The 108,707-nt window shown below is 38.7% G+C and overlaps 5 protein-coding genes and 1 long non-coding RNA gene across 9 annotated transcripts; 4 read left to right on the top strand and 2 right to left on the bottom strand.

Annotated features, from left to right (window-relative positions):
* Positions 1–6,137: 6,137 nt before the first annotated feature.
* elk1 (ETS transcription factor ELK1) lies at positions 6,138–45,409 on the bottom strand. Of its 2 annotated transcripts, none has more exons than XM_067593464.1 (11): positions 44,323–45,409; positions 33,825–34,033; positions 32,095–32,280; positions 31,804–31,977; positions 30,665–30,811; positions 29,985–30,491; positions 29,747–29,897; positions 24,265–24,401; positions 24,019–24,102; positions 23,802–23,903; positions 6,138–14,377 (listed from the first exon to the last, which is right to left on the bottom strand). In XM_067593464.1, exons 1-11 carry the CDS (start codon positions 44,345–44,347, stop codon positions 14,279–14,281), a joined length of 1,821 nt encoding a protein of 606 aa, XP_067449565.1. In that variant the 5' UTR covers positions 44,348–45,409; the 3' UTR covers positions 6,138–14,278. The 2 variants fall into 2 exon arrangements, with proteins under 2 accessions (XP_067449565.1, XP_067449566.1); XM_067593465.1 differs by having other exon boundaries at positions 29,994–30,491; positions 44,323–45,408.
* A 6,141-nt stretch (positions 45,410–51,550) lies between these two features.
* Positions 51,551–57,164, bottom strand: uxt (ubiquitously-expressed, prefoldin-like chaperone). The gene is made up of 6 exons (XM_067593442.1): positions 56,831–57,164; positions 56,028–56,109; positions 55,713–55,780; positions 54,246–54,353; positions 53,608–53,671; positions 51,551–52,217 (listed from the first exon to the last, which is right to left on the bottom strand). Exons 1-6 carry the CDS (start codon positions 56,956–56,958, stop codon positions 52,155–52,157), a joined length of 513 nt encoding a protein of 170 aa, XP_067449543.1. The 5' UTR covers positions 56,959–57,164; the 3' UTR covers positions 51,551–52,154.
* Positions 57,165–59,110: 1,946 nt separating this feature from the next.
* On the top strand, positions 59,111–65,116 carry cdk20 (cyclin dependent kinase 20). Its single transcript, XM_067593440.1, has 9 exons — positions 59,111–59,220; positions 60,144–60,283; positions 60,600–60,713; positions 60,806–60,994; positions 61,134–61,255; positions 62,160–62,222; positions 62,739–62,862; positions 64,038–64,193; positions 64,814–65,116. The coding sequence occupies exons 2-9, from the start codon at positions 60,209–60,211 to the stop codon at positions 65,003–65,005; spliced, it is 1,035 nt and encodes a 344-aa protein (XP_067449541.1). The 5' UTR covers positions 59,111–59,220; positions 60,144–60,208; the 3' UTR covers positions 65,006–65,116.
* Positions 65,117–66,222: 1,106 nt separating this feature from the next.
* Positions 66,223–71,155, top strand: gata1b (GATA binding protein 1b). Its single transcript, XM_067593441.1, has 6 exons — positions 66,223–66,498; positions 66,794–66,888; positions 68,098–68,404; positions 68,503–68,648; positions 69,092–69,217; positions 70,430–71,155. Coding segments are annotated over exons 1-6 (912 nt in total). The 5' UTR covers positions 66,223–66,497; the 3' UTR covers positions 70,667–71,155.
* A 12,809-nt stretch (positions 71,156–83,964) lies between these two features.
* On the top strand, positions 83,965–85,571 carry LOC137185166 (uncharacterized). 2 transcript variants are annotated; one of them, XR_010928778.1, is made up of 3 exons: positions 83,965–84,145; positions 85,283–85,473; positions 85,550–85,571. It is a non-coding gene; the product is annotated as an uncharacterized lncRNA (long non-coding RNA). The 2 variants fall into 2 exon arrangements; XR_010928777.1 differs by having other exon boundaries at positions 85,547–85,565.
* A 3-nt stretch (positions 85,572–85,574) lies between these two features.
* LOC137185160 (histone-lysine N-methyltransferase 2A-like) lies at positions 85,575–99,738 on the top strand. Of its 2 annotated transcripts, none has more exons than XM_067593461.1 (16): positions 85,575–86,102; positions 87,441–87,481; positions 87,580–87,614; positions 87,754–87,861; positions 88,175–88,270; positions 90,023–90,076; positions 90,155–90,301; positions 90,513–90,776; positions 90,893–91,009; positions 92,076–92,243; positions 92,591–92,650; positions 93,780–93,866; positions 96,175–96,597; positions 96,688–96,867; positions 97,632–97,766; positions 98,059–99,738. In XM_067593461.1, exons 1-16 carry the CDS (start codon positions 85,582–85,584, stop codon positions 98,254–98,256), a joined length of 2,634 nt encoding a protein of 877 aa, XP_067449562.1. In that variant the 5' UTR covers positions 85,575–85,581; the 3' UTR covers positions 98,257–99,738. The 2 variants fall into 2 exon arrangements, with proteins under 2 accessions (XP_067449562.1, XP_067449560.1); XM_067593459.1 differs by having other exon boundaries at positions 92,073–92,243.
* The last annotated feature ends 8,969 nt before the right edge of the window (positions 99,739–108,707 follow it).

Below are 108,707 nucleotides of genomic sequence, written 5' to 3'. Positions count from 1 at the left end.
ATGATCCCTGCCGCCTTGTGAGCTTGTTCTCTTTACTTCTTAGAGCGTCCCGTGCAAGCACATAATTTGAGCAGAAACAGAGCACTATACACTAATTAAAACATACTTATGAATATTATATTCCATTTCTCCCAAGTCTGTTCCTCTTGCTGCCACTAATTTCTACAAACTGCACCTTTAAATCACTCGTATGTGCATCTGAAGAACAAATCTATTCGTACGACTGCTTCTTGCAGGAGGAGATGATTCACTGTGAACATTAAACATCCTGTTTTGTTCACTTTGCTTCCTGAATCCAGAATAAATGTTTTCATATGAGACAACAGAGACCAGAGTTTTATTTTTATACATCACTGTAGATACAGTAACACCCTCCAACCCAAAGTTACAATAAAAAGTAAATAAAATCCAAAACATAAAAGACAAGATAAATTAAAGCTGCAAGCAGCGTTATTCGGGACCTCGCACTCTGGCCCGTCGGGATCAGATCATTTTGCTTTTTAAAAATGAGGGATATTTCTTACAAGTGTAGTGTGCTTTTATTTTGAAAGTTTGATTGACATGTGTACTGTCAGGTGTGTAGATACAAAAAGTAACTGCAGCTGGACACAGAAAAATACTCATATATTTGAATGGAGAGTGTGAGTGAACCCACACCTTTTTGAACATTTACTGCTTCCACATAGTTTTAGATACAAACTTCATTTGAACTTTAAATGAGTCATGAGACTTTGATCTACAAATCTTGAATTTACATGTTTTTTCTATCTTTTATTGTTTTTGAGATATTAGAGTGTGAGTTTTAAAGTCTTTTCTTGCTCCTCCTGTGATTTTATAATGAGTGTGTATTGCGGAATGTTTCACAGCACTGAGGGAGTGACATCACCAGGAGCAGTTGGAGAGGAGGATTTTAGAGAACGCTTCTTGTGAAATCTCCTCATAAATCCCATGACTTTGGCCAAATCTAACATTAAAAATCATATTTTAGTAGGAAATTTCATTGAGAATCCATTGATACAGGTTTGAAAGTGGTCAGACTCATAGTTTAGACATCAGAAGCCTCTGTTTGACACAAAGTTCATGCTCATAGATTGCCTCCCTATTGTTTTACATTGTAAGGTGTGATGTGGCACTACAACTATCAGGGCTTATTAAATCCAAACCGTTTGAGTTATTTCAAAGTTTTTAACAAATGTTTTTCAGCACAGTGTCATAAGTCACCTATTTAAGTTTGAAGGAGATAGCGTTTGTTCGGGGGCCAAAATTGGGGCAAAGTCTTATTTTGAAAGGCTAATTGCGGACTTCCTGTTGGATAAAGGTCAGGGGTGTTGGTGTATGATTTGTAGGTCTTGATGAGACGAATAATTGAGTTTTGGTTTGATCTCTCTACGACATTCCTACGGGCCGTGGCAGCCATTTTAGTTACATAGGTGGCGCTAGAGAACACATTTTGGCACTTTGCGGGTTAATTTTTACATTTTATCAAATATTTCACCATACCTGATGTTCGTGCCAAATTTGGTGAGTTTTTTAGCATGTTTAGAGGGTCAAATTAAGGGTTTAAGTGCCATAATAATAAAGAAACAATCACACAAAAAGGGCTCTGTCCCTAATAATTAAATACAATTACACAAACTGACATTTAAGAAAAAGGCATGAATTCATTTTAAAGGCAGTTTGAGTTGAAGACTCTCAGTCATCAGGTCGGGGTTGAGGAGGGTGAATCAAGGGCAACTGAAGAAGTTTCACCTTTCATCCAATGAGCTTCTTCACTTCTGACAGGTATTTAACCTCTTTGTAGTCGTTATCAAGGTCACTGACAGAACTTCGTTTGGCTGTTGTAACGACAGTCACTGCAGTCGTCACGAGGCCAAATGTGAATATTTATTAAATCTCCTGTGAAGGGATGAGAGGACGTTATCGTAGGTGGGGGGGGGGGGGAGATAAGTGGTGACGGAGACCTCCTTTCTCTACTTTGACGTAGACGACCTCCTTCAAACCATCTGTCCTCCTCTTTGGATAAGGAGGACAGATGGTTTGAAACAGGAGTGAAGGAGGTCATCTGTGTCAAAATAGAGAAACTGTTTATTTAAGGTCTGATGTACAGGTGTAGAGAGAACAGCCCACTATGTTTATAATATGTTAATATGTTCTGTTTGTTTATTTCTAATTGATTGAACAGTTTTAGGGTTGTATCTGAGGGCAGATGTCATCATTCCCATTTGTAAATTACAGTAGCTTATGTTAACATTCATGAGGCAAAAAATGACTAAAAATGTAGACATTTAATTGATAACTTATACGCAATAAACAGTGACCTGATTTATTTATAGTTAAAGCAAAGAACTGTAACTGACACAAATCTGTTCTGGTCAGTTTGGCTCAATTTATGTACATTTGTTATGCAGTTTTGTTACAAGTCATATTTATCGTGGTTTAAATGAGTCACTAGTGTCTCAATACACTTTACAGCAGTAACAATGTTAAAACAATCGACCCATCTGAGGTAGCTCATCATGTGAAACATCACATCATCAACATTATCACATCGCTCAGTGTGGTGAAGGAAAAGACTATGTCAATGTTGTTAAGGCGGGTCATATGATCGTAAGAATAAGTATGTTTTGAGTCTAGATTTAAAGATTTCGACAGAAGAGGTAGCTGGTTCCAGAGGTAGGGAGTTCGGTAGGAGAATGCAGTAAGATATCCAGCATCATGTGATCGGAGTGCATGAGGAGGAGTATCAGGGGTGATGAGGTCAGGAAGATATGATGGTTTATAAGCTAAGAGAAGCACCTTAAAATCAGATCTGGCTTGGATTGGGAGCCAGTGGAGGGAGATTAGGATTGGAGTGATACGGAGAGATCTGGCGGCAGCATTTTGCACAAGTTGTAATTTTTTAATAGTGCCGCTGGGTAGACCAGAGAACAGGACGTTACAGTCATCCAGTCTAGTTGTTTACTGCAGATTTATGCAGAGTCGTGTAAAAGATTTGATGTCGTCTATAAAAAGGGGAAATATTTAGTTAACATGTGACTCCAGAACGACACACGAGAGCGTTTTCTAATCCAGCGTCTCTATCAGCATTAACGGGTTTACAGGTGAAGGTTTGTGAGAATTAACTAGTCACAAAAACCACCTGGTTATGTTTAGGGAAAGATGACGTTTTTTGGTTAAAATGATCACTTTGTTAGAGAAACGTTTAGTTTACGTTAAAGTTGATACAACCTTAAAGGATCATTCTGCTGATTTTCTATATTTTTCTTCATGTTTGGATCCAAATCATCAATAAACTGATCAATTAACAAGTATTGTGTTTGTATCAAAGCCTGATGTATCTGATTCCTCCGTTGTTGTTCCAGAAAACTATTGAAACATGTCAGTTTGTTAAGAAACGGCTACAAAGATTAATAACAGCTGATAATCAATATGATCGCGACCAGAAAGACTTGATCAATACATCCATATCCATATTAGTTATAGTTATGTAAAGAAAGAGATTCAGCAAGGAGGCAAAGTTTCACGCATGTTTTCAGTGTTGTGAGAATAATTTAAATTCATTTATTAACCAGTTTAATGATTATTTCGGAGGGCAGATGTTGTTTCCTCTCATCAATAAGTGATTAGTTACTTATTTTAACTCTGATTGGATGAAAATGACAAACATAGACTGTGTAGATGTGATTGACAGGTCGTTCACAGATGATAAACAGTGACCTTATAATAAACTTTTATTTGAGCTTCATTCATGTTTGTGTTTAAGACGTTTAATTATTAGTTCGTTATTAGATGATATAAGCTTGTATTTATTGAGCCTTCATGTTGTTTTCTACTGTAGATTTATAGACTTCCTCCACTTAAAAAAACATCTTCTTGTTCCTTCAGTCGGATGTTTGACTCTGTGCAGTTTTCATCAGCTGAAGGAGGAACGTTTCTGAGCACTAAATCTGATTTTTAGCAGGATTTGTGACATCACAACTAGTTTAGAGCCAATCGTGGTCCAATATGCAACTTACACAAGTGTGATGTGGAGACTTGAAGCCTCCAGAGCAGAAACACTGAAGGAGGAAACATCTGGTGTCCAGCAGGAAAACCATATTTACAGATTCAGACTCTGGATTTTTAATGAGGGAGGAGGGAGAGAGGATGTTTTAAGGTTTTTAAAGTTGTGATTAAATCTTATTTGTGGAAAAAAACAATATCAGACACATATTATTGTTCAAAGCAGAGTATTTTTATGTCTTAATACGCGTCTGAGAGGATCTTTATCTTCAGCTTTCATCAGTGGAAAAATGTTTCTGTTAAACGGACGGATTTGGAACACAAGCTGGTTATTTGCCGACGACTGCTGGAGAGTTTTTCAGCTCTGAAAGCTTTAATACCTGAAACTGTCTCACTGCTACACACACACACACACACACACACACACACACACACACACACACACTCCTGACTGGGTATTAATGTTTACTTCAGTGTTAATCCAAACTAAGCTGGATTTCAGAGGCAGCAGGATTGTTTTCAGTTCAAACTGGGAAACTGTGTCTCTTTCTCTGTGTGTGTGTGTGTGTGTGTGTGTGTTGTCGGGGGGGGGGGCAGAAGGCAGGACAGTGAAATCACAGTCACAAGAAAAGAAATGAAGCTAAATTGTGAGATAATTTGAGAAAAGGTTTAACATCTCTCCGTTCTCCCAGGCCCCCGGAACTACACCTGCTGTAAAATATTAACCCCCCCCCCCGAATATCAATTAACCAATCACAGCTTAGAAACTGTAACTAGGCAAAGCATACATGATGAGGTGAAGAACTTTATAATTAATGAAGTTTAATCAACAAAAACAATCATTGTGGAGAAAATCAGTTTGTTGTTGTAGTTTAATAATCTGCCACCAGATGTTACTAAAGATCCTGAACTGTACGGAGGCTCAGTTCTGCCAAGAACAGATAAAAAAAGATGAAATGTTAAGAAAAATAATAGAACATCTGAATTATAAGAGTGTGTAGTAGTTTTTTAGTCCTTTAATGCTGATTATCTGATAGTTTTATGTGATATTTAGTTTACAGCAGCAGATACAGAACATAACGCTGCTTTAATATGTATCTGACTCAATAAAATACAGCTGTAGTTGTTTTAATTGTTGTATCTGACTTCTGTGTGGTTATTATGCTTTTATTGTTTTTATATTGATATTATGTGTTGTTACACTTTTTATTTATTTTCTATTTTTATTCTATTTTATTTTTCTCTTGTTTTTATTTGCATTGTAAAGCACCTTGTAACTCTGGTTCTGAAAGGTGCTTCATAAATAAAGTTTACTTACTAGTTACTAACTTTAACACACCTGATATTTACTGTACATGTCACCCAAACACTTTAAACTGTCTGCAGAGGAAAATTAAACTGTAAACTTTGTGGTAAAAATGAATTATTGTCTGTTTTGAGCTCATTTTAGACTTTAGTATTTGTTTTTATGATTATCTCTGCTCTTGTTGTAGCCTTCATAACATTAACACCTGTTAATATCAGGCTTTGAGATTTATTGACAAGAAGAAAAATACAGAAAATCACCAGAATTATTCTTTAAATAAAGATTAAAGGACGAGTTCACAATATTTCCAGTGTGTGTTAAACCAGCAGTCAGGTGTCCATATGAACAGTGAAAGAGGTTTTCCTCGCTGTAATCATTCCTCCTGTTCATACTGGATATTAAAAGATCCTTCAAATGTGTTTTCAATGTTAGTGATGGAGGATAAAATCCACAGTGTGTCCACACAGTCATTTAAAAGTCTGTGTGAAGCTTCTATTCAGCTTCAGCAGTCTGAGTTAGTCATATCAAGTGGATATCTGACACATTTACAGTCTTTTTAGCATCAAATTCCCTCTTTGTGTTTCCTCGGACAGTGTTTCCCTGTTGAGCTGCAGGTGGAAGTATAGTAACAAAAAGAGGGACTTTGATACTAAAAAGACTGTAACGTTGAAAGATATCTACTTGATTTTGGACGCTGAAGCTTCATATTAGCTTCAGATAAACTTTTACATACATTTGGAACTTAATATTAGTTCATAATATTCACTGAAGAAACTTGCATGAGAGCTGGAGACACTCAGGTGAGTCAGTGATGAGACAGACCAGACTGTACAGAACAAAATAGTTTTATTACAGTCCTCCCCATGTGTGTGTGTGTGTGTGTGTTAGCTTGTAGCTTCACCTCGTAGAAAACAAGAGGAATCATCTGTAGAACATTTACACCAACAAAAAGTAAAGTCATGTCCATAAAAAATAGCTTTTCTTCTTGTTTTTTTTTGTTTTTTGTTTCCAGTAAATACAGGTAGAACATGTAGAACTCAGTCTCAGAAAAATAAAGGCAGGCCCCGCCCCGTTACATCAATAAACTCCTCGGCCAATCACAGCCGCCGAGGAGGGGCGGGGCCCTCGCGGGATTATGACAGCGACAATAGGCCACGGAAACAACACGTCATCATTAACAATCTTCAGCCATTGGTCAGGCCTCTCACATGTACAGAATATATTCATTTATATGTTCAGACGATATTTAGATTTCATCTTTGTACAGAAAACATCCTGCTGATAGAAAAGCTCTTTACAATTAGAAGAAAACTCTGGACAGGAAACAGCTGCTTCCCAGAGCTTTCTGTCTGATCCCCACACCGCTGCAAAGGATCATGGGACATTTTGAAGATTGTCAGGGCTTTCTGAAAAAACAAACTGATACTGACAGATATCTAAAGTTCGTTTGGATATTAAAAGGATTTGGCTGGTTTGGATCCAAACTAACAAGTATTGTGTTTGTATCAAAGCTGATGTATCTGATTCCTCCGTTGTTGTTCCAGAAACTATTAAAAACACGTCAGTGAGTCACAGCGCTGCACTGGGTCACATGTTCCTTCATGATGAAGAGTTTGGTCACGTTAGTTTGTTTAGAAACGGCTCCAAAGACTAATAACAGCATCATGTTTCCAGTCTCTGGAGAGTATTTGTCATAGACTGTTTAAAAATATGGACGTAGTTACCGTGACGTCACCCGTTGGTTTCTGAAGAGCGGTTTTGAAGCTCAAAGCGAGCCACGTGACACTGCCTAACTCCCAGCCAATCAAAAATGGGCAAAGAGGCGGGCCGAATGGCTGAAACAAGCCACCTAGCTGCTGGTGGACCTGTCACTCAAAGCAGCCATGTCCTTCATTATGCAGAACTTTACGGCTTAATAAAACTTAAACCCCCCGTACAGTTGTCATGAAAGAGGAAATTAGCTACAGAGACCAAAACCGTTGTTTGTACCAGGCTGTAAACGTGTTTATTTCTGCTGTAAAGTTGGGCATTTTAACATGGGGGTCTATGGGGATTGACTCGCTTTTGGAGCCTCAAGTGGTCGTTCAAAGAACTGCAGTTTTTGTCTTCATTTTACAGCCGCGGAGGTTGCTGCTTGGGATCCAACAGGAAGTCAGTTAGTCTCTACTGAACCACATCCAGGTTAATTCTTTACAGTCAGAAGACGATTTTTTTGGCTTAATGCACCACTGAGCAACTCTCATAGGAATGAACAGGACGCCATCTTTGAGTCCCGTATCCAGTTCTCCTTAATGCATCCATGGTCCTCATGGACAGGGTTTAGGATTAGACCTCTTCCTTACACAGAACTACTCTCCTGCGACTGAAAACATGATGCTGTTATTAGTCTTTGGAGCCGTTTCTAAACAAACTAACGTGACCAAACTCTTCATGATGAAGGAACATGTCACCCAGTGCAGCGCTGTGACGTGTTTTTAATAAGATATATCAGCTGTGATACACACACAATACTTGTTAGTAGATCAGTTCATTGATGGTTTGGATCCAAACATGAAGAAAAATATAGAAAATCAGCTGAATTGTCCTTTAAATTTTAGTGTTTTTTAGTTTGTTGTTTTTTACAGCGTTGACAGAGTTCAAATAAAAATATATTATATGGCCAAAAGTATGTGGACACCTTGAAGCAACTGATTATTTCAAGAACTTGTCAAATAAATTCAGGACTTTGAATAAAACTGACTTTTGGATTCTCCGCAGTAACAGCAGCCGTGTTGACGTCTGATTGGACAGAAAGCTCCAGATGTCAACAGATGTTTCCCCTCACCAGACTTTTACAAAGATCTACTTTTGTAAATGTCACGATCTCAAACATCAGTAAGTGGTCGGACCGGCAGCAGAAGGGGGCGAAACGCGAGCTGAGATCTGCGACATGAAATCATTTTTTGGTCTTGCCTGTGCGTGAAACGTGCGAGAAGACTCACACAAAGTTTTTGTTTGTTTTTTTGCGGTTTGTGAGTGACAATCATTTATGAAACGAGACGCTGCGGCGCTGGATTAACGAGGATTATTAGACGACTGTGAAAGATGATGTGCCGGTTTTAAATCTCCGTCGTCACGGCAACTTCCAAACTTCATCTCAGTGTCGATAATTCAGAAAACTAATAATTTTATTCTTCTGCCAAACATGAAACATTTTAATGTGCTTCTGCAGAATCATGTTTAACTGCAGAAGTTTTTACATTTTACAGGGAATTTTTCATATTTTGTGACTAATAATATTTGTTATTCAGTCGTTTTGTTTCATGGAAAATTTACACATTTTAATATAATAAAGACGGAAACACTGAAAAAAGTTTTAGTGTGTGGTATCTGAGCAAAGAGCTGATCAATTATTCAATATTATTGTTTAGAAAATTTCCTCTTGAATTCATATTGTGATGATGTCATCGCAACATTTTATATATTTTTCCATAAAATTTCTAAAACTAAATTTCTAAATAAATCTTTCTGAACAAGAATTATTTATAAAGCTGCAACAATGAGTTGATTAATCAATTATTTGCCAACAATTTTGATGATCGATTGATCGTTTGGTGTCATTTTATAAGAAAAAACGTCTAAATTCTCTGATTCAGCTTCTTAAATGTGAATATTTTCTGTTTTTTTTAGTCTTTATGACAATAAACTGAATATTTTGGAGATGTGGACATTTGAGGGACGTCGTCACCGTTTTACAGATCAAACCGCTAATCGATCAATTGAGAAAAGAATCACCAGATTAATCAATCATTAGTTGCAGCTCTAATTATTTAAATGTGTCGTCAGAGACGTTCTGTTAATGTAACGTTAATATTTCTGGTTATTATCAGATCATTGTGGGAAATGTTTCAAATCAATAAGCAGGATTGATTCATGGTGACACATTTAATTGATCAGATAAACCAGATTCATTTATTTTCCAGTAAATTCCTATAAAAATACGTTCATACTGATATCATGATCTTTACATGTTACATATATATGTTAATATATATTAATGGAAAGTATCCTGATCAATACTCTGATCATGTTTTCAGTCATTAATCAGCAGCAACATGTTTGTGCTGTTTAACGTGACACATCATTTTTTACAGCGTACTTCCAGCAACAACTAAAAACTGACATTTCGCTCAAAACGGCGCCGAGTCGAGTGGCGGCGGGCGGTTTATAAAACGGGAGTGTGGACATTACCCAGAATGCAACGCTGTTCAACCTAATGAATATAAAAACATTCTTCATGTTCTGCTGGTGAGAGAAACGTTAGCTTGACGTTAAAAGATGCGGAAACCGTCGTCCGAAGCGCGTAAAGTTAACTGAAGTTCACCGTAAATGGCTTGTTTGTTCATCACACATGCTGAAAGATGCACAGCCACGATTTACTTTTTACTTTCTTTAATATAAAAACGATGAAGATGCATCTTTCTTCTGCTGCTGCAGCTCTAAAATCTTTAAGGCTTCGTCGCTCTTTAAACTTTATATATATATATATATATACACTCAATATAAACCACGTCGTCATCTGATAGAAAAATAGAGTCATGCTGTAAAAGGAGAGAACAGTCGAACACGATGGCTTGGTGCTGCGTTCACGTCACTGCTGAGGGCTGGGAAATCACACCGCCAGGAACTGATCAGAGGCTCAACTCACACTGAAGTTGTCTGATTTTATATTAACAATAATTATGATGCTATATTCTAATTACGCGTCTCCTCTTACACTTTTTAATACATTTAAAGAATAATACCCAGATTCAGGCTCTGATGGTTGGTTATATTTTGGATCCAGGTTGATTAAATACCAGGATAAACTGCAGATTATATCAGCTGTAGATCATTAAAAAATAATCTAAATAAGTGCTGGAAAATGACGTCTCCAAAGATCATCTATTGTCTGACAGACTCATCACTCTGTCAGTCTTTCCAAGCAGCAAACAGAAACAATCTTCTCTAACTTTTGTCTCCCTCTAATGTTTAAGTTTTGTCATGTTTAAAACCATTTTAAACAGTTTTCCAGAGAGCTGAAACTTGCTATAAAGCTCCGTAAAGCCGAGGAGAGCTGCAGAGTCTCTGATAATTCATTTAAACATTATTATAAAAATATCTAACAGCTGTTTTTAAGTGTCAGTTTCATAAAATTTGGGGAGAAAAAAAACAGATTTTGACCAACGTGGTGAGAAAAATAATCAGACCTGCTTCAGTTTAACTGAATAAAAGCTTCAGTCAGTTCCTGATGGTCCAGCTGTGTGTGTGTGTGTGTGTGTGTGTGTGTGTGTGTGTGTGTGTGTGTGTGTGTGTGTGTGTGTCAGCAGCCGTCGTCGTCACACACACACAGAGAAGCATAGAAACACGTTAACAGCGTCATCACAGGGAGCTTCAGCTGCTCCGACAGCGACATCAGCAACGACATTAAACCTGCAGGTCAGCAAACAGTCGGGGTGTCAGGTTACCGTGGCAACCACAGAGCTCTGCTAGCATCACAAACAACAACAACAACAATAACAATAACAATAATAACAACAGTCTCTTTATAGAACCGTAACATGTCAGTTTGTGTCCTCGGACGCTCTGACGGCTCAGCCTCACTTTGGATTTGTTGCAAAATACAAAAACAAAACAAAACAAAACAAATAAACAGAAACTTGGTGGTTTGTAGAAAACTGCATCTGTTGTTTGTTTTTAATCATTTCTGCAGTTTCTGATGTTGCCACAAGTCGCCTTCACAGTAGTAACTTTTGTGCAGTTTTTTCTGAAATGTTTCATCGTCAGCAGGAGAAAAAACTGCAAAACAGAAAATTACAAAACGATTCTGGGAGAAAAACAAACAAACAAACAAAAACAAACCAAACCAGGAGCAGCAACAGTTGAGTCGTACTGGTTCCCAGTCAGACCACTAACAAACCTGCTGCTGGTTTAAAGGAAAAGCTGCTCAAAACAAATATTGATCTCGTTTATGTTTCTTCTCTTATCGAGTTAATTGATCAATAAAATCTATTCATGACGTTATTTTTAAAGCTTCCTTTACTTTTAATGCCTGAAACCATTGAACAGGAAGATAAATCTGAAAGATGCAGGTTTATAAAACAACCGTTTAACAACCTCGAAGCAAAGACGCAGCTGCAATAATCAATCAGTCAATCAGTCAATCAGCAGATGGATAGAAATGGATCGCCTGTTTTTGATCAAATTATCGTTTTTAAGAAGAAAAAAAAAAGTTTTGTGATGATGTCATCGCCTAATTTTATAATTTTTCCATAAAATCTCGAAAACTAAATTTCTAAATAAATCTGAACAAGAATTATTTATAAAGCTGCAACAATCAGTTGATTAATCGATTATTCGCCGTCAATTCTGATGATCGATTGATCGTTTGGTGTCGTTTTATAAGAAAAAACGTTTTAAAATTCTCTGATTCCAGATTCTTAAATGTGAATATTTCTGGTTTCTTTCGTCTCTGTAACTTTGAGTTGTGGACAAAACAAAACATTTGAAGACGTCATGTTGGACTCTGAGAAACACTGACTGATATCTTTCACTATTTTCTGACATTTTATGGACCAAACAACTAATCGATTAATCAATAATGAATATAACTGTATTATAACTGATAGTTGCAGCCATAAATCAAACGATCGTTTAAGTTATTTTTTACACAAAAATTCAGCAGCTTTCAAAATGTTCAACATGTTGTGGTTTTCATCCTCTTCTATGATAATAAACTGATTATTTTGGGCTTTTGGACTGTTGGTTGTTTGGATCAGTGGTGGAAAGTAACTGAGTACATTTACTCAAGTACAGTTTTGAGGTACTTGTACTTTCTACTAATATTGTACTTTCTACTCCACTACATGTATTTAACAGCTTTAGTTACTTTCCAGATTATTATTACAATAAAACCATCTGATACGTTTATATCTCCACACTGAAGAACGACAGCATTTAAACTTGTTTATCTGTTAATGATAAAAACAAACACGTGTTATAATAATATAACAGCCGGTCTGCATAACGAGTACTGTTACTTTAATATTTGAAGTACATTTTTGCTGATAATACTTATATTATCCTTGTAAAGGAGTATTTGTAGATGACAGTGTTTCTACTTGTATTAAATAAAGGATCTGGATGTTTCTGGGTAGAAATGATCAATAATAGAGGAAACTATTGTGAGATTAATGGATAATAAAGATAACGGTTCAGGTCGCCGTCGCCTCTCAGTTTGAGTCCCCGCAGGAAGGATTCAAATCTAACAACAGATGATAGTCGAGAGGAAACTTGTGGCAACATCACCGCAGACCGACGGCGCGACGACAGCGACGACTCGACGAGGCTTTCAGGAACCAATCAGAGAACAGATCCCTCCAGCCAGAGGTGCTCCATCAAAACACACATCTGGAATGAATTCAGATATCTATGAAACCAGTTACTTGTCAAATACAACAAACTATTTCTTTCAACATTTTGTTGTTTTTTTTTAAAGCCAAAAGGAATGTGACCACGTCCTCCATAAAACCTTGAAAAACACCAAAAACACCGTCTGTTAAAGTTTAAACTCGTCACTTTCTTCTAATTCAAAGACTCTTTTAGAAAATATACAATCTGTAACACGTCGATGCTTTTATAGAGAAATAACTTGGCTGAGTAAAAGCTCCCGACCAGGGCTAAAAATCTGCATCATCATCATCATCATCATCATCATCATCATCATCCCTCCTGTGATTAGTCAGTTCAAAATGATGCTGAGGAGTTCAGTCAATAACAGGCCATGCATATAACTGGAGAAAGGCGCGGCCTTTTAAAAAGCGGCCAATAAGAGCGAAGCAAAAAAAAAAAAAAAAAAAATCTCCCTAAATGGCTCTAAAAGTCATTTCTGAAGGAGTTTTTTTTTTTAAATCCAGCAGATGTGAGTTTACAAAATGACAAACAAGAGAAAGTCATCGGGGAGTGCTGCAATCAACACACACGCCCGTTAACGGTCGAGGAGCCGCGACGACCGCCGTCCGTAAAAACAGTCAAGAAACATCTGAAGAGGAAGGAGCAGGAACTGAAATAAATAAACACTTTCTTTAAAAAAAAAAAAAAGATCCAACGAGAAACATTTGAGATTAATCAGCGGTTTCCCTGTCGCACATCCTCATGAATATTTAATGAGCAGGAGGCGGAGCTGCAGCGATTCATGAAGATTAAAATGTTCTTTTCAGGAAACATCTCGCGTCCTTCAGGTCCTCAGACAATCAGATGATCGGTTAGAAAATTAAAGTTCTGATATTAAATGTTTATTATTTCCTCATTTCTCCAGTAAAAACACACGATTTGGTTCCAGTTTGCTGCTTTTTCTCTGTTTGGTCTCCCTGTAAACTGAATCTCTTTGTGTTTTTTTTCAAACCCGACTGTAATCAGACAACTACAAAGATATTTGTTGTCGTTTTTCACAGTTTACACACCGACATTTACATCAAACAATCGTTGTTGGTTTCAGCCCTCAGTAGCAGAAGAAAAAACGTTTTTCGCTGTCGGCTTCTCGTGATGCGTTCAAGTCAAGAGAATCTGTCCGGTTTTATAGCGAACTGGCGCCAAAACCTCATCGTAGCAACAAAAACAGAGAGAGCAGCTCTCCGCAAAATATTCTGTCAGTGTATCAGCGAAGGCGATCAACATCTCCGACATTCACCAAACTGTGATTCCTGTCTGGTTTTTTGGACGATGATGATTCTCCACCAGTGAAAGGCTCCCGTAAAACCCCTCAGATCTCCCAGTCTTACCAGTCAGGCCACGGCGGTGCCCCCCCCCAAAAAAACTATGTGGTTCCTGGTTTGAGTGGAGAGTTTCAGAGTCAGTGCAGGCAGGTCCAGTTCTCTTTCCAGCCCTCCCAAGGAGGAGGTGAGTGAAGGGAGACCGTCAGGCGGAGGAGCTGTGCGAGGCGGGTAAGGGAGCTCAGGGTTTCTGGGGGCCGGGGGACAGGACCACCGGGGTGGAGAGACCGTCGACGCTCAGGGCCGGGATGTGGATCTGATTACTGCCGTTAGTGGGGAACTAAAGAGAGACAAGAGAGAGAAGGAAGTTATAATCTAAGAGGTTTGTGTATCTTTGACATATGTAAAGTGAGTAAAGTTTATTTATAAAGCACCTTTCACAAACACCAAGTGCTTCACAGTCAAAGACATAAAATCAAATGCATCAAAATAAATAAAACAAAGACACCAGATAGAAATATACAAGGAGAGAGCAGATAAAATAGACTAATTAAGAGACAGAATAGCACAAACTATCCAAACGCCTGTCTGAACAGACGGGTTTTTAGCTGCTTTTAGAGGCTCTAATGTTCCAAAGCTAAGCGGCTGCCGACTGGAAAGCATGATCACCCCGAGTCTTAAAATGTGTACGAGGCACTCTTAGAAAGCCCTGGGTGGAGGATCTAAGAGCTCGGCTGGTGGTGTAGGGGTGCAGAAGGTCCGTAATGTGGAGCCACGTAGGGCTCTATGAGTGAGCACCAACATTTTAAAATGAATTCTAAAATTGACTGGAAGCCAGTGCAGTGAGGTTAAAACAGGAGTCGTATGTGACCATCTGTTGGATCGTGTTAAAAGCCGAGCAGCAGCAGCAGCGTTTTGGACAGTTTGTAAACGTTGTATGGAAGAATTATTAAAACCGGTAAAGAGAGAGAGTTACAACAGTCCAATCATGATGAAATAAAGGCGTGTATTAACATCTCCATTTCATTTCCTGATACCAGACCGCAGTTTGGCTGTTTCTCAGGTGAAAGAAACACGATCGGGTTAGCGTCTTAACGTGTGCTTCAAAACTCATTGATCGGTCAAAAATTACACCAAGATTATGCAAGGAAGGCTGAGAAGATGAGGATAAGGTACCGAGGTTCTTTCTGATCGGTGACTGAAGATTATCAGGGCCAAAGTTCAGGACTTCAGTTTTATCTGCAGAAAATTATTTGCCGTCCAATTCTTAATTGCATTTAAACAGCTGTTAAGTTCAGAGGATGTCATCAGCGTAGAGATGGTAGGAGATGTTCTTGAAACTGCTGATGATTTGTCCCAGTGGCAGCATGTATATGGAGAATAAAATGGGTCCCAGGATTGATCCCTGGGGGACACCACATGACAAAGCTGCAGTGTTTGACACAAATTCACCTACAGAGACTGACAAGGATCTATGTGTGAGATACGAGGAGAACCGCTCCAACACAGTCCCAGAGATGCCCACCAGGTGATTTATCCTGTGGATCAGAACGTGGTGGTCCGCAGTATCGAACGCTGCGCTGAGGTCCAATAAAACTAAAACAGAACAATCTCCAGCAGCTGCAGCCATTAAAATGTAAAGTGAGAACTAATGTTTCAGTTTTGGGAGTCAAACTATGGAGGGGTCTTAAAATGTAAAATAATGAAGGATTATGACGTAAAATTATAAAGATGTAAAATAATTAGGATTACAAGTTAGAGTAATTGTTTTTTCTTTATTTCATACTGCTGATATTCTGGGTTATCTTGTTGATTGTGGGCTTCAGCTTGTTCCTTTTTCAGTCATTGATTGTGTGAAATGAATCGGTATAAACATGTATGATGTGTTTCTCAGTTGCATACCCACACAAATTGTTGTTTTGTTCCTTATTTTATGTATGATCGAAATAAACCATTCATTCATTCATTCATTCATATATAAAATATTTTCTTTTCTCATGTTTTTCTTCCAGCCTCGTGATGCCGTATATTAGTTTTTCCTTAAAGGACAAGTTCTCAGTTTTTCATGTGTCTTAAACCAACAGTCAGGAGCCCAAATGAACATTGAAACCTGCTTTTCTTGCTGTAATCATTCCTCCTGTTCATACTGAAGAAGGAGATCCCTTCATAATTGATAAAAAGTCTGTACATTGTGTACCATGTATGGTTATATATATATATATATATATATATATATATATATATATATATATATATTAGACTGCAGAGTCCTGAGGGTAACAGCAGGACAAAGTCATATGGATATCATGTGGAAGGCAGAGCTCTGTAAAGCTTTGTCTGGGTCTGGTAGGAGTCTGTAAACAACTGAAGGTGCCTCCCATCAATATATACCAGTGAATTTCTTTCCTTCTTCAGAATTCTCCACAGAGACTCTGTGGAGACTCTCCGTGTCTGTAACATGTGTTCTGTTTGAATTAAAGAGACGCTTGACTTCAACCAACCTCAGCCTATTGATAATTTATCTATCAGTTTGGTCCTTCGAGCCGGATTCCTGGATGTGCTTCTCGGCCCTCTCTCCCAGCCGGAGCAGAGTAAAGTGCACGACAGAGGTTACAAAATCCTTTTCCTGTTACGGTCAGAGATAAAGGCGCTCATGGATTCCTTTGTGAGGTGAGAAGTTCGTCTGTCATCAACATTGAGTTGTGTAAAAGGCCTGAATTTGTAAGCCCAGCATCAAGCTATGTGGGAGAGAGTTTAGTGGTGATTTTGAACGGCTGTATCAGACTGGTAACCGTTGGGAGGGTGAAGGGAGGATAGGTGTGTCTACTGAGGTTAAAAGTGTGAGAAATAAGAAACTAAAAAGAAAAAAAAGGGGAGTCTGGGATGTGAGGGTTTTGTTGTATATGATAGTTATTAACAGTGTCTCAGTGAAATGAAAACTTACAATGTTAGTGATGGAGGACAAAATCCACAGTCCTCCTTCTGTGAAAAAATGTATTTAAAAGTTTATCTGAAGCTAATATGAAGCTTCAGCGTCCAAATGAGTCAAATCAAGTAGATATCTTTCAACGTTACAGTCTTTTTAGTACTAAAGTTCCTCTTTTTGTTACTATACTGGATGTGTATATCTTTTTAGATGCCCCATTGGCTGATAATGTGTCTAGATGTACATGATTGGTTGTATTTTATAATTATTTACGACTCTATTTAATGTTCTATGATGACCCTGATGAAGGCAACGAGCTGAAGAGCGTTGGACTAACAATTAAGTTGTTCTATATACTACTAAGTGTTGCTGGAGTTTGGACCTCTTTAGATTTATTAGAAGCAGGTGAAGTTGTGCCAGAAACCCTCGACTCTGCTTCTAAATGCTCGACCGCAAAAAGATTTTTGTTAAATTGAGGAGGAACAGTTGAGTAACGAGCATCAAGAGTAACACGGCTGGAGATACAGGAAGGAGACGATCCATTTAAAGCTGATGTAGAGACATCAGTACTAGTTTATAGGACGTATCTTCTTATATCTTGTGAGGAAACTGGCAGCTAACTGGAGACCTTTTGTTTCTGTCTTCAGAGGGCCAGAAAAGACCAGAGAGATGTTATATACATCAGGAGATTTGCGAAACATCAGGAAAATATTAAAACCCTTTAATCCTCTGCTTTTATATCACACACACACACACACACACACACACACACACACACACACACAGAGATAAAGAGTTAAGTGAAGCTGAGTCTCTTTATGTTCATCATGTATCTGTATAATCTGCTCTGAGTGTTTTTTCTGTCTCCATAAAGCTGTTTTGTACTTTTCTATGTTTATTGTGTCTTTACTGACTTTACATCTGACAACCAGAAATCAATTTTCAATCAGATACACGGATACAAATTTATGGAGCAACTTTCCTCATCAAGGTTAGAATTTATTTGTCTTTAAAAGGTCCTTTAGAGCATATTTAAAAAAGGCTTTAATTTTGGTTTTATAATCCTATTTGGTGTTTTGTTTTGTTGTTTTTTTAATAGTTTGACTTTGCTTTTCTTTTATATTTATGTATGAATTTTATTTATTGTGAATATTATTTAAATAGAGGTTTTTCTTCTTGTTGTTTGTGTGTATTTGTTTGATTTTAACCCGCACAAATAAATAAACTGATGTGAAAATGAACTGAACTCTGACGTTAAAGTAAAACATTGTGACTAAACCAGGATTCTGGATCAATCAGTAACTTTATTATTAATAATTACTATGATTATTTGATGGTTTCTTTATCTGAGGCTTAATAAGTCTCATCAGAATCAAACTGAATTGAAAAAAACAAAAAAAAAACAAACACATTTTCACCAACTTTCAGCTCCTAGTTGTTGACATTTTGGAGATTCAGGGTTTCAACATGATCAACAGCTTCATAAACAAACACGATTTCACTTCCTGCAGTTTCCAGTTTCACCAGAAGGAGGCGACACAGAACCACAAAACCCAAACACATCAAACCATCACACATGTTAAACCAACAGCTGCAACTATGAGTCGATTAATCAATCAGTTGTCAACTATTGAATGGATCACCAACTATTTTGATAATCGATTAATTATTTTGAATCATTTTTTAAGAAAAAAAAAATCCATATTCTCTGATTCCAGCTTCTTAAATGTGAATATTTTCTGGTTTCTTTAGTCCTTTATGACAATAAACTGAACATCTTTATTCATGGAATGAAGCTGCTTTCAGACAGCGAGCGGTTGTAGCTGCCCCCGGCAACAGTGGTGTTCTGTATTCTGATTGGACGGCAGCGGGGGGTGCACCTCCACGTCTGCATCAGATCCCACTAACGACCTGCTGCTGCCATCATCTACTGTACCGTCATCAAACAGCCGGTGTGTTTGGCTCCTCGACGTCTCGTTAACACACCGAAGAACATCACATAAACCTTTTTTTTCCCTTTTTAACATAACATTAAATGTAGTTTTTCAAGCAGCACAAATTAAGTTCCATTTGGCAAAAATCTCAGAGTGTTTTCAGTGTTTGAAATGACAGATGGAGTAAAAACTGTGAGCCAGAAAACTGCAGAGACACCAGCTCTCTGTGTGTGTGTGTGTGTGTGTGTGTGTGTGTGTGTGTGTGTAGGACATGGATCAGGTACAGGTACATGCGGTGCACAGTGTGTGTGTGTGTGTGTGTGTGTGTGTTGTAGAGGAGCTCTGATTAGTTTAATAAATATTCTGGATTCAGAGTCACATTAAAACACAAAAAAATCAACTTTTCTTTTTTTGAACATTTTGCTGATAATCTTGCAGATTGATTCCCGACCGGTCGTCTTTCTGCTTCTGCTGCGACAGACAGACTGCAGAGGACACACCTCCCACCAACCTGAGTCAGCTTAACACCTTAACAACACCTGCTGCTGCTGAATAACAGTCAGTATGTGAGCAGAGACGTGGAGATGATTTATATAAACCTACTAAGAAACGAATCACTGCGTCTTACATGATAAAATACACAGTAACGTTATCCACTTCTATGTGATTATAAGTGTTGAGTAAGATCAAGTTTACAGTCTGTTCATCAGGACTAATTTGGAACACGGCAGGTGGCTGGAGGTGCTGCAGCTCATCTGACAGCTGTGATGATACATCAGATATAAAACGCTGAGAACCGCTGAGAGTTTTGGGGAATCCCAGAATATAAAGTAAAGTCCCCTTCTAAGCCACAACTTCTCAGGTGAATCATTTTCATTTTAACATATCAAGAGGAGTCTCAAACCTCCTCCATGTTGGGCTTTTTGTGTCTGTGTTTTCCTCTTATATGGAATGGGAAATATATTCAGTAATGATTATCATGAAGTTTTGTTCACACATTCACTTTCCCCTCAGGATGAAATGTAATTATCTATCTACATCATCAGATGAGAATTTTTATTTGTGCATTTATTTTTTTGTCCTTTGTGTTTAGTGCTGATTAGCAAATGTTAGCATGCTAACACACTAAACTAAGATGGTGAAGCATTACTAAATATCAGCATGTTAGCATGTTGAGTTACATGACTGTAGTGTCTTCCACACTACAAACTAATTCTATTCAGTATGAACTACACGCTACTCGTCACGGTCATAGACTGTATAAAAATATGGACGTAGTTACCGTGACGTCACCCGTTGGTTTCTGAAGAGCGGTTTTGAAGCTCAAAGCGAGCCACTACGGCCCGTCGCCATCTTGGCAGTGCTTGATGCTGCCTAACTCCCAGCCAATCAAAAATGGGCAAAGAGGCGGGCCGAATGACTGAAACAAGCCACCTAGCGGCTGGCGGACCTGTCACTCAAAGCAGCCATGTCCTTCATTATGCAGAACTTTATGGCTTAATAAAACTTAAACGGGTGAGTTATAAAAAAATTCACCCCCCGTACAGTTGTCATGAAAGAGGAAATTAGCTTTAGAGACCAAAACTGTTGTTTGTACCAGGCTGTAAACATGTTTATTTCTGCTGTAAAGTTGGGCATTTTAACATGGGGGTCTATGGGGATTGACTCGCTTTTGGAGCCTCAAGTGGCCATTCAAGGAACCGGCACTTCTGCATTGGCTTCATTTTACAGCCCCAGAGTTTGAACAAGTGTTAGCAGCAGCTCGGCTAACGGGCCATAACGGACGTCCGGTGGTCGCCGAACATCGTCGGAGAAATATTGATTTTTTTAGGTAAAACAGCTTAAATTAGTATTTTAACGATTTTAATCTGCGTGTACGTTTGTTTTTGGAGAGGAGGAGACCTCTGCGGATAATTCGGCTCCCGGGAGAAACCGGCCGAACGTCTGAATCTAAAGTTATAAGAGAAATAAACCGAACAAGTGTTAGCAGCAGCTCGGCTAACGGCCCATAACGGACGTCCGGTGGTCACCAAACATCGTCGGAGAAACAATGATTTTTTTTTAGGTGAATCAGTTTTATTCAGTGTTTTTACCTGTAATCTCCGGTTCCGTTTGTTCTGGAGAGGAGGAGACCTCTGCGGGTAAAAACATCCTGAATGATGAACACTGGAGTAATCCTATCCCGGTGAAGCTGGTTATTTAACGAGGAAGACAACAACTCCCATGATCCCTTGCTACTTCACACCGTCATCACACTCCGTCTTTTGTTATTGTTTTGATTGAGACCCCTAGCGGCTGAAATGACATATTGTGCGTTTAATCGCAGAGTTTTTCCATTCCTGCTCCAGTTTGTTTTTTTTCCTTCTATGTGATGACCCTTATCTTCAAGAGCATTTTTCTTGAGTTTTATATGATCAAGACAGTCCTCGAGCACACCACTACCTCTTTTTCACAAGTTTTTATTCCAGATGTTTCTCATCTATTTTTCCTCTTTTGATGTAATTCCAGCAGCATCAATGTACACTATGAGACGTGTAACGCTGCCCTCCACATGTGCAGTTTTACCCTCGCTGTGCGTTGATTTGTAGAACAATAATGTTAAACCACAGTGTCCATTTAAACTGAAATCAGGCTGGTCTGGTTTGAGTATATTGAATTTTGCCTCTTTTCCAGAGTCAAAACCTGCTTATAATAAATGTTTGGAGGAGAGTCTTCGTCTTTAGTATCCAAACTGATGATGACGCTAGAATAGAAGGATCACTGAGGTCATTTGGATTCATCCTCAACATATCTGTACCAAACTTTATGATAATTCATCCAGCAGCTGTCTGTCTGTCTCACAGACTGACATCTACAGAGCTGCTCTTCTAAAAACCTGACAGTTGCACCGCTGTGATAATAATATGTGTGGTTCTAATTTGAACTGCAAAATGTGTTGCACAAAAAAATCTACATATTGCAGCAATGTGTGATGATGAAGAGCTGAACACGTTTGTGCTTTTGATGTGGTTTCAGTTCACAAAGCTGCACACAAACCGGTCAAAGATGTTTGTGGTTGTGAGTAACGGTGGGAAACCTGTAAACAAGTCACAGGTGACATTTTTTTCTTTTTTCAAGGAGATTTGAAAACATTTGATATTTTGTTCCAAACCTGCAGTCACACGCTGAGATCCAACAGGTTAATTATACACTTTAACTCCTATAATTTAAAACCTTCATTTATATTCTGCTGTTTTATATTTGATTACATTTTAGTAAAAAGGCTCCCTGTTTTCTGCTCCTGTTTAGTATAATGTTAATGTTAAAACAGTCCTGTCATACTCAACGCTCTGCTTAAAACAATACAGTTATCTATCACCTCGACTTTTTTTCTTTTATCACTATCTTAAATGACATTTCCAGTGAAGGTATCTCATATTAAAATCTCTTAAGCATAACGCCTCCCTTTCCTGTTTTCACTGAGAAAACTCAGCAGGGTGAGTTGAGTTTCACTGACAGCAGCTTAAATGGTAAATGGGCTGCATTTATATAAAGCCTTTTTCTAGTCTAACGACCACTTGGAGTGCTTTACAACAAACGCCAGCATTCACACACACACGCACACACACACACACACACACACACACACACACACACACACACACACACACACACACACACTCAAACACTGATGGCAGAGGCCACCGTGCAAGGTGCCAACCTGCTCATCAGGAGCGATACAACGCTTTACAGTGTTTCTAATACTCATTCACCCATTGCTTCCTGTCTGTCAAAGAACTGACTTTAAGATATTGCTGTTGGTTTATAAAGCAGTGAATGGTTTGGGGCCAAAATACATTTCTGATCTGCTGCCTCCTCTCAGGAGGTCTGGATCAGGTCTGGATCAGGTCTGCTTTCTGTCCCCAGAGTCAAAACTAAACATGGAGAAGCAGCGTTCATTTTTTATGCTCCACATATCTGAACAAACTCCCAGAAAACTGCAGGTCTGCTGCGACTCTCAGTTCTTTTAAATCGCAGCTGAAGACTTTCCTGTTTGCCTTTCATTAAACCACATTGAGGGTTAATATCTTACACTGCACTGTTACTGTTATTCTCTTGTTTTATCTGTCTTATTCCCTTTTAGCTTCCTTTTATTTCTAAATGTAACACTTTCTAATTGTTTTTATATGTCTTTTTACTTGTGTTGCTTTTATATTCTGATTTAATACCTTTTGTGCTCTATGTAAACCACTTGAAATGTGCCATACAAATAAACTTGTCTTGCCACTGACACACACACACACTTTGGAGCAGTTTGGGGTTCAGTATCTTTCGCGAGGACACTTCAACGTGCTGACTGGAGGAGCCGGGGATCGAACCACCGACCTTCCGATAAGTGAAAAACCACACAGCAACTGAAAAACTAAAGTTCCTTCAGAGTTTCTGCAGTTAAATTTAAGTTAAATTAACACCACATGCTGTTGAACGCGTTTCACAATCATAGCGGTCAAAATATGAAAGTATGATGGTAAACCAGCAGGGACGATACGACCTAGAATAATTTTTATCAGACTTCCCGGCAGTTTATAACAGTAATTGGACCCAGATAAGCAGCAGAAAAATGCTAAACTCTCTTCTTTCCCACAATGACTGGATGCTGCTGGAGCTGCAGCAGTGACAGTGTTTGCTGCAGATCTGATGCTGCTGACTGAAACTCTAAACAGCTTCCTGCAGCACCTTCTCACCTACAGTCTATAGATGTAAAACGTCTCCCGACGGTCGACAAATGCACACAAAATAATCTTATAACTAACCTTTGGACAGGTCTTTATAAAGGGACCGGTCTTTATTTGTTACTGCCAGTTACAGTATCTGGATTTAGACAGTTATGATAACCATTACACGCAGCAGGCTCGGTGTATTACCTGGAAGGAGAGCTTGGCGGGGGAGCGGGGAGCGATGGGACTGAGCGTGCTCCAGAAGTGGATGGTGGAGGGAAGAGGACTGGGAGTCAGCAGGACCGGAGTCTGGACGGAGAGAAAGAGAGTTTCATATCAGATGAAAAACAACGAAAAAAGTCAGAGAACAAACACAACGTTTCAACACAACAACAACCGTCTTCTTCGAGGGCGGTGCGTTTACCAGAGCGTGGGAGGTGATGACGGTCGGCGTGAGCGTGTTGGTCGCTGATCCGGGAGCCAATAAACTGTTAACAGCTGCGTTAACCTGCGGAGGAAACAGAGGATGTGATGTCACAGGCTTCACAGCTGGAGCCCAGTAAGGCGCTGCCAGGGTCGAGGGTTCGATTCCCAACCGCATCAGTTCATTTAATATTCAAGAAAAATTCAAAATAATTGATTGATGTTGTTGAGAGTGCAGGCTGCGGACCTTATCCAGGGAGAGGCCGGGAGGGAGGGAGGGGGAGGAGGGCAGCTCCAGGCCCCGCGGCTTCTTTGGTTTGGGAGGAACGGCGTCTGAGGTCGAGGTCACCGCTGAGGATGATGTCACAGGAGGGACGGAGGTATCTGAGAGAGAGAGAGAGAGAGAGAGAGAGAGAGAGAAAAACTGAGAAAAAAACTAATGTGAACACAGAGACTGACGCTCCCACGCTGCTCAAATACAACAAAGTGAGAAAACAAATCCTCCCAAATTCTGCAAAAACATCTTCTTCAGATCAAAATCCTTCTGATTCATTTATTCTCAGAAACAGAATAATTTATAACTGCCAGTAAAGCAGAAAATTAATCACCAACTATTCTGAGTCTTTTGTTTTTTAGAAAAAACGTCCAAATTCTTTGATTCCAGCTTCTAAATGTGAATATTTTCTGGTTTCTTACGTCCTCTATGACAGTAAACTGAATGTTTTTGGGTTATGGACAAAACAAAACACTTAATATTGTAAAACAAGGCTTTTTCTAACCATTTTCTGATATATTATAAACCAAACTAGTAATAAATGAATCAATACAGATTATTGGATAATAAAAACAATCATTAGTTGCAGCCATTAAATGCCAGTCATAAAAAACACACCAACAACTGAATGAAACTGCATGCAAACAGACTCATGAATGTTAAAAGTGACTTCCTGCTGCTCGCTGTATGAAACAAAGCTGATAAATCATCTGGGTGAACGTAGCGGCTCATATTAGTTTATCACACATATATCAGCACCAGCATATCTGTGGTCTGATCAGTACCAGTAAATGCCAGTAAAGAAATGTCAAAGATAAGTTTGAGGTCATTTGTCCTCCAGAGAGTGTTGACAAGTTTCTTTTTACACTATAAAATATCTCAAACACTGCAGTTTGTATTTTGCCTTTATGTTAAAAAAAGATTTATTGGACTCTGAAATTTGGTTACAGGCATCTGCCTTAAAACTCCAGTACAGGCTGGGCTGCAGAGAGGACTGACGTCAGCTGGAGAGTGTTGTTGTTGATATCTGAAACACCCTAACAACCACCCAGAATTAAAGGACGGGCTCACAATTCGTCAAGTGTGTCTGGAGCCCGAATGAACAGTGAAACATGTTTTTCTTGCTGTAATCGTCCCTCCTAAAATCCACCGCAGCAGCCATTTAATAGCTCCTTTATAACTGTCTGTACACACACAATAGCAACTCCTTATCTGCTCCCATAGCAAACACCTACTGACACCAACAACAACCACCTTGAAATGCCCTCAGATATCTCCCCGGTTACCGCTTAGCGACAGCAGACCTGCCAACCCTGGACGAATTTTTTCAGTACCACTTCCCCGACCTGGATGCAAATCACTGCTGTTCACACAATGAATTATTGTACATAATTTGCAAACATACACATAACATGTGTACACATGCAGCAAACTGACAACAATGTGAAGGATGCCTGTAACAGATTGTTTACAAAAATATGTGCAGATGCCAAAACTGTTAGTTGGTCATTTATGCCTGTTTGTCCATTTGTCTTTCACCTGCCTAAACACAGATAGTAATAATAATAATAATAATAATAATAATAATTCACTTTATTTGTATAGCACCTTTCATACAAAATGCAACTCAAAGTGCTTCACTTTTAAAATAAATAAATAAAACTAATACATATACATACATACACACATATATATACACATACATATAGATAGATAAACAAATAAATAATTGAGAACATTAACAGGAAGAATAAAAGGAGGCAAACAGGAAAAATGAATGAATCTGAAGTAAAAGACAATCATTAATCAATAAGAATACAAATGCCTTAAAATGGACTAAAATGTTTGAGTATATGATATGGTGTAAAAGTCATTTCATATAAAAGTCATCTTCATGCCATATCATGAAGAAAGGCTCGGTTAAAAAGATATGTTTTTAAGCATCGTTTAAATCCTCCTGCTGAGGATGATCTAAGGGCTCGTGAGGGAGCATAAGGAATAAGGGAGTCTCTGATGTAGCTCGGCCCTGACCCATTGGGAGCTTTAAAAACGAGTAACAGGACTTTGAAGTCGATGTAACGGGACAGAGTGAACTCAGCAGCCACACATTTCCCTGTTTTGCGTCTTCAGGTTATGCTAACCCATTGTTGCTAACTTTAGAGCTAACCCCCTTCACTACTCCAGCACTTGGGGAAACAACAGACTTTTTTTAGCATTTATTAACTAGCACACCATAGTCTGCACTGTACATTTACTGCCACACTGACAACTTACTCCTAACCTTTTCCTCTGCCCTGCTCGCATCCACCGTCACTTCTCTGCCGCTCACTGTTTCCCGCTCGCTACGCAAACATACTACGTTTGTTTGCGTAGTATTCCTTAACGGAGTTACGCTACCAATGGTTTCCAAGGCAACGACACAGAGGTTGACTCGCGTACCAGAGCAGCGCTGCACAGAGACTCCCAAACACTATTGATTCCTGAATGAATGGATATCTGACGTTATTTTTAGCATTAAAAATATTTTTTGGGCCTGGCGGGGGTTCATATTGTTATACTTACAGGAGAAACACAGATTCAGTAAACGCTCAATAAACGTTGAGTACAGTTAGACCCAGCAGTCTCCGTTAGGTTGGGCGAGTTCAAAGTTGTGAAAACAAGGGGGGTGTTTTGAATACACCCCCTTGTTTTCACAGGTAATTTGTTAGTCTGTCCCTCCCGCTGCAGGAAATAATGGATTAATCCTGGAAAGCTGTTGCTGTAGCACGTTTCTTCTTCTGAAAGTAACACGGAGATTATTCGACCAATGAGAATTTGGTCGGATGACAGCATATCGACCAACTAATCGACCAGTCGACTGGGAGACTACAGCCCTAAAAAAGTGCATTGCAATAGTCTAATCTACTTGAAATAAATAAAAAAAAAAGCATGAATTAGTTTTTCAGCACCTTGTTGAGTCAGGAATGGTCACACCATGGCAATATTTCTGAGATAAAAGAATGCTGTTTTAGTCACTTTGTTTATATGGGATTTGAAGCTTGAGACAGAATCTAAAATGACTCCTAGGCTCGTTACCTCTGATTTGATTAAGGGAGTCAGGTTGCCAAGTCTTTGAAGGATCTCAATTAATAAGATTTCTGTTTTTTCCTCATAAAAAGTCATCACTCATCCATTTATTGATTGTGGACAGACAGGTAGTCAGAGAGTTTAGAGCAAGTGGATTGCTTGGTTTTACAGCTATATATATAATTGTGTATCATCGGCATAGTGTGTGGAAGTTAACATGTTCTCTGATGACATCACCTAGCAGAAGCATGTATATTGAGAATAGCAGAGGCCCGAGGCAGCTCCCTTGTGCAACACCAGAAGTTATGACACATGTTCCCCAAGACTAATGAAAGACTTCCTTCCTGTAATGTATGTCAGGAACGAGTTTGAGAGGCCGACCCAGCTCTCAAGGCGATTTATGAGATGAACACAAGGAACACAATTTCACTCAGGCTACACACTAACCTCCCACTACTGCTGCATTTACATAGTTCATATTGTTTTCACCTTCACAATAATCAAACTTTAAACCAATTTGATTTTTGAAAATATGATTTTCAGCTAATTTGAACAGATGATGACAATGTAGCTGTAAAACCCAAACCAGCCTTAAATAAATATTTTAGAGCTGGTTAATACAACAGTTCTCATTATAGGAAGGTTATAACTCAGTGTTATGATGACCTAATGACAATACAGGCTGAATATAAACATGGCTGCTGAAACTATAGGAGTCATCACATCCCTCCTTAAATATTGTACTTAATTTGCAGTGAGGGGTTGTTTCCTTGAAATTTTCCTGGAGTAGGCAAAGTTATAAACTACAGTGCCAACACACACACACACACACACACACATACACACACACACACATAGCAGGCCACAGGTCCATCATGCCACTGCTCCTGTCATTACAGTTACAGGTTTAGCTGCAACAATAATTATGACTACACACAATGAAAAAGTCACGTTTTACAATCTGCGACATACGGACAATATATCCTAACGTTACTTTGCCACTTTAAATGCCTGGTGAACTAGCAAGCTAGCTTGCAAATTATGTAACTTTAGGCTAACGGTATTAACGTTAAATATTTTCCCAAAATTGGAAGGTCTGCGTTAACATAACACAATTCACAATTTCAACTTTCCGAATCCACCCCAGTCCGTTTACGTTTACAAAGGAAAAGTTAAAAGTAGCGTCCTCACTTGAGGAAATAACCAGCTGGAATGAGAGGGGGGATCATGAGGGTTAAAATCAGTGACATGTATTTGTCAAGTGTGACCGTATCATGGATGTATGGACCATATCCCCGCTGATATTTGGGTGAAGGCTGGAGGAATGAATCCGGTGCTATGATTGGTCGAACTCTTCTTCTTCTGTTGCTTTTCGGCAGGCTACAAGCTGCTGCCTCTTGCTGTCGGACTTGAGTTCTGCATGTGCACAACTGAACCATAGATTTATGAATTGAACTCACAGGTGTCACGAGCCTTTGCGTAGTTTAGAGTGACAAATCGTAGCAGCGCACTTTGATGTCAAAATGTGTAGTACAGGTTGGCAGGTCTGCAACAGGTGACTTTGCTGTGATGTAGAACCTGTGTTCTTTTTCCCCTAAAGGTGAATGTTAATCCCAGTTAGAAACTAGTACCGTCTTTCTTTTTCTTATTGTTATTCACCACAACTGACCGATCCCCTCCAGACATGTATTAATATAAAAATACTCTGCTTGGAATGATAAGGAATGTGATATGAGTGATATATATGTTCCACAAACAAGTATTATTACCACGCTAAAATCCTAAAAAAATGGCATCTACTCTTTCTTCCTAATTAAAAATCCAGAATATATATATATATATGCAAATACCATTCTTTTCAGAGGTTTAACTCCTGGACACCAGATGTCTCCTCCTTCACTGTAAAGTCTGTTCTCAGTGTGAATACTGGACCATGATTGGCTTCCAAACTAGATGTGATGTCACAAATCCTGCTCGTAGGCCCCGCCCCTTAAAAAATCTGATTTTCAGTGAGCTCAGAGAAACTTTTCTCCTTCGGCAGATGAAGGTGAAAACAAACTGAACATAATATCATTCTGCACAGTGAAGCTCAAACACACAACTGAAAGAAACAAGAATAAAATCATCATCCGCCCTGCAGGGACCAGAGAGAGAAGTGAGCTTTTAGTTATATCTGGTACAATAACTGTATTGTGCATCGTCCCTGTTCAATGAACAATGAAATAAAAAATACTCCATAAAATCTCCTCTGATGTTTGGGCAGACAGTCTTCATTTAGGAAACAAGCTAGTGACACAGCTGCTACACAAACAAGCCAAACAGTATCTAATAACACCTTAGCAGCTCCAGAGAAACCACATAGCAACGCCTAAAGAAAAGAAAGAGTTACCTGTTAGCGAGTCCTTGGCCTCCCCCTTTGCTCCCCACTCCCCTCCAGGTTGTTGACCTCCGACCCCAGGCTCCAAGCAGGAAGGGGGCGGGCTCTCCACGATGGTGAGGGGAGGCTCTGCTTCCCCGGAGCCACAGATCAGCTGAGGAACCTGTAAAGACGAGCACAGACGAGTCAAACAAATCAACCAGTTAATCAAATCATGAACTGATGATGGTTTATCTCCTCCTCCTCTCACCTCCTCCACCTGTTTCTCCTCCAGAGACACCATCTCCAGGAGCTCCTCCCGTGACGGCAGGTTCTCCTCCTTGATGACGATGGGGGGAGGAGGAGGACGTGTGGTGGTTGGAGCAGAAGGAGCAGCGACAGAGGGAGGCGCAGCCGCCATGGCCGCCTGCTGCTGCTGCTGTTGCTGCTGCTGCTGCTGTTGCTGTTGCTGTTGCTGCTGCTGCTGCTGCTGCTGCTGCTGCTGAGGAGGAGGAGGGTTGATGATGACGAAAACGGGCGGGGGGTGATTCTGGTGAGGAGCAGCGTGGGGGTGAGGAGGGAAGCTGGCAGTGTTGGCGACTCCCCCGCAGTCATCCTGTTGCGGCACCTGGGGGCCCATGGCGACGTGGGGCGGAGGGACGGGACTCACCGACCCACCGACGGGACCCAGGGGGATGAGGGGGGTGAGGGAGGAAGGATCCCCGATGCTGGTGAGATAAATCTGGGGAGGGTCGTTCAGAGGAGGAGCAGGAGGATTCTGGGAAAGAAAGAAAGAAAACTGTTGGACAACTTAAAAAACAAAAACTTCCGTTATAAACATTAAGATATTTTCACAGCAGTGGAGCTAAAATTGTCCTGATGGTGGCGTTGGAGGACAGCTAACAGGGTCGTTAAAATGTGACCCGTGAGGGGGCGTGGCCTATTACTGACCTGTGATTGACTGGAGGTGTTGGCAGGTATCTGGGGGCTGAGAGCTGGAGTCGGACAGGGAGATGGCTGAGTGACAATCACCTGGAGAGCAGGATCAACAGCGCCGCCTACTGATGGAGAGGATTTAGACTCCGATAATAAACAGACCTGAGAGGAGGAAGAGGAGGAAGAGGAAGTTTAGTCTATGGGACCAGAGCACAGCCCACTATAGTTACTGTATCACCTGCCGTTGTATCTGTGTGTCTCTGGACAGCACACAGCATGAGTTAATGTATCTACCAGTGTTTCCCAGAGGTTGACTGCTTTGGCCTGGCGGTGGTGCCGGAGGGGTAGGGCACACATTTCTTCTTTCTCTATTTCTCTGTTTAGCGTCTGCAGGTTAGGCTAACCCACTGTCGCTAACTGTGGAGCTAACAGCAACAGATGTGTCTTGAGAAGCTGCAGTATTTATTAACTGACACACTGTAGTCTGTACTGTACATTTACTGCCAGATCGACCACTCACTGCTTACCTTTTCCTCTAATCCACTCTCATTCACCGTCACTTTTCTGCCGCTTGCTCTTTCACTCAACCGCTCACTCACCTGCTACGCCACATTTTATGCACTGCCCTGTTCCTTAAACAGAGCTGCACTACTACGAGTTTCTCAGGCAACGACACAGAGGTCACATCTCGGGGCTCCCAAACGCTTTAAATTTCCGAATGAATGAATATTTGGCTTTATTTTGGGCATTAAAATTTTTTTTTTTGACGTGGCAGCCCGCCAGTCCTGTACTATTATAAGGGTGTCCTCAAAATTCCACAGTGCAATGATATGTTCACCAATTTCTAGGGTTGCGCAATCATTTTTATTTTCATATCAACCTACTGTCATAACCAGAGATCTCTGATGGACGAGCCCCATCACCTCCTCCATCACTCCACCAGATTTAATTTTATTTTCTACAACAATTTAGTTCCTTAATATTGAAAACAACTATGACCACGACTATCAATCAGATTGACTATCTGATCGATAGTCACAAGCCTGAGACACACTAGAATACAACAACGTGCAAAATCGATTTTGCGTAGATCGAAGCGTGTTTGTTCCCATGTTTGGGGTCAGTCTCTCCCTCTCTCTCTCTCTCTCTCTCACCTCTCTGGCCGTAAGGTCCACCTTGGAGGCGGGGTCTTGTTGCAGCAGCAGCTCTGTTTTGATTGGCCGTGGGTTGGGCGAGGCCTGCAGTGATTGGATGGTGAAGGTGGAGTAGAGGCCAGACTTCATGTAGTCGTTACGGGAGCTTTTCTGGGAGCTGCTGGGTGAGGAGCGCTGCGGATCCACACAGAAACCAATCAATCAATCAATCAATCAATCAGTGCGATCATATCAGTGTGTTTCTCCATATCCTGCAGAAATCAACAAAGGGAAAATAATGCCAAAGTGTACCTGTGGTAAACCCTTTGATGGACAGGTTGAGGCCACGCCCACAAGGCCTTTTGATTGGCCGTTTGGGTCGGCGTTGTCCCTCCTCTGGCTCTCGTCTCCGTTACGTATCCCGTCAGGCAGCGAGGGGTCAGGCTGACTGACGAACTTGTAAACAAACTTCTGACCACTCACCTTCTTTATGATGTTCTGAGAAACAACAGCATGAAGATTACCTTAACAATAATAATAATAGTAATAATAATAATGATAACAACAACAACAACAACAATAATAATAATAATAATAAAAAAAGTCATATTTTTCAGTATTTCCAGTAATATTATCAGTAGTATCATCAGTAGTATTATCAGTAGTATTATCAGTATTATCAGTATTATCTGTAGTATTATCAGTATTATCTGTAGTATTATCAGTAGTATTATCAGTAGTATCATCAGTATTATCAGTATTATTATCAGTAGTATTATCAGTAGTATTATCAGTATTATTATCAGTAGTATTATCAGTAGTATCATCAGTATTATTATCAGTATTATTATCAGTAGTATTATCAGTATTATGTGTAGTATTATCAGTAGTATTATCAGTATTATCAGTAGTATTATCAGTGGTATTATCAGTATTATTATCAGTAGTATTATCAGTAGTATTATCAGTAGTATTATCAGTATTATCAGTAGTATTATCAGTAGTATTATCAGTATTATTACCAGTATTATTATCAGTATTATTATCAGTAGTATTATCAGTAGTATTATCAGTATTATCAGTAGTATTATCAGTATTATTATCAGTATTATTATCAGTAGTATTATCAGTATTATCAGTAGTATTATCAGTAGTATCATCAGTATTATTATCAGTAGTATTATCAGTATTATTATCAGTATTATTATCAGTAGTATTATCAGTATTATGTGTAGTATTATCAGTAGTATTATCAGTATTATCAGTAGTATTATGAGTAGTATCATCAGTATTATTATCAGTAGTATTATCAGTATTATTATCAGTATTATTATCAGTAGTATTATCAGTATTATGTGTAGTATTATCAGTAGTATTATCAGTATTATCAGTAGTATTATCAGTATCATCAGTAGTATCATCAGTAGTATCATCAGTAGTATTATCAGTAATATTATCAGTATTATTATCAGTAGTATTATCAGTAGTATTATCAGTATCATCAGTAGTATTATCAGTAGTATTATCAGTATTATCAGTAGTATTATCAGTAGTATTATCAGTATTATCAGTAGTATTATTACTAGTATTATCAGTATCATCAGTAGTATTATCAGTAGTATTATCAGTATCATCAGTAGTATTATCAGTAGTATTATCAGTATCATCAGTAGTATTATCAGTAGTATTATCAGTATCATCAGTAGTATTATCAGTAGTATTATCAGTATTATCAGTAGTATTATCAGTAGTATTATCAGTATTATCAGTAGTATTATTACTAGTATTATCAGTATCATCAGTAGTATTATCAGTAGTATTATCAGTAGTATTATCAGTATCATCAGTAGTATTATCAGTAGTATTATCAGTAGTATTATCAGTATCATCAGTAGTATTATCAGTAGTATTAGCAGTATTATCAGTAGAATTATCAGTATTATCATTAGTATTATCAGTATTATCAGTAGTATTATCAGTATTATCAGTAGTATCATCAGTAGTATTATTAGTAGTATTATCAGTAGTATTATCGGCGGTACCTTGTCGTAGTAGTATCTCAGCGCTCGGCTCAGTTTGTCGTAGTTCATGTTGTGTTTGTTCTTGCGGAGCCCCCACAGTCGCGCCACCTCCTCGGCGTCCAGCAGCTTGAACTCTCCTTCGTCGCCCGTCCAGGAGATCAGGTGACGCTGCCGCTGGTCCTCCAGCAGGTGGAGCAGGAACTGCCACAGCGTGATGGACGGGTCCATGGCTGAAAGACACACAGACAGACTGAGTTTTGGGATCAATACTAAATCGATACTCCTCATTTTGAGGAATAAAAAACAAACAAAACCCGTTTTTAGTGTAACAAAATAAACCAAACTTCTTTAAAACACACAATTCATCCGTCTAACAGATGCAGGCAGATTAACAAATGCAAAGGTGGACAGACAGACAGATGAATGAAACGGTGACTGAAGTCTGGTGTAAAACTGCCACAGCATCATGGATGAAGAGACAGAAACACACACGCACGCACACACACACACACACACACAGTGGATCAACTCTAACGAGTGCTCCTCATGTCAGAGTGAACCCCTGACCAGCCCTCCTGGAAAGGTCAACATAAAACAGATTACAGTGAGAGAGATGCCGGTCAGGCATGCAAATGAGCCTCATTACCATCGGCTGACCTGTTACGTAACTAACCTATCAAACACCTAGGAAACCATCGCCATGGTGAGAGACCTTTTATCAATGGTAACCAAGGGGAAAAGTACGGCATGCGAGAGAGACGTATAAAACAGACAAGAGAGAGGTTTGGAGAGGCTGCAGCAGTTCGTCCTGAAACAGGCAGGACAATATTAAAATATACGACTATTCTGGCTCCGTTCTTCCTGCTCTGTGAAAACTGCACAGCTTTCATTCATTCAAACCTTTATTTATACAAGGTAGGACATTGAAAGAGAGCTCGCTTTTTCCAAGGTTGCCCAGATTACAAGTATAAAATGAAAGAAACAATAAAAGCAAAAGCACATAATATGAAACTTAAACACACACATTCACACAGCAGTCATATGTCAGCTAGAAGATGTTTGTAATGATTAAAAGAGATCAGACTATCTCCTGCAAGTTGTTGCATGTGTGTGAAACATCATATTTAAAAGCCATTTTCCCAATTTCAGCGCTAACCAACACATTGATATTCAAGGACCAAACAGTTTTTGGGACCCAGTGCGGTGTGAAATTGAACTAAAATTATTAAAACATGTCAGGTACCCAGGAAGTTTGCCAGGGAGAGCTTTGTGTATAAATAGGATGCAGCGCTGTTGTCTTCTCACAGCTCTCATAAAGAATCTAACGACGCGCTCTGAAGTCGTCCCCGTTATGAACCTGAATGATAGACTGCATCCAGAGGTCTGAGAGGTGCAGATAAATCACATCACCACAGTCCAGAACAGATAAAAAAAAGGCTGACTGAACACTTTGCTTTCTATAATTTTTGGTTAATACGAACCTTATTTCTATAACAGATGCCAATTTTGCTTTTAAAGACTTAGTGTTGACATTTCATCAGTGTTTTTTTTTTTTTAAGTAAAGCTTGTCGTCTATCCAGAAACAAAAAGGTATTTATGAGAGGACGCTCTTTCAATCGGTGTCAAATTAAGCATGATGTGATATTTACTTCAGTACATGATTTAAGGATAATATTGTAAGCTTCAGCATGCAATATTACAACAACACAGTCCTCCTCCTGTGCAAAAAATGTATTTAAAAGTTTAGGGAGGAGGACTAAATAGTTGATTTGGCAAACGTCAAAAGGTTAGAAGTGTTGATCAGAGAGACGTACAAATCAAGTTTATGTTTTGCAGACCTGTTACGAATGTGTTTTTCCGTGCTGAAAGTGCATTAAAGTTATTTCAGAGTGAGTAAATATTGTTCAGTATTTGATTTTCATGTGTATTATTTGTCCAGGATGTTTCATTTTAAACAAAGTCACAAAGTCATCTTGATTAAACAATCTTGATCAAACATCTTGGGCCTGTTTCACATGTATTTGCTAAACAACTGTTATAGCAAATATAGCATGTGAACAGTACTTTTTAATTAAGACTAAAAATAAGAGTGTATAGAACATGTAGAGCTGATGATTTACATACATGAAATGTGTAATAGAAAAGCTGCTATTTCTGCAGTGGTTCCTGACTGATAAACCTGCAAATAACACTGTAATATAAAGGTTAAACACTGAAAGAGGTTTTTCTTGCCATAATAATTCCTACAGGCAAAACTCTAAGCTAATATGAAGCTAATATGAAGCTAATATGAAGCTAATATGAGGCTAATATGAAGCTTCAGTGTCTAAATGAGTCAAATCAAGTAGATATCTTTCAACGTTACAGTCTTTTTAGTGCCAAAGTCCCTCTTTTTGTTACTATACTTCCACCTGCAGCTCAACAGGGAAACACTGTCCGAGGAAACACAAAGAGGGAATTTGATGCTAAAAAGACTGTAAATGTGTCAGATATCCACTTGATATGACTAACTCAGACTGCTGAAGCTGAATAGAAGCTTCACACAGACTTTTAAATGACTGTGTGGACACACTGTGGATTTTATCCTCCATCACTAACATTGAAAACACATTTGAAGGATCTTTTAATATCCAGTATGAACAGGAGGAATGATTACAGCGAGGAAAACCTCTTTCACTGCTCATATGGACACCTGACTGCTGCTTTAACACACACTGGAAAAAATTGTGAACCTGTAATTTAGTATAATTCTATTCACTGTCGTTCTGTGGCTTCAGCACCTGCTGCTCTTATTTTATTTTTCCTAGGATGGCGAAGTCTTGACCCGCCCTACTCTGCCTCTGATTGGTTTACTCTGATATTATCACCCTAATCAACCTCGCTGCTAAAGGTTTGTTTCAACAGAGAAGTTTTAGATGATGCACTGAGCAAAATATCAGTAATATTCTAGAAAGTCAGGTGACAAGTGTTAAAAATCTGAGAAATATTAGTATTAGTTATTTATTTCTTTTTGTTTTCATTTGGTTCTTTTATATATACATATATATAGAAGCTTCACATCAACTTTAAATGCATTTTTGTCCTCCATCACTTCCATTGTAAGGTCATTATGAAGGGATCTAATGGTCAGTATGAACAGGATTGATTACAGCCAGAAAAACAGGTTTCAATGTTAATCTGGGCTCCTGACTGTTGAAAAACTTGAAAAATTGTGAACTCCTCCTTTAAATCGGCTTAATTCTAAAATGTTGTTTTCGAGCAAAAAAAATACATATTTACACACTCCGGAGGCCGCAGTTTACAGGGGAGAAAAACACAGTTTTAGTCTGGATAGAAGAAGAAAACGGAGAGAGAAGGATGTGTTTATGGATTCAGGCGGCTCAGTGTGGACGTGGTCTGTGTCTGGAGGAGAGGGGACGTTTGAACACCACCTGCTGCTCAGTGATTTTAATCCAGTCTCTCTCTCTCTGTTTACGGCTCATTTTCACCTCCAACCCAAGAATAATTACAGCTGCAATGACCCGACTGTTTTTTTTTTCCCAGTGAACTCTCTGCTCCTCCGTGTAATTTAAATCCCATCTGGAGCGACGTCCTTGTGTTTTAAAACAAATCTCTTTTATCATCTTGTTGTGAAATCTGTTTTTATGTGAAAAAGAAGGAAATTTAAGAAATGTTTTTGCTAATCTGATAGATGGAAAACATGCTAACACTAACATAGAGGAATGTTTGGGAACAAATATCAGGAGAACAAGACCGTAATTGTTCACATTTTGACTAATAATATCCATAAATAGTCTGCTGAATCAGCTGTTAGCAGCTCCTGTTCGCAGTGTAACATGGATGTAGAGACGACTATCATTAGATTACTGTGATACTGAAGAAAACAAGTTCTGTAACCTCTGTTCCTCTGATTTCTAAGAGGATTTATGGAGGTTTATTGGTGATAATGATATCCTCCGGAGGCATAAGTCACACTGAATGATATGAATATGTGTTTCATGGCTGTGTGTTAAGATTTATTATGACTCAGAGAAGAAGAATGAATGTTAATCTCATGTGAATGAGGCTTAGACGTCACAAAACTACGATGTCCGGTCAGTTTTCATTGACTAAAAATAAGTTAATTTGACTTAAATTTACACTCATGTCAATGTCCTGATTCTAGTTTATAAAAACCAAACCTGTAATCTTATTATTATCATCTAATGTGGACAACAAGCAGCGACTGACATATAATTAGAATCCAATCAACTGTGACGCCCAAATCAAATTTATAACCAGCCTGAAAGATGTCACGAATGTTTCCGCCTTCGTAAACCCGCGGGGCTGACAGCTCGGCTTGTTCTTCTGCATCTGACTGACAGTTTGTCTTTGTGTTTAAGCAAATGTTCGGTTTGTTCAGTAATAACAGAGTAGAAGCGTCAGTAGAAGCCTCGGTGTGTCCTTTACTTCCTGTCAGTGAGAGAGAGAACCTGAACCTGATCTCTGCAGCGAGATTCACACATGAAGACAGAAAAACACATCAGATACAAGGACACAGTGTGTGTGTGTGTGTGTGTGTGAGTGTGTGTGTGTGTGTGTGTGCGTGTGCAGCAGCTTATCTCTGTCCTCCAGCCGTCTCTATGACAAAAGGTAGAAACTGTTTATGTTTTACTTCCACAGAGACAGTTTATGGAGCTGCATGCTGCTTTTAATCCCAGGCTGGTTCACCTCATACTGGGAGTTGACCAGTACAACTGTACACAGCTACAAACAAACAGGAAATCTGATTAAAAAACAAACTGGGGTGAAGACTGGTTATCAAGACTCAGTTCTGAGACAGCTGCAAATTTATAACAACAATAAAGCTAGTGGTATAAGCTTGCTTTATTCAAAAACAACAAAACTACAAACACAATCTACAAAACTACAGACTAAAAGAGCAAAACTACAAAACTGAAAACAAAAACTAAGGAGAAAGACTATAAAACCACAAAGACTACAAAACTTCAGACCTAAACTACAAACACAGCCTACAAACCTACAGACAAAAACTACAAAACTACAGACACAGACTACAAATTAGAAACACGCCTTGTGCTTGTTTGCCTCTGCAAACCAGTCATGTTGCAGTTTACATGTCTGTAAAAAAACTCACTGATTTTCTCTGACAGCTGTTATTACGAACGGCTGCACATCTAAAACAGCACAACAACTCAAATTAAAGATGAAGTCAACCATCATCACCATGATATCTCAGGGTTTTCCCTGCCTATCTGACTCAAAAGCCTTTTATTACTAGTATTATTGGCTGCTGCTTATTGACTATTTGTTTTATTATTTGATTATACTCTATCATATTACTTTATTACTTTGTTATTATTTTATTATGCATTTGTCTCTAGGAGCCTCCAGTGTCTGAGGATTACGAGGTAACTCAGAAACGGAAACGGCTTCCTGAATGGAAACGTCGATACAACTTCACAGAATATGATGCTGATGCCGAGATAATGCTGACATGTGCCAACAAAAGCAAACGACACATTGTTTGTTGGTGTGAACGGAAACAAAACAAGGGTGAGAACACTACCAAGTCATCTTCTGACCTCAGCTCACATTGACTGTGAAAAGGTTCTCAACGTACAGGTCAATCCTCAGAAAGCAGCTCTGCCCGTCTGTCCTCGAGGGATGGACGAAGACGTTACAGAGAAACTAAAACTATTCAATATATCCTACTATGTGGCCAAAAAGAGGAATCATTCAGAAAATAACACCAATAAAAACGACCACGCTTGAAGCACATTCATTCAGAACGTCGCTCAGACAGAAGATCTGGAGGACAAGAACAAGTCTGCAAGATTTTTCTCCATCATGTCAGATACCTCCGTTGGTCCACGCAGGGTCAAGAGATAATTTACATCACCTTTGTGGACAACAGGCTTCCTGATAACAACATGGTAAACATGGTGACTACAGCATGCCAACAGCCAGAGCATCATAGACGCCATCATTACCGGTCTTACCCAAGGTTTGTTAGGTTCGGGTGTGATGGTGCCTCAGTAACATCAGGTCAAAAGAACGGCGTGGCTGCCAGATGTGGATCCCTTGTGAGCATATGGTCACCGTCTTGAGCTTGCAGTGTTAGACAGCATGAAGTCTATCCCGCTGCCAAACATAAACTGTGAGCTCAAGACTGTGGCAAACGCACTAAGAATCCATCTAGTCAAACCATGAAGCATCGATGGTATGAGGTGACACATACTGCACGCCTTAAAAGCACTTCTCAGGAACTATCTAGTCATCCTTGTCCATTTTGAGAACCATCCAACCCAAGAGGGCTGAAACAGTACAAGATGGTCCTCTTCATCCATCTTCTTTTGGGCATCCTCAGTGAACTGAAACACCAGAACCTTCTCTGTCAGATACAGATGGTTCCAGACGGGCTGCAGACGACTACTCTTGTAGCCATGCAGGTAAACAAAATAAATAGTTGGGAAAATAAACTCCCCGTAAGCTGATTCTGTGCTACATGTTTATCTCCATAGATTGTGACAGTGAGGTTTTCATGTGTTTCAGACAGCTCCAGGCCAGCGGCTACAGCACTTCCTGGAAGAAGTGGGACCACTTCCTGGAAGAAGTGGGACCACTTCCTGGGTACTCTGACGCGCAGCTCAACAGGAAACAGGTGGATGATGATGACTTCCACAAGGTAAAAAAAAAGAAACTAATCGATACCTTTGGTGACTATGTCCCGACACAGTTCAGCAGCCTTAATGAATGACCCTGTTTGACCTTTGCAACTGGCCAGAGGACATCGCTGACCTCGCTACCTTTGTTCCTGACTGACCTCAAGACCTTTGTCACTCACTTTCAGGACGTCCTCGAGGCATGCACAGACTTTAAGTCCATTAAAGAAGCCAAACAGGAGCGGCTTGACCTCAAAGTAGTCGTGCATCAACATTTCAGGCATCAGGAGTTGAGCCTCAGGTGTTGTGGCAGAGTTTTCTACAAGGTGCTGAAGGACGGCACACGAGGTCGATCATGGAGGTCACGCTTGTGTTCCTTATGTCAACATCTCGCTGTGAGCGTAACTTCTCCTGCATGAAAGACTGGAGAGGGTCACTGTCTAATGAAATGCTGAACTCTCTCCTTCACGTCTCTATCCATGACCCAGAGGATGAAGACTATGATGAAGACTATGAAACGGTGAAAGATAAACAGCTGTTATAATTTCCCAGGTGACTTCAGACCTTTTTTTTGCTTTACTTAAACGATAAAGGCTTTCTTACCTAATATTGAGACCCCATTAGAGCTGCAACTAATTAATCTGCTGATTCTTTTCTCAATAAATTGTTTTGAACAAAGAGGCGGAGGTGTGCACATCCCTTCAGAGCCGCAACTAACAATCACTTTCATTATCAGTTAATCTGCAAGTTGTTTTCTCAGTCAACTGTTTTGTCTCTAAAACATCAGAAAACAAAGGTGACGTCTTCATTCTTTGTTTTTGTTTGACCAACAGTCTCAAACTCAAAGATATTCAGTTTACTGTCATATATGACAAAGAAAAGCATTAAATCATCACATTAAAGAAGCTGCAACCAGCAAATATTTTGATTTTTTAAATTAAAAAACGATTAATCCACTATCAAAATAGTTGTAGATTAATTTTCTGTCAATCAACTAATCAATTAATCAACTTATCTAGAGCTGGGACGATTAGTCGATCAAAAGAAAATTAATCAGCTGTCTGAAACAACTTTATTGATAACATTTGTCATATTTGACAGTCAGTTGAATCGACTAAACTAAATCACTGCAGTTTGAGATGAAACTGTTCGTTTGTAGTTTTTAAGGCTGTGAAGCGAACGAGAAGCAGAGAAAACTGAGAGTCTTTAAGTGACAGAAAGACAGAAACACTGAAAGACAGACAGAGAGACGGAGAGGAAGTACCAAACCGCCGAGAGTACTTTCCCCACCAGAGAAGAAGAGTGTGGTTTCCTGTCTACTTCCTGTCCCACTGTGGTTTCTCTGCTTCCTGACATCCATCTGTCAGTCAGTCGACACAAATCTATTGAACAGCAGGAGACCTGAACACACCAGGGACTGACAAATACTACCGACAGTAGTACTACTACTGATGGTACTACTACTGATGGTACTACTGATGGTACTACTACTGATGATACTACAATTCCCCGTCTTTCCTTGCTGTCCTCTTCCTGTCTGCAGTTTTCTGTCACTCCTCGGATCTTCCACACACGAGATGTGCCGTCGCGTCATTTCTCACGAACACTATTTTAACACTCACATGAGAACACGTGTCAGCGTTGCCATGACAACGTGTGAATATTACACCCCTGACCTGAATCAGTCTCTGTAATGAGGTCGGGATTCACATATTTCAACACCAGTCGGTGATTAACCGAGTTTCAATCCCATTTCTCAATAATGTACATTGACAAATATAATTAACTCATTTTCTCATTATAGAAACAGGACGATACATTTTTTTACTTTACAATTCAAATCTAAAACTCTTGGACAGTTTATGAGACTCATTTAGAGCAACAACAATTAGTCGAATATTTTTATTAGTCAAGCGACAGAAAATTAAGTATTTTGATGACTGAATAACTGTTCAGTGAGTCGTTTTTTAGTCTTTTTTTTAAGGAAAAATGTGAATATTTGGTGGTGGCAGCTTCTCAAATGTGAATATTTGAATCCTTTATGACAGTAATCTGAATATCGTTGGGTTTTGGACAGTTAATCAGACAAAACAAGATATTTACATTTTAACCTTATTGAGTCTTTTCAGGTAGTTTGTTTAGTGCAGAATGAAAAACATGTTCTATTTTTGTTTCACTCAGCGTAGGAACAAAACTAATTTATACTGTTTTATGCAACAATAGATATAAGTTAATATGTCAGAACTATGGCTCCAGTTTTTCCAGGTTAATTTCTACTGAACTAAACAGACATGTTAGATGTTTTAGTGAAGTCTACGTGTCTTGACTCATTTTCCTTTTCGCTGCAGGGAAAAACAGTGTTTGTTCTTCACTGGACAGCTGTGCTGCAGCTGCAGAAGCTGAAGTACAAACAACACAGTGGAAATAATGTTAACTCTATTTTATCATCCATCATTTATCTGAAAGTGAACTTTACTGCGCTGGTGCCGGCGGCAGGCGGGGGCAGAGCGCTCGTTCTCGAGTAGGGCTGCGACAAATAGTCAATTAATTAATTAGTCGATCGGGAGAAAATTAAATGTGAGGTTTTACTGCTTTTCTTTGCCATGTAGGATAATAATACAAATGTCATTATGTTTTTAGGAGGACAAAAAAATACTAAATCATGCTCTTGATTTATCAGATTTCACCCTCGCTGTGGATCACTTGGCTTTCATAAGGCTTTATTTTTATCTTGGACTCAGATATGCGGATATACTCTTAACATAACACTGTGTTATCTCTGAGGTCCATTATGTTATCAGATAATGGATTTTTTTGCCGTAAACTCAGCTTCAGGGCTGTGGACATGGATGTATGTTATACTCTCTGATGGAGCGCTTCATGGATCAGTAACTGACACGTACATCCATGAACTGACGCTACAGTGGAAACGTCTTCTTTGTTGGCTTCTTCAAAGTTAAGGCTGACTGACAAAACTATAAATTCGAGAGCACAGACTCCAAAGGTTTTGAACTGTTGGTTGGAAAAAACAAGGAATTTAAAGCCATCACCTTGGACTTCACATTATTACGGGCATTTTTATACATTCTGACATTTGACAGACTAAATGATTAATCGCTTAATCTACAAAATGTCACAAAATAATTTCCTAACACCCGAGGTATTAGTAATAGAGCTGCAACAGTTAGTCAATTAATCAATTAGTCAACTGGCAGATCATTATGATAATTGATTTATCATTTTAGATGAAGCCTGTTTCCCAAAAGTCCAAGATGACGTCCTCAAATGTCTTGTTTTGTCCACAACCCAAAGATATTCACTTTACTGTCATAGAGGACTAAAGAAACCAAAAAATATTCACATTTGAGAAGCTGGAACCAGAGAACTTAGACACTCTCTTCTAAGAAAATGACTCAAAACGATGAATCGATTATCAGAATAGTCGGTGACTAATTTAACGGTTGGCAAATAAACAATACAACTAAACCATGTTAGGAGACATAATCTGACCTCAGTACTCCTAAAATCCTGGTTCAGGTGTTTCACTGTGAAATCACGCCTGTAGCCACATTCACAAACTGACCCGGTTTAGTGTAAACCTGCTCTCATGCTGCAAGTTTCAACTCGCTGCTGTCTGGATCCAAACCTGCAGTTAATATCATGAGAGAACCTGCTTCAACATCCCACCTCAGCACACACACAGAGCTGCTGCAGGCCTCAGCTGCTGCCACACACCTGTTGCAATAACACTACCGCTGCTGCTGATTCTTCCCTCCAAGCTGCACAGCAACACATGCAGGGCTGCAACACAAACACACACAGCATGAACCCTCCATCAGCAGCACATCTCTCACCGTTTATCAGCGGGTTTGAATCCATCTTCAAGGGGGAATGTTCAGTCTTGTTTCTTCTGTTTCCTGTGTCCCAGCAGACTCACACCTCCTCCATGCTGCTGTGTTGTTGTCTGTCTGTGTGTTTGTGTGTCTGTCTTGTTAGCGGGGTTGTCGGAGCAGTTTGCAGCTGTCAGAGCCGGGCTGAGGAGGCTGAGGAGGCGACGTTCAGCAGCTTCTGACCCGACCTGCTGGCGTTATGTAACCGCTCCGAGCTGCTGCCAGGCTCCCCTGCCTCCATGCTAACAACACACTACACCGACAGCACCGAAAAATAAAAGTTAGCTCAGCTATTAAAACAAACAAACAAACAAAAAAACCACCCAAAAAGTATGTTTCAGAAATCAATTAACTGACGCGTTTACTGTCTTTAGCCGCACATAAGTTGGTGCCAATTATAACGAACGGTATAAATTGATGTCTAATTGCTTTGTATTAACATAAAAATCTAAGTTAAGTCCTTTTCTGCGGATGTTATCTACATGTTGGGGTGTATTTCTCTCCGCTGCATCCCCGCTGTCAGAGCCTGGATGAGAGCTAACTAGCAGGCTAACTAGCAATGCTAACGCTGCCGGGCTAACGCGTATTTTGGCGGTTAAATTGTGCTTTTTGTCTTTTCGGTGGATTCCGGAGCAGCCATTTAAACGTCAGTCTGCTGGTGGTCTTTTTAAACTTCACAAAGTTTTCTCCAAGTCCATGTTTCCCGGGGGATAAAGCTGTTAGCCTAGCCTAGCCTAGCCTAGCCTAGCCTAGCCTTGCTGCTGTGACAGCTCCCCCCCCCCCCGCCTTCCTCTCCTGCGTCAGCCCCCAAACAGCGCTGCCGACTGCGGACAGGAGCCGCAGAGTTCACCGGAGAGCCTCCAGAGTCCTCCGACGCGGAGAAAAAGTAGTTTGTAAAATCCGCCTGATTGTTTATTCGCGTCTTGTGGACTAAAACATCCACCATTAGAGGCTAAATTCATCACTTAGGAGTGTTTTCCCAGTTTCTTCCTGTTTGGACGGACGCCCCCTCAGTACTTTTTACCACAGTCAAGCTAACTGTGATGTAAACAAACAGACTTCCGGTCATGAGTTTGTAAGGAAAAGTCTCCAAATTAGTCAAAAAGGTCATGACCTTCATCCTTCACCTCAGTAAAAGTACATAAGTATTATGAGCTTGATGTAGTTAAAGTATTGCAGTAAAAGTACATAAGTATTATGAGCTTGATGTAGTTAAAGTATTGCAGTAAAAGTAGTGGTTTGGTCCCTCTGACTGATATATTATTATATATGACATCATTAGATTATTAATAGTGAAGCATCAGTGTTAGAGCAGCATGTTACTGTTGTAGCTGCTGGAGGTGGAGCTAGTTTACACTACTTTATATACAGTTAGCTAGTTTAGTCCAGTGGTTCCCAACCTAGGGGTCGGGCCCCTCCAAAGGGTCAGCAGATAAATCTGAGGGGTGGTGAGATGATTAATGGGAGAGGAAAGAAGAAAAAACAAAGATATAAAGTAAATATTTGAACATTTATTGAAATGAAAGCATGTTTAGAAGTTTAGAGGGAAAAATCTGTCTCCAAAATGTAATTTTATGATTATAATAACAAACATTGATCAGCATTGATAGTGTTTTAAATAGAATCAGATCACCCCCAGGGTTTGATTTTAAACAGAAATCCGAATAATGAATCAAAAATATAATTTATTCTCATCAGCAAATGTGAACTTTACTGACTTGTTGAAAAGCCTGCAGAGTTTTTCTTTTTCCACTTTGCTTCTTTCAGTTTTATTTAAAACATTTGAGCACAGCTGGACTGGATTTAATCTGATCAGAATCAGAATAACTTCATTGATCTCTGCAGGAAAATGACTTTGTTACAATTGCTCAACATGCAGTTATGAAAGAGGAAGTAAATAAGTAAAAAGGTAAAATCTGCTATGAAGTAGAATAGTAATAATAAATGTGCAAAAAGTAATGCGTGAGGTAGAATCACAGTGTGGATAAAAGAGCAAAAACCAAAACGTGCAAAGTAGATGAACAGTAATTTAACAATAAAGTAACAGTAAATTAATAAAAATCACTATTTGGTGGAGCTGTTAACAACTCATAGACATATGAAATGTGACCCCGACTACACACTGCTTTTTGTAAGACGTCAAAAGACAAAAAGGTTGGAAACCACTGGTTTCATCTTTAACAATGTGTTGTATTTTAAAAGCTTGTTATATTATCCATTGTGTCAAATCTTCATCTGAAAAGTAACTAAAGCTGTCAAATAAATGTAGTGGAGTAGAAAGTACAATATTTCCCTCTGAAATGTAGAAAGTAGCATCACATGGAAATACTCAAGTAAAGTACAAGTACCTCAAAACTGTAGTTAAGTGCAGTACTTGAGTAAATGTACTTAGTTACTTTCCACCACTGTCCTGCAGGTACTTTCAGGTGTTAAACTGAGATTTTTATTCATATGATTTTTTTAGTTTACAAATAGTCTGTTTAAGGACTCATTTTGATATCTTTTATATATATTTTATATAGTCCTTGAGGTGCTCAGAATCATATAAAATGTAAACATCTACACTTCAATGACAGCTCACATGTGATAGGGTCAAAAGCTCCAGTAAGAGGACCTTGAGTTGAGATTGTTGTCAAATGCTGTTTCCAGGGTGACGAATAAACCTCAAAAAACACTAAATAATTGGAAATGAAATTAAAGGAGTTTAGACATTATTGACCTTGGGATAGTTGATGAAGTTTGTTTAGTGACTGAAAACCTCACGAATGTTTCAGTTATGTGAAGATTTTCTGTAAAAAGACGACACCGAGGTCACGTCCACTGTAATGTTTCTGTGGAAAAAAGTGAATAACAGTTAGAATATTTTCTGAAACTTTGGTACCTTTACAGATATTTAGATTGTTTGTGTGCTGGACTTTCTTTAACAGCTTTAAAAAACATTGTTTCATCGACACTCTGACTTTTACTGATTTCATGAAGATTTCTTATAAACATTATTTTGAATTTATGACGTTTGTGGTCTCTGTTGTTTTATAAGTTTGTTGAACAGGCAGTTAAACCTCTCTGAACATCTGTATCATCACTCTGTAGCAAAACATACTGAACATCTGTTTATTAATGACTTTTAATAAACTAAAAGAATATATATTTGTTTGTGTATATCCCATATAACATATACAACATAAGATGTAATAACATTACTTTATGGTCACTTTTGTATTTTATCACCTTCATCAAATATTCAGTTTATGTCAAAGTGAAGATTTTCCACTTCAATACTTTTCTACGTGTCAGTTTTAATAAGATCACGAAACAAAACAAACCATATATTTAAAGTTTTTTTTAAACAATGTTGATTTTAGGATTAAATTTTTATTTTTTAAACAAACATCAGTCTGTTGGTCTGTGGAATCCAAAACAATGAGAATTTTTTTTAATGAGGTTCTTTATTTTGAAGGCAAATTGTCGCACTCTGTCTAACTTCCGGTATTTTTCTATCTTTTATTTTGTGTAACTTGACGCACGCGCTGTAGTGTTTCTGCAGCAGAGACAGCAGGGCGGTGACGTCAGAGCGCGCTGTTCCTTTCACACGCTGCCGATGAGCCGCTGAGCAAAGTCACGTGATGCACATTTCTCTGACAACAATCTCAACTCAAGGTCCTTTTACCGGAGCTTTTGACCTTATAACATGTTGCGAGTTGTCACTGAAGTTCAGATGTTCATGATTCTGAGCACTTCAAGGTTTCTCATTTTTACATTTTTGCCTAAAGACACTTAAATTTAGTCTAAAATATATCAGAACGAGTCCTTAAACAGACTCTGTGTCATCTAAAATAACATTATTACCACTGGTGGAAAGTAATTAAGTACTTTTACTCAAGTACTGTACAATTTTGAAGTATTTGTACTTTACTTGAGTATTTTCCATAAGTAATAATAAAAAATAAACTAAATAAATTAATAAAATACAATTATTCTCCACCACATTTAAATATGTGACACTGGACCATAATAAAAGAAGACAAAAATTCACAGAGAATGTAATTAAACAGTTAAATTAATAAATGAAATGTGAATTGTTTTTAATTTTTATTTTTTAATAATAATAATTTGTAATAATCCAGCCTGTCTGTTTTATGTGGAGAAATAAAAGTGCTAACAGCTTTCTCATCTGGAACAATGAAAATATTTACTATAAAAACATATTAATTTTCTTTATTCAGCGGTTCAATGCCAGAACTTCACTGGTTAGTCGGCTTTAAAGTAAACTGAATAAACTGTCTGCTGATGAAGAACATGAGATGCAGTAAACTCAGAAACTTGTCAGTTGCCTCCACCGGTAACATTAATTACACATCTGAATATGTGTATATTGTTGATTTGTAAAGTTTTCCTGCTGGACTCCAGATGTTTCCTCCTTATAAAGCCTATAAAGTCTCAGCGTTTGTGCTCTGAAGGCTTCAAGTTTCCACATCACACTTGTCTGAGTTGAATACTGGAACACGATTGGCTCCAAACTAGTTGTGATGTCATAAATCCTGCAGGTACGTGCAGGTGTTAAACTGAGATTTAAAGGACAAGTGTGTCTTAAACCAGCAGTCAGGTGTCCATATGAGCAGTAAAAGAGGTTTTCCTCGCTGTAATCATTCCTCCTGTTCATACTGGATATTAAAAGATCCTTCAAATGTGTTTTCAATGTTAGTGATGGAGGATAAAATCCACAGTGTGTCCACACAGTCATTTAAAAGTCTCTGTGAAGCTTATATGAGTCTTCATCAGTCTGAGTTAGTCATATCAAGTGGATATCTGACACATTTACAGTCTTTTTAGCATCAAATTCCCTCTTTGTGTTTCCTCGGACAGTGTTTCCCTGTTGAGCTGCAGGTGGAAGTATAGTAACAAAAAGAGGAACTTTGGCACTAAAAAGACTGTAACGTTGAAAGATATCTACTTGATTTGACTCATTTGGACGCTGAAGCTTCATATTAGCTTCAGAAGGAGGACTGTGGATTTTGTCCTCCATCACTTCCATTGTAAGGTCATTATGAAGGGATCTTCTAATGGTCAGTATGAACAGGAGGAATGATCACAGCAAGAAAAACAGCTTTAATGTTCATTTCATGACTGACTGTTGGTTTAAGACACACATTAAAACTGTGAACTCGTCATTTAAGAGACACTTTGAACAGTGAGGAGAAAATCAAGAGAAACAGGTTTTAAACTGATGGTTATAGACTTGTGGTATTGATTAAATGATCTGTTTGTTCAGTAATAATCACTGAAACTTGTGCTGATGTGATGAATTTATGTTTTACACTGAAAACTGAACCGAAAACCGTCATAAAATGTTGTAAATGTCCGACAAAACTGATCTGATTCACTGCTGAATCACATCCAGTCATTCATTCCTCTTCATGAAAATTCATCCAACCGAACACAGGAAGTGTGAGTGTGTGTACGTGTGTGAGTGAGTGTGTGTGTGTGTATGTGTGAGTGTGTGTGTGTGTGAGTGTGTGTGTGTGTGTGTGAGTGTGTGAGTGTGTGAGTGTGTGTACGTGCTCCTGCTGGGAGTCTATTTCAAGAGTCATCTCTCAGCTTCTTTACGCCAAGGCCTCTATTTAGCATCCAGTTTCCATGGCAACAGTATCGGTGTTGTTGACAGAGCTGCTGCAGAACATGTTTCATCTTTTTATTACGGTTCAGTTCGACAGTCTGTGTCTTTTCTTTTCTTTCAGTGTTTTTTAAATCTGTTAAAAAAAAACACTGATAATAAACTGATGATCACATCTGAAAGAAAATACATGACATGGACGAAAGTATGTGGACAGCTGAACATTCCTGGGTTTCTTCCACATCATCTGAACTCTGACTGGTCCTCCATCCTCCATCTGCTGGTCCTGAAGAAGGACTCTGTTTGGTTTTAGTTTCTGTTGAGCTCGTTAGTTGTAAAGTTGTGTTTTTATCACAGAAAACTGAGGGACAGGTCGTATTATTCCATCATAGGAGAACTGATTACTTTATTAATAATCTATTGATTGTTCAGTGTATAAAATGTTGATTATTCCCTGAAGACCAAGTGAACATGTTCAGTTTACTGTCATAGAAAACTGTAAAACTAGTAAATATTCACATTTGAGAAGCTGCTACCAGAGAATTTTTGGGATTTGTGCTTTCAAAATTAAACAATTATAATATAAAAATTGTTGCCAGTTAATTTTTTTCAGTTAATTAATTAATCCTCTGATCATCTCAGCTTTGTGTTGAAACAGGAAACAAACAAACTGGAAAAACATGAAAAACACATGTTTCTGCAACACAAAATTATGTTTTAATTACTTTCAGACTTTACTCTGATTTTTTACTTTTCTCTTGTGAATTATTGAAATAAAAGATTTTTTTATCTTTTATTTTAGCTGAAACTATAATGTTTGGTTGAACTGATCAACCTGCAACAGATGATTTAAAGGACGAGTTCACAGTTTTAATGTGTGTCTTAAACCAACAGTCAGGAGCCCAAATGAACATTAAAGCTGTTTTTCTTGCTGTAATCATTCCTCCTGTTCATACTGACCATTAGAAGATCCCTTCATAATGACCTTACAATGGAAGTGATGGAGGACAAAATCCACAGTCCTCCTTCTGTACAAAAAATGTATTTCAAAGTTTATCTGAAGCTAATATGAAGCTTCAGCGTCCAAATGAGTCAAATCAAGTAGATATCTTTCAACGTTACAGTCTTTTTAGTGCCAAAGTCCCTCTTTTTGTTACTATACTTCCACCTGCAGCTCAACAGGGAAACACTGTCCGAGGAAACACAAAGAGGGAATTTGATGCTAAAGAGACTGTAAATGTGTCAGATATCCACTTGATATGACTAACTCAGACTGCTGAAGCTGAATAGAAGCTTCACACAGACTTTTAAATGACTGTGTGGACACACTGTGGATTTTATCCTCCATCACTTCCATTGAAAGCACATTTGAAGGATCTTTTAATATCCAGTATGAACAGGAGGAATGATTACAGCGAGGAAAACCTCTTTCACTGTTACTATGGACACCTGACTGCTGGTTTAACACACACTGGAAATATTGTGAACTCGTCCTTTAAGATATTATACAAATTTATGTTTATTTTTTGTGAGTTTTCTTTATTTTTTGAATTTTCTGGTGAAAAACTGGACACTTTCACCTCTTTTAGTCTCAAAAGAAAGACTTTAATCCAACAATCTTAGAAGAAACAAACTGCTTTTTAATGTGAGGAGGCGTCACAAGTAAACGTAACTTCATTCATAAAAAGGTTTGAGAACTTCTGGTTGAAATATCATTAATTTCACTTCACTGGAACTGAGGAACCAGGAAATCAGACCAAAGTACAGTATGTGTTTACAGTATTTAAGGTTTGACAAAACATCCACACACAGGAGACGATTTTAACTTCATCAGTAAAAAACATTTTCAAACTCTCCTGCGTCCTGATGGAAGGACGTTACCGTGACGTCCAACAGAATCAAACATATAAATCAGACACATGTGGAGTTGTTTCCCTTCTGCTTCCAGTCTAAACACACGCTGGATCCGTCTACGTCTGAAACACGTGACCTCCTTTACACCAACAGTTCACCTGAAAAGAAGAATTCAGTCTCTGTGCGTCAGCTGACACATTTTTATCAAACGTCTGTGTCGATGGGAGCTGAGCAGTGATCGGGTTCAGGTCTTTGAACGCATCTCCTGAACCGAACCGTCCTCCGGTCGTCCCTTCAGGAGTCGCAGCCGTCGTCCAACCAGTAGAAAAGTCTAGAAAACGTCTCTTCTTCTGCTCTCCGGCTGGTCCGTCAGCCCCTGCAGCTCCCTCAGACCCTGAGAGGCACATGAAGAGGAAGACAAGAAGAAGAAGATTAGAGCCAATCAGATTTCCCATCTGCTGATCAGCTGACTGACAGAAAAGATTTGATAAGTTTACATTTTCAGTAAAATGTTTGATTAAAATAAAAACACTGAGAGTGAATCATCTGAGTGGACTGACAGCAGCTGTTTGTCACATCTGTTTAATGTTTTCTGGCAATTTTCCCAAAATCTGATCCTTTTTCCCAAGAAAACACCTGAGAGAAGCAAACTGAAAACTTTATTAACACTTCACACAACTGTTGAATGAGCTGCTGCGAATGTAAGGAGCCTTTTAATGATGGAAAGTAACTAAGTACATTTACTCAAGTACTGTACTTTGGTGCAGTTTTGAGGTGCTTGTACTTTACTTGAGTATTTCCATGTGATGCTACTTTCTACATTTCAGAGGGAAATATTGTACTTTCTACTCCACTACATTTATTTGACAGCTTTAGTTACTTTTCAGATGAAGATTTGACACAATGGATAATATAACAAGCTTTTAAAATACAACACATTGTTAAAGATGAAACCAGTGGTTTCCAACCTTTTTGGCTTTTGACGTCTTACAAAAAGCAGTGTGTAGTCGGGGTCACATTTCACATGTCTATGAGTTGTTAACAGCTCCACCAAATAGTGATTTTTCCCTCTAAACTTCTCACATGCTTTCATCTTCATCAGTTCTCTGCTGTTAATTTACTGTTGACCCACATTACACTTTTCACTCAGTTTACCTTTGTGCATTACTGTTAAATTACTGTTAAATTACTGTTCATCTACTTTGCACGTTTCAGTTTTTGCACACTGTGATTTTACCTCACACATTAGTTTTTGCACGTTTATTATTACTATTCTACTTTATAGCAGTTTTGACCTTTTTATTTATTTACTTCCTCTTTCATAACTGCATGTTGAGCAATTGTAACAAAGTCATTTCCCTGCAGAGATCAATGAAGTTATTCTGATTCTCATCTGATTAAATTCAGTCCAGCTGTGCTCATTTTTTTTTTTTTTTTTTTTTTGAATAAAAGTCAAAGAAACGAAGTGCAAAAGCTGTAAAGAGAAAAACTCTGCAGGCTTTTCAGAAAAGTTCACATTTGCTGTAATTTAATTTAAAATATTTGTCATATAAATAAATTGTAGAACTTTTTAAGCGTTAAAAATGATGAAAATAAATCATATTTTTGATTCATTATTCAGATTTCTGTTTAAAATTAAAAGCCTGGGAGTGATATCTGATTACATTTAAAACACTACTGCTGATCAATGTTTGTCATTATAATCATAAAATGACATTTTAAAGACAGAATAATTTATTATTAATAATCAATAACGTAGTTGATGATGTAAACATCAGACTGACCTCCAGCACCATCCGGATGTTGGCTTTAATCTTGGCCGAGTCTTTGGTCAGCTGATCTGTGAAGCTGAAACACACACAGACAGGATGTTAGCATGGTTAGCATCTCCCATTCATAATAATAGACATGGCTAGCATCGAGCTAACAGAGAAGGAAAAGAAGAAACTGTCTTGAGAAATGTTTTTCATCTCAATCTGACTTCATCTGCTTCTTTACTAGAGCTGCAACGATCGGCACATTAATTGATTAGATGATCGAAAGAAAATTACTATTTTGATAATCAATTGATCTTTTGAACATTTGATTTCTTCTAGTAATTTGCTGCTTTTGTTACATGACAGTTAATTGAATATTTTGGGGTTTTTTTGTCATTTGTTGTGCTTTATAATACTCTCGTCTATAAAGATACACTTTGTACAAACTATCAAAACTTTATTTTAAACTCTGGTGAAGATCTCAAATGCTGCGGCTGGATTTAGTGTTGATGTGTGTAAAAACGATGAAGAGGAGCTGCAGTCAGTGTTGTTTGTTGTGCTGCTCTCTGCTGGAGGGAAACAGTTACTGCAGATATAAAAACATTTAACATTAAGCTTCTCTGTGTTGTTTTATTTCCTGTTGAATTCTGGGATTTCAGACTGACGCTGTGAGCTGACTCGTCTTCTTGTCGATGAAGCGCAGAGCTTCGTCGTGGTTCATCTCCACGAAGAAACCGTAACCCACCGCCACGAAGATCCTGGACGCGTCCTCGCTGAAGGAGACAAGGAGACAAATATCATCATCAGGAGGCTGCAACTGTTTATTTAAATGATGCAGCAGGTTATGATCAGAGCTGTAGAGGTAAATAAAATCGACCAACCAGTGTCCATCTTCATAATATCATGTTTCACAGCGTCTACATGGTTCTAATTATAGATCGATGTTTGGAATATAACAAAATAACAAAACTGACTTGTGGGGAATAAACAGTTTGACTAATAGATGAATCAGCGTTTTGTTTCCTAATAACTGAAACCGTTGTGTGTTTACAACGGTTACTGAGGTCAACGACCTTTTCAAAGCTGAAGAAAACATCATGTTAACAGAGTTGTTGTGTTAGTATCTGGATTAAACATCTGTAAGTGCTTTTATAGAAGCTTTAATCCTGTGCTTTGTTGGGATGTTTGGCTTACATTTCGAGAACAGATTGTGCTTTTAAAATATTTACAGAGCAGTAATTCATCTACATACAGCTGACAGTCAGACCTCCTGCTTTCAATGTGTTCATATCTCTACATCAGCTTTGCTGAGGAGCTTTTCCAGCTTCTTACTTTGTTGTCTTTTGTCTGACAGATTATTATTTAATGCTGCGCATGTTAATGTCACATATGATTCATTCATCTGTTTCATGAAAGCAGCTCCAGTCAGCCTGCTAGCTTCAGTACGGAGGGTTTGTTTGTTTTAAACACCAGCGTAGCAGGAGCGGGTGGTGGTTTGTTGGTCCGTGTTGACGGTAACAGTAGTCTCCGTGTCTCATACAGAGTTCAAACAGAAAACAAAACAAGCGCTCCTAGAAGCTATAATAGAAACTGCGGTATGAGGCTGTTCTGAGCTAGCTTAGTTTGCGTAAACGCTATTTCAGTTGACGTGCGTTTATCCTCCCGCCCTGGTCGTAGCTCTGTGCTCCTAAACTTGTGTTCAGTTCACGTCTGTTTTCAAATCAGAAATTGTTTCATGAAAAAACAACTTGATTTTCAGAAAATACTTTTATTTATCCATATATGTGCTTGATAAAAGTTGTTTTTGCTTTTTAGATACTAAATCAACATTTTGAATAATGAGAGTTGAATTTTGTGATTATTGTGATGATGCTCCTCGTTGGTTCCTCTGTGTTTACATGTTAATTAACCAACGTGGAGCCGTTACATCCTGCCTCTCTTCTATCAGTCGTTAATAAGTGATTTAATTAAGAAATGTAAATGTGTGTGAGTTTAATGAACCCTGAAGGATTTTAATGGGACTTTATCTAAAGACGAGTCGAGTCTGTTCCTGTATTGATAAGTTTGTACTTCACTGTGATCAGTAATAATGATTGTGATTGATTAGTTGTGTTCGAGTGTCAGCAGCTCACACTTCAGCCTGGACGAAGAAGTTACAGCCGAGATCCACGTCAGTCTTCAGCTGCTGAGATCCCGCCTCCTGCAACGACACACGCGGTGACATCACAGTGACATCACAGTGACATCACTCCTTCACCTTCATACTGAACATGTTCCTCATGTTTAAAAAAGCAACAAAGACCCAAAAAACCTATAACCTCCTGATCTTCTCTTTGACAAAAAACTCAGACTCTGTAACAGATTCTAATTTATTTATGTTATTTTTAATATTTTTATGAGTGTGTGTGTGTGTGTGTGTGTGTGTGTGTGTGTGTGTGTGTGTGTACCTGCAGACTCTGGATGGTGTTCTTCAGCTGCAGGTACTGAGAGATTTTCTCATAAACAGCATCTCTCTGCTCGAACACTTTCCTGAAAAACACACAAACACACGTTTCATGAGCTTTAAAGTGTCACTTCTAGAGCTGCAACTAACCTTTCTTTTCATTGTTGATTAATGTTACGATAAACTGATTAGTTGCTTGGTTGAAAATGTCAGAAAAAGGTGAAAAATGCAGATCAGTGTTTCCTAAAACCCAAGATGACGTCCTCAAATGTCTTGTCTTATTTTCTGCATTTCTGCTGAAATCAATGTAATTGGATCTGTGATTTATGGATCGTGTTTATGGTCATGTTGGGCTTTGGGAAACATTTATATACACTTTTCACCATTTTATAGACCAAACAACTTAATCAATTAATCAGGAAAATAATCGACAGGTTAATAGATAATTAATATAATCATTAGTTGAAGCTCTAATCTGAAGGTGTCAGGTGTCACTTTAGACTTTTTACTATTTTCTGACATTTCATAGACAAAAGAATTAATCAAGAAAATAACTGACAGATTAATTGATGACGAAAATAGTCGTTAACTGCTTGCTATTTTGAAAACTGTCTCCAGTGTGTTCTGTTGATTATATAAAGATGTAAATACTCGAGTAAAGTACAACTAACGTTACCTCTAACCTGTACTTCAGTTACTGCTCCACATACAAACTGTATAAACCATGACTACATGTGTTTTGTGACACCAAATTAAACTTTTATAACATATTAAAGCCTCTGCAGTGCGTCAGTTTGTGTGTCTTACTGTAAATCTCTCTTCAGGACTTCATTGATGAAGTTTTCATACTGCTGAACCTTCTGATCCGCATTAGCATTATCGTTAGCATTAGCGTTAGCATTAGCATTAGCATTAACAGGAGGAGCCATCGCCATTCGCCTATTTTCCCTTTAAAACCAAACTTTTCGTCCGAGAGGAGGATAAAGTGCTGCCGCTGTAACCTGCTGAAAGTCTGACTGCTCTTATGTTTAACGTCTCTGCGTCATTATCGATCCACAAACTGTTCGATTAGCATGCTGCAGCCTCATGTAAACACCTCTCTGCAGCACACCGTGAGCCCAGTTTTTCTTTCCTAGGATGGCGAAGTCATGACCCGCCCTACTCTGCCTCTGATTGGCTGATACTCGATGCCTTCGTTGTTTTGATTGGTTAGATTCAGAGGTCAGAGACGGTTCAGGAATATATGTGTATATGTTATATTGTATATGTTATATGTTATATGTTATAGAGCATCTTTGATCTACTATCTACAAAACAAAGAATAACAGTTAAAACAATAAACAAAATAGTCATAAATAAATAAAAAGGAACCGATGAAAACAAAAATAAATGAATAGCTAATACTAATATTTCTCAGATTTCCAACACTTGTCACCTGAAGACTTTTTTTTTTTTAGAATATTACTGATATTTTGCTCTTTTTTTAGTGCATTATTTATAACTTCTCTCTTGAAACATACCTTTGGCAGCGAGATGGTTAGGGTGATAATATCAGGGTAAACCAATCAGAGGCAGAGTAGGGCGGGTCAAGACTTCGCCATCCTAGGAAAGAAAAAATAAAAGCAGCAGGTGCTGAAGCCACAGAACGAGAGTGAATAGAATATATACTAAATGACAGGTTCACATTTTTTTCCCAGTGTGTCTTAAACCAGCAGTCAGGTGTCCATATGAGCAGTGAAAGAGGTTTTCCTCGCTGTAATCATTCCTCCTGTTCATACTGGATATTAAAAGATTCTTCAAATGTGTTTTCAATGTTAGTGATGGAGGATAAAATCCACAGTGTGTCCACACAGTCATTTAAAAGTCTCTGTGATGCTTCTATTCAGCTTCAGCAGTCTGAGTTAGTCATATCAAGTGGATATCTGACACATTTACAGTCTTTTTAGCATCAAATTCCCTCTTTGTGGCTCCTGACTGTTGTTTTAAGACACAACTGAAAAATTATGAACCCATCCTTTACTATTTAAACATTTACATCTATGAATATACACGACAATCAATGTTGCTTACTAGAAAATCCAGAGTTTTCTCTTCCATAAGTACTCCAGCTTTAATCAGATCACATTAGAGGTTTCACTAATATATTCTTAAACAGAAGCCAGCTCTGAAATGAAAGCCAGAATTCCTGCACAGATTCATACTGGAAGAAAATATGCTTTACAGTCTTAATATCCCTCTCACATAATCCACAAGTTGTTGTTCTAATTAAATCTTTTATGCAAGAAGTGATTGGATGGATAGATGTCATTTAAATTTTTAAAGGTCACTTCTTTGGCTTCAGGTAGGATTGGATAAGACTCTAGTTTCACAGCTTTAGAGTTTATGCAGTATTTTAGTGTCTCCAAGTGGGATTTTAAGTAGGACATGAAGACAGTAAGGTTGGGTTTATAATTTGCAAATTTGCTGGCGTGTATGTGGAATTTAGCTAATAAAGAAATAAGTTTAATAACATATATTATCTCAACAGGCATTCCATCAGCAAAAAAAAAAACAAAACAAAACTACAAATTAAATAAATTTAATTTTGAGTTTGAGTTGAGCATCTAATTTTAGGTTTAAAAAAAGATTAAGGTCATACCAAAAAGTCTGATTAAAGGTACAGTCCCAAAAAATATGAGGTGTTGTTTAATCCGTGTTTTCTACTTGCTGTATTTATTTATTTCTCTATTTATTTTAGGTTTTCTATCTGCTTTGTTTTTTATTATTTTAGGGGGATTTTCTACCTGTCTCATTATTTGATTTTGGGGATTTTCTACCTATCTCATTATTTTATTTTGGGGATTTTCTACCTGCCTTATTTTTTATTTTGGGGATTTTCTATCTGCCTTATTATTTTATTTTGGGGATTTTCTACCTGCCTTATTTTTTTATTTTGGGGATTTTCTATCTGCCTTATTATTTTATTTTGGGGATTTTCTACCCGCCTTATTATTTTATTTTGGGGATTTTCTACCTGCCTTATTATTTTATTTTGGGGATTTTCTACCTGCCTTATTATTTTATTTTGGGGATTTTCTAGCTGCTCTGGTTCTGTAGCTGTTAATGTCGTGACGTCACTGTAAACAAACATGGCTGACCGCTGGAAGCTCTGTAGTTAACATCAAACGCTTATTTTAAACTGTTCTTCATGGGAACAAGTATGTTTTTTTGTTTTTTTTTTATAAAATACTTATGTTTATGGCTCTCTAGTTTGTGTCGGACACATGTGTCGCGAGCGTCACCTGCCGCTGTTTAGATCAGACGATACTTGTTGAATTTGACGTGCTAGCAGAGTTAGCTTAGCTAGCATGTTACCAAGGCAACGTTAGCCAACAGTTAGCAAGCTCAACTCTGGAGCTGGTGGTGTTTCCCCTAAAAGTCGATTATTCTTCATAAGATGTTGTTTATTTGTCGATGTCTTACATGCCGAATTAAAGAACACTTTAATACTTTTAAAGGGTTCGAAGTAACGATTAATAAATGTCTATATTATTGAGCTGATAAGCGGAACATAAATTAATTGCCAGATTTATGAACAGAGTTCGTGGTTCGCTCCAGTTAATCTGCTTCTCCGAGTCATTGACAAATGACAACAAATGACTATACTGGTGTTTTTATATTTCATGAGATATTATCTACACATTAAAAATACTTTTCAATCGCTGCTGACTATTTTTCTAAACAAACAGACCGCTATCATTCTTAATGTCGGTGTTTTCTTGTCAGGAGTCAAATCACAGAGTTTTAACAGAACTTCTCTTGCAGAACATCTGAAGAATAAGTTAATTTTTAGGTCTGATTTGTCAGAAAATAACATAACTGAATAAGGAATAAAGTAGAACATTTCTGCTAGTCAACTTTATATTTATATTTTCTCCTTCTGACTACAAGAGAATTAAATTCAGTAACAGAGGAATTAAACCAGTTTCTGCTCAGTTTGCTCAAAGATCCTCTTGCAGGAAACAGAGTGAGAGTGTGTTTGCTGTCTGAACACAAACAGCCTTTAAAGAACTTTAACTGAATTAAATACCATATCAAATGAGTGTTGAAATGAAATTAAGAAATCTTACCAAACCCTCAGCACTGGGACAGTTGACTGGTTAAACAGCCAGCAGTGATCCAGGGTGAAGCAGTGTTGGTGAAGACATGGAGCAGTACAGTATCCTGGGTCGGGTTGGAGAAGGAGCCCACGGCATCGTCTTCAAGGCCAAACACATTGAGGTAAATCTGCTGCCCAAAAAGCCTAAACATAACCAAAGATTACTTTTGTTTTTCAGCTGAAACAGTTAATTGATGAGTTAAATGACAGAAATGATAATCAAGTTAAGTTTCATACATTTTATTGTTCTGTCATTCTACATTCTCTGTTTCACAAGTGTGAGGAAAGATGAAAGTACTTTCCCATGAATGCAGCTTGACTGAGCGCTCCTCCATATATTTTCTACCCTTACATGTTTTAAAACCTGTGCAAACGACTCAGCATTGATGTATCAATGACTGATGTATTGATCATGATGTATTGGGTGTTGTTGATCAGACTGGAGAGACGGTGGCGCTGAAGAAAGTAGCTCTGAGGAGGCTGGAGGACGGGATCCCCAACCAGGCACTGAGGGAGATCAAGGCCCTGCAGGAGATCGAGGACAACCAGCACGTGAGTACCAGAGGACGCCGTGTCGAAGTCAGAGGTCAGAGGTCAATGTCACACTCATTCCTCCTCCTCCTCCTCCTCCTCCTCCTCCTCAGGTGGTAAAGCTGAAAGACGTCTTCCCTCACGGCACGGGCTTCGTGTTGGTTTTTGATTTCATGCTGTCCGACCTCTCTGAGGTCATCAGGAACTCTCAGCGACCCCTGACCCCGGCTCAGGTCAAAGGTTACATGATGATGCTGCTGAAGGGCGTGGCTTTCCTGCATCACAACAACATCATGCACCGGGTGAGAACGTCATTTCCTCTCTGAGCAGAGTTTCTGTTCCTGTGGTCCTTCAGAATAATAAAAGCCCTGATGTGTGTGTGTGTGTGTGTGTGTGTGTGTGTGTGTGTGTGTGTGCGTGTGCGTGTGCGTGTGTGTGTAGGACCTGAAGCCAGCGAACCTCCTCATCAGCTCGTCAGGTCATCTGAAGATCGCTGACTTCGGTCTGGCCAGACTGTTCAGTGAGCGGGGAGACAGACTGTACAGCCACCAGGTGGCCACCAGGTACAGACAGCAGCTGACTCATTCACTTCAATGAGACAGCAGAGCTGCAGCTGCAGAGGGCTGCAGCAGAAAAACGTCCAGCAAAAAAGTTTAATCTGAATGAATTTATGCTGCAACACAATATTCATTCATTCTAAAGTGGCTCGTACGAGTGATTTCAGAGAATTTGTCACGTTCACCAATTTTCTTAGAAATTTCTCTGAAGACTGAACGACGTTGACGAGTTCAGAGCTGTCGAAAGATGAACACACAGTCTGACTTTCTTCACACGAGGAAAAATACTCATCTGACCTGAAATCATGATGTCTTTACCTGAATCTAGAGTGTAAATGTGAAACAGTTTCCTGATGTGCTGATGTTTATATCAGTAGTAAACAGGTGTCTCTCTGTCCAGCATCATGTTGTGTTACAGCTGACAGTGTAACATCACCTGCTGGAGGCTGTAATATTCTCTCCTCTAATATCTCTGTGACGGTCACATGACCTCCTGTCATATGAGTCACGGAGCGCTTTGCTTTAGAGAGACGTTTCTTTAGCCTCTAACTTCATGTCAAAGCGTTCCCTCATTAATCCCGTCACAGTGCAGCGCTGCTCTGATGGATTCATATTTTCAATTTTTTTCAGCTCCTTTAACACGACTACTGATGATGATAAACGTGTCTGCTGGTTTCTGACAGCAGCAACCTCAAATTCTTATTTTCAGTCTTTGGGAACATTTTTATGAATGAAATTTGCCCACAAACAGAGCAGAGCAGGTCACCAGGGACAGATCTATGCATCATATCACCCAAGTAGTCCGGGACGAGTCTATGAACCGGTATTGTCTTTAAACAGAACCATGTGTGGATCTGCCGTCCACATCGGTTTTTGAACTCCGCAGTGTTTCCTGTGTGTGTGTGTTCAGGTGGTACAGAGCTCCGGAGCTGCTGTACGGAGCCAGAAAGTATGACGAGGGAGTCGACCTGTGGTGAGAAAACTACTGTTACTACTCATCTTTATAATGATCCTGCTCATACTGCTGCTACTGAAGGGTTTAGGTTTGAAATCTGGGGCTTTACTGTATATTAACAAACAAAACGACAGTCTTAATGTTGTCAATAAGTCTAACTAAGACTCAGGAATCTGACCTAAATTGCTTAATTATTACACTTTTTTGTGATTGGTTACCTGCAGAGATCAATACTGAGTCTATGACTTCAAAACTCTTCACACAGTCGACACAACAGCAACAATTATGGAGCGAACTGTGACACATTTGCATTGTTTTCACAGATAATAAACATAGTTTTAGGGTTTGGTGTCATCATTATAATATGAGGTAAGATGTGAGGTGGAGTTAAAAACATCTTTTCAGTGTTGAGAGATGAGCAGCAGAGGGCAGCAACAGTCTGAGGTCACAGCTTTACTGACTGAAGCACTGATATGACTGTGTGTGTGTGTGTGTGTGTGTGTGTGTGTGTGTGTGTGTGTGTGTGTGTTTCAGGGCTGTTGGTTGTATTTTCGGGGAGCTGTTGAACTCGTCTCCTCTGTTTCCTGGAGAGAATGACATTGAACAGCTCTGCTGCGTCCTCAGAGTGCTCGGGACGCCAACACAGGACAGCTGGCCTGTAAGACACACACACACGCACACACACACACACGCACACACACACACACACACACACACACACAGCCTTAAAATTCGTACAGTTGTCTGAAGAGACGCTCATTTTCATCCTAAAAATCTTCAATTAACCGAAACAATGATCATTTTGTCCATAAAATGTCAGAAAATAGTGAAAATTGCCTGTTATAATTTTGTAGAGATCATGGAGACGTCCAACACATCAACCATATCCAAAGATATTCAGTTTACTATCATATATGACTCAGAAAAGTACCAAATCGTCACATTTGAGAAGCTGAAACCAGCAAATATTTGGACATTTTTGCTTAGAAAATGACTAAAACAATGAATCGATTATTAAAATAGTTGCTGTTTAATTTTATGTTGATTGATTGATCTCTTAACTAAACTGTAGTCCAAAAACACACATTTCTTTATATTTCGTATTTGTCTTAAAAAAGAGTCTCCATGGATTTATTATTTCACTTCTGAAACATCATCAGACTCATGATGGACAGTAAATCTCTGCTGCAGAACCAGAAACATCGTCTTTTTTATTATAGTCTTTTTTATTATAGTCTTTTTTATTTTATTACACATTCTTCTTCTTCTTTCTGGTGAAAACCTGCTGCCTACGTTACCCACAATGCACCTGGAGATTGTGGTGTGTTATGCTAGTAGCGGCTAATGTAGCCTGTAGCTGCTACCCAAACATAACAGACCCGATCCAAGATGTAGTCGACCTGAACGCAGAGAGAAAACAAACACCGGCAGCAGCCTGATGTTATATCAATTAATTCGATCAATTAACAAGCAGCCGCAGTGGGAAAGAGCAGCTATATTATAATAATAATGCCCTAAGAACAAATGTAAAGTCATAGAAATGAAAATGATTTATTTATATGCTTCAAACACACATTTATAACAGATAACTTGTACCAACAATAAAACCTTCTGTAGCCAACTGGATGATAGACAGACAAAGGATGTTCTAACCTATTTACTCTTTACTTTATTTAATATAAATTAATAATAAATGTAATATCTGTGAATCAAATTCCAAAGTTCATTTAACAGCAAATCTTGTAGACGACTGATTTTCCTAAAATAATCCTGACTGATGTTTTAAAACACACTTGAAACGTTGTGAACCTTTAATGTTCTCTCTCTCTGAAGGAGATCGTGGAGCTGCCAGATTACAATAAAATCACCTTTAAGGAGAATCCAGCGATCCCATTGGAGGAGATTGTCCCTGACACCTGCCCCCAAGCCGTCGACCTGCTCTACAAGTTCCTGGTTTATCCGTCCAAACAGCGCTGCTCAGCCCGGCAGGTAGGAAACAGGAAGTGAAGTTCAGGATTCAGAAAGAGGAGTTCCTCAGGGTTCAATCCTAGGTCCCCAATTCTTTCTGTTTTTCTCACCAGTTGATCATAAATCTCTCAGCTCCCAAAGTCTTAAAGTTCTTCATGACTACTAACTAGTTTCAAACTGTGATTTACAAAATCCACCAACTAAAACCATGTAAACAGGAAGTGACTGTAGCATCACAAACTCCAAAAATAAGAGTTTTAGGAGCCAAAAGATAAAATAAAGTGACTGTAGGTGAAATATACAGTACCAGTCAAAAGTTTGGAATTTGTACTGTATGTATTTCAGATTTAGTCGTATTGATGCAGTTTACAGTGAGAGAGAAATATCTGATTATGCTAAGCTAACTGACGTTATTTGGTCATTTAGTTGAAGGTTATTGGTTCAATAATTTAAGGTATTTTGTATTTTTTCTGTGAAATGTAAAGGTCAAGTTTTAATTTAGTGAATGTAACGCATCCCTTCCTGTAACTGAACAGTCTCAACTCAGGTGAGATGAAAAGCACATAGCTTACTGTCTGACTGATTAATTGATTACTACATGTATTGATTGACGTATTGGCTGTTCATTGGTTCTCCTGCAGGCTCTTCTTCATCCGTACTTCTTCTCCTCTCCTCTTCCTGCTCACCACTCGGAGCTGCCCATCCCTCAGAGGGGGGGTCGACCGCCCCGCCAGCGTCTTCAGGCTCCGTCCACTGACTTCTCAGTGGACCTGCCCCTGCAAAACAGCGTGGTAGACCCCGCGCTGCTGCAGGGACACGCCTCCTGCCTCTGACTGATCAACCAATCATGTTTACTCTTATATATTACATACATATCTGTTTTAATTTATTCATTTTTGCACTCTAACCTGCTTTAATAAAGAAACATTCATGCTGTTCTCACACTTCCTGTTGCTCTTCAGTGTCTCAAAATAATAATTAAATCCAAATTATTATATATATTTGTCCCTCCATAAATAAAGACAACTGTAGCAACGAAGAGGACTGAATGAAGTGTTCAAGTCTGTCTTAAAACAACAACCTGCTTCGATTTCAGAGACCTTTGTTGCACGTCACATCCATTTCTCTCCCCTTGTTTCCTGTCTGCCTCTTCACTGTCCAATAAAGGCAAAACTGCAAAAAAAAAGATCTAAAAAAAAAGCTAATATGAAGCTTCAGCGTCCAAATGAGTCATGTCAAGTAGATATCTTTCAACATCACAGTCTTTTTAGTGCCAAAGTCCCTCTTTTTGTTACTATACTTCCACCTGCAGCTCAACAGGGAAACACTGTCCGAGGAAACACAAAGAGGGAATTTGATGCTAAAAAGACTGTAAATGTGTCAGATATCCACTTGATATGACTAACTCAGACTGATGAAGCTGAATAGAAGCTTCACAGAGACTTTTAAATGACTGTGTGGACACACTGTGGATTTTATCCTCCATCACTACCATTGAAAACACATTTGAAGGATCTTTTAATATCCAGTATGAACAGGAGGAATGATTACAGCAAGGAAAACCTCTTTCACTGTTCATATGAACACTTGACTGCTGGTTTAACACACTTGAAAAACTGTGAATTTATCCTTTAAGACGGCAGAGATTACAACTATAAAGTTGAGGAAAAAAAGACTTTAGAAGATGGTGTTGAGGAATTTTAATGATATGCACAAAACCGAGTTATTGTGACCTACAGTCATTCTGAGTCATTCAGAGTTTTTATACGCTAAAAAAACCTGTTGTTCAACTGTTAAAGACACAAAAATTTCAGCTTCTTAAACTGCTGCAGTGAAACCTGTTTTTCCTTAAATATGGAAAACAAACTCCAGGAACACATTTTTATTTCTTCATAAAGACAGATAAAAGTGAGATATTGCTCAGATAAAATGTAAAATCCTCCTCCACTCAGAAATATGTTTTTCTTCCTGTTCTTGCATTTGGATGTTTGAGCTTCACTGTGCAGAATGATGTATGTGCAGAGCTTCACATTATTATTATTATCATTATTATTATTATTATTATTATCATCTCAAACATACATGTTTTTGTTACAAGCAGAATCTTTTCATATGTCTTAATACATGTATGGAGGGGATCTTTAAAGTAAAAATTTCAGTCAACACCAGTTTCACCCTTCAATATTTTAAAAAAAGAGCTGAAAAAGTGTGGGAGGTGCCAAACACTTCCTCTTTCTCCTCTTTCTCCTCCTGTTGTCTGTCAGCTTGGAGCAGCAGTCAGAGAAGTAAGCTGTTATAAGACAGAGACAGACTGAGCAGCTCGTCAGTGAGTATCATCATCATCACTGCACTTTAATGTGTTTCTATTTATTCTCTGCAGATGTTTTTTTTCTCGCAGCTTTTGTGACCAAATCATTGATTTGCTTCGTAAAACATTTTTTTCTGATTTGATGCTGATGTTTTTCAGCTGAGCGTTTAAAGTTAGTTTTATCTTTAGTATCTAAAGTGTCTTTAATTTGTTAATTAATTCATTGTTTTATTCATTCGGCGAGTAATGGAGTAGAAATGTTCTGCGTTAAATCTCTTTTTCTCCCCCCCCCCCCTCCTCGCCTGACCCTCAGTGATGATGATGATGATGTCAGACTGTTCGCAGCCAGCTGATTGGTCGTCCGCTGTTGCAACAACCAGATCAGAAACATCAAGACTCTTCACAAAGGTTAGAGGGATCATCACTGCTACACTGCTGCTACTAACAGCACTTTATTACTACTATTACTGCTTCATTTACTGCAGCTACCGTCACAGTAAAACAAAAAAAAAAATCAGTTTGATACTGAAATTGTTGGGTTTTTTTCCCAGTTGTGACATCTCACTGGGCGGCTATTCAAATTGACTCATTCAAATTGTGTAATTTAACATTTTTTAGTTAAAAAAATAAAGAAAATTCCACCTTAAAAGAGCTTTTTTTCATAAAAACTTTAACTGAGGCAAAAAAAAGCTCATTAATCTGTAAATAAAACAGATTTCATCTCTTTTGACCCTTTTGGTGCAAAGAAAAGGAAGAAAATCGAGACTGATCGGACTAAACATGAGATTATATTTATGTGTCATCAACTGAGAATCATTTCTGGATGAAACTGTTGAACTTTAAAAGTGCAGCATATATACGACTACACGTCGCACTGGAGCAGCAGCATCTCAGTCCCAAAACAAATGTGTTTGTCATTTACTCAGTAAAGTTGGAAAAAGAAAAGCTGCATCTGAACACAGCTCAGAAAACTCAGATCAAACTGTCAAACTACAGCAGCGCTGATCAAATATGAGTCATGATTCTATTACTGCATTATCTATTTCTGCCTCAAATGTTTGCAGAAACATATTTTTAGTGAACTGTTTATCTTTAATATGAGAAAGTTTGTGACCCGGCCGTCATGTTGATGACGCTCCAACATTTTTCAGCAACAGCCACTCAGTGTTTTTACATTCTTTAATTATCTCTATATGTTATGAGATAGTTCTTATTGTTGGTTGCAGGCTGGATTCACATTCACTCACTGGAGGGATTGACAGGAAGTGATGCATTACTATTTGTAATTTGATCTCATTAATATCAGTCTCAATCTTTACTCTCCTGCAGTCGTATCAGAGCTGGTTAATTAAGCTAATGCTACTGCTAACACAACATGTCCTATTGCTGCTGCTTCACATTAAAACATGTCAACTGGACAAACACAGGATGGCTTTTATTGTGAAGCAGTCACAGGAAACACAATGTATTTGTCACCGAGGTTAATGGGAATATAACTTTTGACAGATATGATGCAGACCGTGCAGCTCTAAACGCATTAACTTGTTATTTTTCAAGCATTGGAAGCTTCTTTTTTTTTCAGTGTGTGCAATTTAATACTCCACTTCTTCCTCTCAGGTTAACTCCGCCCCCTCACACACCTTCCTCCAATCACCAAGGACGTCACATGAGGCCAGTTATGAGGTCATTAATCCCTCTCTCTGGTTGGACGACTCCGGCTGTCAGTCACTGAGCTCTGCATATATCCCGCCTCCTCTCTCCTTGTATGGTGATCCTGCTTTGACCCCGCCCCCCACTTGTCTCCTCCCCTCCTCCACGCCAGGATGGACCAGTTACTATGGCAACCCTTACACTTCATCCTCCTCCTCTTCTGGTGATTGGGCATCACCTGTCAGTGTGCCGTGGGGGCGGGGCAACATACCAGGTGAGATATCTACCTGTCCGTCTGAGCTGCTGCTGTCTGTTTAAGAGGTTTTATTCACTGTGTGTTTCATCTGTGTGTGTGTGTATGTGTGTGTTCAGAGCAGCGTGAGTGTGTGAGCTGTGGGACGAGCAGCGCCCCCCTGTGGATGAGAAACACCACTGGATATCACCTGTGTAACACCTGCAGCTTCCAACAGAAAACCAACAGACACAACAGACCACTGCTGAGGCCGAAGAAGAGAACTGTGAGACAATGATAATAATAATAATTAATATTGATAATAATTAATAATAGTAATAGTGTAATAGGATATTAAGAGCATAATGAATGAATAGTAATATGTTTAAGCATTTTAATGTGTTCTGACTTTAAAGGGTTTTATTGTGGTAAAACAAATGTACTAAATAACATGAAAGTTGTTTTTTCAATTAAGAGAAAAATTCAGGAAGTCTTTAATGCTATTTTGCAAATCCTGAAGGTTTTTATTAGCCCTTAGATTAATACTGGTTGAAGTTATAATCCTTTAGATGTCAGTTCTAGATGATTTACAGTAAACACTGGTTGATGAGCTACTTCATCAGAAAATTCAGTAGATATTTCCGATCATGAATATAATCAAAAAGAGGTTTGATCTCATGAAAATCTAACAGATTATAACTTTCAGCTGTTTCATGTGTTTATTTTCAGACTGTGACTCAGAGAAAAGGAACTCAGTGTGTGAACTGTCTGACAGCAACAACAACTCTGTGGAGGAGAAACTCTGCAGGAGAACCAGTGTGCAACGCCTGCGGACTCTACTACAAACTACACCAGGTACTGCAAACTCTACTACAAACTGCACCAGGTACTGCAAACTGTACTACAAACTACACCAGGTACTGCAAACTCTACTACAAACTGCACCAGGTACTGCAAACTGTACTACAAACTGTACCAGGTACTGCAAACTGCACTAGGTACTGAAAACTGTACTACAAACTGTACCAGGTACTGCAAACTGCACCAGGTACTGCAAACTGTACTACAAATTGCACCAGTTACTGCAAACTATACGACAAACTGCACCAGGTACTGCAAACTGTACTGCAAACTGCACCAGGTACTGCAAACTGTACTACAAACTGCACCAGGTACTGCTAATTGTACTACAAACTGTACCAGGTACTGCAAACTCTACTACAAACTGCACCAGGTACTGCAAACCGCACCAGGTACTGCAAACTGTATGACAAACTGCACCAGGTACTGCAAACTGTACTACAAACTGCACCAGGTACTGCAAACTGTACTACAAACTGCACCAGGTACTGCAAACTGCACCAGGTACTGCAAACTGTAGGACAAACTGCACTCAGTACAAAAACTGTACTGCAAACTACACTGGGTACTACAAATTGTACTACAAACTACACCAGGTACTGCACACTGCACCAGGTACTGCACACTGTACGACAAACTTCACTCGGTACTACAAACTGTACTACAAACTGCACTGGGTACTACAAACTGTATCAGGTACTGCAAACTAAAACAGGTACTATACAGTATACTACAAACTACACCAGGTACTATAAACTTGAGTGCAAATTACAGCAGGTACTACAAACTATACTATGAACTACACCAGGTACTATAAACTATACCATAAAGTACATCAGGTACTATAAACTATACTGCAAACTACACGAGGTACTATAAATTATACTATAAACTACACCAGGTACTGCAGACTCCAGTATATGGCCATAAGTATGTGGACACTCCTCAGTTGCGGTGGAGGGGAGTCTGTCCTGAGCTCCATCCAACACTGTTGAGATGAGCTGCAGCTGTGTGTCAGATCCTCACTGATCTGCTGTCTGACTCAATCTGCAGGTTCCAACATCTGGAGGAAAGACTGACAGCAGGAGTGTGGAGGCTGTCAGAGCTGCACATTAATGAACATGGAGCCACATGTTACACTGTCACACATGTATGTAGTATGACTCCAGGAACCAGATGCCACTGAATGCTCCTCCTGTTTTTCAGGTCAACAGACCGCTGACGATGAAGAAAGACGGAATCCAAACCAGAAACCGTAAAATGACCAATAAGAACAAGAGGAGCAGAAAAGCTGACCAATCAGAGACTGGGCTGTCCAGCCTGGTCAGGCCCCCGTTTCCTGCTGGAACTATTTCTTGTTGCCCACTGATCGTGTCTGACTGTATGTGCTGTGCAGGAGACGCTGCACAGAGGCACTGGGCGGATGGATACACTGATGTTTGACAGGAAATAATTCCAGCATGTAACTTTATCTTTTGAGCTTATTTTTACTGTCTGTGGTTTTATCTCTGCAGATTTGGAATATTTTTTTTACATTTCTTTGATAATAAAATTGCTGGATCATTCCACCTGCTATGCCACCTTTAATTACTCTCCTGTCATGTTGTATAAGTGTGCAGTTCTTCTTTTCTTCCATGAGATTTTTTCTGTGTTGCGTTTTATTCATCTCCCTGTAACTGAAAACATATCACATTTGGGTTTTTTTTGTTTTGTTAATAATGGTCTTTGTGTGCAAGTATTGATTTGTATATCTGTCAGATAAACAGCTGGTCACAAAAACTTTGGCCTCATATTTTATTCTGGAAAAATATTTGCAACACACGCTGATCTTTTAGAAATTTATAATAAACAGTTTTTCCAACTGAGTCAGTTGAAAGTTTGTGAAAACTAGTTAGCAAGAGAGCAGAGAAGTTGAAATAGTTTGCTAAAAGTGATGTAATTGGTTGAAACTGCAAAAAAAAAAAAAAAGTATAAACAGTTGAACTTATTCGGTAAATATAATGGAATAATATCTGGAATGGGTAGCAAAGTATCATGTAGTTAGCTAAAAGTAATGTAGCTGAAATAGCTAAAACATAATGGATAAATAGCAGAAAACAAGATTTAGCATAGGGCCCCCAAAAAGTTAGAAATGGCCCTGTTCTGCACTATAACACTAAGAAAAAGATGGCAATTAAGAATTACTCAGAACTCCTTATATAACTTATGCACTCAAAAATTACTGTATTTACAGTATACTAATGTACTGTATATCTAAATATGTGTGTACAAATAGATGATATTGTAAACTTGGCAGCTACTGGCAAGTTTATTTGTACAGCACATTTCAACAACAAGGCAATTCAAAGTGCTTTACACAAAACATTTAAGCATTAAGTGTAAATGCAAAAGAAACATATGAACATTTAAGTACAATTAAAAAACAGTTATTAAAGAGTTAAGAGAAATCAATAATAAACTAAAATAGAATAAGACAGATAAAATATGAGAATAAACGCTACAGTGCAGTGATTTATTCAAAGGCAACAGCAAACAGAAAAGTCTTCAGCTGTGATTTAAAAGAACTGAGAGTTGCAGCAGACCTGCAGTTTTCTGGGAGTATTTTCCATAAATATTTCATAAAAACTGAACGCTGCTTCTCCAGGTTTAGTTTTGACTCTGGGGACAGAAAGTAGACCTGTCCCAGACGATCTGAGAGGTCTGGATGCTTTATAACGTAGCAGCAGATCAGAAATGTATTTTGGCCCCAAACCATTCGGTGCTTTATAAATCAACAGCAGTATTTTAAAAACAATTCTTTGACAGACAGGAAGCCAGTGTAAAGATCTTAGAACTGGAGTCTGATCAATTTTTTTAGGGAGACCTTTAAAGATAATGTTACAGTAGTTGAGTCTACTGAAGATAAATGTATGGACAAGTTTTTCCAAATCCTGCTGAGACATAAGTCCTTTAATTCTTGATATATTCTTTAGGTGATTGTAGGCTGACTTTGTAATTGTCTTAATATGGCTGTTGAAATTCAGGTCTGAGTCCATGACTACACCAAGATTTCTGGCTTGGTTTGTGGTTTTTAACATTATCAATTCAATCATTCTTTCTTGGCTCCAAAAACAATTACTTCAGTGTTATGTTTGTTTAATTGAAGAAAATTCTGACACATCCAATTGTTGATTTATTCATTGCACTTACCCAGTGCTTGCTTTGGACCCTAGTCCCCTGGTGATACACTTATGTAAATTTGTGTGTCATCTGCATAACTGTGGTAAAATATTTTGTTGTTTTCCAAAATCTGAGCTAGTGGGAGCATTTAGATGTTGAACAGAAGAGGCCCCAGAATGGAGCCATGGGGAACTCCCCATGTCATTTTTGTCCACTCAGATGTGTAATTACCATGGATGTATAATAAGAGCTGGATACTGGACTAAAAATGGCGCCCATTCAGTCCTATAGGAGTTGCTCGGCTGGCACATACGCCAAAAAAAGTTTCTAGCTTCCAGGTTTGCTTTCACATTGTGCGGCCCACTGAATATGCGCAGTAGTGTTTCCCCAGTTGGCCCCACCCGCGAGCTCCCGCTCGGCCCATAGACTTTACATTGTGGTGACATCACAGATTTTAAAATCGCTTTTCTCGGCTCGAGGAAAGTTTTACAAATATAAAACCTCCATGGATCAAAAGTTCATAATAGAAGAGTCATAACTGATCTTGTTTGAAGTTCGAGATGTCCTGTCAACAGATTTACAGATGTCTCTTTTACAATGGTGGTCTATAGAGAAAATGCTTTTTGGGCAGGGGGATTTTTCGTTGCAATACCACGAGTGACCTCTGGGAAAATTGGCTGCAAGGCTGAGCAGCGGCACCCTATCCAGCTTTTATTATACATCCATAGTAATTACCTACAGACACAAAGTAGTTCCTGTCCTTTAAGTAGGATTCAAATCAGTTCAGTACTGTGCCAGAAAGTCCCACCCAGTTTTCCAGTCTGTCTAGTAATATGTTGTGGTTGACTGTGTCGACTGCAGCACTGAAATCCAGTAATACTAATACTCAGTCTCGCAGTCTCAGTGCTGTGGTGTGGTCGAAATCCTGACTGGAAGACTTGAAAACAGTTGTTTAGTGCCAAGACGTTGTTCAGCTGTTGTTGTTCAGCTTTTTCAATGATTGTACCTAAAAACAGGAGGTTTGATATTGGCCTATAATTGTTCATTAGTGACATTTCTAGATTGTTCTTTAAGAGTGGCTTGATGACGGCAGTTTTCAGGGTCTGTGGGAAGAAGCCTAAGAGAAGAGGCCGTGCACTTTTAAACATTTTTGAAAAAGCCTGTTGGCAGAATATCAAGGCAGCAGGAGGAGGATTTCAGATGTTGTATAATGTCCTCCAAGTTTTTATGGTTGATCGGATAAAATTGTGTCATAGTATTTGAATTGATTTGAAATGGACACAAGGACAACACATACCAGTACCTGATATGGAGGCACTGACTGCTTGTCTAATTTTCTGAATTTTGTCAGTGAAGAAGGGGGCAAATTCATTGCAGACCCTGATGGATAGACGCTCAGAGGCTAATGACACAGGCGTGTTTGTTAGCCTGTCGACAGCAGCAAACAAGACACGTGCATTGTTATTGTTTTTGGCGATGATGTCAGTATTATGGTTCTTTTCCAGTCTGGCTCTTTGTTCCCTAGCTGCCATTATCCACCAGTCCACCAGAAACCATCTGCTTTTTTCCCTGTGATGTTAAGTTGTTAAGTCTGGACTGAGTGGGAGAAGGACAGGACCTAGATTGAAGGGGAATCTGTAAGTGGATAGAAGGTGGATTCGACAGTATCAGTCTATCATATTTTTGTTGGTTTCACTTGTATGTTTGACAGTTTAAAATGTTAGTGTGACATACTGAAGACAGGATTTTGTTTCTGGGTTCTTGGTTTGCTCTGTGTTTTTCCTCTTGTGTTCCCAGCCTGCTTTTCCCTTCACACTTTCCCTCCACACCTGTCCTGCATTCAGTCTCATTAGCCCTGCTCTACTCCCTGTGTCTTCTCCAGCCAATCAGCTCCCAGCCTGTCCTTGTGTCTTGCCACCTGTTCCTTGTTATTTCATTAGTTCCGTTTGTATTTAAGTCCTGGTTTTCATTTCAGTTGTTGGATCCTTTGTTCAGCCTGCTCTGTTTGTGCGGCATTCTGTTTTAGTTTTACTTTGACCTGCCAGCTTTGTTTTTTGCCTGCACAAGCCTTAAATAAAGAAGTTATTCTTTAGCCTCGCTCAGCCTGCAGCCTCTTGCATTTGGGTTCACCTGCTCTGTTCCACCTAACAGAAGGATCCAACCAGTCATGGACCCAGCAGAGACAAACCTTTCCTGGGAACCCACCTGGCACTAGGGGGACCTTGTGTTTCCACTGTGCCCACAAGATCCAGAGCATGTTCAACTGGCTCTCGTCAATCTCCAGTCACGGCCTGTGGACTTCTGGTGCCGTCTCTACCCAGGCCAGCCCAAGCTCCAGTCCTCACCAGCAGACACCAGCATGTTAGACACCAGTATGATAGCCATCCAACCCCCAAGCCTGTTGGCCACCAGCAGCCAAGCTATCCTGTTTCTTCTAAGCCTGTCACTCCAGCTTCCTCTGTACTTCGGCCTGCACTTGGGACTGCTTGCCTTCAGTATACCTCTGCCTCTGAGTCGGCTAGCCTCCTGCCTCATCATGCCCCTCCAAGTCCAGCCTCAGTCCCCATGGACACTGTCAACTGGACAAAGTGGCCAGACAAGGACCCAGCAGATATGCTTAAGGAGGTAACAGAACTTTAATATGCTTTGTAGCAATTTTCTGCCTGCTGCAATGTGACTTCCAGTATTAAGCAGAAGAATGCAGCTTTTTCTTGAGCACTCTGCGCTTGTTCATCCAAGCTATGGCTGCTGCCTAATATGAAAGAGATTGTGAACACTTATGCTGCTGATCCTGTTTTGGCTCTGGCTGGTATCACACCTGTAGGTCCTGCACCTGATCTGCCATGCTCCTTGACTGGATCCCCTGTGGTCCCGCCCCCAGAGTCTCCGCTCCTCCGCGCCACAAAGTCTCCACTGCCCAGTGCCACAAAGAGTCAGCCCCTGGTTCCCAGTTTTCAGTGCAAGCAGCCACCCCAGCCGTCTGAGCCCAGGCTTAAGCAATCTCCTGTCCCTGCTGGGCCGCAGCAATCTCCTGTCCCTGCTGGGCCGCAGCAATCTCCTGTCCCTGCTGGGCCGCAGCAATCTCCTGTCCCTGCTGGGCCGCAGCAATCTCCTGTCCCTGCTGGGCCGCAGCAATCTCCTGTCCCTGCTGGGCCGCAGCAATCTCCTGTCCCTGCTGGGCCGCAGCAATCTCCTGTCCCTGCTGGGCCGCAGCAATCTCCTGTCCCTGCTGGGCCGCAGCAGCCCCCTGTCTCTGCTGGGCCGCAGCAGCCCCCTGTCTCTCTGCTGGGCCGCAGCAGCCCCCTGTCTCTCTGCTGGGCCGCAGCAGCCCCCTGTCTCTCTGCTGGGCCGCAGCAGCCCCCTGTCTCTCTGCTGGGCCGCAGCAGCCCCCTGTCTCTCTGCTGGGCCGCAGCAGCCCCCTGTCTCTCTGCTGGGCCGCAGCAGCCCCCTGTCTCTCTGCTGGGCCGCAGCAGCCCCCTGTCTCTCTGCTGGGCCGCAGCAGCCCCCTGTCTCTCTGCTGGGCCGCAGCAGCCCCCTGTCTCTCTGCTGGGCCGCAGCAGCCCCCTGTCTCTCTGCTGGGCCGCAGCAGCCCCCTGTCTCTCTGCTGGGCCGCAGCAGCCCCCTCTTTCCCTGGCTTCTCTGGCTCACCAGCCACGCTCCCAGCAGTTGGTTGTCTCCGCTGACCTCCTCCCAGACCTTCAGCGGTCAGCCGCTTCTGCCAATGCACTACCAGACCTCCAGTCAGCAGTCTCCACTGACCCACAGCCAGACTTTCCAGGCCATGAGTCGACAGTCTTCGCTGATGCTCAACCAGAGACCTCTAGTTGGCCATCTCTGCCAACCCACAGCTAGACCTCCAAGATCATCAGTCAGCCATCTTTGCCGATGCCAAGCCAGATCTCCAGCTGCCCGCCACCTGCTCTGCACTCCAGCGATCTGCCTCTCCTGCACCCTGCCCCGACCTGCAGCCGAATCTTCTGGTGTTGGCTGCCCTTCCTGGCCTCCGCCTTCATCGCCAACCTCCATAGCAGCCCAGCCTTCATTGCCGACCTCCAGAGTGGCCCAGCCTTCTTCTCCAAACTCCAGAGGGCCCCCGCATGTCTGGTCGTTCACCTGGTCATCCTTCAGAGCCACACTGGTAATCTGTCCTGCCTGACCTCTCCCATCTGTCCTGCCCCTGGTTGCTCTCCGGAGCAATACCGGCCTTCGGTCCTGCATCCTGGTCGCCCTCCTGATCTGTTACGTCCTTCAGCCTAGCCCCCAGCCTGTCTGCCTGAAGTCTCATGTTCTGTCCTTGTTCTGCCCCCAGGACACTTGCCGTTGAATCCCTCCTCCATGAACCCTGCTTGGTGTTTTTTTTTATTTATTTTTTAAAAAATTTTGTTTATTTGATAGGGACTGAGCACATTAATGAACACCATAAGACGTAAACATGCCAGAGTTAGCAAAAAATGCTAATTTACATCTGTAGTCCCTCGGCAGGTAACAAACAGAAACAGTTTAAATTACAACACGCAAACACAAATACACAACATAAAAAGACAAAATACATTGTACACATGCCCAGTTTAAAAATGTCTGGAAAATGCTTTTTTCCCTGTGATGTTAAGTCTGGACTGAGTGGGAGAAAGACAGCTACTTTGAATATTAAGATGAACTGTTTGATCTTGCGTTGCGATCTTACATTGCCATAGATGCCTTTTGTGTTTATTGATCTGTTCTCTATCGATATTCATGGATAGATTGAAGGGGTTTATAAGCTTTTTCAGTGATTTTTACTTAAAAACAGGAGGTTTGATATTGTCCTATAATTGTTCATTAGCGACGTGTCTAGATTTTTATTATTTTAAGAGTGGCTTGATGACGGCAGTTTTCAGGGTCTGTGGGAAGAAGCCTAAGAGAAGAGGCCGTGCACTTTTAAACATTTTTGAAAAAGCCTGTTGGCAGAATATCAAGGCAGCAGGAGGAGGATTTCAGATGTTGTATAATGTCCTCCAAGTTTTTATGGTTGGATAAAATTGTGTCATAGTATTTGAATTGATTTGAAGTGGACACAAGGACAACACATACCAGTACCTGATATGGAGGCACTGACTTCTTGTCTAATTTTCTGAATTTTGTCAGTGAAGAAGGGGGCAAATTCATTGAAGACCCTGATGGATAGACGCTCAGAGGCTAATGACAAAGGCGGGTTTGTTAGCCTGTCGACAGCAGCAAACAAGGCACGTGCATTGTTATTGTTTTTGGCGATGATGTCAGTATTATGGTTCTTTTCCAGTCTAGCTCTTTGTTTATCCACCAGTCCACCAGAAACCATCTGCTTTTTTTCCCCTGTGATGTTAAATCTGGACTGAGTGGGAGAAGGACAGATAGTCTGAATATTAAGATGAACTGACTGTTTAATCCTGCATTGTGATCTTACATTGCCATAGATGCCCTTTGTGTTTATTGATCTGTTCTCTATTGATGTTCATAGAAGGGGAATCTGTAGGTGGACAGAAGGTGGATTCGACAGTATCAGTCTGTCAGGTTTTTGTTGGTTTAACTTATGTTTGAAATGTTAGTGTGGCATTTTGTTTCTGGGTTCTTGGTTTGCTCTGTTTTTCCTCTTGTGTCCCAAGCCTGCTTTTCCCTTCACACTTTCCCTCCTCACCTGTCCTGCATTCAGTCTCATTAGTCCTGCTCTGCTCCCAGCCAATCAGCTCCCAGCCTGCACTTGTATCTAGCCACCTGTTCCTTGTTGCTTCATTAGTTCCATTTGTATTTAAGTCTTGGTCTGTTTGACAACTGTTTCAGCTTTGCCTGCACAAGCCTTATTCTTCAGCCTGCAGTCTCCTGCGTTTGGATCCACCTGCTCCGTTCCACCTAACAGTTCCCAGTTATGAATGTGAAGTCTCTCTCTCATTATGACATCTATATGTCATAATGAACCTGGAAATTTGTTCTTCGCCAAATTCGCCAAAAGGGGCTACCATGCAAGGTCCCAACCTGCCCATCAGAGGAAGCTAACCATTCATACACATTCATACACTGATGGCACAGCCATCAGGAGCAATTTGGGGTTAAGTGTCTTGCCCAAGGACACATCGGCATGTGGACTGGAGGAGCCGGGAATCAAACCGCTAATCTTCCAATTAGTGGACGACCCGCTCTACCTCCTGAGCCATGTGTATTTTCTTCTTCAGTGGAATGGCATCAATAACACTTGTAATTTTAGAGATGAAATCATCTACAAGCTCACTCACTGAGACCCAAGAGAGGGGCGGAAGGGTGTGGAAGAGAAAGCCTGAATTAATATTCCACTGGTGTTGTCAGTGATCTACTGTTTTGTCATTGCCTATGTTTGAACATTTGTGTGCATTGTGATAGTACACTCAAAAAAAACACAGCAACGATCAGGGAGACCAACGTCATTCACCACAACCTTAGAAATTGTTCAGACCCTTGGAGATGACGTCAAATGCTGAGTCAGTTCATAGTTATCAAGAACACAACACAGTTCTATAGTCTCTTTGTCCTCATGGTTGTCAACAAGATTATTAGGTTCATCCATGGGTCAGTTGTTTTCAACTGTTTGTTCAGGGGGCAATACATATATGTTAATATGTTTTGTTTATTTCTTTCAATTCATTCAAGAATAAAATAGCTGATTGCAGGTGTAATAACTGCCATTAGCAAATGAAGGCTAAAAGAGTTACAACAGCTTACGTTGAGATTCATTTGGCAAAAAAATGACTCATAAACATGAACATACATGAAACTAGAGATGTAATTGATATCTTATCCACACGCAATAAACAGTGGTCTGCTTTATTTATGGTTGAAGCAAAGTGTTGTCATTGACACATATGTGTTCTGGTCAGATAGGCTCAGTTATCTCACGTATATGCATCATTCATCTTGTAAGTTTATAAGAGCTTAACAGGTCATTTATTGTTATTTACATGAGTCTTGTGTTTACATTGTTATCTACTGTGGATTTATGAAGAGTGGTGTAAAAGATGTGATGTCATCTATAAAAGGGAAAACATCAGCTTTCGTTATGGGGCTGAATATTTTTGTTGGAGGGCCAGCTTTGGCCCACGGGCCACTGTTTGTCTACCACTGGTATACAGTATATACAGGGTGGTTGGGCACAGGCTGTTTTTGTCTGCTGAGTTGTTTTGGTCATTTAAAAAACCCTGGATAGAGATGTTGATACATCCTGTCTGAGTTTTTTGATTCACGTGGAGTCTGTTTTCCTTGTATGGTAGTTCCTTTTTATGTGTCCTGTACTCTTACCAAACTACATGGGAAAAAAGAAATAAAACAGTTGGTCGCAAAACAATAAAAGATGAGAAGAGGGGAACTACAAAACTGACAATTCTCTGTAGCTTCATCACTATTTACAGCAGCTTTAATATAATAAATATAGATTATAGCAGCTTTAATATAATAAATATAGATTATAGCAGATTTAATATAATAAATGTAGGTTTTAGTATTAGGATGATAGATGATAGCAGCTGTAACAGAGGCTGGAACAGAGTTTGAAGGGCATCAGTGGTTGATGTAAATGCAGACAGTGATGGCATCATCCCCCCCCCAAAGCCTCCCTGCAGGCTGCCTGCTGGAGGCCGCTGTTGTGCAACGCAGGAGGCTTTTGGTTTTCCGGACCCCAGAAAAAAAAGGCCAAGAGAGGAAAAGGGAGATGAACAGAGAACAGTTGGTGGTCGGAGCCCGGCCAGGCGCTCTCTCTGCCTCTCTCTGCCTCTCTCTCTCTGTTTCTCTCTGCCTCTCTCTCTCTCTCTCTCTGAGGCGTCCAGGCTTCAATGAATGATACGGAGAGATTAGCAACCACAACACACACACACAAGAGGATCCGTTTGGTCGTTAGGGGTGCACACACACACACACACATACACACACACACACACACACACACACACAGTAAACGGTTGTACAGTTAAACATGTCGACATCTTTCTGTCCTCTGAAGGCACCTGAACATGAAGACACACTCCAGACTCTCTGAATGTGTTTTTTGTTTACTTCATCACATGATTCAAAAGTCTGAATCCAAAACCACAAAAACAACAAACAACATCCTGATGACGTTTCATTCTTACTATAAAAGGTTTTATGAGCAGAAAATGTAAAGTTGATCCTGCAGGTGGCGACAGAGAAAGGTCACAGGTCAGCAGAATCATTCATCCTCTGAGGCCCTTTAGTATTTCATGGCAATCTGCCGTTTAAATTTTGATATTTCTTGTGTTTTTGGAACAGTGTGTGGGATGTGAAAACCAGATATCACCAGCTGCAGCCATGGATGTTGAAACAGTTTCAGTTCAAACACTCCACGCTGCCATTTCACTGCAACTGATAGGAAGCAAAAAGCCTCATAGACGTGACAAACTGGACCACGTAAAACAAGAGTGAAATACAGAAAAAGATTATTTAAAAAAATATTTGATAAATATAAATAAAAGCCAGTCTTCCATCAGAGATGCATTAAGCTTAAAAATCATCTCACAGTGTTTATCAAACTGCTAAAACTGGAATTTTGTGTCATATGTATTTTTGTTGGAGCCTTTTCAAAATCCTGAAATAAAGTTCTTCAGAAGCTTCATACTGGGTCGGATAAACTATGAGCACAAGATTATCAAGTGAGTCACTGTAGTCTGATGGTTACCAGAGAGTTTGGTTGTCGACAGCTTCTGGTTCTTCCCATTTAGTTTGTCCTTCAGAGCAAAACTGATCCCTTCAAAGTGGAGACGACCAGACGTATCACTGAATAAATTAAATGCATTTTTGCACTAAATGACTGTGTGGACACACTGTGAATTTTATCCTCCATCACTTCCATTGAAAGCACATTTGAAGGATCTTTTAATATCCAGTATGAACAAGAGGAATGATTACAGCGAGGAAAACCTCTTTCACTGTTACTATGGACACCTGACTGCTGGTTTAACACACACCGGAACAATTGTGAATGTGTTAAATGTGTTAAATGTGATCAGTGTCTCTGTTGAGCCGTGGATGATCAGGGTCGGGACGCATTCTCAAGCTAATATACTGATATATAAATATATAAACTAATATATAAATTGAATTAAGCATTATCTGGTGTTTATAGAACATTTATGTGCACATCTTAGACTGTCGTCCCTGATTTCTAGAGTCAAATTTTGTACTTCAGTGAAAGATGAAAGTAAAAATCCTTCACTTTTATGCACAAATTCAAGAATACGTTCCTCACCTGAATGTTCACCTGTACATTTAGTTTGAAATAACAGGAGAAAGTGAACACATGAGGTGCAGTGAAACTGTGCAGAGTGAGTGAAGAACGCCCCCTGCTGACTCATCACTGCCACTATTCTCTACAGGTTCATCACATCAAACATCGTATTTGTTTTACAAAGAAACGTGTAGCGTATATTTATCCAGATATTCAAAAGGAGAATAATCATAATTCTAAACCTGTCACTTTGAATATATAAACATAAATAAATAGATGAGATAACTCCAATAATTACTGGTCAAACACTTATTGGTTCACTACATTTAATCAAAAGAGTCTCAAGATGGAAATAAATTGTTGAACCTTTAAGTTTTCACTGTAAAACATCACACTGAGTTTTATTCATTTCTAGTTAATTCAAATTAAAAGTCTAGTTTTCATTTTCAAACCATTTCAGAACTTATAAACATTAGTTCATGTGACTTAAAGTCTAAACTTGGAAACTTTCTGTGTCTTTAATTCATGTTAATATAAGTCTCAGATATTTTACTTTAGTAAAAGTATTAAAACATCAATATGACAAAGACTCTGTTACGAGTAAAAGTCCTTCAGAACCAGTTTTCACCCTCGACTGACTTTTACACAAACGTACAAAACACTTTGTAGAAAGTTGCAAAGATTGATTGATGTGTAAAAGTGTTGTTAACTGACTCAGCAGAACAATGAATGAACATTTTGTAATAATGAAACAGAAACTGCTGAATCGTTGGTTTTTCCTCCTTCTATGATGTGATGTGAACTCAGCGATGAAGATGTTGAACTTCATCATCTTCCAGAGAAAACTGGTTATTTTCTTTTCTGCTCTGATGGAAAATAAAAATGTGTTTTTTAAAGGATCTAAAACTGTTCTTTTAATTTTGTATGTTGTAAAACATACAAACAAAAAAGAAACATTTCTTATTCTTTATTTGTCTGCCTTTTTTCTTCATTCATTTATATTCTTTAGTTATTTAATCAATTAATAAAATTATTATAATATATATATTTCATTGTAATTTGATGTAATGTTTTAGGAATCTTATGAGCTGTTTTGTTGTTTTCTAGTTTAGTTCAGATCGATAGAAGTGATTGAGGAACTCAGGATCGATTGAGTTTCGCGGCAGGTTACACTCTGCGCATGCTCAGTGGCTGTGACGAGCATCCCGGGAAGATGCTGCGTTCAATGTCTCCTCGAAAATGTGCAATATTAAGCTTACAGATCTCATCCACAGTTAGTCTCTCTCTCTCTTATTTCAATCACAATCAACATTTTAAACTTTAAAAGCTGAGCTCTCTTTTATCATGTTCTACTGTTTTGTGATTTATTTTTGTCTTTTTTTTTCTTTTTACTTGTTTACTTCTGTGCACTTTTTTGTTTGTTTGTTTAGATGGTGTCTTGTTGTCTGTATGTTGCTTGTTGTTTTAGTGAGTCAAAGGTGATTTTCCAGTCTGGTGGACATTAAACTTCTCATTCTATTCTACATAAGTCTCAGAAGTCTGCTGTGAATTAAGGGTTAGTTTAGTCGAATATTAGAAATATCAAACTTGTATTATCCGTCCTTTGGAGGCACTTTTGTCTCTTTATTATGCAATCAAACATATTCTGTTTGATTGCATAATAAAGACACAAAAGTACCTCCATACCCTCCCTTACAAAAAAATGCACATGTGAAATAAGAATCACACGCCTGTGCAGTTATTATTCACATGTGATAAAAATGTGAAATCCAGTGTGAAAGTTAGTTTTTGACGTTGGAAACAGAAGTTTGACCATAAATATCTTTAACTAGGCAACAAACTTCTGTTGATGAAGACTGTGAGTTGTGGTGGAAAGCTTCAGCAGAAGCTAGTAAGTGGACATGTATGATTGGTGGTTTATGTATCTGCCTTTTTTTTTTATTCTTCCCTCTCTGTTGTACAGCAAGTCTGTCAGTTTCCCCACCTACTATCTCATATTCTCAGGTTACCATGAGTGTGTATCATACTTTATTTGACAACAGTGCTGGAAGAAGTATTCAGATCCTTTACTTCAGTAAAAGTACAAATACATTAATGTAAAAATACTCCAATACAAGTCCTACTTAAGTAGCAAAATGTAGTTAAAGTAGCCTATTAAATTAAAAGTAGTGGATTGGTTTTGGTCCTTACAACCAACATTTATTTAATAAACATTTTGCACCACAATTCATCCAGCGTCTAACGTATCTTTTGTATTTCAAAAATCTACATTTCCTAATTTCTTTTGCATGTTTCTGTCTGGTTTGTGTGAATTCCGACGCTCGGTGCAGACCTTGAATGCAGCAGCGGAGCGGGGGGCGGAGCAGCGGAGGAGCTCGCGGAGCGAAGAGAGCGAAAATTAAAAACTGCTTTAATTCGCCTTAATTGGAATTTTAATAGAAGCGCGAGCAGAGCGGCGGTGAGACAGCGGACAGGCGGAGGACAGACAGCCGGGCAGGAGGAGCGGAGGAGCGGAGGAGGAGGACACAGTTCACCGCTGAGAGGTCCGGAGCGGAGCAAAACATGTTTCTCTCCCTCTGAGTGTTTCACTAACTCAAAGCAACGTTAACTTATATTAAAAGCAAACTATGCAGGACTTTCCCAAAAAAAACAGACTCAACAAAAATAATCCCTCTTAATCATCACGTGTGACCCGCTACAAGTGTGTGTTGGTGTGTGTGTGTGTCTGTAGAAACTCTGTCCTCTGATCATGGCCGTAGGCAGGATTTTAAAAATACCAGGTCCAGAGGATGAGCTGCCTGCGGGGGTGGGGGGTTGAAAAATGTTGATTTTCCAGAACAAAATATCTGCTTTTTAAGACGTTTTGAGAGCAAACAATTGGATAACAAGAGCTTATAATCACATCAGCGGAAGATAACATAAAAGATCTGACAGAATAAAACATGAGAATCAGGTTAAAGCTGCAATATGAAAGTCTGAAGGAAATAGTGTGTGAATGAGTGTGAGAGCATCAGTTTAATTCTGGAGATGGTTCTTATTAGCAGGACTGGACAACTTGCTGGATCTGTGATTCAAAGCTTAAATCTGAATCAAGTAGGACTCCCAGCAGGATTCACGTTAACAGACTGTCAATGAGACTGACAGAGATTAATGTAATAACTCTGCTGAAATCTTTGTGAAATAATCTTGTTTTAAATGTTAAATTAATGATTCTCACTACGATGAGGAAACACAGAAAAGGATAAATGACCACAAGTTTAACTAAACAAAGTCTTTAAGTAAAGTGAAATCCGGACTACACACACTCAGACACTCAGACAGAGCGAGGAGAGCGGCTTTAAATAAAGATCTCTCTGGAGTCAAACTGACTTGAAGCTGCTTTTGCAGCAAAAGTAAAACGATGCCACGATGATTGAGACTATTAACGCAGGAAAATAGAGACCAGTGGATTATTTTCTTATGTTTATTTCTGTGATTTCAACACAGATTTGTTGTTCACAACAGTAGAATTATCAGGGAAGAAATATGCTGCGTCAATATCCTTTCAGATTTGAATGTGTCAGATACGCAGGATGTTTCTATAGCAACATCACTGGTCATGTGACAATCAGACTCGTCTTATCATAATCGATTAGTTGTGATTGTTTCTGACATGAAACTGTTTGTCGTTGTTACTTCAGGTGATCCAGCGTGTTTGTCATCTGTCAGTTATCGGACTGAACAACATGAACCCCGAGACCACGCCCCCACACACAGCAGGACTCGCTGTCATTGGCCGTTGTAGCCAAAGGGGGCGGTTCTAACCCTGATCCTGAGATGGAAGTGATACCATTGGACGAGCTGTCTCTGGGGGCGGGGCTTGTGGTGCAAGGTGAGATGACTGAACCCGTCCTTTAACTTAACAAAACTTAGAAGGAGATCTGAATCAGGATCTTTTCATTCAGCAGACATGAAGGAACAGGAGCCAGGACAGGTTGCCATGGACGCGGAGGCGGAGGAGAGGAGGAGGAAAAGGGAGGAGAGGTGGATGAAGCTGTACCCTGAAATAAAGAAGTGTGTGATTGTGATCACTCGTCCGAGACCCGAAAAACTGGCCATGTTGAAGCTGAAAGAGGAGAGGCGAGAGGAGGAGGAGGAGGAGGAGGTGGAGGAAGAGGAGGAGAAGGGAGGAGGGAGGTCAGGTGACCCAGAGCCAGACTGTGATTGGATGAAACCGTTGGAGCTGAATGACATCGGTGACAGGAGATTTGTGAAGAAGGTGGAGGTCAAAGTTTCCCACGCCCCTGCTAACAGGCGCGGGAAGCCCTGCGGTGATGTGCTGAGGCTGAGACATGATGATGTCACCACTGACCCCGCCCACCGCCGCCAACTCCGGTCCCGCAGTGTCAACAACAACAACAACAGCCAATCAACAACAGAGCACAACTACAGCGTTGTCGCAACACCTGTCAAAGATGACCCCGACAGAGATACGCCCAACAGCCAATCACAAGACACCAGGTAAGAGGGGGAGGAGCCAAGAGAGCCGAGCTGAGAGCTGGAAGAAAATATATCAAAAAATATTTACATTTATTTATTTATCAAAAGTTCAATACTGTCTTCATATGGAGGACCAATACTGATGTTTTAAATAAATAAATATTTTTAATAATAAAGAAATTGTTTAAGAAACTCAGAAATAAATAATGAACAATATAAAAATAAACAAAATAAGTTACAAGACAAATGTGTAATTTTACAAGAAAAAGTTAAAATATTTTGAGAAAAACTCGTTTCATGAGGATAAAGTTGTAAGTTTGTGGGAAAAATCATTATTATGGCAAAAGCTTTTAATTTTGTGAGAGAAAAAGTCAATAATACACACATGAAGTCGCAATTTTACTAGTAAAAGTCATAATTTAAGAATACAGTCATAATTTAATGAGAAAATATCTTAATAATTTGAGACACAGTTGTAATTTTGTTTTATCTTTTTTAACAGGAACACTTCAAGTTGTAGCATTATGAGAAAAAGTCACAATGTTTTCAGAAAAACTGATTGTTTTATGAGGATTAAGCTGTAAATGAGTAAGATTATAATTGTATCAGTGGGAAAGTCACAATATTACAAAATATAGTTGTAATTATAATTATTTTGCATTTATAAACAATTGATAAATAGTTTATGACTCACTATAATTTTTCATTTATCATTTTCAAGTGTTATTAAGTTATTAGAGTTGTATGCAAAGGTTTGGCCTCCTTATTATTACAAATAATAATAATAACTTTATTTGTGTAGCAGCTTTCATACAAAATGCAGCTCAAAGTGATTTACAACAAGAGAAATTACATCCACCAAGTGCTTCACATCAAAAAAGACATAAAATGAACATAAAAACACAAGATGATAAATATATTAATATATAAATAAAACCTACTTGATGATATTAATCAACACTAAAAAATCAAATGAAAATATAATAGAATGCGTATTTCAGTCGTGGTAATTTGAGATTTAATAAGTGAAAAAGTTTTTCGCTATTTTTACACAAATAACATATTTTGGTTATTTTTTAATTGAAAAGATGTAAACAGTCTCTCTGGGATATGGAACAGAAAACATTAAAGCATAATTACTGTTTATTATTATTAGTTTTTTATTGTAAAACCAAAAAAAAATTACTTTTATATCATAAACTGAACAAAAACATTGGCTTCAGATATTATTGTAGGTGATGGACGTACATATGATTGGACAGTTAGTAGAACGTCTGTGAATCAGACAACAGACTGACAACAGTAGAAGAAGAAGTTTGTTCAACTCCTTTTCTTTCTTCTTCTCTGGTCCTCCTGCAGTCTGTCGCCCTCGTGTGGACAGAAAGACTCCGGCTCGTCAGGTAACGTCTCACCTGTCTCTGTCTCTGTCAGATCTCAGTGTTTCATCATTCAACAGCAGCTCTTTCTGCTCATAAAACAGCTGTTTTTTTAATTTCAGAGAAGAAGAAACCTCCAAATATAGTTTTCAAAAAGGTGAGACATCATCTGTCTGTCTGTTCCTGAACTCATCAGTGTTTCCTGTAACGACGCTCATATTTACTGTCTTTTACCGCCTGCAGTGAACTCAGCACTGGTTGTTTCTAGTGTGTCTCTGTGATTGTGTTGTGTTCAGGTCGACGGGGACCAGTGGGTGCTGGGGAGGTCAAAGGTCAAAAAAGAAAAAGAAGAAGAAGTAGAGGAGGAAGACGGAGGCAGCAGCATCAGCGATGCTTCACAGCCGGTAATTTCTTCCGTCGCTTCTTTCACTCAAACTCAAAACATCTCACAGAGAGAAACAGCTTGAAGAAGTCAGACTGTCCGTGACTCGTTCGACGGCTCTGAACTCGTGAATTTTGTTCGTACCTCAGACGAAATGTTAAGTAAAAGAAAACTGATGAAGGACGAGTTCACAGGGTCTTAAAACAACAGTCAGGTGCTCATGTGAACACTGAAAGGTGGTTTTCACCTGAGATACAGTCACTTCTCCTCTGTAGTGACGGTCAGCTGTTTGTCGGTTTCTGTCGAACGTCTGAACCGACTCTGTTGTGTTGCAGGAAGTGAAGAAGAAGAGGGAGCGGTGGTTGTGGGCACAAAGGAAAGCAAAGAGGAGACAGTCAGAGGAGGATGTGTGGACTCCTGAGCTGCCGAAGGTCGTGTTCGTTTGTCAGCTATTTTTATTTTATTTATTCTTAGTCTTAGTCCTGTGTTAAATGTCCTTGTTGGTTTTTATCATAAGTCAGGTTTTAGTTGAATAACAGTCTTATCTTAGTCAAAGAAAACTAATAATTTTAGTAAAGTTTTAATCAGTGAAAACTGTTGACATGTTTTTAGCTGTCAGATTTTATTGAACAGTGTTCAGTCAGTCATCATCATCTGATTATTAAAAAGACAAATACATCTGATTGACAAGAGCTGTGACACTGTTCACATAAAAGTTGGTGAACTCTTCAAGTAAAGGCGAGGACTGCTCGTCCACTTCAAGGTGTCATTATCAGTCTTTACAGCTTGAGTTGATGTGGAAGTTAGTATGTACACAGACTATCTCAATGTGTCAACCTGTCCCTTTATTTCATGACGAAATATACCAAAATAATAAAGGAAAAGGAGGGAACGACACCACACAAATACTTTGAATATAAAGGGGGGATGAGGACTAAGAGACAGGTTGAATGATTAAGAATGCAGCTTTGCAGAAAGTGTCTGATGGCGTCAATTTAAGGAAAACATCCAGACGTGGAACAAGTTCTGATTTACATATTTACTTTGAATCAACATGATTCATCAACTGGGGCCCAGTAGTCTCTTTAAAACTGTTATAAAACACTGAGAGCTGTAAAAACAATAAAACATTTTGACACATTTACAGTCTTTTTTAGCATCAAATTCCCTCTTTGTGTTTCCTCGGACAGTGTTTCCCTGTTGAGCTGCAGGTGGAAGTATAGTAACAAAAAGAGGGACTTTGGCACTAAAAAGAGAGAAAGATATCTACTTGATTTGACTCATTTGGACGCTGAAGCTTCATATTAGCTTCAGACTACTACTTGAGACTCAGTTTTCAACAGTCTTTATAATTCATGTTCCTGGGTGGAAGCTGGTTTAAAACAGTAAACTGTAAACTGAACGTTTCCCTGAAAATCAGATTAAAACTAAAATGAAGCAGTGAAGGTTCCTTATTTCCTTTTTATTCTAAGAATCATGACTAAACATCATTCTGGCATCATTTCCGGTTCAGGTGAGACAAACACAATAAATAAGAAAGAAAAGAGAAGTCAGTGTTTGAACCAGAAGAGATGAAGATATGATGTAAGAAGAGGAAGAGGAGGACGATGACGACACAAACTGACAGATCAGTTAGTTTTACTTTCTAATTTAAGCATCAACGTCATTTTACATCAAACATCAGTGTTCATAAAAAAAGTAGAGACTTAAAAATGAACAAAAACAATGAAAACTTAAATAAAACATGAAGGTTTTGGTTCCTCCTGCAGCTCCTGAAGATGCTCTGAACCTCCTACGAGTTAATCTACGATCATTCATCTAAATTGATCATTAATCTACGATCATTTCTAAGGGTCTCCAGTATTGATACTTTTGGGAAATCATCTCATCATCTCAGCCTAAAGATGCTTTTGGGGAACGAGGTCCAGATCTGTTGGTATGAAGCTCGATGTGCATCCAGGAAAATAAATAGATTTGTTTTTTCAGTATTAGATCGTTTAGCTTGTTTACGCTGCAAACAGGAAATGCTAAAAGCTAATTCAGCAGACTTTTAATAGAACCAGTTTGAAAGGTAAACAAATAAAGTCAAAAACTTGCTGTGAGGTTGCTGGAAGAGATTTTAACCAATAACCTGTCTCTCCTCCACCATGTGACCCGCTGCTGCCTTGTGATTGGTCCTCTAGATGAAGACGAGGATGAAGGAGACCTCACCGAGGTGCACACCGAAGCCGATAACAGTGAGTGTGAGAGGACACACACACACACACACACACACTCACAGCAGTGATGACCTCTGACCTCTGACCTCCCCGCAGTTGACGAAGCGTCAGGGTGCCTGCAGGAAGTGCACGGCCTGCCTCAGAGAGGATTGTGGGAAATGTATTAACTGCCTGGATAAGAGGAAGTTTGGCGGTCCGGCGACGAGGAAGCAGAGGTGTCAGCTGAGAGTCTGTCTGGTGGTGGTGAGTCTCTGTCGTCATCACACAACGCCGCCGCCTGCTGGTCAGCACGGGAACTGCAGCTCTGTGTGTGTGTGTGTGTGTGTGTGTGTGTGTGTGTGTGTGTGTGTGTGTGTGTGTGTGTGTGTGTTTGTGTGTGTGTGTGTGTGTGTGTGTGTGTGTGTGTTTGTGTGTGTGTGTGTGTGTGTGTGTGTTTGTGTCCTCGTGTCCTCAGGAGACCAAGAAGATCAGACCCAAACCACTGAAAACCATCGAGGCTGCAGAGGAGGAGGTTACCACGGCAACCCTGGCGAATACGGTTACCACAGTAACCCTGGCGAACACTGTGACCACGGCAACCTCGGTGAACACACTGAGCACGGTGACCATGGCAACCCCGGCGAACACACTGACCACGATGACCACGCCAACTCGACCCCATCGCTGTCATCAGGGGAGGAGACAGACATGTCAGAAAGACACCACAGAAGAAGAGGAGGTGGGTGTTTTCTTCTTCTTTCTAGTCTGTTTTTTACTCTATTTTATTCTAGTCTCTTCCTCTGTCCCTCATCCCACTACTCTACTCTACTCTACCCTACTGTGTTTCTACTACAGATGGAGATGAGGAAGATGAGGAGGTGGTGGCGGCAGTTTGGGAAAAACAAAGCGAAGATAAACCGTGAGAGAGGCTGGACGCGTCCGAAGACGAAGTGTAAAGAAGAAGAAGAGACGGTACAGAGCGGCTCAGTTTGTGTTTCACACTGCAGACGTTACAACGTCTACGTGTATGAAGTTGTTTTTATGTTTCAAATAAACGAGAAGACTTCTGTCCTTCATCACATCCTTCTTCTAACCGTAACGTCTCATGTTTCCACTGAGTTCGTCTCAGATACACGACGCCGTTCTGATCTTTATCTGGTGTTGTGATGTGAGAGAAGTTCAGTTGTGTCACTGATAGATTTCATTTTACATTTAAACATTAGTAATGTTAAATGATTAGAAGATTATTAGTTTAACAGAGAACAGAGACTCCAGACCAGGTCTCAGAGCTGCCCTGAAGGTCCAGACAAACATCCTGTAGGCCTCTGTTGACCCCCCACTACACACGGTAGTACTCTAGAGCTGAAATGAATTAATTAGCAACAAGTTTGATAGTTAATTAGTCATTTAAGTAAAAAAAATCTCCACTAGCAGCTTCTCAAATGTGAATATTTACTAGTTTTCAAGTTTCCTGTGACAGTAAACTCAACATCTTTGTGTTTTTAACTGTTGCTCAGACTAAACATCTGAATATGTTCACTTCAGCTTCAATGATCAACATTTCATACTGTGGATCATCAATGGATCATTAAAGAAAATAATAGTTGGTTGCAGCCTTACAGTCCTCCTATGATGGAATAATACGAGCTGTTCCTCAGTTTTCTGTTTGCAGTTTGATAAAACACAACTTTACAACTAACGAGCTCGATAGAAACTAAAACTAAGTCTTAAAACTAGATGTTGACACAGAGTTCTTCCTCTAAACACACGTCCTGTATGGTTTGTAATGTTGTAAACCAGCTGTTGCGTTCGTTCCCACTGAGAAAAACCTGACAGTGGAAACACCTGAAGTTACAGATGAAGTTCCTGCAGAGTCTCCAGATGTTTTCTCATCCTGCTGAGAACGTGTGCTGGTTCAGATCATTGTTTCTGACCTGACAAACAGTCACTTCTCTGTACTGACGACTCTGCTGACGGTCAGCTGTTTGTCGGTGTGTCTGTCAACCCGACTCGAGCCGACTCTGTTGACTTGCAGGAGGTGAAGAAGAAGAAAAGGAGGTGGTGGCTCTGGGCAAGAAGGAGAGCAAAGAGGAGACAGTCAGAGGAGGAGGAGTGGACTCCTGAGCTGCTGAAGGAGACAGAAGATATGGAGAAGAAGAAGAAGATGCAGGAAGAGGAGCCAAAGAAAGAGACACACCCACCTCAGGTACCAACCATCAGGTGACATCAGCACTTCATACAGGTACACAGTGGAGAGATTAATTAATTAATCTTAATTAAAGATAAACTTTTAAAGACATTTTTTGCACAGAAGGAGGACTGTGGATTTTGTCCTCCATCACTTCCATTGTAAGGTCATTATGAAGGGATCTTCTAATGGTCAGTATGAACAGGAGGAATGATTACAGCAAGAAAAACAGCTTTAATGTTCATTTTGGGCTCCTGACTGTTGGTTTAAGACACACATGAAAATTGTGAATCTGTCCTTTAATGATGTGAAATGTGTTCAGATGTTTCTGAATTTAACTTTTTTTTTGTTTTTGTTATATTTAGTTTCCTGCCTTTACACTGGTCAGTGGAACTGCAGAGCTGCTGAATGGGACGAACATACAGGTAACACAAACCTCAGTGATATAACACACTTTCTAAACTGTAACTTTATTATGTTTTTTTAGTAAATGCATTTAGAGAAACAGACAGGAAACATGAGGAGAGATGACTGCAGCCAGTGGTGGAAGAAGTATTCAGATCCTTTACTACAGTAAAAGAACATAAGTATTATGAGCTTGATGTAGTTAAAGTATTGCAGTAAAAGTACATAAGTATTATGAGCTTGATGTAGTTAAAGTATTGCAGTAAAAGTATATAAGTATTATGAGCTTGATGTAGTTAAAGTATTGCAGTAAAAGTACATAAGTATTATGAGCTTGATGTAGTTAAAGTATTGCAGTAAAAGTAGTGGTTTGGTCCCTCTGACTGATATATTATTATATATGACATCATTAGATTATTAATAGTGAAGCATCAGTGTTAGAGCAGCATGTTACTGTTGTAGCTGCTGGAGGTGGAGCTAGTTTACACTACTTTATATACAGTTAGCTAGTTTAGTCCAGTGGTTCCCAACCTAGGGGTCGGGCCCCTCCAAAGGGTCAGCAGATAAATCTGAGGGGTGGTGAGATGATTAATGGGAGAGGAAAGAAGAAAAAACAAAGTTCTGATACACAAATCTGTTTTCAGTTTTTGGACTTTTTCTCTAATCTTTGATTTTTGCTGAAATATTGGATCATTTGAACATTTATTGAAATGAAAGCATGTGAGAAGTTCAGAGGGAAAAATTACTATTTGGTGGAGCTGTTAACAACTCATAGACATGTGAAATGTGACCCCGACTACACACTGCTTTTTGTAAGACGTCAAAAGCCAAAAAGGTTGGAAACCACTGGTTTCATCTTTAACAATGTGTTGTATTTTAAAAGCTTGTTATATTATCCATTGTGTCAAATCTTCATCTGAAAGGTAACTAAAGTAGAAAGTACAATATTTCCCTTTGAAATGTAGTGGAGTGGAAGTAGAAAGTAGCATCACATGGAAATACTCAAGTAAAGTACAAGTACCTCAAAACTGTACTTGTACATTTTGTTATCTGATGTTACTTAAATCACTTAATTGATAATAGTAATAATCATTAGTTGCAGTCTTGGTTTTTCTGCGTCTCACTTGTTTCTATTTATTTTTAATGCAGCTGAATTTGACTCTGGACGGCAGCCATTTTACTCCCAGCATCCTCTCTGATTCCACCCTCAACAGTCTGTCAGCACTGCTGCCTCAGGTAACACACACACACACACACACACACACACACACACACTCATTCTCATAATGACAAAATATTACACAAAGCCAAATTTATGAAAATCCTCCCACTTCTAATGGTTTTATAAATTCCTAAAATGAATGAATTTAAAATCTGCAAAAGAGCTGAAATGTAAAACTGTACAAGTTAATAGATCCTGAATGTATTAACCTTTAATTTAAACTGAAGACTGATTTCATGTTAATTTATCTTGTTTTTTAAAATTCTGATTATGTTGTAATATTTACAATTTATGTATTTTAATTTATTGTCTTATTTTTGACAGTTTTACTCTCAGACACATGCTTTGGTTTTTAATACTATGACATGTCTTGTGGTTTCAGTCCCTCCAGGATTTCGTTTTTTTGTGATTAAACGGCCAAAAATGTTTAATTTTGCAGCGTCTTTCCTCAAAAATCGTGACACAATTTGCAATATTTTATGTGCTCTTATTGCAGTAAAATTGTGAGAAAAAATTTCTAAAACTACGATTAATGAAGAGTCATATGTTATCACTTCCTTTGATAAAAAGCATTCTGCATATCACAGAATCTATATTTAGTTATTTATTTATACTGTACTTCACTGCTAATTTGTTTTACTTTCTGAACACAAGAACCACGAGCTCAAAGTTACATAAAAAAGAAAATACTGTACTTGAGCTCCACTTATAAGCCTTTATTAAATAAACTTTCAGCTCAACATGAACACCAAATAAAATCAGTTAATAATGGCATTAAAATAAATCCATTAATATAAAAATATAGTGTCAATGTTTATATTTGAGGTAGATTACGTCCATCTTCGCTGTCTGAACAACATCAGCTCGTTTTCTTCTTTCTAACTGAATTTAAACCTCATTTGGGAATTATTTTTGTTTGCAGATGAGATTTATCTTCTTTCACCTGAATGCGCTGTGATGACGCAAATTACCACGACATTTAATGCAACAAGTGGTCCAAATCACAAACCGTCTGTTGATTTGGTTTTTATGTGGAAAAGTTGCTGTAATTTAGCGAAATTGCAAACTCTCGCAAATATTGCAGCAATTTCTTGAATTTGCATCAATTATTGAAACGGCAAAATCACAATTTCCTGCTCAACAGAGTTATAGATAGTATTTTAGTATTTTTTATTTGCACAAAGGTTACAATAAAAACATTTCACAGTAAAAATTATATTAAATTGTGCCCAGAGAGCTTATACAAAGTCCTGAACTTCATTTCAACAAGTCATAAAACAGTTTAACATCAAATAGACAAAGAAACGTTTATAGCAAAAAACAAGAGAAAAAGAAAGAAAAGAAAAAATAAGTAAAACAGAAATTTGAACACTTTAAATGTGCAAGAGGTGTAATATAAACCCAGTCACACAAAATTCTATTTAAATAAAAGATGTTTTTTAAAATGTGTTTTAAATGTTATTAAAGAAGACGACGACTTCAAAGTTGTATTTAGTGAATTCCTCTAAATTTGATAAAAAAACTGATGATTGTAAGTGTGAGAATAAGGTAAACGAAAGTCCTTTGATCGCCTCGTTGAATAAGAGTGAATGTCTGACGATAAAAGGACAAAACTATGAAATATATCTGGAAGGTTTTTGTCAGTGATTTATGAATTTAAACATAAACACACATGTTAGAAGAATATTTACAGAATAAATTGACAAAATTTTAAATTTCCTAAACAAAAAGCTGCAAATGGCTCTTGGCTAGTAGAGTTTGAAATCATTCTTTAAAAAAACCTTTTTTAAATTACAATAACTGATATATGAATAGATTAGACTATAATACAGAGTTAAATAAGAAGAAGGATGAATCATTTTCATTGACCTTTTGCAAACATGTTCAATATGTTTTTTTCCAAGTTAGTCTTTCATCTACAATAACTCCTGAGAATTTTGTAAATGGGACTTCTATATGAATATTTTAGCGTCATCTTTTGGATATTTTTTGTTTTTATTGCAAAATATCACAAAATTAGATTTTTTGACATTGAGAGTTTGTTCATCCGAAACCATTTAGAGATGAGGGACATCCCATCGTTTGCATACTGGATTAGTGCTTTGAAATCATCATGAGTAACTATGAGATTAGTATCATCATAGATATAGAATAGATTAGTTATAGATTAACAAACATACAGACCTGTTTTTCTGCTGCTCCGCTGCTTATTGACCCTCTAATGAAGAATCCTTAAAAAACTGGTTGAATCTAACTGCTGAGCTCGACCTGGTTTGTCTTCATCCAACTAATATTTAATACAAATGTGTCGTCTGTGTCCAGGAGGGTTCAGTCCTCCACACGTCCACAGGTCTCACCTTCATCCCTCCTCCAGCTGCTCCTCCCTCCCTCCAGCCCAAAGAGGAGGAGGAGGCGGTGGACATCCATGAGTACGGGAGGACAGGAGGGAAGGGAGGACAGAGAGAGGACGGAGGGATGATGGAGGAGGAGGAGGAGGCAGCAGGAGGGATGAAGGAGGAGGAGAAGGAGGCAGCAAGAGGGATGAAGGAGGAGGAGGAGGAGGAGTGCGGTGAAGGAGTGACGGAGGAGGGAAAGTACTACGAGATCCAGGTGGAGATGCCGGGGCTCCACTCCAACGAGGAGACGCTTACGGCGACATCAAGTCTTTCTGGAATCACAGAGGTCGCCGATGATGTCATAGCAAAGGTCGCCGATGATGTCACAGCCCATGACGACATTTCATTGGTCAGTGGAGCTGTGGAGTCATGTTCAGTCGGGACATAAAAAACATGAAACCAGACTTTATAACTTCCTGTTTGTTTTCTTTTTTTTCAGAGCTCGGGGTCGTTCAGCCTGTTAGGACGCGGCGGCGGCGGCAGCAGCGGCGGTGATGAGGTCACATGTGGGCGGCGCTTGTCGCGGCTGCTGCAGGAACTGAGGAAGACGGTGCTGCCGGCTCATTGGGTAGCTGTTCTGGCTGACGGACCTCTGCTGCAGCTGCTGCAGTGCTCCAGGGTACGACTCAAACATAACTATACTTAAAGGGACCATATTCTGCTTTTTGTTATTTTCTGTTCTGATGTCAGATGTTAAACGTGGTTAAAGTTACAAAACCTAAGGTGAACATATGTAGAAATGCTGCCTGTAAGTCAAAAGTCAGGGCTTCAACCTGCTCTGAACGCTGCGTTTGTGTCAGTGAAGTTGCTGTTTAGAAGTAAATTCATATGTGACACTCATCCTCTCATTAAAACAGTAACGTTAATAGTTTTAAAAAGTAACATTAGCATTTTTAAGAGTAATCTTAGCATTAAAAAATGTACATTATTATCCCCTAAAAAAGGTAAATTTAGCATTTAAAAAAAAAGAAACATTAATGGAATAAAGTAATATTAGTTGCATGTATGCTAACATTTAAAATAAAGTATTGTTAGCATGTTTAACTTCCTGCTGTTTGACTGCTGCATAAATTAAAAGTGCAGAACTTCCTTGATTCTGGATATAAAACATCAGGATGTTAAAACGTATTCCACATAACTATTAATAAAGTTATTTATCTAGCGAACTGCAACTTGTGCCGTTTCATGTAGTGGATCTTTGTTGTCATATAACTTTCCTCTCTACACGTTCAGCTGTCAATCGAGGCAAAAGATGCCAAAAACCAGCAGTGGAAATGTGTCAGTGTGTCAGTAGTTTACATGTAAATATAAACAGTAGTTTACATGTAAATATAAACAGTAGTTTACATGTAAACAGACAGACGGCTGTTTGTGTCCCTGCAGCTGTCCTCCATGCTCACCACCGTCATCCACATCCAGCCGGATCTCTGCTTCTTCATCACTGTAGAGAACCAGCTGCTGCCAGACACACACACTCTGTACCAGACACACACACAGCGGATCACACGCCTGAGCCAGGTAACACACACACACACACACACACACACACACACACACACACACACACACACACACACCTGTCTGCAGTGCGTCTGTTAGTATTTGATCGAGAAGCAGTGAAATTGACCATCTCTAGTTCAAACCACAGCAAACATACTAATGACTGTCTCCAAGGTGTCTGTTTAGTTGCCATGGTGATTCTCTGTGCTCGTTAGGGAATACGACAGAAGTAAAGAGTAAAATGTGACTTTACACTAACAAGTTAACTCTACATGCTAACGATGCTAACAGTTAGCTCTCTGTCGGTCAGCTGGTGTCTCTGCTGTTGGAGCTTGAAGGGTTCGTCGTCTGTCGAGACTCGAGAGTTCGATCCTGCCACCTGCTGGTCGCCCCGCCCTGCCTCACCTGTCTGCCCTGCCGGCTGGGGGACGAGGGGGCGGAGGATGAAGAAGAAGAGGATGAAGAAGAAGAGGAGGTGGAGGAGGATATAAGTGACAAACAGAGCTGACTATAAGTGTTTATAATGTGTTCAAACCTTCATCATACAGAAGGTAACGCTGCAGCCTCAGCAGACCAGCCTCCACTGGAACAATGCTCTCATGCTGTTGTAAGAGGCATTCTGGGAAATGTAGGCAATCACAGCCTGCAGTAGATGAGTCTGGCTGATCTTCTTCAGATGAAAGTGTTGTAAAAATTTAACTTCAAGTCTCCTATTTATCAGTAATAATCAGCACATAGACAGTTAATAAATGGTTTATAACACACACTATAGTGTAGTTATAAGCAGATTTAAGTGTTAAGTGTGACATTTTAAGTGTTTATTAAAGGATAGATTCAGATTTTTTCTTAATTCAGTACTAATGTGGAAAAAACTCAAACGTATCCTTTGATGTACAGTATTTGTCAACAATTATAATTTCTCTTAAGAAGAGATATTTTATATTATTACAAATGTATTTTACTATATTGTCATTCATCATCTGTTTATACAGCAGGAGGAGTTATAGTTGTTGATTAATACATTAATAAACACTTATATCTGATGACAATGACATTAGTGTGTTATAAACCATTTATTATATACTGATTATTAGTGATAAACAGGTTTTTATCATTAGGTTTTTAGCTTCTATTTTAAGATTAAACTCACTCTATTTATCAGAGCAGACTGTAGGAGGATCGGAGGTAGTTGGGAGTCTGTTATTTTCTCGATTAATCGGTTAGTCGTTTGGTTTGTAACATGTCAGAAAATTGTCAGAAAATCATTATTTTATCCCAAAAATGAAGGTGACATCCAGAAACTAGAAGATATTGACATTTGAGAAGCTGGAATCAGAGAATTTTTGTATTTTTTCTTAAAAAAAATGACTCAAATGATAAATCAATTGTCAAAATGTTTGGCAATTCAGTTTCTCTTGATTGACTAATCGATTGATCATTGCAGCTCTGAATGACGATGCAGTAAAACAGCTGTAACTATATAAGCTTTAATATTTAAAGCTGCAGCTTTTGTGACTTTTTTGCCTCCCAGTGGAAATATGAAAAAATACACTGGCAGACAGTAATGAATGTGTTACTGCTCACACACACACACACACACACACACACACACACACACACACACACACACAGTATGAACCAGGGCTTGTGGGTAATGAAGTCCTCAGCTCTCACACTGTGTTCTTCAGTTCTGAATGTTTAGTCTGTTTCCTCGGCAGCTTTAACGTCTGTCTGTAAATCCAGATTCTGGTTCTGAACCAGTTTGAGACCAAAATGTTTCTACCTCATCATGTTTTATACAACGCTCCAACATAGCCGCCCCGTAGCCTGCAGTAGCCTCTACCTGTGTTTACATCTGTTTTATTCTCATGTTGCTCTGTTTAGAGTGTGTATCTGACCGGTTTGGTCTAAATCTTGTTGTTTCCTGTTTTGCTCACAGTGTCCAATTTTGCTGATTGTTTGTGTTCTAGGTTCAATTAAACAACAGTTCATCAACACAGCGATTTCTAGCGTCCTTGTTGTGTCCTTGAATGCACCATAACACGGTTTTCTCTTGGAGGGAAATATGAATCAAATTTTCATTGACTGTAATTTTATATCACAACATGTGATTCAGTAGATTGAACTGTTTATTACGGTGGCCGCCAAAGGACAAAACACACACAACAGCAAAAGTGCAAACTTTAAAGAAATGTGCTACAAATTTTAAAAAAACATAAAAGTTAAAACATAAACCAACAAAAACACTGCAGTGACAACTAAACCCTCAAAACAGGTTGTAAGCAGACGCACGGCGTGATTTAGCCAAGTAGAACGTGTTCCTGGATCAACATCACATTGCGGTCCTGGATCAACATTGTGATCAACCAATCACAGCCCTCTGACATCATCAGTGTACTGCCCCTGTCATTCACGTTGTGCGTAAGCAGACGTCTTCCTTCTTTGTTTGATTTGAACTTTTTTTTTGTTTGTTTCCTGTTTTTAAGGCTTTAAAGGACAGGTTTAAAACAACAGTCAGGAGCCCAAATGAACATTAAACATGTTTTTCTTGCTGTAATCATTCCTCCTCTTCATACCGACCATTAGAAGATCCCTTCATAATGCATTTAAAGAACCTGTGTGTAAAATTTAGGGGGATCTGTACAAAACCCCCTGTTGCTGCTCCAACTTGGGCTCACCCATGACATCACTGACAATAGGGGGCGGGGAATACGGACTAGATCCGCAAGGAAAACATCCGGACAGGTTCAGTCCGGTTGCGTATTGAGTTCTTTCCTTCATCCATGTACTTACTGTTCGCCTTTGTCTGTGGACGTGTGTGTGCGTTTATGAGCATGTAAGTTGCATTCTGCTCCGTGACATCACGTGATTGAAAGAGGGTAACGTTAGCAGGAGCAGGTGGATGATGCTATGATATTTAGCTTCATGGCTAGCTCAGGAGGATACAAGGCAGTATTCAGCGTTCGTACAGACTAAAGATGATGCAATCAAGGAAATAATTAATGTGTTATGTCGTTGAATATGTTAAATCTGTTGTACATGTGGCATAGTATGCAAACACAAGGTGGAAGAAGCATCTGGCCACCCTATATTGTTATAAGCCTTTAGTTAATTATTTCTTATTGATTTGTTAATTTATGTTATTGCTATTGCTCTTTATGTCATACTAGCCTGAACCTTGTAATATTACTTACATCTTCTACTTATTTCATGGCATTTAACACAATTTATTACCATTGATTGTGTAGTGGATGGTTCAACTTGTACATGTCATCCTAGTGTCTTTGGCCACTAGAGGGCATTATTGCTTCACTTTGGATTATCCAGCGTATGTATTCTATGCCCTCATGTATATAAAGGGAAGCAGTTTCCTGGAGATTATTATTCATTATATTTTACACCACACATTGTACATGTTGATGATATTCCACAAACAACCCTTCAGTAAAGTATTCCGACAGTGAGAATGAACACAATCTGTGGAAGCTCTTTCTTCATCGAATAAGTTGCCAAAGCCTTCTGATAGAGGCCAGGAATATCAGGTATTGGCGGAATTGCAATATAATATTCATAAGTATGTTTTAATTAGTGTATAATCACCTGAAAATAAGAATTGTTGTGTTTTTCTTACCTTTATATCTAGAGAGAGTGGGTCCTCTTCCATGGAGCCCGCCATGTTTCTACAGTAGCCTAGAAGGAACAAACCAAACACTGGCTCTAAAGAGGGCCTTTTGTGTTTTTCGTGAGTTTTGCGGCCACTGTAGGTTCTCCTACATGTTTGGAAGGGGAGGAGGAGGGGTATTCAGTTGGTTGCAATCTTCAACCTCACCACTAGATGGCACTAATCCTACACACTGGTCCTTTAAGCTCTAAGCTAGCTGCTAACCTACTAATCTTGCTTTGTAGTTGAGGCCTCTGTCGCTGTTGCTTTTATAATATTAAAAAAAAGAACACAAAACACCAGCTTGAATAAAAGCCTTTTATTTATATCTGATAATAATTTTAATTCATGGATCATCTCATTATAACTGCAAGTCATTTATTACTCAGTTTTAGTTAAAATTCCCCGTGAGCTGCATTCATAAACAATACCAACATTTTACAAAGCTGTACATGTCTTACATCCTCAGGTTTTTTTTGTTTTTTTTTTAAAGCTCACAAACCAATCAGCTGATCCATGATGTCACTGCTGACAGACAGCTGATCTGTGATGTCACAGCTACTTCCTGTCTGTCTTTTAGCTACACAATAGCTGTATTTGCTCGTCTCCTGCAGTGTTGTCGCGGTAACTAAACCTCTGATAACACTTTGCTTGTGTTAATGTTGATTTCAGTGTTTTTTATTTTTCATGTCTGTGGTGAAGTTTCAGTTCACAGCGTGGCCTCCAGGGGGCGTCACACTGCAGACTGAACACTACATAGCCAGTTTAGCTTTTAATACTTTTTAATCAGTATCACAAATTTAATTTAAACATGTCAAATTTTGACTCAGAACTATAATAATACAACCACAGTGGGTCAAATTTGACTTTCTTAGTTTGAAAAAATGTCTTTTAATCCTAATCATAGCATAATAATTTTTTAAAAATGTGACTTTATTCTGATCCTTTTCCTGTGTCAGTATTACACATATATCTAGTATTAGTTTAATTTATTTATTTCCTAAAATCAGAAATTCAAATCTTGGATAACTCTGGAAATAATTGATACCAAACTTAAATACCTGACATCAGAATTTATGATGCTGATATGAGATAATTAAATTAATGACACTTAAAAATCAACTGTAATGACTAAAACGTCACCTGTTGATGGGGATATGCAAAGTTTCAGTTAAATGTTTACTATGTTTACTATAAATTTTGAAACAAGACTAATAGATTCAATTCAATTTAAAATAAAATTTTAACCTGCTATAGTTCAGATTATCTCGGGGAAAAGCACATGTATGTCTACTATATATATATATATATATATATATATATATATACCTTATGTAAATGTGTCAGGTGTAATTAGATGTGCAGTCATGTAAATTTCACATGTGAAATGAATCTGTTATTTAAGTAAAAACTGAATCATTTTCAAATTGAACAAAATATATATAAATAATAATAATAAAAACAATAAAAAGTGCAATTTCAACTTGTCAAAGTTAAACTAAATAAAACTTAACTGACTGGATAAATGTCTGTCATCCATATATACACATATATACCAACAGCATCAATTCTAAAATCAAGAATTTTTTTTTTAAGTTGTAGAAATTTGAGTCAAGATTTGATTTACTGATGTCAGATAATTAGATGTACTGTATGTAAATTCATCACATGTGAAATTATGGTCTGCATGTGATTTTTTTGTATTTTTTAAAAATAAGATATTTGAATCTTGGTATCAAATTGACATGAAAACAATGAATTTCATGACTGAAAGAATTAGATTTGTGTTGGATGTGGAAGAACTTTTCTAGAAGACAGCAAGACAAAAAAAAAGGATTAAAATCTAAACCGGCTTCGGAGGAAAAGACACATTTCACTTTGTTATTTGACATCTGCAGCAGAGATGAGAGCTGCTGCTGCTCTGTGGTTCTGTTTCTACTGCTGAACCAGACCTGAACTGGTCCTGAACCAGGCCTGAACGGGACCTGAAACAGGCCTGAACTGCCATATGAATTCTCCGCCGGACATTAAGACATTGAAGACAGATTTAACGACATTTCCGGTTCTTTGTGAAGGTTTTTTTTAGATCAGAATCGAGACAGAAGCTTCATCATTTTGGAACAAAATCATTTTGTCATCTTCATGAAACCATTACCAGCTGATATGAGGTGGTCTGGAGTTTAAAAAGCTTCAAGGCTGCAGCTGCAGTTTCTGTTTCATGATGCTTGACTGCTGTGATAAAAACCTAAACCTGCATTTTTTGATAACTGTCATCTCCAGCTGAAAGTTTGATTGTATAAATTGTAAATTGTGTATGTGTGTATGCATGTGTGTGCATGTGTGTGTGTGTGTGTGTGTGTGTGTGTGTTTGTGTGTGTATGGCTCTGATAAAGCATGGCGCTGTAGGCACTGACTATCATATGGATGCTAGCAGACTGCCAGCTGGTTAGACTGATTAGCTGCTTGCTGATTGGATGACACCTTCATTGACTGGCTGTCTCCTGATTGGCTGAAACTGATACATTTAAATATTTAGACCTTTTTGTTTTTGCATCCAAGCTGAGTGTAGCACTTTGATGATTTTTCTGTGCATTTTCTTTTCCTTTTTTTAGTGAAAATGTTGAAAACTCCTCATGAAAAAAACCAAAACTTCAGAAACATATAAAACTTTTTAAAAAATCTTCATGTAACATATTGTCAGGTTTACTGTCCTGATACTGATCTCAGAGGCTGAATAAAGCTTCCAGACAACCACAGTCAGCAGGCAGACACTGGGAGCCACACAGCCTTAGGGAACCCTTATTCGACCAAATGTTACGGTGAGATGAGAAAAATATATAGACTGTCAATTTGAGACTGTGGAAGCTCATTTCTGCCCAGAAAATAAAAATAAAAAGATTAAATTTTAGAAATGATTAAAATAAAAATGCTCCTTCTGAATCATTTTAATGATAGCATAAACATAATGAGACATGATAAACAATTCTTAGTTGAAATTTGGACTTATTTCATAATTGAGACTCAAAAAGTCAGAACTTTATTTTTTGTCTCATAATTTTGATGCAGTATTTTATTATTTGTACTTGATAAGTCACCTTTTTTTAATTTTTTTTTTTTTTACATATTTCATAATTTTCACATAATTATTTTTTTTCTGATAACTTTGACATAGTATCTAACAATTTTAAACTAACAAAGCATAATTCTGACATAGTATTTCATAATATAGATGCATATTTCATAGATTTGACATAATCTCATAACTGTCACTGATCATCATATCAGACTTTTATAGTATACTACTCTGACATTGTGTCTCAAAATGTTGTCACAGTGTCTCCTAACTCCTAAAGCACAATCTTCATTTGTCTCATATATTATTTTGACTTGAAAAACAAAACATTTTGACCTATATTCTCATACTTTTTGACTATTTTAGTCAAAATCTGGACTTACTTCATAAGTGTGACTCAGAAAGTCAAAACTTCTGTCTCATGATTTTGATATAGTATTTCATTATTTGACCTCGAAAAGATCATTTTTATACAGTGTTTTGGTATCTCAATTTTTTTTTACATATTATTTTCCTTATTTTGAGGTTCATAATTGTGATGTAGTACAGCATACATTTGACTTAAAAATAGTATCTCATAATTTGTCATAGTATCTCAATTTTCAACATGTTATATCATAATTTTGTGTCACAATTATGTAATTTTGATGTAGTATGTCATGAGTGCGACTTAATATTTCATACTTGTCACAATTTTTTAATTGTAATTTTAAAGTTGTAGCTATCTCATAATTTTGACATAGCATCTTAAAACTTTGAAATTTGTAACTCATATTTTCAAACAATGTCACAATAAGCATAATTCTGATGTAGTATTTCAGAATTGTTATGTGCTATGTCATACTTTTGGCATTACAAGTCACATTTTTTAATTTTATCTCATCTCATTTGACTCACAAAATCACAATTTTGACAAAGTATTTCATATTTTTGACATAGGATCTGCAAAATAAACCCAATAATTTTAGCATAGCATCTGTGTGTGACAGAGTATGTTATGATTTTGACGTACTGTCACACTTGTGACTTAAAAGTTATAATTTTACAATAGTATCATAAAACCATGACTTTTGATCTTATAATTTTGACTTAAAAAGTGATAGTTATAAAGTATCATCTTATAAATTTGACATTGTATTTAATAATTATAAATTAAAAAGTCACAATTGTTAAGTATTTTCTAATAACTTTGGAGTAGTATGTTATATTTTTGACTCAAAAAGTCACAATTTTGATGTAATTTCATAATTTTGATATAGTATCTTGTAGTTTGTCACAGTATCTTATAACTTTGACTTATCTCATACTTAAAAAGCCTCAAAAAGTGTAGTAGCTGTCCTACGTTTTGACATTTTGTTGTAACAGTGTCGTAATTATTCAAATTACAATTTTAAAGTTGTAGCTATCTCATAATTTTGCCATAGCATCTTATAACTTTGAAATGTATTTCATAATTTTAAACTTGGAATGTCACAATTTTGACATAGCATAATTCTGACATACTATCATTTTGGTGTAGCATGTTATACTTTTGACATTACAAGTCAAATCTCTTCAGTAGTATCACATCATTTTGACTCACAAAGTCACACATTTGACAGTATTTCATAATTTTAACATATTGACATACTGTGTCACACTTTTGACTCAAGAGTTATCATTTTATGGTAGCATCATATAACCTTGACATTGTATCTAATGATTTTGACTTAAAAAGTGACAATTTTAAAGTATTATTTTAGAACTTTGAATTAATATGTTAATATGACTTAGAAAGTTGTCATTTTTCAGTAACATCTTATAACTTTGACATTGTGTCATACTTTTGGCTCAAAGTCATAATTTTAAGGTAGTATCTTATAATTTTGATGATTTTACAGTAGTAAGTTATAACTTTGACATTGTATCTTATCATTTTAATTACTTACTTACTTAAGGCACAATTTTTAAGTATTATCTTATAACTTTGAAGTAGTATGTTAGATTTTTGACTCAAGAAGTCCCACTTTTGATGTAGTTTCATAATTTTGATATAATTCTTGTAGTTTTGTCACAGTATCTTAAAACTCTGACTTAGTATCTCATTTTAAAAAGCACTGAATGTGACAGTATTGAAGTGGTCATAATTTTTTCATATTATTTCATACTTTTGGTTTCATGTGTCATTATATTGTACTTTTTAAGCATCTCAATTTGACATAGTCTTATAATTTTACTTTTAAGAAGTCATAATTTTGACATAAACCATAATTCTGAAGTAGTATCTCATAATTTCATGTACAAATATTATTATCATTCATCATATTCTGAACATTTCATTTTCTTCTTTTCCTGACAGACATGCTCTTCCACAGTTTTCACATTCACTTAAATACAGCAATAGTTTTTTTGTTGTTTTTTTTGTCAGTAGAGGAACTGAGTGTGTCTGCTGAGTGCTGATTGTGGTTTCTAAACCAAACAGTCATCAGTGTGCTGTTTCTGATCAGGGGTCAAAGGTCAACTCCGCATCAGACACGTGACCAGTGCAACAGCATGTGACATCATCAAAGGTTTAAACAGGAAAAGGAGAGAACTTAAGACGGGTCTCTGAGCTTTTCAAAATGAAAGGCTTGCTCCTGTTTCTCTGGGGCTGATTGATGTTCAGAGGCCACGCAGACGACAAGATTCAAACTGTCGCTCATAAAACAACTCCTGACATCAACAGGAGGCAGATTTTCATTAACAGGGTTGTTGTTTTCTTATCAGCTGTAGATTTTGACTGTTGTCCTGTCATCAAATTGATTAATAATTTTGGAATGAATCCGGTCAACACCGTCGTCTCCGTTGCCTCCAAAAGTTGCCCAGTGTCTGATCAGAGGAGCTGTGTGGTGAGCTATGATGTGGACGCATCAGGATGGCTTTTATTGCTGAAGGCTCGAGGTATAAACTAGAGACTGATGCAGAAACACAGTACAGTAATGACCAACAGCCTGATGACTGTCGTTAACTGTTCATTCATTGACACTTCTGTACTTCTAAAAACTCTAAATGTTGATTTTTCTCTGAATTCAGGTTCCTGCAGTTTTTCATGTTGAAAATATTTCATAGGACACATTTTGTCCGTGAGGTCTTTGTTATTTGATAAAAAACAGGATTGTTGAACATTATTGTACTGTGTTACCTTGGTGGGAATAAACTTTTTTTAATGGCCCATGTTTTGTCACAGCAGGAAAAGCTCAGTTGTAATTGATAACATTATAACGCCATTTGTCAACATGTCTGCTGTGAAAAAAGTCTTTAAACAGAGTTAAAGTTAGCTCCAAGTCAGCAGGAAGTCCATTCTGTCACAGTTAAATCACCTCACAGAACTGAGCTACAAATTACTTTGTTGGTTATTAGCCAGCAGGCTAAAATAATGAGCTAACAAACAATTGACTTATCATGAGACCCATTTGAATATTGATACTCCACATGTATCAATGTTTACAGTATCTGAGTTGTACTTATGAGTCTTATAAAAGATTCAATCACTTTTATAACTCTTGTAGAGACTTGATGTCCTGTTACTTTTTTAAAAAAAATCACAGTTGTGGCTTAAAGAGGGTGAATTAGAGTAATAATGTATTTCGATATGAAGCCAGTACATTATATCCGCACCCACTGCCAATCTGAAATCCCCAAGGTGTTTTCTACTCATATAATGCTGATATCAAAGTCAGAGAAGAAATGGCAAATGTAAAAAGGATCCGTCAAATTGTCCCAGATTATTCCTAATTCCCTATGTGGGACAGTTTAGACTGAAATCTGGGATACTCACCAAAAGGTCTAAATCACACTCCAAAGTACATGCCCATGTTTGGTCATCTCAGTAATTACAATGCTTTTGCTGTTACAAATAGTATAGTAATGTATTATATTATGTATTGATATTAATATTAATATAATTTGCAACCTGCATAAAAATAACAAAAAACATTACAAGACTAAGACCCCCAAGTTATTATTTGTATCGCACATTTCATGTGCTTGAATGCATATTTCACCAATTTACATGACTGTCCCACATTTGTGAAACCAGCTGTCCCACATTTCAAACCACATTTTCCAAAGTGGGACAATGAAAAATTTGCCCTTTTGTAGATAATAGAACAACTAGCACACCTGGTAGCTGCTATCTTATTATATTCTGCTCAACATTATACAATATATTTGACTTATTGTTAGATCAGTCTATTTAATTGTTAAT

This window comes from Thunnus thynnus, chromosome 6, assembly GCF_963924715.1.
Source record: "Thunnus thynnus chromosome 6, fThuThy2.1, whole genome shotgun sequence".
NCBI classification, from domain to species: Eukaryota; Metazoa; Chordata; class Actinopteri; order Scombriformes; family Scombridae; genus Thunnus; species Thunnus thynnus.
The sequence above is the reverse complement of the archived record's forward strand: the minus strand, read 5'-3'. Positions and strand labels throughout refer to the sequence as shown.

What these genes read in the sequence shown, in the direction of transcription:
- elk1 (XM_067593464.1), bottom strand. Translation starts at nt 44,347, where the DNA reads ATGGATTCAAACCCGCTGATAAACG. An exon ending in ACACCTCCAGTCAATCACAG is followed by an intron (nt 30,492 to 30,664) that starts GTCAGTAATAGG and finishes TTTCTTTCCCAG; the next exon opens with AATCCTCCTGCTCCTCCTCT. An exon ending in CCGCCAAGCTCTCCTTCCAG is followed by an intron (nt 14,378 to 23,801) that starts GTAATACACCGA and finishes GTCTCTCTTTAG; the next exon opens with TTCCCCACTAACGGCAGTAA.
- uxt (XM_067593442.1), bottom strand. Translation starts at nt 56,958, where the DNA reads ATGGCGATGGCTCCTCCTGTTAATGCTAATGCTAATGCTAACGCTAAT. An exon ending in TTCTTCGTCCAGGCTGAAGT is followed by an intron (nt 54,354 to 55,712) that starts GTGAGCTGCTGA and finishes TGTCTCCTTCAG; the next exon opens with CGAGGACGCGTCCAGGATCT. An exon ending in ACATCCGGATGGTGCTGGAG is followed by an intron (nt 52,218 to 53,607) that starts GTCAGTCTGATG and finishes TGTGCCTCTCAG; the next exon opens with GGTCTGAGGGAGCTGCAGGG.
- cdk20 (XM_067593440.1), top strand. Translation starts at nt 60,209, where the DNA reads ATGGAGCAGTACAGTATCCTGGGTCGGGTTGGAGAAGGAGCCCACGGC. An exon ending in TCAAGGCCAAACACATTGAG is followed by an intron (nt 60,284 to 60,599) that starts GTAAATCTGCTG and finishes GTTGTTGATCAG; the next exon opens with ACTGGAGAGACGGTGGCGCT. An exon ending in GACGAGGGAGTCGACCTGTG is followed by an intron (nt 62,223 to 62,738) that starts GTGAGAAAACTA and finishes TGTGTGTTTCAG; the next exon opens with GGCTGTTGGTTGTATTTTCG.
- gata1b (XM_067593441.1), top strand. An exon ending in TGAGGCCGAAGAAGAGAACT is followed by an intron (nt 68,649 to 69,091) that starts GTGAGACAATGA and finishes GTTTATTTTCAG; the next exon opens with ACTGTGACTCAGAGAAAAGG. An exon ending in TCTACTACAAACTACACCAG is followed by an intron (nt 69,218 to 70,429) that starts GTACTGCAAACT and finishes CCTGTTTTTCAG; the next exon opens with GTCAACAGACCGCTGACGAT.
- LOC137185160 (XM_067593459.1), top strand. Translation starts at nt 85,582, where the DNA reads ATGGACGCGGAGGCGGAGGAGAGGAGGAGGAAAAGGGAGGAGAGGTGG. An exon ending in TCAGCGATGCTTCACAGCCG is followed by an intron (nt 87,862 to 88,174) that starts GTAATTTCTTCC and finishes GTTGTGTTGCAG; the next exon opens with GAAGTGAAGAAGAAGAGGGA. An exon ending in TGAATGGGACGAACATACAG is followed by an intron (nt 92,651 to 93,779) that starts GTAACACAAACC and finishes TTTTTAATGCAG; the next exon opens with CTGAATTTGACTCTGGACGG.